Source organism: Sarcophilus harrisii, chromosome 5 (genome assembly GCF_902635505.1).
Source record: "Sarcophilus harrisii chromosome 5, mSarHar1.11, whole genome shotgun sequence".
NCBI classification, from domain to species: Eukaryota; Metazoa; Chordata; class Mammalia; order Dasyuromorphia; family Dasyuridae; genus Sarcophilus; species Sarcophilus harrisii.
Window position 1 is genome coordinate 120,244,910 of NC_045430.1, and position 144,179 is coordinate 120,389,088.

Here is a 144,179-nt window from a genome sequence, read left to right on the forward strand (position 1 = left end):
ATAAGCATAAGATATAAATACATAAGCAAAAAATAAAATAAGCAAAAGCATAAATGAGGCTATTACAGCAATTTAAAAACTTACCCAAATGGCTAAATTAAAGCAACATGAAATAACCTCTTCTATTAATAACAAGGGATGGTCTCCTGGAAAATCTCTAGCTCTAACATCTTTCCTAAAATTTAGATACTTCAAAGTTTATTGCGATTTTGGAACACTTCATCATGGGACCTGTGTTTAGATTCTTTCATTTTTATTTTATATCATGTCTAAATCATGAAATTATGTGCATAAGTCTTTAAGAGATCACCCAACTATGGGAAATAAAACCTATTTTTATAGGTTTATAAATTCAGGTTTTTTATTTTTTGCTGAGGCAGTTGGAGTTAAGTGACTTGCCCAGGGTCACATAGCTAAGAAGTGATAAGTTTCTGAGACAAGATTTGAACTCAGGTCCTCCTGACTTCAGGACTGGTGCTCTATCCACTGCTCCACCTAGCGCCTCAAAATTCAGTCTTAGAAAATTAATTTGTTTTGACATCAAAAGTTACATAAGTACTTTATAAGGATCAATTCCTCTGCAGCAGATAATGTATCACCACGCTACAGATGGGAGAAATAACATGAGTTTTCTAGGGTCCCAGGGCATCATCACAATTATGTAGTTGTTTTAAAAAAAATGTTTAATATTTTTATTTTTCCCCAGTTACATTTAACATTTTTTCTATTTAAAAAACTGAGTTCTAGATTCTCTCCCTTATCCACCTTAGCCCCTATTAACAAAGCACATGTGAAGTTATGCAAAACATTTCCACAAAAATCATGTGAAAGAAAAAATAACTCTCTCCTTCCTTGAAACCTTAAGAAAAATCAAGTTTAAGAGAGTATGTTTCAATTTCTATTCAAATAGTTTTTTTCTGGGTATGGGTAGGATTTTTCATTATAAGTCCTTCATAGTAGTCATGGATTATTGTTGTGCTGAGAATAGCAAAGTCATTCACAGCTGATCATGGCAGAACATTGCTCTTTGTACACAGTATATTTCACTTTGCTTGAGTTGTGTCTTTCCAGATTTTTCTGAGTGTATCCTGGTCATCATTTCACATAAAATATCCCATTATAATCACATAGCACTATCAAATCATTCCTCAGATGGTCATCCCCAGAGTTTCCTTTTTTTTTTTTTTTTTTTTTTTTTGCTCTGAGAGCTGGTTTTTTTTTGGGGGGGGGGGTTTGTCTATAGGTCATTTTCCAATTTTTTTCTAAATCTTTTGGGATTCATAACCAGTAATGGTTATTATTAGGTCAAAGGATATGTATGGTTTTATAGCCTTTTGGGCATAATTCATTTTTTTTTATCATTTATCAATTGGGGTATGGCTTTTATTTATAAATCTGACTTGGTTCAATCTATGAGAAATAAGGCCTGAGAGAAAACTTGCTTCAAAAATTTTTTTTACAATTACTATTACTTACTGTATTTCCCCTTTTATTCTATTGTCTCTCTTCTTTCACACAGTCCCTTCTCAAAAGTGTTTTGTGGGACAGCTATTTGATGCAGTGGATAGAGCACTAGCCCTGAAGTCAGGAGGACCTGAGTTCAAATGTGGACTCAGACACAAAATACTTCCTAGCTGTGTGATTGTGGGCAAATAGAGTTAATCCCAATTGCCTCAGAAAAAAAAAATTTGCTACTGGCCACTCCGCCACCCCCATCCTCTCTTCTATCACCCTCTCTCTTCTATGCTCTCTCTTCTATCACCCTCCTCTCCCAATTTCACTTGTACTTTCCTGAAGGGTATGTATGTTATTTCTTCTGAACCAATTCTGATGAAAGTAAAGTTCACTCACTTCTTTCTTCCCTTCCTCTCCACTGTAAAAGCTTTTTTCTTGTTTTTTATGGTAGATAATTTACACCTTTCCACTTCTCCCTTTCTCTTTCTCCCAGTACATTTCTTTCTCACTCCTTAACTTCCCATTTTTTAAATTACTCGTTTCATATTCAACACACTTGTGCCCTCTGTCTATATATCCTTTCTGCCATAAGTTTTAATGAGTTACAAATATCCTATGAATTTAATGTTACAAATATTATATGAAGTCCCTTATATCATTTTCCTGATTATCTTTTTTTTTTAATTTAATAGCCTTTTATTTACAGGATATATGCATGGGTAACTTTACAGCATTAACAATTGCCAAACCTCTTGTTCCAATTTTTCACCTCTTACCCCCCCAACCCCTCCCCCAGATGGCAGGATGACCAGTAGATGTCAAGTACATTAAAATATAAATTAGATACACAATAAGTATACATGACCAAAACGTTATTTTGCTGTACAAAAAGAATCAGACTCTGAAATATTGTACAATTAGCTTGTGAAGGAAATCAAAAATGCATGTGGACATAAATATAGGGATTGGGAATTCAATGTAATGGTTTTTAGTCATCTCCCAGAGTTTTTTCTCTGGGCATAGCTGGTTCAGTTCATTACTGCTCCATTGGAAATGATTGGTTGATCTCGTTGCTGAGGATGGCCAGGTCCATCAGAACTGGTCATCATATAGTATTGTTGTTGAAGTATATAATGCTCTCCCTGTTGGTCATTTCTTACAGAACAGTAATATTCCATAATATTCATATACCACAATTTATTCATCCTGTTGGTCATTTCTTACAGAACAGTAATATTCCATAATATTCATATACCACAATTTATTCAGCCATTCTCCAACTGATGGACATCCATTCAGTTTCTAGCCACTACAAAGAGGGCTGCCACAAACATTCGTGCACATACATGTCCCTTTCCCTTCTTTATAATCTCTTTGGGATATAATCCCAGTAATACTGCTGGATCAAAGGGTATGCACAGTTTGATAACTTTTTGAGCATAGTTCCAAACTACTCTCCAGAATGGTTGGATTCGTTCACAACTCCACCAACAATGCATCAATGTCCCAGTTTTCCTGCATCCCCTCCAACACATCATTGTTTTTTCCTGTCATCTTAGCCACTGATTATCTTCTTAAGGCTTCTTCTGAGTCCTATATTTGGAAAATCAAATTTTCTTTTCAACCCCAGTCTTATAAATGCTTGAAACTCCTCTTTCAGTGAATGTCCACTCTTTCCCCTGAAGGATTATTCTCAGTTTTGCTGGGTAGGTGATTCTTGATTGTAATCCTAGCTTCACTGTTCTTCAGAATATCACAAATCACACCCTCTGGTCTTTTAATATAGAAGATAGTAAGTCTTGTGCTATTCTGAATGTGGCTCTATTAGAATTGTTTCTTTCTGGATGCTTGCAATATTTTCTCCTTGATCCAAGAGTTCTGGAATTTGGCTATAAAATTCCTGGGAGTTTTCATTTTGAGATCTTTTAGGTGGTGATTGGGGATTCTTTCCATTTATATTCTAGAATATCAGGACATTTTTTCCTTGATAATTTCTTGAAAGATAATGTACAGGCTCTTTTTTTAATGACTTTTAGGTATATCAATAATTTTAAAATTCTCTCTTCTGGATCTATTTTCTAGTCAGTTGTTTCCCCAATAAAATAGTTCATATTTTCTAATTTTTTCAATATTTTCTGGTTTTGCTTTATTGCATCCTGATTTCTTATAAAATCATTAACTTCTATCCAATTTTAAAGGATTATTTTCCTCAGTGAGCTTTTGTACCTATTTTCCCAGTTAGCTAGTTTTGCTTTTTAAAGCATTCTTCTCTTTATAGCTTTTTGAATTTCCTTTTTCACCCCTCTCAATTCTCTTCCTAATTTTTCCTTTCTTTTCATTTTCAAAATCCCTTTTGAGTTCTCCCATAGCCTGAGACCAATTCTTATTTTTCTTGGAGGCTTTGGCTTTAGGAACGTGGACTTTTGTGTTTTGAGCTTGCTTGTCACCATAGTAACTTTCTATGGTTAGACTCTTTTTGTTGTCTCCTCATTTTCTTAGCCTATTTAGCTTTTAACTCTTTGTAGGACCACCAGTACTGCCACTTATTCAGCAGTCCCTAGGTCTGCTTTGGTGGCACATTGGTTTGCTTGCTTGCTCGCTTGGTTTGATAGGCTGTGTTAAATTTCAAAAGTTGTGGCAGGGGGAGGAGATTCACTGGCTTCTTCTGCTTCCATTCTCTTCCCCACCCTCCGTCTCCACCCTCTATCACTTCACATTGTTACCAGATTAATTTTCTCTTTGCACAGTTCTGATCATTTATCCTTCTGCTCAAAATACTTTAGTAGCTCATTATCACCTATGAAACAAAACTCCAAACTTATAAACCTAATATTGAGGCCCTCAAAATTCTCTCTTCTGGATCTATTTTCAGAGTTGGAGCTAGGACTGGGGTTGTATAAATGTAGCCTGCATCAGAAATGCACCCTGAACTCTCAGCCTTGTGCCACACACTTTCTCACTGACCTAAGTTGTTTTCAGCTTTATAATGTTCTACTCCATGTTTCTGTGTGTTCTCTTAAAAAAGCTTAGAGTCATTATTTAAAGGAATTTGAGGCAGCTTGGGGGAAGAGATGAGTTCCTATTTTTACTCTGACATCTTGGGTCCCCCTCACAATTGGGTAGTTTTACAAATAAAAAGTACCAAATTCTTGAAGGCTGCTTAGGACTGCTTAACCTCCATCTTGTAATTTTCCCTATGGAATATTTCAAAAGTTCCTGGATATCTGGCCCATCTATTTCTATCTTACTGTCACTTCAGGACCTTAATTGTCATTATTGTAATCAGAAATCCTTGTAGATAGAGAAATTAAAGACTCTTCAGTCATGGGATCTTAATCTTGGGCCTATGAACTTTATATATTTTGATAGCTATTTCAATGTCTTAGTTTCCTCATGTGCAACATAGATAATATCTACCTTCCAAAGTAATTGATATCCATCCATCCATCCATCCACCCATCCATCCATCCACCCACCCATCCATCCATCCATCCATTTATCCATTCATCCATCCATCTATCCATTCATCCATCCATCCAATCATCTATATCGCTTTGCAAACATTGAAATGTTCTATCAGTGTTAGTTCTTATCATTATTGGTATTTTGGCTTTGTATGTACATGATCTAAAGTGAGATTCTATAAGATAATTTTTACTTTAATGAAAGCTGCTTAGGTGTGGGGCCACTCAGGATCCAACAAGGATATTTGTTACTGGACTATCACTCTATATAAATACAAAGAATTGAACGCTTTCTTCATTCTCTGAATATCTTTATTTCCCTACATTTCTTCTATCCCTTCTTGAAATTTTTCTCTCTTCTTTCTTCTCTATCTCTTCTGTTTCTATTTCTCTCCTCTCTCTCCTTCTCTCCCTCTTTTTCTATGGCTCTGATTCTTTCCTTACCATCCCCCCCACTCACACCACAGACACAGACACATTCTCCACTTACTCTTTTGAGTTTCAAGGTTTTCTCTTTGAACTAGATATAATGCATGCCTTTATATTGCTTGCCCATTTATTTGGTTGCCAGATTTTCCTGTCTCTGCCCTCCTTTACCCCAGATATTGGATACTCCCAGACCAACATTTATTGATTTATAACAATGGAGTATCATCAAGGACAAAACTGTTCTGTGTAGAAACTAGTTTGGTAAAGTGCTATTTGAGGTAGTAAATGGTAAGATGCTCTAAGCAGCATATGCTTCAGCTGCAACTTTCCATAAATGAAATCAAAGCATAAATATATTGGTCAGCACTGAACACCCCAGGGTGCAGGGGATCCTGTAGAAAAGAAATCAAAAGAGACAATATTTTATTAAGTTTAATGAACTGGAGACATTTAGATAAGAAATTCTGAAATGATATAAACTTAAAGTACAAGGAAAAGTGCTCCAGTTTAAATATGTTTTGAAGCAGGTAAACTATGCTCATCATGGGAGAATAGTCTGCAACTCTGAGCCTTAAACACTATTAGCTATATGGTGGGAAGGAAAAGAGGTGAAAGGGGAAATTATCAAGAAGGAGATTTCTTATTTGCAATAGTCTTTGGAGCTAATTTGACTGTATGTTTATATTCTTAATGTGAACAGGATAATCATTACAAAAAAAGACATCTGGAAGCAATGATGAATCAGGGAATTGATTAACTTTTATTGTACACTTTTGGATGCCCCTGTGCTCCCCTCACAACATTGTGATCGCACTGTTTCTATAGCAACTACAAAATTAAAAAGAAAGGCAGTTGCATCTTATGCAACTTGGCAAAACATATGCCCAAGATATCATACTTAAGAATACAAAGTGGCATGAAGTATTGTTGACAGTGTCATGAAAATGTACAAGTGATTCCTGAAGGACTTAATGGGGACCTATTAATGTGATGGTTTGGGCAAATGGATAGTAAATCATAATATGACATCATTACACAAGGATTTATGTGAATCCTTTTTATTATAAATTCCCAAATATATGACAAGTAATTATGTGAAGCAAAGGATATTAAAGGGACAACAAAGGGATATCATCCACATCTTCTTAGGAAAAACAAACGATCAACAGAAAAAAAATATAATGTTTTAGTCTTAAATGGCTAAATCTGGCCTGATATCTAGTATATTGTTCTCATATTCCATGTTCCTCCTCACCTATCATGTCCAGGACAGTATATCCCACATCTTTCTGCATATATAATACTTTCTTAAACACCCTAGAACATAGTTTTATAAAAGCAGTTATTCAAATGGATAGAGTTATAAGGCAGAGAAGCTTTCTCCTTAAACTAAGAAGACTAGTGTCCTGATGCAAGCCACATAGACATTAGAAACAGGCCTACACCCTTTATTTTAATCTCTGAACTTTTGATAGGAACCAAAGATTAACAGGTGAGACAGCACAGTTTCAATCACACTACACAATTTAGAAGATAATTATCCTACTAGAACTTTCCACTCATGAGATTTTCTACCCAATTTTGCAAATCTTAGGGATGAAAATAATTTGGGTGGTGATGAGCTGTCAATGAGGTAAAAAAATCCTAACTACTTACCTTCACATATCACTTCCAGATACTAGAAAGCCAAAGTACCTGAAGCTATGCAGTGTGTCTATTTTCAAGAGAATGTGTCCCGAAGTAGACAGCCTGTTTAGATCACAGACTTATGATTTTCCATCACAATGTGATTTTGGAAAATGCATCTGCATAAACAGCAGGAGTTACAGATGTGTCCCTTTGTATGGTAAAAAAATGATGGAAATAAATGGTTTTCATACAGCCTGTGCCAAAATAAAGGCTAGACTTGCTTTTGCTTTTGATCATCTTAGCTGCTTAGTTAATAAACTTTAGCCTGATCAATACTCTCCTGCTTTGAGAAGCCGACATATCAAAGTTATATAAGAAATTATTCTTTTTCAAAAAAGAACCACCTTCTTGCTAGCTGCTGTCTTTGTCTCTTAAATGATGAAGGCTGAGCACGGCATATTGTGGTATCTTATTGTTCACTAGATTTGAATTTCCTCCTCCTGGATAAAAATAAAATTAATGCATTGTGAAATATATCTTAGAGAACATGGTGAAATTACTAACAGGGAAGTTAAAAATTCTCTTGTAAACTTTAATTACTATTAAAATGTAAGTATGGTATATTATGGGCTGTTCTTGGAATTAGAAGACTTGCACGCCAATCCTACTGTTGACAGGTACTAGCTGGGTGATTCTGGGCAAGTGGCATGCTCTCTGTGGCCAAAGCAACTTTTTTTCCCTCAATAGTATTTTATTTTTCCAATTATATGTAAAGATAACCCTCACCATTCATTTTTATGAGATTTTGAGTTCCAAAATTTTTCTCCCTCCTTCCCTTATCACCCTCTTCCTCAAGACAGTGAGCAATCTGATATAGATTATACATATATAATTATCTTATTAGTCATATTGTTAAAGAAAAATCAAAAACTTTTTAAAGCAAGTGTTAATAGTTTTCTTTAGATATCTGATCTGGGCAAGTAACTAAAAAGAAACTAGGAACTGCATTTACAAACTCTACTAGGGATAGACATAATGTATGAGAATGATTCTGTGGAAATTTTTATTAATGGGAGAACTGATTATCAACAGATACTTGTGCAGACTTTCTGCCATGAAAAACTGAAAGGAGGAGCAAAGAATAATATTGAATTGACTAGTTTAAGAAAAAATGGTGAAAATTTTGCAAGCATGTATTTCCCTAAAGGTATTACATTTGTGATTTGACACATATTAACACATAAACTGACACATTTAAGATACTTTTGGCTCCCATGACATCACTACTCCTCTTTCCATAACCAAGAAAAGATTTTGGTATAGGGTAAAGACTTTGAGGAAACATATGAAGGGACCTGGATTGAAAGCTTTCACCTAATTTACCTCTTCCTACACATCTGTGGCAAAGCAACAATATTAGCAGTATGGAGAACAAGGAATAGGATATTAGCAGAAATTGGGAGGACAGTTGAGGAATACAAAGTATGCATAGAAATCAATAGAATAGTTTTATGAACAACAGATATGAAAGCTGAGAGAAAGAACAGAATATCAATGAAAGGAAAAAGAAGAAATGGAAAGACAGTAAGGAAGCAATGAAAATTTGTACCAAAGTTGAGCCTACAGATCAAACCAAATAAAATCTCCCTTTTTTAGTATTTTGTTTATGCTTCAATTTGCAAAATAATCTTTTAACAAAAATCTAAATGGAAAGATTTTTTAAAGAATACCTATAGATCTGAGAAACTATTTTTTTTTCTTGACTAAGGAGCTCTCAAAAGAAAAAAAGAGAGAGAGAGATAGCCATGAACAGGTTCTTCTCTGCAAAGAACAGAATTCTATAATAAGTGCTTATTGTTATTCAGTTGTTCAGACTTTAAGTGACCCCACGGACATTTGTCTATGAGATTTTCTTGGTAAGGATATTAGAGTGCTTTGCTGTTTCTTTCCCCAACACATTTTACAGATGAGGAACTGATACAAATAAAGATTAAAGGACTTGCCCATGGTCACACAGCTCATGAGTGTCTGATGCTAGATTTGAACTCAGATCTTCCTAACTTCAAGCTTGAGCTCCAACCACTGAACCACCTAGTAGCTGTTCCACAATAAATGCTAGGATCTGTCTCATTTAAAATCTATAAATGATTTGTTAGAATGATTGTACTTTGAAATCCAAGCTTGTACAGGGTAGCCTCAGGGCCCCATAATATCCGATTGCGAGGATTCTGAAACTTTTCCTGCAAGTAAGCTCAAGAAAATATATGTACACAAGATGTTTTTATTTTCAGACATGAGTTTTTCACACTGTGACCCAAAGTCAGCACTATTCAGAACTACTAATAGCATTTTACAATGTGGTCCAAATATATAACACATACCTTGGCTCAGGTCCTTATATTCCTTACATGGATATTTTAATTAGCCTACTTATTGGTCTTTCTCCTTTTAGTCATCCTAAACACTGTTGCTAGAGTAATCTTTCTAAAGTAGACATCTATTCTTATGACCATTTTGATCAAAAGCATTCAATTGCTTCTCAATGCCTACAGCATAAAATTAAAATTCCTTAATCTGGCTTTCAAGATCCTCTAAAATTTTACTCCAACCTCTTTTCATTCTTATCACTTATGATTACCTTACACACACACACTTATAACCAAGTTACTTATAAAAACTAAAACCTGAACTCATCTTGTGTTTTCCTACCTTAATGACCTTCCCTGTGTGTAGTTTGCCTTGCTCATGGCCTCATAGTTTAATATGTAGCTGGGTGCCTTGCTTCCCTGTATTTCTGTGTGTGTGTGTGTGTGTGTGTGTGTGTGTGTGGTGTCCTTAGCTGTATAGTTATATAAAAGGCTATATCTTTAAAAACTGCCATTCTGGGACAGTCTCTTTTCTCCAGCTTCTCTCCTACTGAGCTGAAAGAGTTCACCTTTATCTTGGCATGTGAACTGAATTGAAAGTGGGCAATACCTTCCCTCTTTTTGTCCCACTTCCAAGAAATGGCATGGGGATGCTTTTGTTCTATGTCATTTGTCCTTGAGTTTTAGGTGCTAACAGCAAATGGGAGTTTGAGTCATGGCAACCTTTGGAGGCAGAATTTCAGGTTGGATGTTGCAGTCAGCCAGCTTGCCATGGAAACCCTGAGAGAACCTGGGATTCAAATCCAAGGGGAACTTTGGCCTTGGAGCTTGATACTGTGGTTTATAGGAAGCGAACTAAGCTATAAACCCAATGCCCTTCTCTTCTTCACTGTTGGAGATCATTGGCAGGAGAGCAAGAGGAAGGAAGGTTCATAATAAGGTTGTACGCTTGTGACTATTTTTGTTGTTTAATTGTTTAATTGTGTCTGACTCTTTGGGGTCCCATGGATTACATACTAGGCCAGGCCTTTCTGTCCTCATATCTATCATTCTTAGTCTGTGCAAGTTCATGTTTATTGTTTCATGATGCTATCTATTTCATTCTCTGCCATCCTCTTTTCTTTTTGCCTTCAATCTTTCCCATCATCAGGATCTTTTCCAAAGACTCCAATCTTTTCATCGTGTGGTCAAAATATTTAAGTTTTAGCTTCAGTATTTAATCTTCCTGTGAAAAGCCTGAATTAATTTATTTTAAATATTGACTAATTTGATTTCCTTGTTATCCAAGGGACCCTCAAAAGTGTTCTCCAGCATCACAATTACAAAGTTATGATTTCCCTGGCAGCTTTCCTTTTAGTCCATCTTTAACAATCATACTTAGTTAATGGAAAAAAACATAGCTTTGACTATATAGGTCTTTGTTGGCATGGTGAGGATGTCTGCTTTTTAACATATTGTGCAGATTTGCCATGGCTTTTTTTCCAAGAAGCAAGCATCTTTTAATTTCATGGCTGGAGTCATAGTTAATTGAACTCTAAGTGGATAAATGAGCCTAGGGTATAGGGGATCCACCCCCTATAATTGGGGGAACATCATGAGTGGGAACTGGAGCCATTGGCAGAGAGTCTAGACATGCTCAGTCCCTATAAGGGTATTGGAGAACTCTAAAGAAGGGGTAATATCTAACACACCTCTCCTTCAGGCAGTAGAGGGCATGCTAGTCAGTATTCTATTTAGAGTGCCTTTTCCCTGTATATGTGTGTGTTAAAATCCTATTTATTCTTTAGCTTCATTTGAAATCCCCCTACCACCAACTCATGAAACATTCCCTGATCATCCTAGCCATAAGGAATTTTACCTTTTTCTATGCACCCATAACATTTCACAATTTACCTCTTCTATTTGCAATGATCACATTCTGCTCCTATTATAGCTATTGTGTTCCTCATTACTAATTATATAACTTCCTTATTACTAGCCTGGAACATAATCAATGGCGTATGTGATGGGAAGTATTATAAAAATATCTGGAAAGGTAAATAAGTACCAAGAAATGGATGACCCTGAAAGAGGGGCAAAAGGGTTTGAATTTTATTTACTAGGCAAGAAGGAACCACTCTAGGATTTTAAGCAAAGGAGTGTAAGTCCAGAATAATACAAAAAATAGATTTTTCTAACAGATGTATGAAGGACAAATCAGAAGGTGAGAGGAGTGGTGAGAAAACTTGTTAGGAGGCTACTCCAACAGGCATCTGTACAGAAGAAAGGGAGATCTGATATGTTGGGAAAAGCACTAGGGCTTAGAATTAGGAGAGATTTGGATTTGAAGCCTGTCACTGACAATTAATTTAATTTTGTTGAGCTACAGTTTCTTTATATGCCAAACTGTAGCCACCCCACAGGGTTGTTCTGAAAATCATACAAGATAATGTATATATAAACCTCTGTAAACCTTCTAGAGCTTTATAAATGTCAGAAGGCACATATGCTTAACAAATGCTTGCTGATTTATTTACTGATTTATTGAAGATGGCACTTGAAGTTGTAGCAGGGGATAAGATTGCCGAAGAATAGATAAAAAAAAAAAGAAATAAAGAGGGCCAACAACAGATCCTTGAAGAACATACACATAAAGGATCAGGTAACAGGTATGTGATGATAATACCAGGGTTTCTTTTTTCCCTCAACAGGGATTAATTTTCCTCACCCCCAAAAAGCATCAAAACTGGTCCCCAGATCCTGATTAGCTCCAGCTTTCTAGTCATTTAAGGGCATAAAAAATTCTACTTACATGGAGTTGGGGCCTTTTAAATTGATGAATGTCTGACAACCACTTAAGTTGTCATTCCTTATTGATTAGATGCATTTCTCTGGGGAGAGGAGATAAGGAGGAGGGATGTACTGAAGTGCTGCTTTATCTTTGTTACATATCATTGCCTCCTACTCACATGGAGAGATTACTTCATTGAGTTCTAGAAAAGGTGGTCTGGAGGGTTAAAATGCCACCTCCAGCACCTTTTGGTTGCTTATGACTATTTTGCAGAATTTGGACTGCCAGCATAATAAAACTGGAAGTGAACTAGCTTATATATTCAGAAACTAGAGACTGTGATTTTGGCTTAACGGGACTGTGCAAAGAATTTGAAGGGGCTAGTAACTATGGATGTAAAGGGGCCTTTTTTGATGGGGATGGAGACTGACAGGTTGAAACCATGAATCCACTTCATTGCTTTTATTTAGAAGTTCTAGTTCCAGAGATTTCATTTCCATTGTATCCTTCTGAGGTTGAAATCATCATATAGGAAAATGAGACCAGAAGAGAGGAAGAGAATTGAAAATTCACACAGTGGTTAAAAAAAAGCCCTAGAATTATTTTTGCTCTAGAAAAGAAGATGACTCCCATTTTTGTGGCAGATTTGCAGGAAAAATTCAAATAGAAAAATGATGAATCACTGAATCAATGGCTCTTAAGAACATGGTCTAATGTAGATAATGCTGAGATGCTCTTTGCAGTTGAATTCCATAGATTTGGGAACTCCAGGATTTGTTATCACAGTCAGATGAATTGATTTGAGCATCCAGAAGGAGAGCTTTTGTCTCTTTTTAGGTCACTGAAATGGGCACTTCTTAATACTTGGTTCCATAAAGATGAATTCTTATTGTAGTTGCAGCAGACTGCTCAACTAGGATCAGCAAGGGGATCCAAAGCTCCCAAAGGAAATGAGTTTGAGAGATTGCATCTATTTGGACATTCCATAGCCTACTATACCCTAACCTAGCTTGTCTTAGATGTAATTAGAACTGATCTTAGGGGTGGAACCCAATTAGAGTAGCTTCAGACTTAAATGCCATAACTATGATGGTGTGGGCTCAAGAATTGATGAAATTTGAGGATGAAGCAGGGATAGTTGTGGGTTTGGCAAATACTGTTATCAGTATGAAGAGATGCTCTGGGAAAAGGGAAGGTGATACAAAGCCTGCTGCCTTGACAGATGGGGCAGAAGGCATAGACGCTTTCTGAAGGGTATCTTTGGTGTGCTTCTTAAAGCATGAAATTGATAAGAACTGATGGCTAGCCTATGAGGTTGTTAATTAAACTTTCCAGGGAAATTTAGCAGTAGGGTTCATTGGTTATTGTCCTTCACTCTTGAAGAGGGACAAAATGACATTACTAGATTAGAGTAAAGTTACAGTGTGTTCAACTATAGCCGATCAGAATAATATATAAGCTCAGAATGCTATGCCATAGGTCAGACACAAAAAGTCCCTATAAACATTTGTGTGTGTTCTCTAATTTTGAGCATCTCCAGTTTCTTTTTCATCAATTCAATTCTGCTTTGCTCAGAGAATATAGCCCCTTCTCTGATGAGGACATTCCATGCTGGGCAGTCTTGTGTCAGTGTTTTCCATGCAATCAATTCTAAAGTTTTTAACAAAGACTTTGAGTGTGTCCTTGTATCAATTTTTTTCTGACTACCTGGTAATGTTTGCTTTGCGTAAGTTCTCCTTAAAATAATCTTTTTGGCAAGCACACGTTTGGCATTCAAACAATGTGGCCAGTTGAATGGAGTTGTGCTCTATGCAGTATAATTAGAATACTTGGCAGTTTAGTTTGAGAAAGGACATCTCAGTGTCTGGTACCTTATCCTGCCAGGTGATCTTCAGATAATTCATAAGATAATTCAAATGGAAATGATTCATTTTCCTGGCATGGAGTTACTATGCTATCCAGGTTTCACAGGCATACAATAATGAGGTCGGCACAATGGCTTTGTAGACTTCAATTTGGTAGTCATTCTAAAACCTCTCCTCTCATATTTTCTTTTGGAGCCTCCCAAACACAGAGCTAGCTCTGGCAATGCATGTGCCAATCTCATTATCAAGGTGGACATCCCTGGAAATCATACTGCCAGGGTAAGTAAACTCATCCATAGCATTTAAAATTTCATCATTTGCTATAACTGATGGTTCCCTGTATGGCAACAGAGAACTGATCCATACTTTGTTGTATCTTGTCTTCAGAGACTGCAGTGAGTGCACAGTCATTTGCAAATGAAAAAATCATTCACCAATATTCCACCTTGTTTTGGTTTATAGCTTTTTCAAGTTGAAAAATTTACCATCAGTATGTTAGCCGACTTTGATGCTATGTTTGTTCTCATTGAAGGTATTTGACAACATGGCTGAAAATATCATGCCAAAAAGCACGGGAGTATGCACACATAGTCTTGGTTCACTCCACTGGTGAGCATTGTCCATTGTCCAGAACCAGGGCAAGTATGCCATCTTGAAATATTAAGGAACTTCTCTGAGCAATCAAATTTTGATATAATTTTCAATTAGCCCTCATGACTTAACAGTATCAAAGATTTTGATCAGGTCCATAAATGCTGTATATAGACCTCTGTTCTGATTCTGGCATTTCTCCTAGAGTTATCAGGCAGTAAAGTCTATATTGATTGTTCCTCAGCCTCTTCTGCAGCAACTCTGCTCTGGCTCTAAGATAGATGACCTTTTTTCAGCCTATTAAGGGAGGACTGGCAAGAATCTTGCTAGCAATAACAAAGAGAGAGAGAGAGAGAGAGAGAGAGAGAGAGAGAGAGAGAGAGACCTCCTTGTGATTGTCACAAGACAATCTATTCCCTTTAGCTTTATTGAGATGGACAATGGAGGCATCCTTGAACTTCTGGGGCATAGCCTCCTTTTGCCATATTTAGCCCTTAGCTCTTCCTAAATATAAAGCATCTTCTAAACCACCTGTCCCATTGGATCATTTAGGGGAGGCCACAAAAGGTAGCAGTATTAAGAATTCTTACTAGTCATTACCTGTGAGGGCCCTTGTAAATATCCTGTGTTTATAATACATGTAAAATTTTGAGAAGCAACTGAGATCTTACTAATCACTAAATAGATGACTCAGGATGATACGATCATTCTTTGGTGCTACTTTTATACAGTGGGTGATTCAAGATAGCTCTTTTAACAAGATGGATATAACCTATGAGGCTGCTATTGTTAAATAGAAATGGCAAACTTGGCGGGTTCCTTCTAGTGTTAATGCCCATCACAAGTATATAGCAATTATATTAGGGACTAGGATTTCCAGTTCAATTCCTGGAATCTTATCTCCTCTGCTAACTTTATGATCCTCTCTTTCTAATGATTTAGAACTTAAGAAATGCTATTTTTCCTTCTGATGATGCCATATGCTATTTTTTATTATAGTTTTTTATTGACAGAATATATACATGTGTAGTTTTTCAACATTGCCTGCTGCAATCACTTCTGTTCCAACTTTTCCCTTCCTTTCCTTCATCCCCTCCCCTAGATGGCAGGCAGTCTCATACATGTTAAACATGTTAAAGTATATCTTAAATACAATATATGCAATATGCTATTGAGAGGGGCATATGTAACCATATTTTATCAGCCACTAACCAGATAACATTGATGTTTGTTTTTATAACACTAATAATTTTCTTCTGTCATGTTCCAGGCACTGTCTTTAGTCACCTACAATTCCAGCACAGTTGCAGTGCCTGAGCCTATGGTTGTGAGCAGCCAATTCTATTAATGTGCTCATTTCTTAGGTCTTTCCTACTTCTTCACCCTGATGAAAGCTACTAATAAAGATGACCATACCTTGATCTTACCATCACACATAAGTGTTACACTTCCATTTCTATATTCATGAAATCTGAAATTACTTTCTTATCAAAATCTGTTATTGCCTTACCTCTCCCTTTTCCTTGGAACTCCAAACTTTGTTGTCTTTATTATATCATCTAATCCTTCCCTCAGTTCTTTTCCCTTCCTTTTCTTGACTCCTTGGTAAAATAGTTTCAGATATATTAAAATTCTTCATCTTATAAACTGACAGTTAAGTTGGAATAGTCATCTATGGAATTATGAGGCAGATAAAATGAACAAAGATTTTATTTCCAAATATTAAAATAAGACCAGAATTCCAAACCATCTGGATAAAATTATGAGTGGTAGCTATAAAGCTACTAAGTGATGTTGGAATAATATGTCTCCTGGGACTGCTTTTGGCAACTGACCCCTAGGCTGAATGGCCATTAATGTAATATAGTATGGCACTTTCTATGTTGCTGCCTTGTAAGAGCAAATATAGCCAAAGAGGCAGCAAGAGATGAAGAACTGGGAAATACATCTAAAGTTGGAGGACATTGCCAAGTGTATATCATTTGAGTTTCTCAAAATGGGTTCATAACTATGACTACTTTTAAAGATGATGAAATTTGGGTCTATAAAGTTTTTTTTAAATAAGCTTTAGGATTTATGGCTAGTTTGTGGAAGAGTTGAGATAAGAAGCCACCTTCATTGACTTTTAAAATGATGTCTTTTTCTGGTATGTCCAACTATCTCCTCATTATTAGAAACTTTACCTTAAGAGGAAGTGATCATGGAAAGTTCCAGATTTGATTGTTTTAGGGTCCTAAGGAAGAGGACATTGAAGAGCATGAAAACCTGAGCAATTCTAAATTGTATATGCTGGCCCACTGAGAAACAAGTAAGAATGGATCCAGCACATGTGCTCAAAAGATAAAAATACTTATTCCTGTATGTGACACAGTAGATAGAGTACTTAGCTCAGAAACAGGAATACTCCCTTTCCTGAGTTCAAATCTGGCCTCAAACATTTAGTAGCTGTGTGACCCTGGACAAATCATTGTTTGCCTCAATTTCCTCATGTGTAAAATGAGCTGGAGAAGGAAATGGAAAACCACTTTAGTATCTTTGCCAAGAAAATCCCAAATGGAGTCACGAAGAATTGGACATGACTGAAATAACCCAACAACAAAAGTATATAAAGCTCTATTCCGATGTTTATTATCATTGTATGGAGATATGGGAGTAACTATGAATTTCTGATTGTTATGCCAAGTCCTACCAGGTTAGGAAAACATTTGAATACTAGCTCTATGCATATCTGCTGTAGAAGAACCAAAACTTTTTAACCTTTTCTTTTCTTTTGATAGGCTGATCCTTGGATAGCAGACACATTATTTCTCTTTCTCTCTCTCTCTCTCCATATGTATATTATATATATAGATCACTTGGTAGGCAACATTCCCCCTACATATATTTATATGTATATATACATATGTAAATATTCATTCGTGTGTATATATGTACATATATGTTTAAATTGTGTATATATATATATATATATATATATATATATACACAAACTTTCCGGCAGGAACTTGTACTAGTTGCCTTGTGAAGGGACTTCAGTCACTGAAGATCCTGGAAGTTCTATTTTTTCCCAACCAGATAAGACCTGTCTAATGCAGAGGGTATTTAAAAAAATCTCTTGGATGAAAAGACAAAGGAGATAGTAGTAGCAAATGCTGCTTTTTCCTTTTCCTAGATAGCTTGGTTTATTAAGAGAATCTAACAGAGTGGTAGAATTACGGTTTCTCTGAGAAACTGTTAGGAAATGAATAGTGAATCTATTGGAGTCTCCTGCTGCCTCATACAATGGGAGATAAGCTTCATTACTAAGGGAGTTTTTCCCTTCTATTTAAAAGTTTTGCTTGCTGTTAACTTATACTTTTAATAATGGTTTGCTAGAAAAAATAATTTAAACATTTTTTTTGATAGTAAGAATGAAGGATAATTTGTAGATAACTGATTACGCTAAATTTAACTGGCTGGGAGATTATCTTCATCTGTCAATCAACCAATTGCCTGGGAGTTCAGAACATTTTACTAGTTAGTTGCAATTTTTTATTTAAAGTTCTTTTTCAGTTTTTAAATCATCACAAGCTAATCTTATCTAAGTAGACAGATCTTAGCTCTATACTCACTGAAAGAAATGAGAGGAAAGGGTAATAGAGACCTAAGAGATCTCTAGAGAAGGTCACACTGCTGAGCAGGTCAAGGTGATATGTGTGTGTGTGTGTGTGTGTGTGTGTGTGTGTGTGTGTGTGTGTATTTTAATTTGGTAGCAAATATTTGATAGCAAACCTGGGTTCAAATATTGATATATATGAGGGGTAGCAAGGCATAGCAGATAGATCTATAAATTTGGAGTAAGGAAAATTTGGCTCAAGTCCCATTTCTGACTCAAATCAGCTGTGTGTGATTCAGGAAAAGTCATTTAATCTCTCAGTGCCTGAGGCAATGTTTTCAGACTATAACTTGTAAAGCAGGTACTGATATGCATTAGTAGAGAGGATATAATAAGAGCTAACATTTCCTCATCAGGAGGTTCCTATGTCAATGAAATCACAGGTTTGGTCCAAATATATGTGTATAAGTATGTGTCTATATTTGCTACTGCAAATCATTAAATATCTGCATTGACAAAGAGGGAACCTATATAGAAGAAATCAGATTCTTGCAGTATTTATATGTGTCAAGGCTTACACTATTCTTCTGGGAAGAAGAATATGGTCTTTCATTCAATTAAGAACTTATATCTTGTTATACATTTCTTTTACAATCCAGAACCTCTATAGATCCATCCAAATCCCATTCCTAACTCACTCCATTTGACTCCTAATTCTCATCATCCTCAAACCTCCCATCCCAAAGTCCCAATCAAATGCTATCCACCCTTCTACTATGCCCTCTGAAATGCCTGTTGCATAAGTAACATAAATGTAAACAACTTTATCTGACCATAAGCTAAAAATTTCCCACTTCTTTCTCTGCTTTTCCTTACTAAACCTTGCTCTTCATTTACATCATGATCTTCAATATGTGTCCCTCAGTGCTCTTTCAGGCTACTACCTGTGCACTATCCACCCTTCTTCTCTTTTCCCCTTTTTGACCCTTTGGTGAACTAGTTCAATTCTACACTGTTCTCTCCTCTAGAATCTCTGGCCTCCTTTTCCTACCAATTATTTTAGCATTTCAATGCTCTACCTTGAATCATTCCTTTTGTTCCTACATAGGTGCTACCAAATAAAGATAGAGAAAGTCACGCAACTATATTGATTGGGAACATTACAACTTTATCTTATCCAACTGAGACTTCATTGCTGCTAGATAATCTTTCTCACCTCCCTTATTAACTCACTAACAACAGCTCTTCTAAACCTTTTTATCCTTCCTTCCTACTTCATTTAGATAAGAAAAAATTGAGGTCATTTACTATGACTCCCTCTCTTCCCTCTTCTTAATTCGTATTATTCACATGATTTTTTGTCATTATCTCTCTCCTTTATTCTTGTCTCACACAAAGAAGTAGCCCTACTCTCCACTAAAGCTAATCTCTACTTATATAAGCAGTACCATATTGTGTCCAAACTCTTCCAATAAATTATCCCAATTATCTTCAATCTGTTTATTCCCTCCTTCCCTCTTACCTGCAAAATACCCATGTCTCCTCCACCCTCAAAAACTCAACCAACACCCCCCCCAAAAAAAACCACATAACCTTCACTTCATACTTCTATCCCTGCTAACTATGATATTATATCTCTTCTGCCCTTTGTCATTAAAGTCTTTGAGAAGGCCATTTACAATAAGTATCTTCCACTTCCTCTCCTCATGCTCTCTTTTTAATTTTCTACAATCCATCGTCCAACTTCATTATTCTCTTGAAGCTTCTTTCTGATATCACTAATGGTCTTCTTAATTGTCAAATCCAGTGACCTTTTCTTAATCCTCATTCTTAATGAATTCATTTCAGTCTTTGAAATTGTTGGATCACCCTCTTTTCTCAAAATGTTCAAAACATCACTCTCTCCTCATATCCCCTCTTACCTATTTTCCTTCTCTGGCTTTTTTGCAGAATCCTGATCCTGGTCAATTTCCCTACTATTGGTAACCACAGGGTTCTTAACCTGGACCTTCTACTCCTCTTTTTATATATGACTTCATTTGGTAATTTCATCAATTCTCATAGATTTAATTATCATCTCCATGCTGTTGATTCTCATCTATCTATATTGCTCTAACCTTTTTGTTGATCTTCAAAATCACCTTTCCATTTGCCATTCAGACATCTCAAACTGGATATCCCATAGACATCTGAAACTCAATAGGTTCAAAATTAAATTCCTTATGTTTCCCTCTAATCTCTCTCCTCTACTGAATACTGTTAAAAACAATATAAATGTTCCAGTCCTGGAGGCTCTTGCTCTAGGTGTCCTTCTCAACTTTTCAGTATCTCTCATTTTCCAAATTAATCCAAATTGTTGTCAAGGCCTATTAATTTTACCTTTGCAACATCTCTCTAACATGCCCCTTTCTTTCCTATGATACTGCCATTACCCTGATATAAGCCTTAATCACCTCAGCATAATAGCCTGCTGGTTGGCCTGCTTGCCATAAGTCTCTCCCATTTAAGTGTGATTTTCCTAAAGTGCAGGTCTGAACCTTCTCAATAAATTCCAGTGGCTTCCTATCATCTCCAGGATCGAATACAAAATATTCTTGTCTGGTGTTCAAAGTCCTTCATAATCTAGCCCCTTCATCTAGCTTACCATTCTTTGTATACTTCACTCTCTTTACTATACATCCTTCCTTCTAATGACACTGGCCCATAGTTCTTCTATGAATAAGATTCTTCTATCTCTTGGCTCCAGGTATTTCTCTAGCTGTCCCCCATGCTTGAAACATTGTCCCTCCTCATCTTCATCTCCTGTTTTCCTTTAAGTCCCAAATAAAATCTCACCTTCTAAAGGCAGTTTTTCCAAACCCCTCTTAATTCTAGTGCCTTTCCTCTTTTAATTATTTCCTATTTATCCTTCATGTGTGTGTATATATCTTTATATATTTGTACATATTTATTTGTATTATATATTGAGTCATTTAGATACAAACATGCTGTATATGTTTTCTTGTTGTCTCTTCCAGCACACTGTAAGCTTTTTGGGGGCAGGAATTGTCTCTTGCCTCTTTTTGTATTCCTAGTGCTTGTTAGCACGGTGTCTGACACACAGTAGGCATTAATAAATGCTTATTAACTGACTTATTGCTAAATATATGTTTTGTGGAAGAGGTACTCTAGCTCAGTGTTTTTGCCTACATTGATTACTTATTATTCATAAAGCCAGTTCTGAAGATGTTACATATTCTAGCTTCTTATTTCATTCTTCTTTGTCTATAACCTCCCAGTCTTTTGTAGGACATTTGCGACCACATGTTGCAAGATTGTGCCAAAAGGAAAAATAACCTTTTCCCCTCTAAAATTCCTTGATCATCCTCTGCTACCCTTACTATTATGGGAACTTTTGAAAAGGTTGTATATGCAGCTGTTTTTCATTTCTGTTGCATCACCACACCTATGCTATCCATTAGTCTCACAACAAACTCCCCCATATCCATGGAAAGCAATGGAATCTGGAAGTTATTGTACTGGGAGTGGAACACATTTAACTGCTTTACAGGAATGTGACTCATACTCAAAGGACCTTGAATATTGAACAATCCTTTTGTTTGGTTTGTTCCAAACTATTATGGTTCAATTTGTGATTTTGAAAATAGTCCCTCAGTTTACTTTGCAGCAAATATCAGCATTAAGATTTTTGACTATTCAATCTTCTTCTATTGGTAAAAGCAAAACATTCTTTACTGTTTATTAAAAAGATCAAGTAGAGTTAGTGATTATGAATGTTATCATTAGTACAAAAAGGGGAAAAAAAGAAAATCCAAACACTTTTTTTACCTGTATTCTCTTCAGTCCCTAACTTGTCACTGAGGAATGTTTATGAATTCTAGTTGTACTAATGAGAGCTGAAAGATGTCTTTGTTTCAGAGAAGGATTATAACAATCTTTAGTGAAATGCTAAACTGTTAGGACATGTACACTTCAGACTAACATGTTTTGGAAAGAAACTGTTATTTAGCTAATAGGAACTCCTTCTTCCTTTCTTACCCCATCACCCCTACCTCCCCTCCAAAAATCTCAAACAGCTTTTGTTTCAAGAAAATTATCTTAGGATACAAAAAAATGGCTAGACCTAAAGACACCAACAAGATGGAGATGGAGGCTGTAAAAGATGGAACTAAAATATCTTCAGGGGATTAGAACTTTTCAGAGTAATATAAGTGGGGCCAGTGTGGGGGAAAGCAGATTTAAATTTGACAATATTACTAAAGTGGAGAGAATCAACTAAAAATTTTCCTCGTGAGTTCTAGTAATGGCAATGGAAATCTTAAGAAATAATGGGGTTTGATCTTCATAGTTAAAGGTTCTGATAAAGGCCTCATTTCCAAAATATATAGAGAATTGAGACTAATTTATAAGAAATCAAGCCATTCTCCAATTGATAAATGGTCAAAGTATATGAACAGACAATTTTCAGATGATGAAATTGAAACTAGTTCCACTCATATGAAAGAGTGTTCCAAATCACTATTAATCAGAGAAATGGAAATTAAGACAACTCTGAGATACCACTACACACCTGTCAGATTGGCCAAGATGACAGGAAAAAATAATGATGAATGTTGAAAGGGATGCAGGAAAACTGGGACACTGATGCATTGTTGGTGAAGTTGTGAACGAATCCAACCATTCTGGAGAGCAATCTGGAATTATGCCCAAAAAGTTATCAAACTGTGCATACCCTTTGACCCAGCAGGGTCAAACTACTGGGCTTATACCCCAAAGAGATACTAAAGAAGGGAAAGGGACTTGTATGTGCCAAAATGTTTGTGGCAGCCCTGTTTGTAGTGGCTAGAAATTGGAAAATGAATGGATGCCTATCAACTGGAGAATGGTTAGGTAAATTGTGGTATATGAATGTTATGGAATATTATTGTTCTGTAAGAAATGACCAGCAGGATGAATACAGAGAGGCTTGGAAAGATTTACATGAACTGATGCTAAGTGAAATGAGCAAAAACAGGAGATCATTATAAACTTCAACAACGATACTGTATGAGGATGTATTCTGATGGAAGTGGATTTCTTTGACAAAGAGACCTAATCAGTTTCAATTGATCAATGATGGACAGAAGCAGCTACACCCAAAGAAAGAACACTGGGAAATGAATGTAAACTGTTTGCACTTTTGTTTTTCTTCCCAGGTTATTTTTACCTTCTGAATCCAATTCTCCCTGTGCAACAAGAGAACTATTTGGTTCTGCACACATATATTGTATCTAGGATATACTGCGACATATTCAACATATATAGGACTGCTTGCTATCTAGGGGAGGGGGTGGAGGGAGAGAGGGGAAAAATCGGAACAGAAGTGAGTGCAAGGGATAATGTTGTAAAAAATTACCCTGGCATGGGTTCTGTCAATAAAAACTTATTATAATAAAAAAAAGAAAGAAAGAAATAATGGGGTTTGGTGCTTAATGGCCAAGGAGACAGACAATTTTTTCCTCCTTATCTCATGTCATTTTCTTGCTTTGGTCTTTAGTAAAACACAAAAAACTCATATTCCTAAAATTTATGTAACTTAAGAATATTTCTACTCTGTATTGAACCAGGAAACCAAAGGGCAGTTGAATTGTGGACATAAAAATGTTTTCTTAGATGACACAATGGTCCAGGAGCATAGAGACTGACTGGAAAAGTGGCAAACTCCCTAAGGGTATTTGCGTTTACCTGTCATGGTAAGTTGAAGCTGCTAGATAGTAAATGATGATTAGTGGTACTTGTTAAGTCACTCAAGACGTGTCCAACTCTTTATGACCCAGTTTTGGTTTGCCATCTCTTTCTCCAGCTTTCTTTCTTTCTTTCTTTCTTTTTTTTTTTTTTTTTTTTTACAAAGGGGTAAGTGACTTGTCTAGGGTCACACAGCTAATAAGTGAATATGGTCACATTTGAACTCAGGAGGATGAGTCTTCCTGACTCCAGGTCAGGTGCTCTATCCACTGAGCCACCCAGCTACCCTAGTGGTAAGAAAAGTGTAAAGAAGAAAGCAACTGAAAAACCCAGGAGCAGGCTGTTAATATTGATAATCAAAATAGAATAATTAGTCTTCTGCAAAGGCATCAGAATCAAGAACATGTGAAGATAGATCAAATGACACAGATAAGAAAACTAATAAAAAGTAGTTTGGAGTTGCTAAATAAAGAGCTGGTTTCAGAAATTTCTATAATTATAGTCTTAGACACACTGTGAAATTAGGGTTTAAATGGTTTTTATTTTGATACAAAATGAAGGGATAGATCTGAGTTCCAATCAGAAAAAGATCTTGCTAATTCAGAGATCAAGGGAACTGAGAAAAAAGAATTCAGGCTAAGGATGACTTAGTAAAGAAAGCATAGTGACAAAAATACTTGGGTCAGGGAAAATGCTGAAAAGAGACCACATTATTGCTTTAAATTGTTTCAAAATACTAATATGTGGTCCTTGAACTTGTAATCCATCTGTAGACATTTGTTTCTTCAATTTTCTTAATACTGTAAAGATACTCTCTTAAAAACAGCTGCCTATTTATGGCATAATGGAGTAAGCTCTCTGGGGAAGAGATAATAAAGAATAAGTCATGAATTCCTGGGAGGTAGTTCTTAAAAGAAGAAAAAGCCAACTAGCTTTGGTTTTCTGAACACAGCATAAAAAGTTATTCAAACAAAGAGTAGTGTGAATTGGCCAGAAAACTTGATCTTTGGTAAGCATTCGAATATTAAATGGTAGAGAACCTGATATTTGACAAGCATTAGATCTTGCAGTGTAGTGAAAGAATACTGAACTGAGAGTCAGGAGGTTGGGGTTCTGGACTTGCCCATGTTACTAACTAAGTATGGAATCATGGGCAAATTGTTTAACCTCTTTGGGGATGGACATATTAGATACTAATATTCGTTGAAATGGTAATTTTTAACAATCGAATTTTCATTTTCTAGCTATCAGAACATAGTGCCATGTTCATATTTTAGGTAATAACACAGAGCAATCAAAGATACCTCAGTAGTTTTAATTCAAGTATTTCATAATTAATATAGATATTTCTTCATAGCCTAAAGCATAAAATATCTTTCTCGGTGTCAACTATAATAAATGTATCCTTGTAGAACATTTACTTTAGTATTATTCCTAAATATAGTGTCATTTACAAAGGTCTTTAGATTCCAGAAGACGATAGTCAAGTCTCCTGCCTCCCCCAAATAATAAATACCTAAGAAGAATTCTTAAAAGCCAAATATCCAAAAAATCAAATATCAAATGTTTCTAGCCTCTTTCCTACCACTGTAGTCCTCTAGTTTAATTTTAAGAAACAATAATACATTTGATCCTCAAGGCAATTTTGGTAGTATAAATATTATTGTCCATTTTGCAGAGGAAGAAACAGAAGCTCAGAAAGATTACCTGACTTGTCATGCAACTAGTTGTGACAAAACAAAGACCCATACATAAGTCTTCTAACATCTTATCTAGCAATTTTTTCATTATCCTCAGGTTTGTCTACAATCTCATTAAATCAAAGTTTTAATATTTTCAGAAGAAGTTGTTCCAACCCCATGCCTAATTTAAATTTATATTACTGAATGGTCACCATTAGCGGATAGGCGATTCTGCCTCAACAAAGGGCTTACTTAACATAGACCTTTAGGGATAGATGAAGGCCATTTTTCATTAGCTCTTCTCATTGTAGTTAGGTATTGGGATTTCTATTTAGTAGGTTAAAAAACGAAACGAAACAAAACCACACTGTAGAACTTTGTTACAATCTAAGCTTAAAAATACATTTCATAATGAAAGCAAGTTTCTAATGGAAATAAAAGTACCACAAAAAGATAGATTTTTACATAAAAACCTATAATCTTTTCCACCTAAATAACTTCAGCTAATATTCTGTTAAATCATAAGGGGTTCAAAAAAGACCCCTGATGTTAATGGAACCGAAAGATATCTTCAAACTATTTTTCCAGCTCATTCTGGAAAAATTATTTTTTGTGAAGTACTAGGCACTTGGATCTAGAGTGTAAAGGTGAAGTTTATTTTCTACCTTCACAGATCTTGCTAGCTAATAGGGAAAATAAAATGAATGTAAATAAATCATCAAGTTTTTATGAAAAACTACTGACCTGAGGCTGCTACAGAATGTCCAGTTCCACAATAGGTTTTAAAGAGACTTCTAATGATAAGGTTGTTTTCCTCCTAAGATTAAAAAAAAAAATACACACAAGATTTATAACACTGTTACTTACCCCTAAAGATAAAGCTGATCTTCTGCCACTTTTGTGATTTAGATGACTGTGTTCATGGTTTTGTTTCTTTGGATTCAAGCAGACAAAGAGAAGGAGACTAGGGAGGGAAGATGTGATGTAAGAATCAAGTTAATATTTCAAATGGAATTTAATTTTCTGCCATGGCACTACTAGACTGTTCAGATTTCACAGGACATACTACAACAAGGTCAGCACAATAGCTCTGCAGACATTCAGTTTGATAGTTGGTTTAATAATTTTCTTTTCCCACACTTTCCTTTGGAGCCTCCAAATACTGAGCTAACTCTGGCAATTCATGCATCAGCCTTATTATTAATGTGGATATCCATGAAAAGTATACAGCTAAAGTTAAGTGAATTCATTCACAACATTCAAAATGTCTTTATTTGCTGTTAAGTCATGGTTCCCTATATGGATGCTGTAGTGCTGGCTGATGAAGTGTGTCTTCTTAGTATTAATTGTAGGGCCAAAATAAGCACAAATGCAAAAGAAATAATTTTTCAAAGGAATCAGAGTGATTATATGGATACCAATTTTTTGTGAACATTCAAGAGAATCTCACACAGATAATCATTGTCAATTGAGAAAAGAGAGGAGAGGAAAAGAAGTTAGATTAAGTAGTAATTGATAAGAACTAAAATATAATGTGAAACCTGTAATTATTTTGTGCTCTTTATATTTTTAATTTTGTTCTGTAGTGTTTCACTTGGTTGTTTTTTCTTTTGTTTGCTTTTGTTTTTTTAGGAAAAGGGATCAACTACTAATGCTATCATTTCAGTATTAGAAGGGTCCCATTTTGATCAGTATACTTTCCCACTAACTTAGTAAATGGCCTTGCTCAGGAATTGGTGTAGACAAATTCATCACCTGGTTGCCAACCTTTTGGTGATTATCTCCCTCTGCGCTTAGTCTAGTCCTCATGTGACAGATACTTAATCTATGTCTTGTTTTTTTAACTTGGAAACTTTCAACTGTGGTAGTGTTAGGGCTAATGGTAAAATCACAACTACAATATCACAGAATTTCAATGTTGGAAGGAACTTCATAAGCCATATAATGCAACCCATATTTGAAAAGGATTCCTTATTAATATTTATTGATAATTATCCAGCCTCTACTATAAGAATTATAATGATTGTGAACCCTTTATCTCTGAATATTCTGCTTTTATAAAGGCCTAATTGTTAGGAAGTTTTTGTAGACACTACGTTGTACTTTGCAACATCCCTCCTTTTTCCTGCTTCTGATTTAATTTTTTTTTTGAGGGGGTCTAGTCTTTTTTTTTTAATAATTATAACTTTTTATTGACAGAACCCATGCTGGGTAATTTTTTTACAACATTATCCCTTACACTCACTTCTGTTCTGACTTTTCCCCTCCCTCCCCCCACCCCTCCCATGTTAAATATGTCACAGTATATCCTAGATAGAGACAATCTCTCTCTCTCTCTCTCTCTCTCTCTCTCTCTCTCTCTCTCTCTCACCAAAATTTGAAATAGAAACTGTACCTGGTGACTATTTCCCTTCATATTTCACTTAATACTTTCTAAAATTCTCTTTTTCCTCTCAATTGGACCTTTTTCATAAGTCCAAATTTTTACAAACCACTTACATAATCTTCTTATTCAGTTCAATACCCCCTTCTCCTGATATCTTTTCTCCTAATAATCTTTTTCCACAGAAGTGGTCTAGTATGGATCCCCAAAATTCAGGACTAGATCCATGTGCAATGAGTCAATGGAGTAGGTAAAGGGTATTTTTATTTTTGTAGAAAAGGGGACTTCTTAGGGAGGTAACAGTTAAGATTACAGAGTAGAGGAAGCACTGAACTAACTCCCAACATTCCTCTTCAAACAATTTTAAAATAATATTTCAAATCTAAATCTGGTATGCCAGAACTAACAAAAGGTCACGGTGACACATTTTCCAGCTTAATACAACTTAGAAGATTGGAAGGAGAAGATTCCTGCCACAAGGAATTTATGTTTTAACATAAATTCAAAGTCAAAAAAATAGGCTGAAAAAATAAGTAAACACAACAAAAATGAACCCAATCATAAAAAGCTAAAAGAACATATAGGGATAGAGAAGATCATGACAAACTAGAGAAGACAATGAAATCAAAGCCAAGTCTCAAAGGGAAAAATGTAAATTGGACACAAGCCCCAACAAGAATTCCTGAAGTTCTAAATATAATTTTTTGAAATCAAAAAAGAATGGTAGAGTAAAAAATAAGTAAAGAAATGAGAGTGTAGCAAGAAAATTATGAAAAAGACAATTAACAGTTTGACAAAAGACTCACAAAATACTGAAGAAAATAATACCTTGAATAGAATTGACTAAATACCTTGAATAGAATTGACTAAATAGAAAAGGAAGTACAAAATTTTACTGCTGAAAATAACTCAGTAAAAAGAAGATTTGGGCAAATGGAAAAAGAAAGTGCAAAACCTAAGTTAAGAAAACATTTAAAAATTTGAATTGGATGAGGGGAATCTAATAACTATGTGACATCAAGAAACAATAAAACAAAGTCAAAATGAAAAAATTAAAGAAAATGTGACATATTTCATTAGAAAAAACTGATATGGAAAAGAAACTGAGGAAAGATAATTTAAGATTATTGGATTATCAAAAATCTAAGATCAGAGAGAGAGTCTAGTTTTCCTGTCCTGGGCTGATCTCTTTACATATATAACTGATCAATGTGATATTGCTTGCCTTCCCAAGAAGTGGGAGAAGGACAGGAAAAAGGGAGAAAATTTGGATCTCAAAATTTTAAAAAATGAATGTTAAAGATTTTTTAGATGTATTTGGGAGACATTTAATGAATTTTTTTTAAAAAGAAAAGACTTATTACTGGATTATGCATTACATTCTTTTCTCTCCATATCTGAGGAAAGTTTAGGTAGTTAGGTTTCTATACTGAGAACTGCCAAGGACCTCAAAGGTCATCTAATCTTGCAAACGAAGAAATTGAAACTTAGAAAGGTTATTTGACTTAGCCAACATCACACACCTACTAAGCATCTTCCTAACTCTGAATTCAGAACTCTTTACTATATATTATGTTAAACTGTCTACTTATATCACTATAGATGTAGTAGTCACTATTCATAGATACTCATAGATCAAAGAGAATTCAGATAAATCTGTAACAGTTCCAAGACAAGGTCATTTAACCTCTACTTAAAGTTTTCTAGTGAGGGAACACCTGCTCCGTCTTACAGAAGTTCTCTCTATTTTTGGACAGCTCTAATTTACTTTTGTGATAATCATTCAGTTAACATATGTGAAGTATCCATGATATGCCCTGCATTATGTTGGGTAGGAATACAAATAAATAAATTAAATAATCCTTACAAATTACAAGGAATCTACATCCTAAGAATTATTCAAATAATAATAGCAGGCATTTGACTACTGTTTTGTTTGAAAGTTTTCAAAGCATTTTATATACTTTCATTTGATTCTTACAACATTTCTCTGCACTAAATTCTACAAATATTTTTGTTCTAATTTTATGGATTAGGTAACTGGATTTCAGAAATATTAAATGACTTTCTTATGAAGATATAGCTAATAGATAACAGAAATAGAATTTTAACCCATATCTTTATTGAGCTCAAGTACAGTATATTCCCATCTATTCTATTACATTGCATTCAAGTATAATGAACCCGAGAAATAATCACTGTCTATGTGATTGGTCTTAAAAACCCAAGCCCATAAGGTTACAATGTGTCAGAAAGGATACAATTTCTTGTAAGACTATACTACAGATTTCCTTATAAATGAATGGGATTAATTAGCAAGTCTTCAGACATCTCTCAACAATGTCTGCTTTCCTCTTGACAAATAATAGTTCATATTTATATAATGCTTTAAATTTTACAATATTATCCTTAAAATAACCCACTAAAACATATAGATGAAACTCAGAAAAGTTAAATGTTTGCTAATAAATAGCTTTTTCAAAGATTTACTTCACAGTTCAAAAAATTCTTATTATGAGGAGGTGGTTTCTGATAAGTCATAAAAACCTTAGTGTAAATTTATTTAATATGTTACTCCTCTCAGAAGTGTTTGTATTTTATGAAAGGCCCAAAGGGACTAAAAATCAAAAAGAATAAATCCCTAAGGGTACAATTTTGATTCTATTATATCTAAGAGGAAGAAAAACCTTTTTGAACTGAGAGATCTTATTGTAAGTTTTTAAACAACATCACATAGGTAACTTCTTACTCTGTGGGATCTACAAACAAGATTCTCAATGGTCACTCTACCAAAAAAGAATTAGTTTTCTTAGAAACCAGAGCAAGAAAACAGAATTTTAGTACATTCCAATTTCTCAGAAGGCAACACAGAACATTGTTTTCTAGTGAGCATTATTGAATTGAATTCCACCTATGTCCTCCCACATAGTTAGCTGAGATAATTCTTCTACCATTTCTACTTCTGAATGCAATGAGTCAATCAATGTACTATCCTAAATATCAAAGCATTAACTTTCTGAATAGTAAATTACTGGTCTGAAAGAGGTAAACTGGTTTCCAGAGATGATAAAGAATAGTTTGGTCATTGAGAGAATTTATCTTATTTTTTCTCTCATCTTCAAAATAATCCCCATAGGACAAAAGTTCTATGTTTGTAAAAAACATATGCTATAAACTTCGGAAATGATATATCTTACCGAAGGTCAGCAAACTAGGTACTATAGCTTATTGAACTCTGAACTGATCCCCTTATTCAAAATGAAGTGGATAGAGGACTGGCCTTGGAGTCAAGAGGATCTGAGTTCAAATCTAATCTCAGACATTTTCTGAGATCCTGGGCAAGTCATTTAACTCCTATTGCCATCCCTTCTTCCCTCCCACCCCCCAAATCCAACAAACTGAAACTACTCAAGAAACAAAGTACATTCTGTGACAAACATTTATATAAAATATTCTTTAAAGTACCTTGAAATTTAGTCAAAGGCTCAATCAGTAGTAGTTGTGAAACTTGCCTTAGTTTTTAGAATAAGGGCTTTCTCTCAGGTAATGAAAAGTTTAAAACATTTAGAGGTTAGTTGACTTAATCTGAACCTGATGATTTGCTGAAATTACATTACCTAGTGAAGTAAATATATGATTATTTGTATCTATTTCTAAAAATGAGGTTTAAACAGAAATTTCTCTAGTTTATAATTCATTATGGTGAAGTGGTCATTGTTTCACTTAGCTTATTACTTTATTCTAACAACTAATGCCCTGAGATTAGATGCACATATTTGAAAATGTTCCCTGATTTCAATTGTATGAAAATTCATAAAAACGATCTTTACTTGTCTATTCATTGCTGAAAATAATCCTAGGAATATGAGGTACTTTAAACCTAAAATCCTAATAAACACTTCACAGTTATTATCCAGGAACACAAGATCTTATTCTTCACTCAGCCAAGGAACAGATGAGAAATTTTATGTTTCATTCATGGTAAATTTTTTGTTAATGTTTTAGTGCAGTTAATATGATCATGGTTGACTTATATAATTTTTAAAAGTGTTTCTTAATTGAATCAGATTCCATTAGTCTTTAACATATACCTATTAGATATAGTTCTATCTTCTGAGCAATTAGGAAAATAAAATCCTTCTTACAAATACCTGTCCTTTAAATATTTGAAGATAGCATATTTCTTTCTATTTAGGCTAAATATCTTCAGTTCCTTTCATTATTCCCTATATAGAGGACATGTTTATGGATCCTTTACCACCAGAGAATATCACTCAATGGCAGAAATTCTTTGAGTTGCATTTCCTAGAAGGTTATGTATGAACCTGCAGCATAGTGACATCAATTCATGCAGAAAATGATGGAGTGAGTGAGAAGCCTCCCAAGCTAGATCATAGATTAGCTGTGACTTTGAAGATTAGGGGATGCCCTTAATGCTTTTGTGAAAGACTTAATATCTTTCTGTTAAGCAGCTGAGATTGATAATAGCTTTTCATCACAATAAAACCAAAAAGGATAGTTTCTCTACCCTAGTGATCAAGAAAAATATACTTTTGTCTCAGGCTTAAAATCAATCTTACAAAATAATTATATAATAACCATACCCCTTGTTATAGATATTGTCTTTCTTTTCATTCATTTATTCAAATATTTCTTGCATGCAACAAATGAATAAGCAAATGTTATTCTATGAATAACAAAGTATGTTAGTTGTTGCTCTCAAGGAGCTTAAATTCTGTGAGAATAATACAGTGCTCCTAGAGAAGGAAATACAGGACACATGGAAAATAACTACAAGTCCTGAAGGTGGGTAGAATGGAGTAAGAGTCATAAAAATCAGGAAAAATGGCTTGCTGAGGGAGGTGGTATTTGAGCTCATCTAGAAAAGAGCAAGGAGTTCCAAGGAGGAGAGGTGAGGAAAGAGAGCAACTTAAGCATCAATAGTCTGAGCAAAGGCACAAAGGTGGATGATATTGTATCACTATAGGGAACAGAAAGTGGGTCTGTTTGGCTGAAATGTAGAATACATGATGGGAGTGTAAAGTATTAAAAAAACCTGTAAAAGTAGAGTGGGAACAGATTGTGAAGCACTCTCAATAACAAAGAAAGCTTTGATTCTGTTCTAGAGACAATGGAGATCCACTGGAACTTAAAGAGAGAGTGATATGGTTGGTCAGTTAGTCAATAAACATTATTAAATGCTTATGTGCCAGGAATCGTGCTAAGTGCTGGTGATACAAGGATGAAAAAGAAATACAGCTCCTGTTTATCAAGGAACTTACAATCACAAGACAATTTATCAAAGAAAGCTAAAAATGAGGACAGGGGAGAGATGGCACCTAGCATAGGAGAATGATGGAGAAATCCAAGGAACTAGGATATGGAAAATACTTGACTTGAGCATTTTGCTTAAATGGAGGTCTTGGGAGCTCACCACCCTGCCTTCGAACCAGAGGGTCCCCAGAGAAATGCAGCTAAGTGGGAAATGAAGAGATGGCCAACCTGGGTGCCTTCGTTAATTGAAGGCTTTTGCTTAGATTTGTGCCTTAGAAATACCAGTTGATAGTAGTATGGAGAATCAAATAGCGATAAGAGACTGGATGCACTGATATCAATTAGGAAGGAATTGTTCTAAAGTAAATTAATATCAGTGTGACCTTATTATGGCATATTTGAGGGCCACAAAGTGAGAACAGATAGTTACTGAACTTTCCTCTTGAAGATTACATATTTAAGTAGACACATTCATATTGTTGCTCCTGTTCCCTTTTTATAAAAAAAACTGCTTCTTGGCTTACCTGCTTTTAAGTCAAGTCTAGCTGATTGTGATACTGACTGTCTGCACACAGTGCTCCCATCATTGCCCACGGTAAGCGGTCCAAACAACGTGTAGTTGGGATGTACAATACAGCTCTGACTGAGACCCCATGGGCTACGATTGGGAAAAAGACTTGGTGGGATTTCTTTTTCTCTGTAAAATAAAAATTGTGTTTTTATAATAGACAAATAACTAAAGAGTTGTTGGATTGAAACTATGCAAATTGTTTAAGATTGTGATAACTAAAATTGCATATCAAATCCAAAGAAAATAGTCCTGTCTCTAAGATTCATTTATCAGTAGGAATTAAATAGGTATACCTGATGTGAATGCTATGAATATATCTAAAAACAAGATCCATGTTAAAATATGAATCCTTTAGCAAATTCATTTTAGCAAATTATTACCACAATATACCCAATTATAGAATGAATTGAAGTACTCATTGTTAGGCATGAAATGGGTACTCAAAGGATGCTTGTTAACTCCTTCACCTTTTTACAGCTTCAATACCTTATCTCATTGTTGTTCAGTCATTCAATCATGAATGACTCTCCATGATCCTATGGCCCATTGCACACCAATATTATTCATGGGGTTTTCTTTTTTTTTTTTATTATAGTAACTTTTTATTGACAGAATCCATGCCTGGGTAATTTTTTTTACAACATTATCCCTTGCACTCACTTCTGTTCCGATTTTTCCCTCCCACCTCATGGGGTTTTCTTGGCAAAGATATTAGAGTTGTTTGCTAATTCCATCTCTAGCAGATTAAGGCAAACACAGATTAAGGATTTGCCTAAGGTCAATGTTTAAGATTACATTTAAACTCAAGTCTTTCCTAATTTCTAACACAACTCCATCTACTGAGCTATCTAGGTGCATTACATGATTTATTAAGTGTCTGAGACAAGATTTAAAATCAGTTCTTTCTGACTTGAAGCTCAACTCTACCTCTATAGTGGTGCTAATGAGCAAGGAAATGGCCAAAAAATGTGTGTAGATTGTATGATATAAACCCTTTGAGAGCACTTCTCCTGAGATTTATGCCATTTATGCCCTGTCATATTTTTATACTTGTAGTATGTAACAATGTAAAGAACTGCAATAGTAAAAAAATTTTAAAAAAGCTCTTTCATGGATTAATAATGTGAAATAAAAATTTCACATTTATATAGCACTTTACAACATGGATTCTTTTCAAACTTGTAGCAATAGTTTGTGTTATTTCTTCTCTACCTCTGTTGGCCCATTTCCCCTTCTGATTTTATCTTGCCACTGATCCTTGAATAGTACTTAGTTAACAACCACAGTGAACAAAATAAATAGGGTACCTTTTTAGAAAAACTCGAACTTGTCCCTCTAGCATTGATGCAGTTTCTTGTTCTCGTTTTGCTTTGGTTGCTGCAGATGGTATTTCCTGATTCATTTGTTCTTTAGATGATGATATTAACAGTGGACTTCTGTAAGATTTTTTGTCAGAATCAAATTTCTCCCAAGCTCGCTTCCAATGGATAGGAGAATACCAAGCAATAGCCTAAAGAGAGCAACCCATTACTGAAATGTAATATTCAAGAGCTTTATTGTTTTAATTTCTTAGGCCTTTCATAATAAAATGTGTTGAAGAGATGATCACAATTGTATTATCTATTAAATCTAATTTTAAAGTTTTTAAGAGATTTTATACACACACACACACACACACACACACACACACACACACTGCTTAGCAATGTAAATTTAGGATGGAGATGGGAGGACAGTACCAGTAAAGCACTGTATCATTGACTGTAAGGTCAAAGTAGGAGCAGGTAAGAGAGGGAGTTGCCAGGAGGATAAGAAAGGGAAGTAAAGGAGAACTATTTTTTAATATTGCTTTTCATATATTTTCATACACTTTTAATTTCAGAAAATTCTGCCTAGCATGGCACCTAGACATTTTATGATGCCAAGTTACATGTGTTATAGTGAAGGACAAACCCACCTGAGATATTTGTATATAAAACCCAATCTTAAAATTCAGGGTCGTGAAATGTTCAGATGTTTTGTGGGACCCACAAATGCCTTATTTTTCTGTAATCCTTTGTATAATTTCAGTTTACCTCTTGGTTATGAATGAATAGGAGACAGCAGAAAGACATCCTAAAATGTTAATAAAGCAGCAGTGGTTGTTCAGAGGCTAAGTAAGAGGGAGGAAGATTATAAATTTCACATACTCAACCATAGTCAGTAGTGGTAGGGAGTTTCAGTTTCCTAGATGTTCTACATATTTATTAGAATGATAAATTAAGAGAAAACCTGATTGGCTCTAACAATTATATGTTTCTTCATAGAAAGCATTAGCATCAACTTGTAGGCTTAAAATAAGATGTTGAATAATAATTTCTCATTTTAGCCTTCCAAAGTACTTTTCCTCACAAAACCCTGTGAAGTGGGTATTGTTTGTATTTTTATTTCTATACTGGAGTGTACAAGGTGTTATGGGAATTCTAGTACCTCTGATGTGAGGGCTGCCAAGACCTTTTTAGGGCCTTTCATGTCTACCACTTGCCTCCCAACTTTCACATGGGGCTCCAAGAAGGTGTACCATAGGCAGCAGCCACCTCCTAGTAAAACTGTTCTGGCAGATGGATTAAACTAGGTTAAGGGTAATTAAATCTGTTGATGATTTAAGTTGATGATAACCTAAGCATGTGAAGACTTTGCTGGTGGAATGGGAAGATGAGAAAAATTTGTTCCAATGGGCCATGAAGGTGGAAGCAGCTGGGGTTTAGAGCTTATTAGATACTGATAGTATTCTGAGTCATCACCAGACATCTTGACTTTGTCTTGCCACTAGATTCCAATGACTGGAGAAGAGACTGATGACATTGTGCTATTTGACCTCACTTAAATCCAATTTATGTGCTAGTCAAATGACATAAGTCACCATTTTACCATTTTTACCTATCTTGAAGTGGAGTGGACAAGTGATAAAACAGCAGGTGTAGACCGATTTGGTCCTGCAACACAGGCAACTTACAGTATTGGGTTGTTGTCTCCCTGGATTGAAGTAGCAATAGCATTTTGCAGCCCTCTGGCTATATGAGCAGCCTTTTAAAAAAAGGACTGAACTACGCATCTCCTGATGTAATGAAGGGGTTAGAAAAATGTCCTAAAAATTGTCTGCTTCGGAGCAGCAGGTGATGCAGATAGAGCACCAACCCTGAAGTCGAAAGGACCTGAATTCAAATCTGACCTCAGATACTTAACCCATCCTAGTGGTATGACCTTGGGCAAGTCACAACCCCAATTGCATCAGCAAAAAAAAAAAAAAAAAAAAATTGCCTCCTTCACCTCATCTAATCCTAGTCTGTTCATACAAAAGCTAAAGGAAATCATATGAGTTATATGACAAGGGGAGGTTATTCCCAAGGAGTTCTAGGATGCCTATATTGTCTCTCACTATAAGGAAAAGGAAATGATAAATTGTCCTGTGATAATCATAGTGGAAGGAGTCTCCCTTAGTCATTGCTGGAAAGATTCCTTCCAGAATCCTCCTTAACTGGTTAATCCTGGACCTAGAAGATGATTATCTATGCAGAACTAGCATGGTTTCAGGAAGGGTCAACAAATGGTTCATATGGTGCTTGCTGCAAGAGAAATGCCAGGAGCAGAACAGAGATCCATAGACAATGTTCAGTAATATGACCACGGCCTTTGTTATTATCAATCATGAGGGCTTGGAAGATCATGACAAAATTTGTTTGCTCACAGAAGTTCATTAGTATTATATATCATTTCCATAATGTCAGGTTTGCATGGATTCTGGGGAATGGATGATGCTTTCATTCTTTCCTAATCACCAATGGAATGAAGCAGGGCTGTGTCCTTGTTCCCATATTTCTTTTAGCATGATATTTCCAGTAATGTTGTCCTATATCTTCAATGAAGATGAAAATAACATCAAGCTCAGCTATCACACAGACAGTAAATTTTTCGCCTTGGAACGATTAAAGTTAAGACAACAGTGGTTGGAGAGTCGGTGCTTGACTTTTTGTTCAAAGATGAATTTGCTGAAGGCTGAAATGCAATAGAGTATGGATTGATTCTCTTGCTACTTGTGCTCATTTTGACCTGACAATCCCCACCAAGAGAGATTCTTCACCAGCCAGTATTGCACCATTTATAAATGATATAAGCTATAGCAACATTTTCCTCATTTGTAAAAGGAGCTAGTTAGACTAGATGACTCTTATATTTAAGATTTAAAACACATACAACCTCCACCCTGCAACTAAGGGAACATATTTTATGCTTCTTTTTCTCCCCAAGGAATAGGCCAGTGTGCTGAAAATATATTTAGAAATCAAAGGGATAGGAGGATACCAGGTTCAAATCCTTCAGTTATAGATGGGAAACTGAGATTCAGGAATGTGAAATGTAAAGTCCATATAGTCAGTATAGGAAGTAGGATTTGAAGCCCAGGTGGGATAAGGAAAAGCTGCTGTTGGGTACAGTACAGTATTTTTTGTGTATATGTAAAGAATATGCAATCAGAGATGCTTTCAAATTCTCAAATTCTGTGATTCTGTTGTTGAAATTCTGAACCAATGATCAATCTAAAACATCACATTGTCTTCTAATCTTAGCAATGGCTCGATGAACAATGATAACAAAATAAGGTGATATGCCATCACTAATTTCAATACCATTTCTAAAAGTTGGCTATGTAACTAATGAGATTGATTTTCTGTAGAACACATTTTTTTGTTGTTTTTCATTTTGTTGTTTTCAATATTATCTGATTCAATATTATCTAAGTTTTAAGGAATTATTTTCCTCAGTGAAAATATCCCACTTGGAGTTTTCTTGGCAAAGAAAATGAAGTGGTTTGCCATCTCCTTTTCCAGTTCATTTTACAGATGAGAAAAATAGATGAGGCAAAGAGGGTTAAATGACTTCCCCAGGGCCACATAGTTGATAAGTCACTGAGGCTGGATTTGAATTTAGGAAGATGAGTCTTCCTGAATCCAGGGTTGGCGTTCTATCCAGTGTGTCCAGACCAATCAAACTGCTTTTTAGAGTCCGTGAAGGTATTTAACCCTTACAATGTAGTAATGGGGTCAATGGGAGTAGTGTGGGATGACTAGTGACTATTTTGAAAGGTTCATAGAATTTTAAAATCTTAGCAATCATTTATTACAACTGCTCATTTTAAAGATGAGTTTAAAAAAGCCCTTAGAAATGCATGACCAGGGAGAGAGGAATTAGAAGTGAGCCTTCTTGATTCCCCTTCCAGTGTTCTGTTAAGACTATCAATAAATATTCTCCAATGGCAGTGAAAAGGCAGTTTAAGATTTTAAGTCATATTTTCTATGTTTTAAAAAGTGTGCTTGGTTTCTCTTTGCTCAGGCCAGAGGACACTTTTCAGGCCCTCAAAATGTGACTCATGGTAATTCATGTCAAACTATTTGCAGATTTTGGCTTTTTATACTAGGAAGTTTTCACATTTTCTATTATCTATTTATATTTCCTCAAAAGAGCTTTGTTTTCATTAGTGGGAGCATACATTGCCCACATCAATAAACACCATGATTTCTCTCTATATGGAAGATCTTATAGATCAATGTAACCAAAATATAAGAGTATTTCAGCAATAGTCCTTGATCCAGGTATAGAGTTGCATAACTTAGACAGTGGGAAAAGAGTTTATAACAGGTTATATGGTTCAATAACTTGTCCCTTTAAAAGTTTATGGTGAGAAATGCAGAAGCTTATTACCACTAGAGTAGAGGTAGAAATGTTCTCTTGCTTATCAGGTAGAATGTAAACTCCTTGAGAAGATGGGCTATTATTTCAACTTTGTTCTCCTAGGACCCAGAACAATAGCTGATACATAGTTCCATGAAGTCACTTAATAATTTATGTTATAATAAATATATATACATATACATATATGTGTGTATATGTATATAAATTGTCTTAAATGTTTGCTGAACTGAACTGAATTATTTTTTTATTACTGAATTTCTGGAAAATTAAAACCTGGTTCAATGATTAATTCTTTTATGTTTATTTCTAGGGATCGTATTTCAATGTATTTAATATTTCTAAGAGTTAACTAACACAATTTCTATCACTATAGTACTTAGAGGTTTTACCTTTTTCCTGTATGCTTGTTAATATTATTGTGTTTTCATAAGGGATTTATATTGTTATAAACCATACTTTTAGCATTTACATACTAAATGACATTTATATTTTCTATTCAGCTCTGGTCTTTTTGAGCCCAAATGCTTGAAAATACTCTATTTCATTGAATATCCACCTTTTCCCCTGAAGAATTATACTGAGTTTTGCTTGGTAGATTATGCTTGGTTGTAATCCTAGCTCCACTGTTCTCTGGAATAGCATATTCCTAGTCCTCTGGTCCTTCAATGTAGAAGCTGCTAACTTTTGTGTTATCCTGATTGTGGCTCTACTATACTTGAATTGCTTTATTTCTGGATGCTTGCTATATTTTCTCCTTGACCTAGGAGTACTGGAATTTGGCTATAATATTCCTGGGAGTTTTCATCTTGAGATCTCTTTCAGGAGGTAATCAGTTTTTCAATATCTATTTTATTCTCTGATTGTAGAATATCAGGACAATTTTCCCTGACAATTTCTTGAAAAATGATGTCCTGGCTCCTTTTTAAAATATGATTTTCAAGTCAGTAATGTTTAAATTGTCTTTCCTGGATCTATTTTCCTGATCAACTATTTTTCCAATGAGATATTTCACTTTTTTCTTTTTTTCTTGTTTTTATTTTGCTTTATTGTATCTTCATTTCTCCTAAAGTCAGTAGCATCCATTTGAGCAATTCTAAGTTTTAAGGAATTATTTTCCTCAGTGAGCCTTTATACCTCCTCCTTTCCCATTTGGCCAATTTTGTTTTAAGGCATTCTTCTCATTAGCTTTTTGTATTTCCTTTTGTGCTACTTTCCAGTCTTTTCCTAATTTTTCCTTTATCTTTCTTGATTTTCAAGATCTTTTTTGAGCTCTTCCATAGCCTGAGACCAATTCTTACTTTTCTTGAAGATTTTGGCTGTAAGAGCTTTGATTTTATTATCTTCTTCTGAGTGTGTATTTTGGTCTTCCTTATCATAGTAACTTTCTATTGTCAGAATCTTTTTTCTGTTGTTTACTCATTTTTTCACCCCATTATTTGACTTTTAACTCTTTGTTAAAGTAGAGCTCTGTTTTCAGGGTGGAGGGTACACAGTTCCAAGCTTCAGGGACAGCTATTTACAAAATTCCTTCTAGAGACCTGAATACAAGCAGTCTTTTCTACCCTGGCATTGTTAGAAGTGTTCATACCTTACTGTAGCTGTAAGATCTAGTGTGCTAAATAAAGCAACAGAATTCTTCCTCAGTGCCAAAAAAGAGAATTCCTGTGAGCAGAGGACTCTGAAAGCTCCCACCACCACCACCATCACCACTATCTATATCCACTCTTGGTATGCTGGTTTCCCAAGGTCCTCTCACTCTATTGACAAACCTTTCCTTCTGAACTTCCAAGTCATTAATGGTGTCTCTGGGTCCCAACGTTGCTGCTTATTCAGAGGTCTGTATCCCTGACCCTGCTTTGCTGAGGGCTGAAGCTGTGAGGACACTGCAGGACTGCATGCCAGACTCCCACTCTGGTTCCACAGACCTTTTCTGCTGACCTTCCAAATGGTCTTTGGTGTCGCTGGGCTAAGAGGTCTGGAAGCCATCCATAATGCCATTGATTCACTTAGACCTGTTTCTGCTATGGACCCCAGCCAGCATTGGGGCCAGGTTGGGGTTGCATTCACATGGCCTGCACTGGGACTATATGCTGGACTCCTACCATGGTGCCAAAGACTCCACCTGCTGACCCTCTAATTTTTCTTTGGCTGGAAAATGTTCTCCTCCCTCTTTTGAGGTATTCTGATGCTCGCAAATTTGTTCAGAATCATCATTTAAAGGAATTTGAAGCAATTTGGGGGAGAGGTCAGTAAGTTCTTACCTTTACTCCAACATTTATATTTTTTATTGAATTTTAAACACTGCCATTATAAAGATCCTCTGTTATGAAGTGTTGTCTATATTTCTTTTAAACAGAGTAAGAAAGTGAAGTACCAGAAAGCAAAGCATTTCATAAAAACTCTCATGCCATTTTCATGGATAAAACAAATATGGATTAAATAATAGTAGAGTTGAATGGATTTGCAACTAGGTAAGCAGATCTTAAAAAGTAGTTATTTATGGTTTGGTGCTTGGTCCTATGTTTTCTTAACATTTAGATAAAGGCATAGCTAAGCATAGCTAAGCATGCTAGAGAAGTTTAAAGATTCAAGAATTTTAGAATTAGAAGAGATCATCTAGCCTACCCCATAGCTGAAAAGAAATCTGCTTTAACAACTGATCTATCAAGTGGTCTTTCTGCTTCTTCTTGAAAAACTCTATTAAAGGAAACCCTCTATATCCCATATAGGAATAGTTATATTTTTCATAATGTCAAGCTTAAATCTTCCCCTTTGCAATTTATTCCCATTGCTTCTGTTTCTGATATGAGATATTAAACAGAACAAATGTAATAACTGAATCTGTTTTCTACTTAATAGCCCCATAAATATTTGACTACAGCAATTCGTGCCGCTCCAATGAAAATCTTCAATATCCATGTTAAACATCTCCAGATTCTTCATGTGATCCTCATATGACTTGTAAACTCAAGGCCCTTTATTATCCCAATTATCCTCTAACTTATCAATGTTCTGTTTAAATTGTTGTGTCCAAAAATGAACATCTTAGCACACATGATCTGACTGAGGCAGAGTCCTGTGAGACAAACACTTCCTATTCCCAGAAGATCTACTTCTCTTAGGGCAGCTCATGACCATATTAGTTTTCTTTTGTTCTTTCACTTCACAATTTACTTCCATTGAACTTGTTATCCACTAAAAAAATATGAGATTTTTTTTCAGATAACTGTGATTTAACTAGGTCTTCTCCATTTTGTACTTGTGAAATCAATTTATTAAAAACAAATACAAAACTTTTAGCCCTATTATATTTTACCTGATTTACTAGCTTCAGTCTAACAGACTTCATTATCCAGTTTATGAGCTATCCCTCTCTTACTCTTATAAAAGCAAGCTTTCTATGTCTTTAACAAAGTCACTGATAAAAAATATTAAACAACACAAAGATAAATGTAGATGCTTAGGGAACTGTATTGGAGACCCACTGTCAAGCTGACTCTGACTATATTTCCAGTCTGATCATTCAACCAATTTTGAATTCATATAAATTCATACTCATCATCTTTGTAAATGACACATTAGGAAGGTTAGCTAACTGGATGATAGAATCAGCATTCAACCAAATTTTGAAAGGAAAGAATGTTGGAGCAAGACTAATAAGATGAAGTTAAGTTTTTTGAACCTAAACACTTGAGTTCAAAATATCAATTTCACAATTATGAGTTCAGGGGTATGTAAGGTAGCCAGTAGGCTATCTGAAAAAGGTTTGACATTTTAGTGTCTAACAAACTCGATGAGTCAACAATACAATATGGTGGTCAAAAAACTAATTTGATCTTAGCCTTCCCCCTTCCAAAAGGAATAAGACATAATTTTAAAGAATAAGGAAATGGTAGTCCCATTATACTCGTCTTAGTCAAAGCACAAGTAGAATTCTAGGTCTCCTAGGTGCTACATTTTAGGAATGCTATTGACCAACTATAGTGTAGCCAAGGGAGGACACCCAGGATAGTGAAGGCCCTTAACATGCTATATCATACTGGTTGAAGGAACTGGGGAAGCTTTGCCTAGAGAAGGTATTGTCCTTATAAGCTGTCTGCTAGGGCAGCCCAGTCAGAGAATTTTCTCTTATCGGAAATCTTCAAGCAAAGAATAAATGAACTTTTGTTGGATATGCTGTAAAGAAAGGAGAGTTCTGAGGGTCTGCTAGGAAACAATGTCCACTTGGGTTTTTATACTCTGGGCTCAGCCAAAGATTTCTGGGTTGTTGCCCTTAGGCAAATAATTTAAGGGCTCTTCATGCCTCCTTTTCCCCACCTTGAGAATTCAAATCTTATCTTACAGAAATACTAGGAAATTTAGTGTAATCTTATAAAGACTCCTAAAGAGAAGTGCATGGAAATAGATAAAAGACTAATAAGGGTTAGCAGTTATAGGAACAGGTATGTTCCCTGGTGAATGTCTAGGATCCTGATTTCTCACCCTGATCATTTCTGTAGTCCTCTAGTGACAAGATTAGTGAGAGCCCCAGCTTTATTTTTCAAGAGGTACATAAATTTCAAGAGCTACCCTTGAAAAGTCCAGTGAAGCAACTAGATCTTTTTTAGGGAGTCCCAGAAAAGAATACCAAGATGGAAGGAAAATCTTGACCAGATGTTGAGAGAGAATTGCTTCTTTATCTTTCTGATTTGTTTTTACAAGCCTTTCAAAACTTTATACTGTAATACAGACTGGCTACAGCCTTGTCTGTTCAATAGTAGTTTTCATAGCCAATTCTCTCTTAAATATAAAGAGGCCTATCCTCATTATTTGAACTAATATAAATTTCAAGGCATATTTGCTAACTTATTTTGTTAGTTCTTACATCTGGCATGAAAATGAACATCCTGACTTGCAGGCAAGAGGACTTAGTTCAAATACAATTATGATTGGTAATGTGACAATGGGCAAGCCATTTAGTTACCCTGAACCTCAGATATCTCTCTGTGACTTATTCACTAAGTTATGTAAAGACTGAAGTCTGTGTATGCAGAGAATCCCCATAATTACTAGAACAAAGAGCCTTGATATATTAAAAATTAAAACCCACTATTTTCTATGTTCTGATTATGGCATTATATTCATCAGGTTCCCTGTCAATAAAGACATTTAAGAGAGAACCACTATCAGAGATATTGTAGAAGGGATTCCTACATTTTATAGAGGGTTAGCCTAAATGAACTGTATAAATCTATGCATCCTGAAAGAAATTCTTACCTACTTTATTAGTAGCAATATGATTAAGTACATCAGACAGCAGATGAAACAGTAGCCACAAAACTCTCCAACCATTTACTTACTCCAGATACTCTTTAGGTATTTACTTTCTTTACTAGCCACCAGAGATAGAAATAGCCCAGAAAAAAGTCTGAAATTGCATTGTTTTCCCTCTTGCATTTCTCTAAACATAACAATGTAAAAAGATATGCAGGCATTGTTCACAGTGCTCACTGCCACCCACTGCACACTTCACATTATAAATATAAATATAAATTTATAATTTTATATCATTGAGTGAGTTGTCCAAGATTAAACAGGGATTTGAACTTAGCTCCTCTGATTTCAAGTTCAGACTTTTCCTGCTCTATATGCTCTTAATCCAATTTTGACATATTGCTGCTGGAGAACAGAGGCTGATGATTTTTCTAAATGGATGACTGTATTTAGTTGTGATTCTTGCTAGATTTTTAAATATGCCAAAATAACTGAAAGGATTAGGGGATATATCAGGAGATCTATATATTAAGTTGTAATCAATTGTTAAGAATCCAACACTGACTTCACCATTAGGTTTACACAGGATGGTTGTACAGTTGGAACTTGTTCTAAACTTGTCTTGTTCCTTCCAAAGAAAATCTGATGGTGGATGATGCTTTACCTTAGATGCTGCTGCCCAAACCTATAGAAAAAAGGAAAAAAACAACAACAACAACAACAAAGAAACAGACACCAACTGAGTAATCAATTGCTAGATAAATGAACTCCTTGAGTCTCTTGTTAGCTCAAAATTAACCAAAGTAAGAATCAGAGTACTTTCTGCACTAAAGACTAGAAGGGGAGAGATCTACAAAATATTATTCATAAAATTTCTAATAAATCATTAATGTAACAAAAACTATTAATGAAACATTACATCTGAAGATATTCAGAGCTGAGAGATGGAAATGTTAGCCATTTATCCAGAGAACAGAGCAGTAAAGCAGAAACAACAATATCGGGCTTTTGCCAAGATGAATGGATTTTCATGGCTATTGAGTTCTTAGGAGGTGAGATGTTAACAGATGAGATCAAGAGTGTAAGCAGCTACCACTACTCGAAGAAGATGATGTATGTTGTGGTGACTAAAGGTAGGGAAGTAATAGTTGACTTATATTTAATCAGGAGATAACTCTTTCAAGGTCAGAGACATTTGAAATGTGTCAGAAAACATCTAGCAATGTATCAAGTCTGAGGACTGCTATGCACTCCATGATGCTTCAAGTGGGCATGAAATGTGCCATCAGAAAGAAGTGTGAAATAATCCTTAGAGTTTATGAAGACCTCACCAAGAAACTGGAGAATGTGTGCATGAGAATATTATTTCATTACTGTTACCAAGTGAAGCCAGGGATTTTGGACTAGAAGGAAGGATAAAAGAAATGAATAGCTGGCTTAGAAAACTGCTTCTAAGAATGAACTTCAGCTTCCTGCATCTTGAATTAAGACATAGGGAGGCAGTGTTCTTACCTAAATTTTGCATGTGTGGTTACACACACCCAAAAGATATTCTAAAAATATTTGTTAAATGAATAGGTTTATATTCAGAGATGTTACATATCAAATGATATCTGGAAATTACTTGTCTAGATACTGATTTAACTAAAAGGGAAAAAGAAAAGAGTTCAGACTTAGCTGCTAAGGTAGATATTAGAGAGCTCAACAGGTATGATAGAAGAATAGGAGAAGAGCCGCCAATGGTCAAAGATAGAAAAGGAGAGCACTCCAGTCACAGAATTAAGTGTGCAAAGTCACACACACACTTAAAAAGGAAAAAATTATATAAAGGATAGGACTGTGCTTTAGGAAATTAATTTAGCTTTGTGAAAAGCTATAAATCTCAGTGGAAGAAATCTTGTGGAACACATTTTGATGAAGACCAAAGGAGAGAAGAAGTAGTAATAATATAATGTTAGTTTAATGTTTCATGCTGCCAGAACAACTGGAGGAAATGGATGAGATTAAGCCCTTTCACTCAAAGTAAGAGAGAAAAGTGCTAGAACTGCTGATGAATATTCATGATCATCACACATTTTTGCTATTATTGTGTACAGTGTATTCCTGGTTTGCTTGCTTTGCCCAGCATCAGTTGTAAACCTTTCCAGGTCTTTCTAAAATCAGGCTATTCATCATTTTTTAAAAATAGAACAATAATATTCCATTATCTTCAAATATCATAACTTGTTCAGCATAACTTGTTCAGCCATTCCCCAATTGATGGGCACTGCTGGGTCAAAGGGTATGTATAGTTTTTATAACCCTTTGGATATAGTTCCAAATTGCTCTCCAGAATGGTTAGATTATTTCACAGTTCCACCAACAATGTACTGATGTCCCAGTTTTCCCACATTCCCTCCAACATTTATTATTTTCTTTTTCTGTCTTCTTAGGCAATCTGAGATGTGTGAGGTAGTACCTCAGAGTTGTTTTAATTTGTATTTCTCTAATCAATAATTATTCAGAACATTTTTTCATATAACTATATTTGGCTTTAACTTTAACATCTGAAAATTGTTCATATCCTTTGACCATTTATCAATTGGGAGATGACTTATATAGAATAGATTGTTGAAAAGATGGCTTGTGAGTACTGAGAGGGAAAAGTGTTCATGATAAGACACTACTATGAGTTTGTTAAGAATAAATTCTGCCATACTGGCTTTTCCTCTTTTTGGACAGCTTTAGTAGCATGGTAGATCAGAAAAAATATGATAACATATAACACAGGGATTGAAGGATTTGTTGTTCAGTTGTTTCAGTCCTGACTGTGACCCCATTGGGGATATTTTTGGCAAAGATACTGGAATAGCATGCTACTTCCTTCTCCAGATCATTTTACAGATAAGGAAATTGAGGCAAACAGGATTAGTGACTTGCAAGGATCACTCTGCAAGCAAGTGCTTGAGACCAGATTTTAATTCAGGAAGATGAATTTTCCTGACTCCAGGACCCCCATCCATTGTGTTACCTATCAGTGAATAGACTGGAGGATAATACAATTATATGGATTCAGAACTAATTGAATGACAAAATGCAAAGAATGTTGGTTAATTTCAACCTGAAGAGAGGACTTTACCAGAATAATGAAAAATAACATGTTATTTATCCTTTGTTTTAAAAGAGAATCAATGACATTATGGCATGATATCTTGACTAGTTCATGACCTGGATATAAGTGAGCAGAGTGATGCAAAGTTTACCAGTACCGTTCTCTCTTGCAGAATCATTGAAGTCTACTGGCAAGGCAGAACTGGCAATGGAGAGGGATGCAGTGGATGACCTTGGCTTCTCTGATGCTTGACCAAATTTTAAGTGGTTCACAGTGCCTGCTTTCAGCTTTCTTCATAGCCACTGGAACAATTGTTCTCATCTGCCCATTCTCCTGGGAGAGGTCTTCACATGTTTGGGAGAGACATCCCCCTAACTCACCAAAAGGTTTAGCACCTTTTAATTATTCTCTATCTGGTTTAGCTTGTCTGCTGAGATAATTTACCAGAGTACGGCCACTATGCATGCTACAGCATCGTGGAGCCATGGGTCAAAGTTGAGCGCCAGGCAGATACCAAACAAAGGTGGATTTGAGGAGCTGAAAAGGGCTCAGCAAGCCCTCACACTAGACATGCTAGTCCTATACTCTGTATTCATGTCAACATTTCCATCAATGATTTGAATGAGGCATAAATCATATCCTTATCAAATTTGGGGATGACACAGTATTGGAAACTAACATATTGAATAAAAGAATCAGAATCTTATGTAACCTGAATATTGAGGGCCATATCATAAAATAATTTTAAACAGAACCAAGTCAAGTACTTTCTACAGCTATGCCTAGGAGAGAATTCTTTAAGGAAATAAGAGGTATAAATAATCATAAAAAATTAAAGTATTGCAATGTACAAAATCAAAAAACTTAAATAAGCAAAATCAATGCAGTTGGAATAAGAAGGGAAGTGGTCCACTAGGAGGAAAAATCTTTGCAAGGCATATCTTTGCTAAAGATCTGAAATCCAAGCTATAAACTTAATACAAGAACAAGATCTATTCTCTAATGGAGAATTGGTCAATGTATGTGAACAAATGATTAACAGCCATAAAGGATATTGCACCAAATTACTAATAATTAGAAATGAAAATGTTAAAAAAAACTTTCATCTCACGCCCAGAAAATTAGCAAAAATGACAAACGATGAGACTCACCAATGCTGGGGGCAAGATTGTGGGAAAAATAGACTAATGTGTTGTTGAAGGAGCTATGAAATACTCTAATTATTCTGACAAGCAACTTAGAATTATGCTAAGAAAGTGATCCAGATGAATTGATCAAACTATTCTGGAGCACGATTTGGAACTATGCCTAAAGGGCTATAAAACTGTACATTATCCTTTGATTTAGCAATATCACTACTAGATCTATATCCAATGACATCATAAAAAAGACAAAAGGACCCATATGTACAAAAATATTTAAAACAACTTTTTTAAGGTGGACAAATATTCGAAATTGAGAGGATGCTCATCAATTAGGGAATAAACAAGTTGTGGCATATGAATGTAATGGAATACTACTGTACTGTAAGAAATGATAAGTGGGTGGATTTCAGAAAAAAAAAAAAACCTTTAAAGACTTACATGAACTGATAATGAGTGAAGTGAGCAGAAAGAGAGGAAATATTATACACAGTAAGAATTATATTGAAAAATGATCAACTATGACTGATTTAGCTCTACTCAGCAATATAATCATCCAAGACAATTCCAAAATACTCTTAATGGAAAATGCTATTTGGGGCAGCTAGGTAGTGCTAGCCTGAAGTCAGGAGGACCTGAGTTCAAATGTGGCCTCAGACACTTAAAACTTCCTACCTGTGTGACCCTGGGCAAGTCACTTAAATCTAATTGCCTCAGAAAAAAAAAAGCTGTTTACATCCAAAGAAAAATTTGCTGTAGTCAGCATGCAGAGTGAAGCATACTATTTTAATTTTTTTTTCTTTTGTTCTGTTTATTCTTTTACAACATGCCTAATTTGGAAATATGTTTTAGATGAATACACACATATAACCTATATTACTTTGCTTGTTATCTTGGGGAGGAGGGAAGAGAGAGGAAGGAAGGAGAAAGATTTGGAATTCAAAATCTTTCAAATGATGAATGTTGAAAAATTGTCTTCACATACAATTGGAAAAAATAAAATATAACCTTTTTCTTTTTTTAAAAAAAGAAAGTGATCCAGAGATCTCACTGCTTGTCAGATATCACAAAGGTCAAAGATATGTTTCATACTTCAAAATATTTATAATTTTAACTTTTTAAAGTAGCAAACTACAATTAAAGTAAATGACTTTCAATTAGAGTATAACTACACAAATTTTGATACATGAATATAATGGAATATTATTGTGCCTTAAAAAACAATGAATATGAAAATTTCAGGGACATATGGGAAGACATAAGCCAATAGAAAATGAAATAAGCAATGATGTAAACAAAACTGGGACATTTTGTAATTGTAATTGTTGAGGTTTGCTCAAAATTCATGAGAATGTATCCTCTTGCTTTTTTTTTCCTAACAGAGGAAGGAGACCATTGATGAGGAACATTTACATATATTATTGGACTTAATTGATGTGTTGTAAACAACTGTATCTTAGACTTTATTTTTTATTTTTCATCATAAAGAATATCTTTTGGGGAGTGAGAGATAGGGAAGAACAGAATGTAAAAGATGTTATTAAATATAAAAATATCAGGATCCCAAAGATCTTTGTAACCTAGAACTTTTTGTTAATTCTAACTTGATGAAATTTAATGGGAAGGTACAATTGCAAACTTCTACACTGAAGATAACAAATTCAATTTCACAAGGGTATGATTGAGGAGACATGGCTAAAGAGTAATCCATGTGGGAGGAGGGAAGGATTTCTGTAAATTATCAAGACTGGTCATCAGGATAATGACATACCCTAAACCACATATGCCTGTATACTTATGTATATATGCATACTGAGATATCTTAGGCTGTATTAAGAGATATATAGCATTGATAGCAAAAAAGTGATGGCTTTTAACTTGGGGAGACCACATTTGGAATATTATCACTACTACCACTACATGTTAAAGAGATGTTGAAAACTGGTGTGAATAGAAAGGAGAGTGACCAAGACAGTGAGAGGGCTCAAAAAATCTTACAGGAAATCTAAAAATATTTAGCCTGAGGAAGATAAGACTTAGTGGAAATGTGACATGTCTTTGAACTTGGAATAAATTATATAATATCTTAGATAGATTAGATTAAAAGTTATATAGATTTCATGAAGTTTCAGGTAAAGATATATAAGATAATTTTAATTTATCATCATCACAGGGTTATCATGTAAGAGAAAACAGATAATGGATAACAGAGTTAGAACCAATAAATAGCAAACATAGGAAAACATATTTCACTTTTGCTTAAGAAAATGTTTCAAACAATTAGATCTGTTTTTAAAGAAAGGGATGATTGTGGAAGTCAAGAGTTCTCTGCTCTGTCACTGAAGACCTTACCTTCAAGAAGAGACTAATGGATAACTTGCTGTAGTTCTTGAAAATGGGTTTCATACTTTGAATAAAGAATGGTCTAAGTGACTTTTGAAGAGACTTTCAATTGTAATTCTATGCTTCTATAATAATAATTATAAAATTATTAACATGAAATTACTTGTTCTTTATACATATTATTTAATATATTTATATCTTATACTCACAGTTATTGCAGCATTGGCTGGCAGTCTAATATTTGGATGGAATCTGTAAACAGAGACTACGCGGCCATTGACATTTTGTTGGAGAATATGTTCTCCAATTGTCAGTTCTTTGTCAGGAGAAGAGTTAATTATCTTCACGAACAAACCACTCACTTCAACTATTTTAATGTCTCCAAGAGCACTATAAAATAATATAAAGTAGTTTTAAAATGCTGTACATTTTGTGACCAAAGCAATTTAATAGCAGAATAATAAAAGACCCTAATATGTTATTTAAAAATCTATGAAAAATGTGTTATTATAGGAATGCAGCATGTAGCAGTAGAAAGAGCATTGTACTGAGATCCTGGGTTCAAAGAGCCTGGGTTCAAATACTGGCTCTGAACCATATGACCTCTCTGGACTTCAGTTTCCCCAACTGTAAAATGAAAAGATTGGACTAAGTGGCCTGAGGTCTCTTTCAGATTGGTATCTGTGATCTTGTAACACCTTTTCTAGATCTAAATCTACAATTTTTTCATCTTAGTGGATAAAGCTTAATATTAAGAAAACCTTGAATCTAGTTATAATTCAGAAGCAGTTGTTAAGTGACCATAGACAAATATTTTAATTTCTTTATAACTCCCTTTCCAAAATTGTTATCTCCCTTAAAGAAATTATGTGAAAAATATTGTTTGGGAACATGAAAGTAGAGTTATCTTTTTTCATTTTTTTAATTTATTCTGTTCTTTGTTCATGAAAGCTTCAAAATGGGAGTACTATACTCTATTGGAAAAAAAAGCTTGGGGTAGGAAGTCAGGAAACTTCCTAAGATTTGCTACTAACAAGTTTCATCCATGTCTATTTTCTCATTTAAAATTAGGTATGGGGCCAGCTAAGTGGCACAACAAAAGAATAAGAATCCTGGAATCTTGAGGACCTAAGTTTGAATTCAGCCCTTATTAGCTGTATGACCCTGGGCAAGTCAGTTAACTACAATTACTTCTCTAAACACAATACAAAAAAAAGAAAGAAAGAAAGAAAGAAAAGAAAAATGGGGACTTAAAAATGCCTGTCCTAAGAATTTCAGAAAGATTTTGATGATGAATGAGAAAATATTTATGAAAAAAATTTAAAGTTGAAAGGACATATAAGATATTTTTATGCCATAGGGGGAAAATAATGTCTTTCTTTTTAAATAAAGAAATTAAGAAAGATACTAGAGCCATCTTTAAGCATATAAAATATGCTTTAAATCACTATTGATTAGAGAAATGCAAATTAGAACAACTCTGAGGTATCACCTCATACCTAGCAGATTAGCTAAAATGACAGGAAAAGATAATGATAAATGTTGAAGGGGATGTGGGAAAACTGGGAGACTAATGTATTGTTGGTAGAATTGTGAACTGATCCAACCATTCTGGAGAGCAATTTAGAACTATGCCCAAAGGGCACACTATGCATACCCTTTGACCCAGCAGTGACACTACTGAGTCTGGAGCCCAAAAAGATGATAAAAGAGGGGAAAAGACCTTATATGCAAAAATGTTTGTAGTAGTTCTTTTTGTGGTGACAAAGAACTGGAAAGTGAGTAGATCTCTATCAATTGGAGAATGGTTGAATTAAGTTATGGTATATGAAAGTAATGAAATATTCTTTTTCTACAAAAAATAATGAACATCCTCGTTTTGGAAAGACTTGGAAAGATTGACATGAACTGATGCTACATGAAGCAAGCAGAATAGGAAAACCTTATACATAGCAACAGCATAAGGCGATGATCATCTAAGACTTGGCTCTTTGTGGTTCGGTGACCCAAGGCAATCCCAATAAAGTTTGGATGGAAAATGCCATCTGCATCCAGAGAGAAAACTATGGAGACTGAATGTAGATCAACTCACTAGTTTCACCTTTTTTCATTCCATTAAAATTTTTTTTTAATTGAGGTTTTTAGGGTTTTTTTGTTGTTGCTGCTGTTCAATCATTTCAATCTGATTTTATGCAATCTTATTTGGGGTGTTCTAGGCAAAGACACTAAAATGGTTTGTTTTTTCCTTCTCCAACTCATTTTACAGATGAGGAAACTGAGGCAAACACAAGTTCAGTAGTTGTAACTTGTTCCAAATTCCTCTCTGTTGGTGTTGAGCCAATTCTAGAAACTGAATCTTTGGATTTTTATTTTAGCTTAGTGTTCTTTCCTACATCTCATCATGCATTTCCTTGGCAAAATCTAATGCAGTCTCAACAAGAAAGGCTTAAATTCATTTTTACAAGCACTAGGAAGAAGTGGATCTATATTGTCTATCTGAAGTACATATAAAGTTTTTTGTTTATTTTTTAAGTGCCATATGTGTATTTGTGTACATATAATCTATCTATCCATTCATCCATGTTTCTTTTCTTCTTTCTTCTCTTCCTCCCTCCTTTCCTCTCTCCCTCTCTTCCTTCCTTCCTTCCTCCCCCTCCTTTCCTGTCTCCCTTCCTTCCTCCTTTCCTGTTCATCCATTCATCTATCCATCTATCTGTCGAGGCCATCCATCCATCTATCTATCTAGGAGTGTTTGGGGAATAGTTAATTACTTAACTATTCCTACTTCTTTCCTTGAAAGAGAATACTCAATATCATTTCATGCCTTTCTAGATAGGTTGAAAATAAAACATTCTATTATTTTATAAATGTTATTAACTTCGTTGTTTTTTTTTTTTAATAAGAGATTGCTTTGTCCTTTTTTCAATATAGGTTTTCATCATTCTCCTGCACAGGACACTAATTACTAATTTATAAACTGTGCATTTAAATAAATAAAGAAGACTTAATGTCTTGGCTATTTTTAAATTACTTATATATGCAATTAATTGATATACATGCTTTTTCTTAAACCTATGATTACTCAAAAGTGCTATTAATTTATTAATTTTAAAGATGCATTTTTACATTAAGCTTAATATATTAACTGCATATAATTTGCTTTACCAAATGACTTCTTTTAAAATATCAGAACTAATCATATCAATTGCCTTTCTTTTGAAAAAGACCCAAACCTATGGACAAACACTTCACAAATTGACAAATACTTCAAATTCAAGAACAGTGGACCAATCTTTTTGTAAGGTGGCCTTTTAAGTTACCTTTTTTTTCCTTGCCTATATCTACATGCTAGGTAAGAATATGGATTAAGTAAACTGTTCTTTTTATGTCTTCCTCTTAACCACTCCCCCTCCCCCACAATAGCATGCACCAGCTAGAACTTTATATAATTGGCTGACCACAATGGCACCATCTTACCAATGTCTTTTCCTTTTTCCCTTTTTTAATTATAAGAGAACTATGATAAAGTTAATTTTCTTCTGAATGAATGAAAAAAATAATTAAATACTTAAAATGTTTTAGCTAACATTATCCTTTGTAAAATAGTCACCTTTGTATTATTGTAGGTTCTCCAAAATAGTATAGTAATCTTATTTTAATTTGCTTTTAGATGCTTCCCCAATACTCTGTAGGCTGTCAAATTGTTACCTGGAAGTTGCTTTCATTCCACTGGATTTCACTAATTCATACCTGCCCAAAACTTGTCATAAGTTGATTAGTGGGAGAAATTATCAAGATTTCCTCAATGGTTCAAGTTGAACTCGGTAGAGAATATTCAGTCTGACTACTGGTAGAGTTGGGAACACTACATTTGCCCTAAGAGATCCATATAAAATGTTAGCTTATCTCAAAATGTCTAAAGAATTAGAATAGGCAGGTAAATTTTATATTCTAGTTCCCTAGTATTTTTAATCATAGTCTTGCTGTCTTTCCCAATTTGAACGTACCTAGTACCCCATTGGGGTACTGGTGGGAGTGGGAAGATATTCTCTACTATGGCAATTTAGTATTTGGCATTCAGCAAGAGTCTTGGGGGAACCTTCTCTCAAAATCTTCCTGCCAATTTTATCTTTTCTTTTTTCCCTTAAGACTGACTGCCTTCTTCTATCCTCATCCTGAAAAGGGAAATGCAGAATCTTCCCTTCAGGGAATGTTCTATCCAGTAAACTCAATCTAGCACTAAAACACATCCAATACCCTGAGGCAATTCCCAAAATTGACCTAGGATACTCTTAAATTAGGAGTGATGTAGCCAGGCCTCCTGGAGTCAATTTGGATAAGAACAATTTTTCTCTAAATATTGAGATAGGAAGGTGACTAACATCCATAGAAACACTGTTTTTAAGTTCCACCTGAATTAAACATAACAAATCTGTTACTTCCATTCTTTTCCCATTTTACCTTTAATCAGTTAGTAACCTTTGACAATGTAACCTTTAATTATATTTAGTCCTTGATCCTCTGTTCTTTCTCTATTCCTTCCCTTATAGAATTCATCCACATTCACAGTTTAAACTCTCTACTAATAACTCCCAAATTTTTATCTTTCTGCCCATGTTCTCACTTGAAATCTCTAACTACTTTAAAGTTAACATGTCCTAAAACTGATAGTTTCCTCTTATGAACTCAACTTTTCTATCAATGGTGCCAGCATTTACCCAGTTACTCAGATTTGAAATGGTGAAGCTGTCTTTGACTCACTCTTACTATCATTAAATACTATACATTTTTCCTTTGAAACACCTCTCACATTTTCACTGTCTATTCTCATCACTACCATCCTAGTCCATGTTCTTATCTCTTTGCAACCAGATTAACAGACTAACCTCCCTAACTCTCCTCTCTTCTCTAATTCATTCTATACAAAACAAAGAATGAAACAACTTTCAATCAGTTTAATCATGCCATTTCATGATTTGAAACTGTCAATGGCATTTTTTCTTAACCGTATTAAATCTGAATATAAATCTAAATTTAAAGTGAATACAAACATGACATTACTTGATGTAGCTAATGTTACTTCTTACCATTTCAATATCCTCTCTGATTAAACCTTTTATGAGAGCTTTAATAATCATTATACAAGATTGATCTGAGAAAAGGCTACTTTTGTCTCTTCTTGGTTTAGGTCATTTTTATAAGCAACAAGAAGCTTGAGAAAGGCCAAATAACAAGGAACAGCAAAATACAGAAAGAAATCACCCTGAATAATCCACCAACTAGAAAATTGGTCTTTGAGCAATTGAACTGTTTGTATTTCTGGATTTTTTTTAAAGTTTTGGTTCATCTGGAATATTTTATCTAGCATTAAAACATACCATTTATTTTCTATGAAGTATAGAATGTGACTGAAGGCTATGGAATAAATCAGTGACAATGACAATAAGAATTTCTGGTCCTTGCTTTCCAATGGCAATAAAGTGTACCTGTAACTTAAATAATAACTTAAAAAAAAATCAAGAACACATACTTGGAATTAGATGTGTCGGAGTCATCTGGAGACAATCCAGAATTTGTGAGATGTCTCTTTGAGTTGAAGAACAAAGAGTGAAAGTAGTCCTCCCCTTCTCCTAACATGTGGGACTGGGTTGTACCAACAGCAAAATGTGTCTCCTGGAGTATAAGCTCAGAAATGCTGCCACCATCTTTCCAAAGGAAGTAAAGACCAAGAGTGAGACAAATAAAAGAAGCAGTAATTTACATCTTTTCCCAACTATAATGAAACATTATATAATTCACTTTTCTTTTTTTATAATTCACATTTTTAAATAATCACTATAAAACCATCTCTTCAATGAGAATCCTTAAAATCTTAATCCTAAAGCTACAAAATGACATCTGGTAAGTGAATGTACTTAATGATATGTTCATTTATATCCTGGGGAGAACTGGTTCAGATGAAAAATGTCACCAGCAGAATAATCATCCTGAAATTTTGGTGCTACCAGCAAAAACATTATTGTGTAGGAGCAAATAGAGCAACTGAGTTTTTCTCTTCCAAATTAAAACGTATCAGAATCTGTATAAATATATCTTTGTTTGGTATGGGAAGTAAGGAAGAACAACCAGTCTGCTCCAACTTGTGCTCCTAAACATTTCTTAAAATGAGTTTCCTTTCTTAGCAAGAACTCCCCAGAGACCTCCTGAATTCCCCTACAAACCACCTTGAAAATACCTCAGAACCAGTTTAGAAATGAGGAAGCAGCTTACCAGCACAGGAGGAAAGCTCTGGCTCATTTGGGGTTGAAGGAGGGACTGGTAAAAAGCAGGGCACCAAGCCACACTCCAGAAAGCCTGCAGCCAAGCTTTGAGCCCCAGGTAATCCACCAGGGAGGCCCTACCACTACTATGCAAGCCAGCAGTCATAGACCTGCAGCACAGAGAAGCCCCATCTCCAGTGAGACAAGCAGTGAGGGTACAACTCCTAGTGCTGGCCATTAGTAAGGCCCCACCCACACTACTGACCAGGGCAGGCCAATCATGAGGCCTTAGCCATGGGATAGGCTAACACAGGCCTTACCTCATAGTAAACCAGCAGTGAGAACTCACTCCTGGGATGGGCCAGCAGTGAGAACTCACTCTGAGGTCAGTTGGCAGAAACACCTTGCTAACACAGCAAGATAGCAAGGAGGCTCTACCTTCTAGCACAGGCCAACAGAGAGGCTTTACCTCCATGGGGAAGCCCATCTCCACCCCTATCTCCCCATTCCAGTGCAAGCCAATAGCTAGGCCCTGAGGCCCAGTGAAAGTCAGAAGCAAAGGGTTCAGTTCTGGCAGAAAGCAGCTTAAGACTGTGTAGGACCAGAGCCCAACTCTCATATAAAAGTGCCAAGTCAGAAATATAGGCAGAAAAAGAGCAAAAAAAAAAAAAAAAAGACTTGACGATAGAAAAATAATTTGTGACAGGGAGAATCGAGAGACAAACTTAACAGAGGGCAACAATGTCAAAATAGCTACATGTAAAGTCTCAAAGAAAAATGTCAAATGTTTGCAAGCTTCAGGAACTCCTAGAAGAACTTAAAAAGGATCTTAAAATGCAAATTAGGGAAGAGAAGAAAAAGTGGGAAAAGAAATGGGAGTAATGTCAGAGAATGATGAAAAAAGAATCAACAATTTGATAAAAGAAACAAAAAATGGCAGAAGATATACAAAAGTTCACTGCTCCTTAAATTATATATGTATGTGTATATATGTAATATATATTATATGTGATAATATACATGATATAACATTATATATAATATGTCATTAATATATAATATAATAAATAACAAATAATTATATGTATATAATAACAAAAAATAAATTAGCCAAATAGAAAAAAGGTGGTACAAAATTTGCTCACTGAAGAAAATAATTCTAAAAATTCAGAATTGGGCAAAGCAAAAGTTAGTGAGATTCAGTGAGACATCAAGAAATGATAAAAATTAATAGCATAACAAAATAGAAAATGTGAAATTTCTCACTGAAAACCAACTGACCTGGCATATGGATCCAGGAGAGAGAATTCAAGAATTATTGAACTATCTGAAAGCCATGATCTAAAAAGAGCTGGGACATCATATTTCATGAAATTATCAAGGAAAACTGCCCTGATATCTTAGAACCAGAGGGACAAAACAGAAATTGAAAGAATTCACTGATCATAATCTGAAAGAAATCTCCAAACAAAAACTCTCAGGAATATAATAGCCAAATTTCAGAGTGCCCAGGTCAAGGAGAAAATATTCAAGGAATCAGGAAAAAAAAACAGTTCAAATATTGTGGAACCATGATCAGGATTATACATAATTCAGCAGCTTCTATATTAAAGAAGAAGAGTGCTTAGAATATGATTTTCAGCAGGCAAAGGAATTAGGGTTACAATCAATAATCATCTACCCTGTAAAACTGAATATAATCCTTTAAGGAAAAGACCTGACATTTAAAGAAATAAAAACTATTTGTACAAAAATAATTACAGTAGCTATTTTTGTGATGACTAAGAAATGGAAAATGATGATGCTTATTAATTGAGGAATGACTGAATAAGTTGTGGTATATGAGTGAGATGGAATATTATTGTGCTATGAGAAATGATAAGTAGGATGATTTCCAGAAAAACCTGGAAAGACTTACATGAACTGATGAGTGGAACCGGAAGAATACTGTAACTGCACATTATAATAGCAATGGTATACAATGAAGAATTGTGGATGACTTAGTTATTTTTAGCAATGCAACAATTCAAGATAATTCCAAGACCTCATGAAAAATAATATCTTCTCCTCCAGACAAAGAACTGATTATTTGGTCTGAATACAGACTGAGACATACTATTTTCTACTTTCTTTTTTTTTTGTTTGAATCTTCTTTTACAAAATGACTAATATGGAAATGCTTTAAAAAGTTGCACTTGTATAACCCATTTTAGATTGCTTACAGTCTTAGGGAAAGGCAATTGAAGGAAGTGAGGGTTAGATTTTGAAACTCAAAACTTAAAAAATAATTACTATTTAAAAAAAAAAAAGTTTTCCACAAATGAAATCAGCGCTTTCTCAAAAGACACTTAAAGTTTAATTCTTTCTACAGCAATGTCAGTTCCTACATTGGTTGACATTCCAATAGAAAGGTTTAAGTTTAAGGTTGTTCAGTGCAGAATCTGATTCTAATGTCTACACAATTTTCCTTTTGTGGTAGAATACAGTTATCACTGATCTCTACCAAAAGAAAATCTCAATAGGTTTTTCAATCAATTGGTATGCAAAAATTGGTGCCAAAGAAGTGTAATAATGGAGTTGTAGTGGAAGACTTTTTCTTCAAAAATCCTACTCTCATAGCTCATTGTAAGCTGTAAAGATACCATGAGGTAGTTCTATCCTCTAAGTACTAGGATGCTCATCCTAAATTTGCTAAATTTGAAAGGCTCATCTTCAACAATAGGTTAGCTACAAGGTGCTAAAGTGTTTTAATCAAATAAATTCATGAAGATGGTTTAATAAATGGTACAACTATGGACTATAATGGTGAGTTAAAATAATGTGAAAATGGTGCATATCTTCTATTAGGTACAACCAAGACATGGCATTTTTGGTTGTCATCCATACACAGAATTTCTTTGAAATTTATGTTCTCAATTTAAGAAAAAAAAACATTATACTAAAGTGAGTAGAACCAAGAGAACATTGTAAATAACAACAAGATTATGTGATGATCAACTGTGATGGACTTGGTTCTTTTCAATAATGAGGTGATTCAAGGAAATTCCAATAGAACTGTGATGGAAAGAGCCACCTACATCCAGAAAGAGGACTGTGGAGACTGAATGTGGGTCATAGAATAATATTTGTGCCTTTTTTTGTTATTATTGTTGTTGTTCATTTGCTTTTTTTCTCTCATTGTCCTCCTTTTGATTGGATTTTTCTTGTGCAACATGATAAATGTAGAAATATATTTAGAATAATTGCACATGCTTAATTTAGATCAGATTTTTGCTGCTTAGGGAAGGAGAGATGAAGAGGGAGGGAGAACCAAAGTTTTGCAAAGGTGAATGGTGAAAACTATCTTTGCATGTATTTTGAAAAACAAAAAGTAGTTATTATAACAAAGCATTTGAAATAAAGTTATACTTACCTATGTTGTCAGGTTTGGAAAAATTTGTTGAAGACGATCTAGGAGATTTTTGTATAAATGAAGGTGTAGTCCATTCTGAACTTAGAGAGCTGGATATGTAGCTTTTGAGAGACGTGTTATATTCTGATGAAAATGGAAAAAAGTGGACTGGAGATTGTTGCTGCAGATTTGTGCTGTATAAACCTTTTTTTTCTTCACTTCTGTGTTCAAAAATATTATAAAACTTTAGTCATTAAGGTAGAAAATTAATATTACATAGAATAAAAATATAAGAGACAGAATTCACAGCAATATTTAGCTTTCTTTTAAGCACATACTTCTTAGTTTATGATATCTTTTATCATTAATATTGGAAATCTGAATGAAACTTATTTCAGAAATAATATAAAACTTAAATTTAATAAACAAGGTAGGAAATTAGGATTACATTGAATAGGAATATAAAAGGCAGTATTACATTGAATAGGAATATAAAAGGCAGTATATCAGTAATTTTTAACCTTTTAAGCATATACCACATAGTCTAAAATAACTTGTATTACTAATCTTAGAAATCTGAATGAAATTATTTGTGATTGTTATATTACATGCTCTTCAAATATTTATATTTTAATAAGGATTTCATAGTTTATTTATATTCTGAGAAATTACTTTGCTACATGCAACATACAAATAAGGGTAGAAAAATAATAATTATGTTACAATAACAATTATAATTACTAGAATACTTTAAGATTTGCAAAGCACTTTACATATGTCATCTCAGTTAATATAAATGTAAAAAGAAGAAATGCATTTTAAGTACTATTATTACTTTAATGAATTTTACAAGGACATAGTTGAGAGGGTCTGTGGTTTTTAAAAAAAATATTATTTACTATTATAGTATTGCATGATTATCTATAAAATGAGGGAAATAGAACTAGATGATATTCTAAGTTCGTTTCCAGCACCAAATCTATATACTATTTTTTGAAGATTTTTGCATTCAGACTACATAGTTCTTTCTCTGGATGTGGGCAGCATTTTCTATTTCTTATTTATTTGTCTTTTTTTTTTTGTATTGCTGAGAACTATGTCAATCATACTTGATCATCACAATGCTGCCGTTGATTCTTCTCACTTCACTCAGCATCAATTCATGTAAGTCTTCCCAGGTTTTCCTAAATTCCACCTGCTCATTGTTTCTCACAAAACCAGTATTCCATTACATTCATACACCACAATTTGTTCAGCCATTCCCCAATTGATGTGCATCCCTTCAATTTCCAGTTCTTTGACACCACAAAAAGAGCTATTACAAATATTTTTTGTACCCACAAGTGCTTTCCCTTTTTTAATGATCTCTTTCAGATACAGACCTAGTAATGGTATTGTTGTATCAGAGGGTATGCACAGTTTTATAGTCCTTTGGACATCGTTTCAAATTGCTCTCCAGAATCATTAGATTAGTTTACAACTTCATCTACAATTCAATGGAGGTTTAATTTTCCACATCTTCTCCAACATTTATCATATTCCTTTTCTGTAATATTAGCCAATTAGATAAGTATAAGATTGTATGTCACTTGTTTTAATTTGCATGTGTTTTAAAAATATAGTGACTTAGAACATTTTTTCATATGATTATAGACAGCTTTAATTTCCTCATCTAAAAACTGCCTGTTCATCTTTTAACCATTTATCAATTAAACAATGACTTGCTTTCTTATAAATTTGACTCTGTTCTCTATATATGTGAGAAATGAGTCTTTTATCAGAAATACTGGCTGTAAAAATTGTTCCATTTTTAGAATTTGCTTGTGGTATCATCCTTTATGTCTAAATGATACACCCATTTGTATGATTGATTGATGGCTAATTGAATTTCTTTAAGTAATTTGGCTATAATAATCCTGAAAGTTTTCATTTTGGGATATTTTTCAGGCATTAAATTGGTGGATTCTTTGAATGACTATGTTACCCTCTAGTTCTAGAATATCAGGTCGGCTTCCTTGATAATTTCTTGAAAGATGCTTTCCAAGATCTTGTTTTTAATAATGATTTCAGGTAGTCCAGTAATTCTTAAATTAGCTCTCCTAAATCTATTTTCCACGTCAATTGTTTTTTCAATTAAGTATTTTACATTTTCTTGTATTTTTTCATTCTTTTAATTTTGTTTGACTGATTTTTGATGTCTCATAAAATCATCAGCTTTTACTTGCCCAATTATCCAATTAGCTTTTGTACCTTCTTTTTCCATTTGGTCAATTCTACTTTTAAAGGACTTGTTTTGATCAATGAATATTTTCTCCATTTGGCCAATTCTATTTTTTAAGGAGTTGTCTTCTTCAGTCAGTTTTTATGCTTCCTTTTTCAAGATGTTGACTCTTTTTCACAATTTTGCATGACTTGCATTTCTTTTCCCAATTTTTCTTCTATCTCTTATACTTGATTTTTAAAAAAAAATTTTTTTTGAGTTTTTTCCCAATTCATTTCTTTTGAGGCTTCACATTTTGACATTGCTATCCCCTTCCAAATTTATTTTGATTTTCCCTGTCGCCACAGTGACTTTCTATGGTCCAACCTTTTTTTCTTATTTTTTAAAAGTTGAATTCTACACCTGGGACATAAGGTACTATCCCAAGCTTCTTCCATAGAAGGGCCAGGGTTCTGGTCCTGGCTTTCTGTGCCTGGTCCTCGGGTACTTGTGGCTTATCCACTATCTGGGATGGAATGGCTTGGCCTAGCCATGCCTACTGGGTTGGAGTTCTGGGGCTGGCAATTTGCCTTCTGTGCTGGGGCTGGAGCTGACCTCCTACATTACCAGTTGGCTGAGGGACCTTGGTTGTTATCTCTGCTGTGGTTAAGAGCATCTCTCTCCTGTCCTAGACATATTTGTGCTAGACTTCACCTTCCTTTTATCCAAGTGAGACAGACCTTTCCTGAAGTTATCTTAAACTTAAAAACTGTTTCATTCCCACATTTTGTGGGGCTTGCTGTTCCAGAATCCATTTAGATGCTTGCTTTAACATTGTTTCTAAGGGAAACTAGGGCAGCTCAGGTAACTTCTTGGCTTCTCTTCACCATCTTGGTCTCTTTTGGATTCAAATACAGTACTTTTTCTAACATATCATTTTGGACCCAAGATACTTAGGAGCAAATCACTTATACTATCTGAGCCTTTTTCTTATGAGTAAAATAAAGATAATAATAACACTGTCTGTTCAGAGTTGTAAAGATCCAATAAAATAATGTCTATAAAACCCTCTGAAAAACTTAAAAATACTATGTTATATTCTTATTGCTATTCTTAGTATAAAAATTGTTATACCTTTATTTTCCCTACAGGATTGCTGTGATAAAAGCAAGAAAACACTTTAAGCATTAGGTCTCTATGTGTATGTATGTGTGTATATGTGTCTGTGTATTGTATATATAAACACATTACAGATATACATACACACACTTATACATACACAGACACAAAACACATACAAATATATGTATCTATATGTGTATCTATATGCATGTTAAGGATAGGGATAGGGATTGGACTTGTGATTTTAGTGGAATATGGATCTCCCAATTTAAGAAATTTCCTCTACCAATATAAGCTACCACATTCTCTGCAACTTATAGTCTTAAAGAATTGCCTGAAGCTATGAGAGGTAAACTGAGTGACTGCAAGGTACACAGCCAGTACGCATTAAAGGTAGGGCTTGAACCTAAATGTGACTAGTTGTAAAACCATCTCTCTCTTCACTATGTGTGTGTGTGTGTGTGTGTGTGTGTGTGTATGCATGTGTGTGTGTACACACATATGAATGTGTGTATATATAGATATATAAAATTATTCTTTTCATTCAGTGTAATTGTTGATTTTTAATTTACTTGCCCTCAGCTTTTCTCTCAGATGCTACATCCAGTGAGAATTGTTAAACCCTATGCTCAAACTTCTTTTAAATCCCCAAAGTGAAAAACAGTTACCCTTACTTTAACATTTAATATCTGACAGCTTAAGAAACCAGATTTATAAACAAGACTTTGATTTTCAAAAGAGCATGATGGCAAAAATTTCTGAAAATTAAAGGGGATGGAGAGCAGGAAGTGAGACTAGTTCAATTCCAGTCAAATGAGATGACACAGGATAATGGAAAGATGTTTTTCAAACTGTGAGAAAGCAAGAAACAGTTTTTCCTTAATTCAAACTCATCATATCTGGGTTTCATTTCAGGCAAGCTGGTCATGTCTTTTTCACAGGCTTCATTTTATAAATTTCACTCTTTTTTCCTTACCCCCTCAGGAAAATATTTTCAAAGAAAACTGAATCAATTTATTACAAAACAGAAATTCCTTCTCCACCTGTTCAAGGATGTTGTACTTAGGGAAAGCTGACACAATGCACCTGAAAGATTTAAGAAGTCTTTTTACTTCTTAAATTGTTTAAGACATTTCTAATGGTCACAAATAGCTTAACTTCAATAATGGATTTGTACAATGTTGTCCATCAAAACTTACAATGATTTCAGCACTAAAATCCTAGGGCAGAGATGAAAATATTCCTCATGTTTCAAAAACATTTCCATTAGGATAGAGAAATTTATCTCCTGTTATAATTTTGACTTTGTCAAAGTAATTGCTTAAATGTTAAGGCAGAATATTTTTTTTAAATTACTAACTCAGTATTTCAAGAGTTATAATCGGAGAAGCAGTGAATTAGTAATATCAACAGCTGTGGTCTTTTTGATCTTTTTTTTTTTTTTTTAACACTCACAGCTCCCTTTTGCTCAAGAAATTTTTATGTGACCCTGGGCATACAGGTATATAAGATACATATGCTAATCAAAGATTTACTGATAATTAAGTCTCCACATTCAGTTACAAGACCTCAAATGGGATTGTGAATCACAATTTAAGAAGCTGGGTTTTAGGTGACCTTTAGCTTTCAAATGTCAGAAGATAAAATTGAAATAAACATTAATTAAAAGATATCCAAGTTTGAAAATCATAGTAGTTCAACTATGTTTGTAGTTTAATTGAATACGTATAATGAGGAAGCTATATTTTTTTGTCATAGAAACTTGTTGAAATCAATATCAATGCTTAAGAATCCAGGGTTATCAGTAATTATAATGCTGACTTAGTAGTTATCTTTTACAGACTTGTATTTTTTAATAATTTATACTTGATAAATTTAAAGCAGTTTGTAAAAGATAAAAGAAGTCCTCAGAAGGCCTCTGGAAACTTCTGAACTGCTTCTCAATTTTTATAAACTGTTACAAAGACATATCCAAATTCCCTTCATTGTTAAGTTGCATCTGCTCATTATATTAAGGTATTCTTTCATACATTCACTTATTCAACAACTGAATATAGAATGAAGAGTCTTATATGACCCTTGTATAACTCATGAGATGTCTTCACTTCTGTTTAAACCAGGGGCTTTATAAAAGTACTAGGTTGTTTTGCTTTGAAATAGAATTTGAAGTTTTGTTCTTGTTCTAATCTGTTTTACAAGTTAACACAGTTTTGAACTTTTGGGGGGTTTCAGTGTTATCATGGAATCCAGAAATAATAGTTCAGGATACTCTCTAAGAATAAAAAGAGATGAGAAAAATTTAGGAGTATTATCAGCCAGTTTTAGAATATGAAGTTTTTATATCTGAATCATTTAACATTTATTATCATAGAGGAAAAGGTATTGTCAGCATTGAAATCATCTTAATTTTTATATTAATTTTCCATATTCACATTGTAGGGAACATTAGGGTTCTACAAAACACAATTTGTTATTTTAGAGAATTCATGAGTTTAATTACATTTCAAATTAATTTACTTGGCTCTTTAAAAAAACACATACATACATATGTAGTTCAGTTCAAATGCTTGGTCCTAACTTCTCAAAACTTAGTCAATATTTTTCATTTGACTTTTGTAGTTGTGATGCTCTTACCGATATTTTTCCTTTGGCTGACTTCCAAGATCATGCACTTCACTTTGTAGAATTGTAGGATTTTCCTGAGGCAATTTTTCCTTTTTCATCCTGACTGGAAGATCTTATGTTTCCTAAAAAATGAAATCGTGATGTCAGGTAATGAATCCAGCTAAAGTTCAGATTTTCAAAGTGGCCTTAAATTAAATCAATTGAGCCAATTAACTGAAAGTAAACCAAAGGCACCTGTTAGGTTTGATGTCAGGATTAATGAATAATGAGACATGTCAGAAATGTTTGATGCCAGAACCAAGATTTTATATAAATATCTAAGTTTATATATATATATATATATATATATATATATATATATATATATATATCCTTATACTATACAATGAATGTACTATCTAAATAAGTTCCACGGACATTGTGCACTCTTTGTGCCTCATTTTCTCTATGCTTATCAAACATACATTATGAAAATGCTGTAAAGATAAAAGTCAAATATTAGATATGAAAATCTATAGATAGATCTGTACAGTAACAATCCAGAATATTATTATTGAAGATGATTATTTTTGATTGAGATTTACAAGTTACTCTATATTAAAATGAGTCTTTCTAGTGGCCAAAGAAATTGCTGGGGAAAAAAATTCCCAAAGTGGAACTGAGTTGCATTCTATAGCTGAGGAGCTAAGATTTGGAATTTGACATCTAGGCTAAGAGTCTGCAACTGTGGATCACAAATCCAGACAACTGCCATATAGCCAGTGAACTAAGAATGGTTTTTATCTTTTAAAATAAAATATTATTAAGAATGTCCTCCTTTAATACTACCTAAACTAATCTATTTATTTAGTACTATACCAATCAGACTCCCAAAAAACTTTTAATGACCTAGGAAAAAATAACAAAATTCATCTGGAAGAACAAAAGGTCAAGACTTTAAAGGGAACTAATGAAAAAAAAATCAAATGAAGGTGGCCTACCTGTACCATTTCTAAAACTATATTATAAATCAACAGTCACCAAAAACATTTGGTATTGCCTAAGAAATAGACTAGTTGATCAGTGGAATAGGTTAGGTTAAGAGGACAAAATTGTCAATAACTATAGCAATCTAATGTTTGACAAAGACCCCAGATTTTGGGATAAGAATTCACTGTTTGACAAAAATTGCTGGGAAAATTGGAAATTAGTATGGCAGAAACTAGGCACTGACCCACACTTAACATTGTACACCAAGATAAGGTCAAAATGGGTTCATGATCTAAGCATAAAGAGTGAGATTATAAATAAAGTAGAAGAGCATAGGCTAGTTTACCTCTCAGACATGTGGAGGAGGAAGGAATATGTGACCAAAGAACTAGAGATCACAAAATAGAAACTTTTGATTATATCAAATTAAAAAGTTTTTGTACTAACAAAACTAATGCAGACAAGATTAGAAAGGAAGCAATAAAACATTTTTACAGTCAAAAGTTCTTATAAAGGCCTCATTTCCAAAATATATAGAGAATTGACTCTATAAGAAATCAAGCCATTCTCTAATTAATAAATAATCAAAGGATATGAACAGACAATTTTTGGATGAAGAAACTGAAACTATTTCTAGCCATATGAAAAGATGCTCCAAATCACTAATGATCAGAGAAATACAAATTAAGACAACTCTAAGATACCACTACACACCTCTCAGATTGGCTAGGATGACAGGAAAAGGAATGCTGAACATTGGAGGGGATGTGGGAAAACTGGGACACTGATACATTGTTGGTGGAATTGTGAATGCATTCAACCATTCTGGAGAACAATTTGGAACTCTGCTCAAAAAATTATCAAACTGTACATACCTTTGATCCAGCAGTGTTTCTACTGGGCTTATATCCCAAAGAGATCTTTTTTTTTTAATTTAATAGCCTTTTATTTACAGGATATATGCATGGGTAACTTTACAGCATTAACAATTGCCAAACCTCTTGTTCCAATTTTTTACCTCTTACCCCCCCACCCCCTCCCCTAGATGGCAGGATGACCAGTAGATGTTAAATATATTAAAATATAAATTAGATACACAATAAGTATACATGACCAAAACGTTATTTTGCTGTACAAAAAGAATCAGACTCTGAAATATTGTACAATTAGCTTGTGAAGGAAATAAAAAATGCAGGTGTGCATAAATATAGGGATTGGGAATTCAATGTAATGGTTTTTAGTCATCTTCCAGAGTTCTTTTTCTGAGCATAGCTGGTTCAGTTCATTACTGCTCCATTGGAAATGATTTGGTTGATCTCGCTGCTGAGGATGGCCTGGTCCATCAGAACTGGTCATCATATAGTATTGTTGTTGAAGTATATAATGATCTCCTGGTCCTGCTCATTTCACTCAGCATCAGTTCGTGTAAGTCTCTCCAAGCCTTTCTGAAATCATCCTGTTGGTCATTTCTTACAGAACAGTAATATTCCATAATATTCATATACCACAATTTATTCAGCCATTCTCCAACTGATGGACATCCATTCAGTTTCCAGTTTTTAGCCACTACAAAAAGGGCTGCCACAAACATTCGTGCACATACAGGTCCCTTTCCCTTCTTCATAATCTCTTTGGGATATAATCCCAGTAGTAACACTGGGACCTGTATATCCAAAAATGTTTGTGGCAGCCCTGTTTGTAGTGGCTTGAAACTGGAAATTGAATGGATGTCCATCAGTTGGAGAATGGCTGAATAAATTGTGGTATATGAATATTATGGAATATTATTGTTCTGTAAGAAATGACCAGCAGGATGATTTCAGCAAGGCTTGGAGAGACTTACATGAACTGATGCTGAGTGAGATGAGCAGAACCAGGAGGTCATTATATTCTTCGACAACAATACTATATGAGAGTCAATTCTAATAGACGTGGCTCTCTTCAACAATGAGATGAACCAAATCACTTCCATTTGTTCAATAATGAAGAGAACCAGCTACAGCCAGCAAAAGAACTCTGGGAAATGAGTGTGAACCACAACATAGCATTTCCAATCCCTCTGTTTTTGTCCGCTTGCATTTTTGATTTCCTTCTCAGGTTAATTTTATTTTATTTCTAAGTCTGATTTTTCTTGTGCAGCAAAATAACTGTATGGATATGTATACATACATATTGTAATTAACATATACTTTAAAATATTTAATATGTATTGGTCTATCTGCCATCTAGGGGAGGGAGTGGGGAAAAGTTGGAACAGAAGGTTTTGCAAGGGTCATTGCTGAAAAATTACCCATGCATATATCTTATAAATAAAAAGGCATAATAATTTTTTAATTTAAAAAATAATGTAAAAAAAAGAACTAAGCTCCAAGGGCTATCAAACTGTGCAAACCCTTTGATCCAGCAATGTCACTATTGGTCTGTATCCCTCTAAAAAAATCATAAAAGATGGAAAAGGAAAAAAAATGCACATGGATGTGGTAGAGGTTTAGGAAGAAGAAAACAGAAATGGTTTATTGTCCATGTTTCTCTCTTTTCTTTCTTCTATGTCCATATTTACTGGGTTTTAGAGGAGTTTTTTGATTTTGTTTTTAATTTGTATTTTTTACAAATGGCAAGGATTGTATTTCTGAAAATATTTTTATATATGTAAAAAATCTCATTTTATTCACTGTGCATCATTTGTATCTTTTAATAACCAAACGTAAAATTTAATAATAAAGATGATTAGTTTTTTAAAAAGAAAAAAAAAGAATATCCTCCTTTGAACAAATGGAAAGACTAAGAGTGAGGATAACCTTCTATAAAGGGAAACAATACAGTCTAGTGGATATAAATACTAATCTAGAAGTGAGAAGAGCTAAATAATGATCCTGGCTCTGCCTATAATGAACACTCTGTTTTAAAACAATTTAAATAATCTCTTTATACATAATTTTCTCCATCTGTAGATTATACTCCTTCCTATGTTTTGTGGGAATAATATCAGAGTAAAAGTATGTATAAAGCTGGAGACAGAGCAGCATAAAAGCAGTACAGATTATTTTTGAAAATAATTGCCTTTCCCCATTTTTCTCCAACTCACCCATTTTCCAATTCTACTAGTATCTATTTCTCTGAGATTATTCTCTATATACTCTGTATGTATTGTATTTGCTATTATTTACATTAAAATGTAAAAATAAAAAACCATTTTACTTTTAAAATTTTTTTTATATCTTTAGTGGTTGACAACTGGTTTTGGCTTGCTACTTGGAACACAGTAAGCATCTAATAAATTCTAGCTAACTAACATTTTTATCTTCCTTAAGCAATTTTCTCCGAAGTTTTCAATGATGCCTGAACTGCAAAATCCATTTATATTTTGTCAATACTAATTCTTGATGACATTTCTGAAACTACTGACAATGGTTGACCACCTTCTCTTTTTAATATTCCCTCATTTCTGGACTTTTATGATTTTGTTCTCTACTGATTCTTCATTATCTATTTGACTAATTTTTTATTCTCCTTTGTTGGATAAATCCCTATATCCCACTTTCTAAATCTGAGTTTTCTCAAAGATTCTATTCTGAAACTACTTCTCTTCAGTCTCTGTATCATATCTTTCAGTAATTACATGAGCTCCCATAATTATTTCTATAAAAATGACTTCTAGATCCATATTTCTAGCCCCAGTCTCTCTCTTAAGCTCCAGCCCTACTTCGTCAATTGGCTGTCATATCCTAATGGATTTCATAGTCAGAACTGTTCCCAAACAGAACTCATTATCTCTTCCTCCCAGTTCCCAACTTTTCTACTTTTGTTGAGACAACCAGTAAACTTCTAGTTACTCAGGTTCACAGCTTTAGAGTCATCCTCAATTTTTTTTCCTTCACTCCTTATACACAATCAGGTGCTAAATCTTATCATTTTAATTTCTGTAATATCTTTTCTCTCTATCTACTACAAAACTACACTTCTAGTTCATGCCTTTGATAACCTCATAGAATTCCTAACTTCCTTCAAAGTTCAACTCAAATGAGAGCTTCTATATGAGGACTTTACTGATCCCCCTACTTGCTATTAGGTCTTTGTCCCCAAGTTATGAATACATGTTATTTTCCCTGACAGAATGCAAACTCCTTGAGGATAGGGTATATTTCAGTTTTGAATCCCCCAGCACCTGAATCTGCCACATTTGGAGCTAAGTAGAAAGAATAACAAGGATACCAAAGGAAATTTCTACAGCATCTAAGTTCTTAGTTTGCCTAGGTTCCTGATTAATACTTAATCTAATTCTGGCTCAAGATATTCTGGATAATTCAGTTTACTAGATGAGGATAAATTTTTTTCAGGGCATCCTAGAGTAGTTTTCCCTTTGTCTGTCATATTAGGAGATCTATATTTTTAAATATCCTTAACCCCTTGGATATTCCTCAGGTCTTCTTTCCATCCTATTCCCAGACTAGGCTGAGTGTTTTAGTCACTCATGGCTCTATGGGAACAGACAATTATTACAGGCCATTTAATTTGCTACTTGAAGTTTGTGAAAGAGATCATTATGCCTCAGAATTTATGGAATCATATCCCAGTTTCAAATACAAACTTCAGGTGCTTATCCCCCAAATTTTTATCTTATTTTTGTTATATGTTTATTTCCCATCCTCTGGAGAGATAAGCTAATCAATCACATAATGAATATCTGTCCTTTCCATTTTGAGAGGTAAGAGCCCATGAAAATAAAATATAGGTAATAGCAGATGATTATACAATGTAAAAAATTATACTTAATGAAAACAATAGTACCTCTGGATTCTTTCAAATTACTTAAATGAAACATTCTTAATGCTGATACTTCTTTGCACCATTATCAATAAGTATTTCAATATATATTCCATGTAAAGCACTTCAAAGGATATGAAGAAATGCACTCAAAACTGAATAAAATCTAAAGATAAGGTGTTACCCTATGTAATTGAGCTCCAACCTTACCTTCCTTACCAGAATTGTCTCATCTGGTGAATAACCTCATACATTTGGTATATTTTAATATAGTCAAACAGATTGCCTATCATCTCCTAAACATGTCCTGTACTTTCCTGTTTGCATCAGGATGCCCTTGCTATAATAACCTCCTCCACTCTACTATATCTCTGGCTACTGAAAAATTTAAGGTTAGCTTATAGTGCTATCTTAAAATTATTCTGTCATTTTGTTTGTATTTATATTTTATTCTGTGTTCTGTTTAATTTTGTATGTCTTCTCCCTCCTAGGTATTGTAATGAGGACAGAAGCTATGGCTTTTTTATCTATGCATTCACTTTAACAGAAATGACCTGTGGTAGTAGAAAGTGCTATCTAGATGCAAAAACTGTTTCTGATACTTAGGACCTATATAAACATCACAATGTCTATGAGCCTCAGGAAACTGTAAGATCCGACTGAGTTTTTAAACAGAGTTCCCCCATAAAAAATCTCAAGTGCTTGGCAATTTGAAGTACTCAGAGGATCTAGTACCATATTTTGGACAAAGTAGATACTTAATGAATTTCTATTCAACTGTATATATGTATGTTTATTCACAATGTATAGTATAAGTACAAAGAGCTTTAGAAACTCAGAAGCATTACTTCTATGTACATTAAGCAGAGAGATTTTAGAGGATATTGGCATTTGACATGGGCTTAGATGTATTAATATGATTTTAACAAGAATAGCATAGAGGGAGGATGATCTAGGGTAAATAACATGTATATAGACCAAGAATGTACAAGCCTTGTTCAGAGAATAATGAGGAGACAAAGTTAGGCAGAGAAAAATCTGATTAGGGCAGTTGTGAAGGAAGGTAGAACCAAGGTAGGGGGGAGATTTTAAAAGCCTTAGAACAGATATATCAAATCCATGGCCACAATGTAGACCATATTAAAATGTAATTGGGAAACACTTAACAAAATAAATAACAAAGATAAAGTACAATATAGATATTGTTAATATATGGTTTTCTAAGTTGATATATGGCCCATGAGGTCCTTATATATAGCTTAATGATCCCTATTTTTGATTTTGATACTATTGGCCTAGACCAAAGAACTATCTTCATAAATATAATATTCCTGTATGTTATATACCATTTGATTTGTGGGTATTAATAGATGATTTAATTAGTAAATGATTTGCTCATTATGTATCAGTCAGTAAAAGAAAAATATCTTTTGACATTCAGATAGATAGGAGGTGAACTTGGAAGTGAACTTGTACAAATGAAACAATGAAAGGTATTGATGCAAACTGGTTTTGCAGACTATTTGGGGGGGGGAGGGTTCACTACTTTTTACAATTAAATCTTCCTCTAGAGTCAATGTTTTTTTCTTTTGAAACCAGAGGAAAATGGCACTACAACTTTAATGTAGAGTAATTTATTATATTTAATAAAATGGGATAATTCAAATGTGTTAATGTTAAGTCAGCACAAATTATTTATACTTTTGAATCTATTATTTTCAACCTAGTTTTGACTTGACAGGAGATTTGCTGATTGCTCTGTTTTACAGTGTGTTTCTCTCTAATTTGTAGTTCTTGCACATATACAACAAACTAGATAAGAAAAAACCTGAACAAAATCAAAAAAAGACTTATTTATTAATAAAACAATTATATCAGATGTGTATAGGTTACAAGAAAATCCTGATCTATGAAGAAAAATTAGACTTCATCAATTGTAACTAAGACTTTGAGGGATGAGACTAAAATTTTACTCTAAGGTATATTTACCTTTACCTTATTTTTAAAAAATAGAGTGTATATAAAAGGAAGATTCAAAAGGGATTATAGGTCAAAGAGACATACTCATGTGAAGAAATCCAGAAAGCAAAGAAGGGTTGTATAGTAGGTAGTATTTAGATAGCAACTAAGAGATAAATTGAAGGAAATATTAAAGCAATGTTGTCTTTGGAATACATTACAAATAGAGAAGAAAAAAACATAAAATAAGCTTGTCACAGAGACATAAAATGATATAAGGACTTCAATTACCTACATCTTTTAGAGCTTTCACTCTGACAAAAGAAGAACAATTAATAATTGAGTTGTTTTGATGATAATCTCATCTTTTAAATAATGGATAGGGCAAAAAGAAGGAGTTTTGTGCTAGATTTGATTCTCACCAACAAGGAAGAATTGGCAGCTTAAGTAGAAATGAAAGAAATCTTGGAGGGAAATGATTTTACCATCTTAGAATTTGCAGTGGATTAAGGGAAAGCTGAACATAATCTGACCCACATCTTTGATTTTGGAAAAGCAGATTTAAAAGTCTTTAGGAAAAAAGGATAGGTAGGATTCTGTGATCTAATTTTTACAGGAAAAGTCAGCCTAGAGGAGATAGTGAGCACTCAAGAATGAAACTGTAAAGGCACAAAGAGTGTTAAGTATAATGAGGAAGGAAAAGGAAGAGTTGTCTAAAAAGCATATGGGTATACAGGGAATTAATTCATCAACCAACATATATTTTTAAAAAGAGAAGTAGAAACTGGAAGTGAGGACAGGTAGTGAAGGATACAAAAGTATGGCTTGATTTGTTTAAGAACTGCATCAGTAGTGCTAAAGTTTAGAATAAGCCAAAGCTATTGAGGACAAGTGCATGTGTGTATTTTGTTTTGTTTTGTTTTGTTTTAAGTTACTTTAAGGGAAAAAAGAAAACCTATCAAGTAGAAGACCACAGTTTAGGGATGATAAGATAATAACAGTAGTCAACAAACAAAAAACAGAACTATTCAATTCTAAATAATTTTCTATGTTTTCAAGGAAAACGACCTATGCAGTAGAAAAAATAAAAATGATAAAACAAAATGGCTAATAGGGAATCAAAAGTCTGAAACCCTGGTGTGGAAAGCCAGGATCAGGTCCTTGCTCCCCAATACAAAAAACTTGGGACAGCTCCCCTAAACCCAAGGAGCAGAGTTCAACTTTTAAAAAAATGAGCAAAACCCCAAAAAGAACCCTGATCATAGAAAGTTATCATGATGATAGGGAAGATCAAAACCAATAATGTAGAATATTAGCAAGGTAGAATTGGCCAGCAATGTCAAGATTCCTACATATGAAGCCTCAAAGGAGAATATGAATTGGTCTCAAGTTCTCTTGGGTAAGCTTAAAATGTGTTTAAAGATCAAGTACATGAGGTAGAAGAAAAATTGAGAAAATGAATGAGAATAATGTGGCAGAATTATGGGGAGGGAAAAGTTAGCAGCTTGGAAAAGAAAGCTCAGAAAGGACTCCTTAAAAAATAGAACTGGCCAAATAGGGAAAGAATTTCATTGAAGAAAACAACTCTTTAAAAGAAACTAACAAAATGTAAAAGGAGGTACAAAATCTAAGTAGAGGAAATAATTCCTTAAAATTAGGAAGCTAATGATTCAATGATTCTATGAGACATAAAGAGTCAAATAAAATTAAAAGAATGAAAAAAATAGAAGACAATGTAAAATTCCTCACTGGAAAAAATAACTGACCTGAAAGATAGATCTAGGACAGCTAATTAAAGAATTATTGGACTACTTGAAAGCCATGATCAAAAACAAGAGCTTATGTAGCTTCTTAAAAGAAATGATCAAGGAAAATTGACTGACCTGATAGCCTAGAATCAGAGGGTAACATAGTCATTCAAAGAATCCACCAATCACCTATTGAATTAGATCCCAAAATAAAAATTCCAATCAATATTTTATCCAAATTCCAGAGTTATCAGATCAAGGAGAAAATACTATAAGCACTCAAAAACAAACAATCCAAATATCAAGAAGGCACAGTCAGGATTACACAGGATTTAGCAACTTCTACCTTAAAGGATAAGAGGACTTGTAATATGATTTTCCAGAAGGCAAAGGAGCTTGGATTACAGCTAAGAATCAAGTACCCAGCAAAGTGAAAAAGAGGACTTCCAACTTTCCTGATGAAAAGACCAGAGTTGAACAGAAAATTTGATCTTCAAATACAAATCTCAAGAGAAGCATAAATAAGGAAACAGAAAAAAGGAAAAAAAAACTGTTTCTCAATAATATTATACAGTTTTCATCCCTACATAGGAAGATGATATTTGTAACTCTTAAGAACTCTTTCCCTCTCTTTTTCTTTCTTTCTTGAATGAAAAAGCATTTATTAAGTGATTACTATGTACCAAGCTTTATGGTAATCACTGGAAGTGTAAATAGAAGAATACATAGTTCTTACTCTATAGGAAAATACATTCTTTTTTTTTTTTCCTTCTTGCCGTCATTACTTTTCTTTCTTTTTTCTTTTAAAATTTCAATAGTATTTTATTCTGATATGTATTTTTTAAGATTTTGAGTTTCAATTTTTTTCTTCTTCCTTCTCTTATCTCCCTTTCCCAAGATAGTAAGCAATCATTTTGAATATTAATAGTCATACTGTGAAAGAAAAATCAATGCAAAAGAGAAAACCTATAAGAGTAAAAATACTATATTGTAATCTACACTCAGTCCCCACAGTCTTCTCTCTGAGTGTACAAGATCTTTGGAACTGGCCTGAATCAATTCATTGTTGAAAAGAGCCACGTCCATCAGAAATGATCATCATATAATCTTGCTGTTGCCATATACAATAATCTGGCTCTACTCACTTCATGTAAGCTCTCCAAGCCTCTCTGAAATCATCCTGCTAGTCATTTCTTATAGAACAATGATATTCCATAACATTCATATACCATAACTTATTCAGCCATTCTCCAAGTGATGGGTAACCACTCAGTTTCCAGTTTCTTGCCATTACAAAAAGGGATGCCACAAACATTTTTGCACAAATGGATTCTTTTCTGTTTTTTATGATCTCTTTGGGATATAGGCCCAGTAGAGACACTGCTGGATCCAAAGGGTATGTAGAGTTTGATAGTCTTTTAGGCATAGTTCCAAATTGCTCTCCAGAATGATTGAATTAGTTCACAACTCCATCAACAATGTATTAATTTTCTCAACATTCATCACTATCTTTTCCTGTCATCTTAGACAATCTGAGAGTTGTATAGTGGTACCTCAGAGATGTCTTAATTTGCATTTCTCTGATCAAGAGTGATTTAGAGCTCCATTTCATCTGCTGAGTCGAATTTATAAGAATACAAGTCATTCCCATTTGATAAATTATGAAAGGTATGGACAGGAAGATTTCAGGTGAAGAAATTAAAGCTATCTATTGTCATGTGAAATAATAGTCAAAATCCATATTGATTAGAGAAATACTAATTAAAACAACTGGGAGGTAACATTTCAAACTTATCAAATTGGTTAATATGAAAAAAAGGAAAATGATAAATATAAATATAAAATATATAAATATAAAAATAAATGAAGAAAATTGGAACACTAGTGGTGGAATTGTGAAGTGATCCAACTATCCTAGAAAGCAATTTAGAACTATGCCTAAAGGACTATAAAATTGTACATACCATTTGATACTATAATACCACTACTAAGGTCTGTATCCTAAAAAGATCATGAAAAGGGGAAAAGACCCACACAAAAAAAATATTTATAGCTGTTCTTTTTGTGGTGGCAAAGAATTGGAATTTGAGAAAATTGTCATTTGGGGAATGGCCAAACAAATTGTGGTAAATGAATGTTATGGAATCCTATTGTTCTGTAAGAAATGGTGAACAAGTGGATTTCATAAAAAAAAAACTGGAAAAATTTACATGAATTGATGCTGAGTGAAGTGATCAGAACCAGGAGAACATTTGACACAGTTAATAGAGTTAATTTTGTGTAATGATCAACTATGACAAACATAGCTCTTCTTAGCAATACGATCATCCAAAACAATTCCAAAAGGCTCAATGTGGAAAATGTGATTCACATCCCAAAAAAGAACTATGAATGAAGCATACTATTTTTATTATTTTTGCTTTTTCTTTCTTGTAGTTTTTTCTTTTTGATTCTTTTTTCACAATATAACTAATGTGGAAATATGTTTAACATGATTGTACATGTATAACCTACATTAGATTGCTTGCTCACTTGGAGATGGGGGAAGAAAGAAAGAAAGGGAGAAAAACTTGGAATTCAATCATATAAAAATGAATATTCAAAATTATCTTTACATGAAACTAGAAAGAAATAAAATAAAATCATGTGGCAGGGAAAAGTACTGCAGATATACCTCAAAATTATTGAAGAGTAAATCTACTTATTTTTTAAAAGAAAAGAGAACAGAGTCTACATAAAGGCCAATAAGCTTGACTTTAATAACTAGCAAGTTCTGGGATACATTTTTAAAAGAATGATTGTGAAAACTGAGAAAAGGAAGTAGTGAACAGAAAGTTAAAATGGCTTTGTCAAGAAGAGGCCATGTCAGACAACCCTTTTTATTTTACCGGAATTTAGTAGATTAGATATTATTAATATTTCCATATGGTAGAACTCCAAATATGTAAAGACACTATTTTCCTTTATATTTTCTCTGTTCTAGGATGAATAAACATATACATAAAACCAAGTATGGCATGGCTTTTAAATTTTCTAACTCTTCCTAAAATCTTCCTCTGAACATATCAATTTGGCATTTTCCCCATTAAAAATATGGTCTCAAGAATCGAATGAAAATTGTATAGAATCATAGATTATTTAAGTTTAAAAAGACTTTGAGGTAATTTAGGTCAACCATCTTATTTTACATATAAGAAAACAGAGGTTCAGAGAAATGAAATTTCTTGCACAATATCATCCAGAAAGTTAATAGCAATGTCAAGACTAGAACCAGAAGCTGAGTCTCTTGGCATTCACTTCAAGTATTTTTTCACCATAGCACAGCTGCCACCAAAGATCATCTTATTGTATTAACTCTGCAGGCAGCCAGGTCACATTGTTGATTTGCCTTATTTTTTTAGAGTTAAAATCATGTCAACAGTTATACTTAATCCCCACCATTCAGAACTTAAGTAGGTGATGATTTTAAGTGCATTTACACTGACATTTATCCTTAATTTCATTTTGTATTAAGACAAGCCTGTCCTTCTAGTCTGTCTTTTTGGATTCTTTTTCTGTTAGTAACATCATCCTCCTTAACTTTATGTTGTTGTAAATTCCATAAACACCCTTCTATCTCTTTATGAAAGTTATTAAAATATGCTTGAGCATAAAAATACTTAACATTGCTGCTTGCATTCCGTGTTACACAGGTGCAATCCCAAACACATATTTGAAATCATGTCACTAGAACTAGAGGCAAAACTAGGGAAAATTGAAGGTTAGGAATAACCAAAAATTAATGTTTATTTCCACATGAGATGATACTTAAACATAAAATATAATAGCATTATTATCATTAAATGTAATTAAAATTATCAACCATAAATCAATTTGATGAAATGGCAAATAAGTCTTTTTCTGCCTACAAATGACATAACAAATCATCTATTTGATCATGATCTAGTGCCATTAACTTCTCTGCCTTTTTCCAAACAGGGGTGGAATTTTTTTAAAAAGCAAGCATGTATATAACCTATATTAGACTGCTTGTCTCAGAGAATGAGGGAGAGAATTTGAAACTCAATATTTTAAAAACAATGGTAATAGTGTTAAAATTGTTTTTATATGTAATTGATAAAAACATTATTTTTAAAAAAGTCAGGCAGTTTTGAATGAAAGAAAATCTACAGCAGATTCCAGGATCCCCCAAATTTAGGAGAATTGGAGCAACTAGGTAATTCCCACTTTTTTTTTTGGCAGGGAACAAGTAAAGAAGAAAAATTACTGAATTGGGATTTAGAAGACTTAGGAGAAAGCCTGACTTTTACTATCTATAGCTATTTGACCTATCATTTCATCTCTCTTGGTCTCAGTTTCCACATCTGTAAAATTAGGAGGCTATACAACATGATAAAATGAGGAGATTATATAACATGTCTAAGGTCTCTTTCAGTTCTAGTAATCTGTGACTTTAGGTGTCCATACTATAGAATTATCTACTGTGTCTTCATGGAATGGTAAATAAAAGAAATTAAGAAAAACACTGAAAACAATATATCTATGTACCTAATTTTATTTAGGACCAACTTCACACACGGTCAGACAAGAAAGGATTTGCAATCAGGTCCTTCAGCTCTAAATCAGTATTCTGATCATTGCCCAATGCTTCCTTTTCAGTGATGGGTGATGCTGGTGACCAAAGAGATTAGGTAACTTTACCATGGTCACAAAAATGTAATTTTGGAAGAGTCAGGATTAAAATGCAAATTCTTTGACTCCCAATCCAACTCCTGCACCTGGTGATTCAATTATGTAATAATATGCTATTCTTTGCATTTAAAAAAAAAGTTTCATTGATTCACTCTCATGGAAGATGCTTATACTTTGAATTGCTTTACTGTGATGAAAGGGATGGATATGTGCAATCTGTCAAACTTGAGCCAAGCCCCTCTCATGCTTAGTGCATGCCATTGGCCAGGCAACTGGTCAAAGGAAAGCATTCACTCTGTGATCACAGAATAGTGTTCTGTCTAATTTAATTCTTACAATACACAACAGTTAAACTTTGAAGACATGATTTAGGAGGAGGAGTCTGACAAAAATTAATTGATCCAAAAAGAGAATGAACCACTGGAGTGCAACATAATTTGCACAAACAGCAATCTTTCCTTATTCATAATTAATAAAATCACAAGCAGGTGCATAGAGTTCCCAAGAATTGAGTCTAAATGCCAAAGCACCCCCCCCCAAATAGCCTATTTGACAGAAGCAACCTTGGACACACTGTGTCCTTTCCTTGGCTACTGAACAATCTATCTCATGATTTAGGCATGTACTATTAAGCAACAGGAAATGACACATGATTTATACCAACAACTGCAACAATTCATCTTTTTATAAAATACTTTGCAATTAGTACTTTACATAACTGACCACATTTGATCCTCATATCCACAAATAATATTAATTTACATGAAAATATTTCATAGTAGCTATAAAATGTAAGCTATTTATAACAAAGAAGTGCATATTTCACAAATACCCAAGATTATTTGTAATCATCCTTTGAACTACAGCTCTTGAAACTTCTGGGCAAATTACCAATTTTTTAAGGGGTTAAAATCATATAATTTTGAGCTAGAGAGGATTTTATAGATCATCCAGTCTATTCTTCCAACTTTGGTGATGATTTGTTCAAAGGTTCACAGGTTATAAATACCAAAGCTAGTATTTGAACTCATGTCTTCTGTCAATGAACTCATATATTTCCACTTTATTACATTGTTTCTCTAGTTGGTTTTGAGAAAGTTTTTTTGTTTGTTTGATTTTTAGCAAATCCAATGCTAAAGTAGATGTGCTGGGGAGAAGTGAACGATACAGATTAACACATTTGTTTTTGAAGATAACAACTGTCCAATAATGAGGTAAAAACATCAAAAGAGAATTAACTCAAGGGACAAACTCAAGTTGAACAAACAACAAGGCTAGAGATATTTGACTATTGTTCAAGGTTTCCAGGGTGTGCCTATTCTGTCTCTGATTCGGAGGAGATCCAAAGTGTAATACATTCTTGAGTAGGTTTCTTTTAAGGGTAAAATTCTGTTCAAGCTATCATGATGGTATAAATTATTTGGAAGAAAAAACAACTCAGAAACCTTGGACAGAAGGCAGAAGAATAACATTTTCCTCTTTTAAGTTTGGGACCATATTGATAGTAAGATGCTTCTAGTTTATGGAATGTAGAGACGAGGTTGCTTAAGAAGGTAAGGCAAATTTTAGGAGAGACTAAGATAAGCTGGCCACTGGAAGGAAAAGTTAGTTTCTGGTTTTTCAGTTATTTTCCTGTAAGATCATGATTTCTTATATTTAAAGGAAGGGAAAAGCTTGCATAACAGTGAATGATGCAGTGAAAAGTTGTAGATGGGGATATTAACTTCACCTAGGACAATCAGAAACTTGTTATATCTGTCTAGAATATATGTATTTACTTTGGGCAAATGACCCAGGATAGAGGAAAGCAAGAGAATGATAAAGGCTAAAATTATGAAGTTTCACAGGTAAAGGATCATGTATAAAGTTGCATATAAGCATGTGAACATGATTATTTCTCTCTGATATTTGTAAAATTTTTATTAAGACCAACATTTCCCCCGTTTTCTACTTCCTTATCCAGAAATCAACTGGTGTGGAAAATCTTTCTAAAAGATTTACCCAACTAGGATGGCTGAGATCTAATCAAAGACAGTAAAAGAAATTCTAAGTTTAGGCTAATGAGTGCATTCCTGTTCAATATTTGTTCACACAGATCAAGTGAAATATGGATCTCCCTTTTTTCAGATAGATGATATGGAATTTGATGTCTCTTTGACCAAGATATGGATGATCCAAGTCATGTACTCCAAACACCCTCATTTAAATGCAGCCCTCCTTCCATTATAATATTCATTCTTGATTATTACCTGCTGATCAATCAGAGTTGATTTTCATCCTCAGGTGGACCCTTTTTTCAAAAGGCTTTATAAACATTGAAGGTTGAACAAGTTCACTCTCTTTAGCCACCAAGGACAAAATAAGTCTATTTTTGTTGATTGCTATCTAGACATAGTCAATAAAACTGATTTTAATTTACCCAGAAATTTGATCTTTTAGAACTTTTTTTAATCATTGCAAGCATGAAACTTGGGAGATCACAGAAGAACAGATAAGAAAAAATTAAGAAGCCAGGACTCTGGAATGGGCCTTCTTTTCTTTTTTAGGTCTATAGTCAACAAACCTGGACTGAAAGAGCTAATAGTTCTTTCTATGCCTAATGCCCAAAGGAAGAACAGAGTGACAGGGGTACGTGCTATAGGAACTAACTGTATGGTAAAGGTTTCTACATCCAGAGCCAAGTTAAGAAAGCAGATTCCTATACAAACTAATATATGTAGAATGTTTGCCAAAGATAAATCTAGATTATTTTGCCTACCATCCAATCAGGATTAGGCCATCTGGATTCCATGCTAACATTTGGAAGAGAGGATTCAGTTAGGTAAGAGAGGAAACTAGAAAAGGCTCGATTATACCTAAGATCAGGATAAATTGTTAAGACACCTAAAATCTTAAGTAAAAATGTTATCATTTATTAGTTTAGCCCACTATTGTTCCTGCAATAGTGCTTAATACTAAGTTTCTTAAAATAAGAAAATACTTAAAAGAATGACTCTGTTTGGCTTCAGAAAATAGGACATGGAAGAAGGGAAGAGCTTCATCTAGAGTGGTTCAACATGCTGGCTGGAAAGAGAGCTGTGATAATTGGCCACCAAAAGTGCGGTATTGGCAAATCAACTTGTGTGCTTCTGTTAGAAATAGAGTGAAGTGTTAATAAAGTGTAGTTGGTCCATGGTGGCATACTTGGCCATTATATGCAAAAAGGATAGAAAAAGGGTATTTGTGCCATATTATAACTGCTAAAACAGCAGCATAATATAACAAATGATGAAATAGGTTCTCCTTGCTATTTATATATATATATATATATATATGTGTGTGTATTATATATATATATATATATATATAATATATATATAATACACACACATAAGTCTGATTCTTTCTCCCCTCTTCCTCCTTCTTTTCATTCCTCCTTCTTCCCCTTCCCTTTTCCATTTTCTCTCTTCCCTTTTTTTCTTTTTCTCAAATTAGGAAATAGAATTTATTTTGCTTTTTAAAGACATTTTTCCCCAAGAGAGACAACAATGTTGGAAAGAAAAGAGGGTCAGTCTTGGAATCAAAAAGAACCTGGGTTACAACTCTGCCTCTGATAAATAAAAAGAAAACAAAAACCCTCCTTATTGTCCTTAGCATTTGTTTACCTCAGCTTATTCTAGATTTTAGCATTTCTGAAACTTCTTCATACATGTATGCATGACAATTTTTTTATTCATCCACAATTATCTATCTTTTTATGTGTCTGAAGAAGAACTATAGCTTGGGGGCCTATTCTCTAATACTTTATATTACGATAAGGTGAATTGATGGAAAGAGTTTACCTACAGGAAGTTCTCCAATATTAAAGAAATCACAAGTGTCATATTTTAAAAGAATATATTGATGAGCTAGGGTATGATCAAAGGATAATGTCAGAAAGGGTGGAAAGATCAACTGAAGGAACTGGAAATGATAGCTCAGAGAAAGAGATTTATGGGCAAGATGGTCTTCAATTTTATATAGTTGCATATGGAAGAATTAAGACATTTCTTCTTTGGACTAGAGAAAAGTTGCAAACTTTGACTCAACTTAAAAACACAACCCATGAATCAGAGCTATCCAAATTTGAAATTGACTATCTGAGGAGTGCCATCATGAGCTCGATTACCTTTTAATCTCATTAGTATACAATGTAGTTGACTACAACATAGTCAAAGTGTATCAATAATTATTAATTCCACTATATCTTGAAAGAAATCTCAACAGATAGGTCTATGAGGAGGTTAAAACTAAAGAAAGGTGTTTGAAAAGAATGAACACAATGTATCATATGAGAACTAAAGGAAAATAAGTAGTAGAGAGTTCTTAAATGAAGACATTGAAATCTGATGGTCTGATGGCCCAAAAAAGGAAAAAATAAATTACAGCATAAAAATTATTGTTAAAAATAGAATAAAAATGACAGTTACTGTACAAAGCACTTTATTTTGCAATTTTAGTTTACTCACTTTTTCATTGTTATCATTACATTCATTTTATTTCCCACTATATTTTAAAGTCACAAAACAGGAGCTATCTCTTATCTAAACTTTGTCTCTTTTAACTTCTAACACAGTGTTCTGCTGAGTAAACAAATAATAAATGTTTGTTAAATTGAAATGGCAGGTTCATATGGACAGAGAAATGGACTTTTAGAAGGCAACAGTATTGCGCATTGGAAGGAGCACTGCTGAAGGAGTCTCAATGCCTAGAATACAGTCCTAGCTTTGTCACTAGCTTGTATAATCTTGGATAATTCCCTCTAAAATGGGAATAAGTATATTTGTCCTGGCAATAAATATTCCTTAAAGATGTTCCTTGTCAAATAAACAACAAAATGGTGGACTAGACACTTTCTCTGATCACCATGACCTCTCAAACCTCTTCAAAACAGAAATTATACACCAAAGATAAAGCAATTTCAGCTGTTTCCACAGTATAGGACAGCAAGAATTTAAATGAAGTTATCAGGAAGAAGACTTCTCAAAGGTCTTGAACATGAACAGATAAACGAAACAATAACAAACAAAAAACAGTTGGAAAGATGGCCTCCAGATCTAGTAAATAAGTTCAGGCAGCTATGAACAAATACTGCAAAATGAAGAAAAATGATCCAATATCTGATGATACAGGATATTGTGGAAGTTAAGGAGAGCAATGGAATCCCAAAACTCTGTTCTTAAGTGGTTTAAAAGAGAAATGAATTGTGAGAGCTGAATTTATGTCCTGCACAGCAAAAATAATGAGCAGAAGAGAAAAACTTGAATATGTAATGGCAAACTCCACCAAAGAAACAAAAGAGAGAATAATAGATTGAGAATGCAAATACAGAGAAGTGAAAGACAACCTAGAAGAGAAGCAAAAAAAAAAATTTAAAAGAAAATTTGTTCACTTCGCAAGTAAGTAAAACATAGGGATTCTAAAGACAGACAGAGAGAAAACCTAAGGATCATAGCTCTCCCAGAAGAACATGACAAATCAAAAAATTGTAATATCATAATGAAGGAAATAATAGAATACAACTGTTAACAACCTTTGTATATAAATGAAATTCAAGTTGAAAGAATTCACTGATTGCCTCCAGAAAAAAAATACCAAAAGACCCCAAACATCCAAGACTGCAAACTCCAAGACAGTAGCTAAATTTAACATTCAATTTAGAAGCAACCTAGTATGTAAGCTATCAAGAGAAAGACCTTTAATATTCTGAAGGGCAATGAAGTTCAAGATAAAGTCCAAGGTGATCTAATCTAAAAATCTGAGGCTACCTGCAGAGGAAAAAAAAATGGATGTTCAATAATAAAGAAAAGTTTGAAATGTTTTTAGAAAGAAAACCAGAATTGAAGAGATTTTTTGCTTCTTGAACACCTCAAACAACAGAAATGCAGAAGGAGTAAAGCAATGCATCAGGCAAGGACAGCAATAGCAACAGAGTGACAAAAGAGAGATGAGTAAAAAATTTCTTTCTAAATGTACACAAGGAATGAGGGAATAAAGATGGAATAAAGAAGTGACGATCCCTTCTTGTCTACAAGTGTATGCTTCCTTTTGTAGATTACATTTTATAGTTTTTGTATGGTAGAACATAGGAAGATACATGAAAGAAATGGGAAAGCAGAGCAAGAGAGGAATGGGTGATATGCTGAGGTCAAATAAAGAACTAGTAGTAGTGTGCTCTCAGAAAGAAGAAAGCTTAAAGGGAAGATTTTAAAGGCATGGGAGAGGAAAGAAACATTACTTTGGAGGTGGGAGGATATCCCATTGAGGAATATTCCTATTGGTACAGGGAGATGATTACCTTACAACACTGGAAGAGGCTTAGGGGATTTGATGCTTAAAAATCTACTTGTTCTGGGAGAGTGTTGGAACTTCATGGACACTGGAAGATTTCCAGGCACATGCAGAGAAAAAGATCTTCAAGAAAGGATGAAGATCAGGAATGGTGGAGGGGCCTACATGGAGCAGTGTCTTTTCTGCCACCTAAAATAATCAGCATTTTTCTAAGAGATGCAATGGAAAAGAGGATACATCAGGTAAACCCTAGGACAGTGGTAAAAACTGTCCATAAGAGAGAGATTAGCATGGATACCTTGGAAGGGCTGGTTGTCTGAAGAATACAGAGAAAAGAAAGAAAAACCAGATGATTATAAGGGGTTATAAGTCAGAGAAAGTCTAGAGTAAACAGAAAGAGAAAACGAATAATGGAGAAAGTGAAAGAAATTTTTTAGAAAGTAGAAAAAAATGAAATTAATAACAACTGATGAACAGGACCAACTTATAAAGAAGGAGAAGGAGGAATTTATTTGAGTAATTGAAAGGGGAAAAAAAGGCAAAGAAATGCATAATTAGATAAAAGCAAAGGGAAACTCATAAACAAAATTTTAAGGGGAAAAGAAGGTTAAAAAAAAAGTCAGAGTGAAGAAAAGAGAGTCAGTGGGAATGGGGCCATCTTAAAAAAAAGATTAAAGTAACCGAAGAAACATAAAAAAATTTATTTACAAAGCATATGCATGGGTAATTTTTCCAACATTGACTCTTGCATAATCTTTTGTTGCAAATTTTCCCCTCCTTCTCCCCACGCCCTCCTCTAGCTGGCAGGTAGTCCAATACATGTCAAATATGTTGAAATACTTATTAGATCCAATATATGGATACATATTTGTACAATTATCTTGTTGTGCAAGAAAAATCAGATCAAGAAGGAAGAAAAAGAAAAACTGGGTAAAAAAATGCAAGCAAATAACAATTATATGGCATATTAAAAAAAAACTAAACAAAACAAACAAACAAACAAAAAAACAGGAGCAGCTAGATGGCACAGTGAATAGAGTACCGGCCCTGAAGTCAGGAGGACCTGAGTTCAAATAGGACCTCAGACACTTAACATTTCTAGCTGTGTGACCCTAGGCAAGTCAAATTGCCTAGATCCCAATTGCCTCAGCAAAACAAAACAAAACAGTAAAGTAACATGAAGGATAACTTCTAATGACTGAAAATCTTAGATGAAGACAAGAGTATAGAGAAAAAAGTAGAGACAAATTTGTCCTGTGGTCTTTTTCATGCCTTTTAGGAAATGGGTAGGTTTATCTATTTCATCCAAAGATACTCCTTGTAAGCTGGGTTCCTCTGCACTTATAAGAAAACTGGCATCATTCTTGTATAAATCCTTGTAAAGCACCAAGTTTTTAGATAACAATCTGGAGATATATTTGGATCCAGGAAATTAGCAATTACAAGGTGTTCTCTTTGTCAAAAGCTATACAGCACCACAATTACTTACTTCTGTGAAGAAATTGGTCATTTAAAATCCTTTGTAGTAGGTGGAGCAGTGCATGCTCTACCCACAGAAAAGAAGAATGGACATCATCTGGATGCATTTTCAAATATAACATGTTATTCTTATGTATAATACAATTTTAAAAGATTTGTTTCTATTTGATTTTAATCATCACTAAAATATATTCAAGTGCAATTGGTCAATTGCCCCATTGCACAAAAATTTCCAAACTAGATCGCACAAACAAACTCATCTGTTTACCTCAAACTGAGCTTTAAAAGTCAAGTAAAACACAAGTGAATTATGTTTTAACTGGCTTATTATCCAAACTGATGCTTTCAGTTTTTCATATTAGCATAGTCATTAGTGTTTCCCTGGTGATACTTTACATGTGGCCATTTTATGTACAATAATCACAGAAAAATAAAAGTCATTTTTCAGATAGATGTGTTCTGGTATAAATTTTAGCTATTGGAATTGAAGAGCAGATAACAGAAGCAATTGGTCATTCCTCAGGAGTGTGTAAGGTAAGTGGGAGGGTACAATAAATGAAACTGGATGATGACACCAAAGAAAACATGCAAAGGAAGTAATAGGGCCCAATTTGAAAGGAGGTATCTCTACATTCCATTACAGAAAAAGAAAAATTAAATTGCTTTGATTCTTTTGAGAATACAAAGAAATCCTGGATTGGCTCAAACATAAATATATTTCCACTTTCATTTAATCTCAATCTAGAGAGAGAGAGAGAAATGAGAATTCCTATGAGGGAGTCAAAATAGACCAAACTCTTTTAGCTATATAGATGTTTGTATATTCCCCCAAATATATAAGAATCACCTTATAATTTGATCCTCAAGTAAAATTTATTACAAATCTTGATCCCACAATAAGACAAGGACAAAGACAAGATACTCAGATTAAAAGTAATAAGCTATGACTGAAGGAGATGAACTCCTACACTACATATAAAATTAACTGTCTACAATTCCACATGCATATGATGTACAATTTCAAGAAATTATGATACAATTTGGAGATAACTTACTGATATTAAAAAAGTGATATAAGGATAAAGTAGTTTAAAGAAAGTTGATATGAATCTATCAAACAATGTCTAGAATTATCAAAGGGAGAAGATTCCCCTAGTCAGCATGAAAACATGAAAATTCTTGGTCTAGATAGCAAGTCTATCCCTGTTGTGGTCTATATTTTCATTCCTCTGGGACAAACATAAAGAGATTTAGAGTTTAAGGATAAAAGCTAAAGCACAAATCAATTTATATTCACATTGCTTTGTTTCTGAATTAGAATTTAAATAAATTTGCAAAAAGAGACTAAGAACTCACATAAAGGATAATGCAGGTTAATCCACACTTTGACAAATTATCCTTTAAGAACTTCAAATTCTCCCCTCCCCCCTTTTTTTCTTCTTCTAGAAATCCATGCTCAGTCACTTCCCAGTTATGGATTAAAATTTCCCAGATATGGATTAAGGTTTCCCAGGTATCTTAATCCTGGGAAAGAAGTTTTCCAAATAATGGATAGATATATTTCAGGTCCTCTTAGCAAGTAGAATTATTATGTCATAGAATCATCATCATAAAGTAATAGAACCTTAGAGTTGCAATGGACTTTCTGGTTTATATAGCATTTAACTTCATCATTTGGGAGAAAACTGAAGAGGAATATAGGTGACCTGATTTGTCTGAGGTTTACCTCTCATTTTTGTTTTGTTCATCCTGTTTTACTCTTCATGATCTCATTTGGTTTTTATTTTTGTCAGAGATACTGGAGTGGTGTGCTATTGCCTTCTCTTGCTCCTTTTACAGATGAGGAACTGAGGCAAACAGGGTTAAGTGACTTGCCAAGGTCACACAGGTAGTGTCTCAGGATGGATTTGAACATAGGAAGATGAGTCTTCTTGACTTCAGACCTGGTACTCTGTCCATTTCACCATCTAGCTGTCCTATCCCTCATTGAAAATTAATAAATTAGAATTTTTCTATTCAATTCAGCAAATATTTATTAAGTATCTCTCATGCACAGAACAATGAATGAAGAAATGTGGGAGATAAAAGAGTTAAGATAAGATATAGTAACTAATCTTTAAAAAAAGTCTGTAGTACAAATAAATCTAGAAGATTGAGGAACTATCAATTGTTACCATTTTGGAATTTTTGTCTCTTGCAATGCAATTTTCTTATTATTATATCTTTTTATTTACAAAACATATGCATGGGTAATTTTTCAACATTGATCCTTGCAAAACCTTTGTTTCAAATTTCCCCATCTTCCCCCTACCTCCTCGCCTATATGGCAGGTAGTCTAATACATGTTAAATATGTTAAAGTATATATTAAATCCAATATATGTATACATATTTTTACAGTTATCTTGCTGCACAAGAAAAATCAGATCTAGAAAGGAAAAAAAAACCTGAGAAGGAAAACAAAAATGCAAGTAAACAATAACAGAAAGAGTGAAAATTCTATGTTGTGGTTCACACTCAGTTCCCATAGTCCTCTCTTTGGGTGTAGATGGCCCTCTTCATTACTGGAGAATCGGAACTGGTTTGAATCGTCTTATTGTTAAAGAGAGCTATGTCTGTCAGAATTGGTAGACAGATAACTATAATGGATGATATTATATGATATGTTATAGAACTAGAAATTCGTGTTCTGAAGTCTTTATCAAGGCTTTGGGAAACCAACCAATTCTTGTAGAAGTCTGTGAGCATGAACTATACTTAAGGACTCTTGTAGCCATTCATTTTTATAATTATGTGGTTTATGGCTACATCCAGTTAGAATTACTGTTAGCAATCTGGAAAGAGTGATAGGACAATTGAGAAGTATGAACTGCATTTTAATACCTGAAAGGGATAGTGAAAGCATTTGCAATATGGAGTCTTGGGGAGAGGAAGGGATGTACAGAGTAGTAAGAATATATTTCTCACTTCAGAAATCTGCTATTATTATCATTTCACTGGTCTTTGCAAAATGACTCAGTCTCAGGTGACTCTTCAGATTTAAACAAAATTAAAACTATATTACTGAGATCCCTGGAAGACTTCCTTGATGTTAGAATGTTACTTTTTAATCTCTATTGAGTCACTAACTCCTGGGAAGATAGTCAGGCAAGCCATAATTGTAAAAGTGTCTATTTTAGGCATCTTATATGCTTGATAAATGATCCTATTGGCTGAGGGTCAATCTTCTAGCATTAGGTGAGTTTGTAATAACAAAACTTTCCTTGCATAGCCTACAGCTTTATCCTTTTATGGAAACTATATAATATTTGGCCTATTTTGAGAATGTCTTGAGATGAAATGGAAAAGATGCAAAACCAAGTGTAATATGAGTTACTATTATGATTTGGGATTTGCAAATGAGTCTTAATATCAATAAAGATTTAGATCTATGCATAGGACCTGATCATCTCTTAAGTGAGGGGCATGATTACTCAAAAGAGATAGTTTTAACAATCCACATAGGAAATAAGGAAAATGTCTATTGTTTAAACTATGATATAAAGTTGAAAAGCCACTGAAGCAGTACAATAGATCTTCTATCTGCTCTAGATACTATAGATGGACAGTGAATTGGGTATAGGATTGAATAGAAGTAGGAGAGAGGATTATATCATATGACGCTTTAAAAAAAACAATTTTAAAGGAATCACAAATGTTCTCCAAGTAATATTTTATGGTTATATGTCAACACCACAATCTCTAGAGCATCAAAATCTTAGGTGACTCAAAAGATCATGGAAGGATGAATAGTGATCATGTCTAAGAAGGCTGAAGAAAATTTATAAGGATGATCCACATTTAAGCAGTGGCTAAAATAATATTATTCTGAAATTTTATAAATGAGGAAGTCAGACTAGTTATAAAGCAAGGTTAAGGGATGAATAGTGAGAATGCTACAATGTTCCCCATATAATGTGAAAAAATAATAAAGACAACTATAAAAAATTTAAAACAACTACAATAAAACCTGAAGTAAAGCCTCTGGATTAAATTGGACCTGATCTTCTGTTAAAATGTTTATGGGAGAACCATACAAGATTAGATGAACATAATACCCAAATAATATGGAGAGACATCATTGAGACCAAAGAGCTGCCGGAAGTACACAAGTACAGCATTTCCTTTTTTTTTTAAAGACTAATTCTGCTATCCAAAAGAAATATGAGACAACAGGAACTCTCGCTTTCTTTGAGACTCTTCTTAAATCTTCCAGAAAATAATGAAATTAGCTTAGTGCTTACAATTATTTTCTTTTTAATAGTGCTTTCTTTAGAGCATACAGAATCATAGAACTACAGAGTCAAGAAGGAAATTCAAAAGCCAACTGATCCAATCTATATCTGAACAAAAATCTCTAAAACAAAAAAATAAGTAGTGATCAAGTCTTCAATTTAAAATCTCCTTGGAAAAGGAAGCAATTACTTATAAAAGCAGCCCAATTGCTCTTTGGGATAGATCTACTTGGTAAGAATTTTCTCCTGACAGTAAACCTAAATTGACTTTTCTGTACTCATCACTCTTAGTTTTGCCCTCTGAAACCAATCAAAATAAGTCTAAGCTCTCTTCCAACTGAATCTTGTGAAAACTTGAAGAAAGTCATTATGGCTCCTCACTCCTGAACTTCATTTCTATTGATCCTTATATGGAATAAATGTCAGGTTCTTCACTAACTTGGTTGCCCTCATCTGGACATTTTCCACATTACCAATGTCTGTCTTAAAATGTAGCATCCAGATCTGAACCCAACACTTCAGATGTGGTCTGAAAAGGGCAGAATACAAAAATACTATCACCTCTCACACCATGGACAATATGTCTCTGTAAACAAGGCCTAACATTGCATTTGACTTTTTGATTGCTGTGTTACAACCCAAATGGAACAAAGCTCTATCAAGTTTTGGGGGGTTTTTTGCGCCATGCTTAACAATATTTCAAGTATTATATCAGCAACTTTATGTCTGCTTTACAAGGACTAGCCTACCTGATTATGTAGAGGCTCATCACCAATAGGCTGGCCACTTGGTAATTCTATATCCATGGAAATCCATGAAACAAAGAAAAATTCAAGATGGCCTTTAATCACCTTCTATTGCTACAATGATGCTACAATATTCAACGAGTATACTGGCAGAAAGAGGAATAGAGGGTTCTTTTGGAATCATAGAATTTTATACCATCTATAAATATTACTTTTTTGATACATTAAATGTGAGATCCTGGCTCAGTAACTGAGAAGCAGGCTAATACTACTATAGGAACTGTACTATTATTGATTTAAGGTTTTCAGTATAAGTGAAATAAGAAAACAAAAGGCAAAGCTGCAAAATGAAAAGATGTCCAACAAGCTCTTTTGGGCAAAGCCAGCAAAGGAGTTGTCAGCACTGGCTTTTATCATTTCTCCAAAAGCAATAAGAAATGTTATTTCATGGGATCTTTGGTCATATCTCATTGGAGTGCTCATGACAAATATTTGTAAAATGACCAACATGAAGGTAGTTGATGCTTATATCCCAATATATTCTACAAAGAACAAGGACATTGTGAAATGCTACAAAGAACTTGCTAAGTCCTCCAAATTCAATCAATATTTTTAAACATTCAATGACTTTAATGTGAGATTAATATATGCTATAAAATATCTATATTAAAAAGAATAGTTTGAAAGTAAAACATGAGGGATTAAAGAATATTTGCAAGCTTTATATCTACATATTAGGGCTATTTCCTTTTTAAAATTTTATTAATACTTTTTATTTCTCCATCACAATATTTTCTGAATGTAATCTCTCCTTATCACCACCCCCAAGCATCATGAACTGTCATGACCCATTCTTAATGAAGCTCCAGCATGATAGTTTGTAATTTTCATTTCCTTTTCTGTGTTTATAGTAATCATCCCTTTAATAATATGCTCTGAAATTTTGACAGGAATTGAAGTCAAGTTACCTGACTTATAATTTTAAGATTCCATTATATTCCATTTTTTGAAACTTGGGATATTTGCCCTTCTATAATACTACAGTACCTTTCCCATTCTCTACAATCTTTAAAAGAATATTGATGATAACTCATCAATTACATCTGGTTATTTCTTCATTACCCTTAGATCTAAGCTCATTTGAGTCTCATGCTCGAATTCATCAAGGAAAGTTAGATGTTCTTTTGCTGTCTTATCTAAGGTATCAATTCTCAGTTAGCCAGTTGGATTCCACTGAAAGAGCCTTGAACCCAAAGCTATTCCTCATCTCTATTCTTGGCTCTCATCTAGGTTGGAAGTAAAAGTATCTCTGAACAAATATCATTTGGATTCATAAGTTTTGTGTTAGACTGTCTTATCTTCTCACTTTGCTAGTGTAGACACTGACATAAAATATTCATATTTTTGCCATTATATGTAGTAAATTAAGTGGGTAAAACAGTTTAAGATATATTTTCATTTTAAGAAAAAAAAATCTTACATACCTCAAATAACATTAATTCAAGAAACAATCAGTCTTGTTTCATAGGCTGCTGAAGGTGTTATTCAAAATCATTCTTAAGGATTTTTTTTTTTTACTAGACTATGAGCTACTTAAGGAAGTACTAATGTATTCTTGTATCTCCTTCACTGCCTAAGCATAGAACCTTGTATATACACACATCTTGGTATACTGGTACACCAATATGTGTGTACTGAATTGAAATAAAGGACATTGAAGCAGCAGTGTGTTCAAATCTCATCTTTGCTACTTATCTCCTATGTGACCTTAGCCAAGTTATTTATAATCTTTTTGAGAGCCAGTTTCATTTGTAAAACAAAATTAGTTCTAAGGTGCCTTCTACCTCTCAATCTTACATTTAAAATGATCAAACTCTAGATTTCAACACATTGTAGTTTCACTGAAATCAGCCTTACTTTTCAACCAGAAGTCTGACATCTGATACTGCCTAGTTTCAGATAGTGGTTAAATGATTAAGAATAGGAATGAAGGAGAAAAAAGTTGATCTTAACTAAATGATCAGATATTTTTCCATGGGAGCTATTCTGGATTGATTTAAGTTTTATCTATCTAACACTGTCTACCCATTTTTTTTCTCTGAATTTGGAACAACAAAAGTTTCTATAAATTCAAGCTAAGAAACATCTGAATTCTCGATACTAGCCTGCTAAAGAGAAATCTATATCAATAGAAATATTTTAACACTATTAAAAAAGTAGGAAGAAATAAAAGATAAAAATGTGTTAAAAGCCTCTATATCAAAATCATCTGTTTCCTCTCTTTAAGTCTTGCCAGAGAATTCATAGTTTAATGATTCGGTTTTCTCCATTGTACCTACCTCTAGCTTAGTGGAGTACTGATTTATTGTCAATTGATTTTATAAAATGTAACCAGATGTTCAATCCTGTGTTCAAAGTTATAACATAAATATGTTTTAATATTTTAGTTGAGATCTGAAAAAGCAACTTTATTTTTTTTCTTTTTTTTAAAGCAACTTTAACAATAGAGTACAGATCTTAAAAACATCCTTAGGAAACCATTTGCTAGAACTAGCTCTCTCCTTGTTCTTGTAGACAACAAACTTTAATATGGAGAGTTAAATTTATCTGTCCTCTAAAAACTCACTAAAAGCATCCTTTTTTCATAATAGTAAAAATGGCATAAATTAATTTAATCCTTCAATAAATATTTATTGAGAACTTAGTGTGTACAGAGCACTGTAATGGGTAGTCTGGGTAATACACAAATGACTGACACATTCTCTGACCTTAAAGGATTTAGAATGAATAAAGATAAAACCTATACAAAAAGCTAAAATAACATCCAAATTTTAATAAGTGAAGTATAAATGAAGTACAAGATGTTATGGAGATCCGAGGAGTAAGAGATTATATGCAATTGCAGACATTTAATAAGATTCATGGAAAAGGTGTCAATTGAGCTAAGTCTTGATAAGTCTATCAGTTTTGAAAGTCAGAGGGACGTTCAGGGAATGTCAGGGAAAGAGAGGGCATTCTTGATTCTAAGTAATATAAACAAAATGATGGGTAAAAAGGAGAGTCCATGTTTGTGAATCAGTGAATAGTTAGTACATGCAGATTATAGAGAGTATAAATTTATAGGTATATTTGTTGGTTTGTTGGCCTTCATTCTCAGATGACCAAAATGACACCCCTATATGAGAGTCAAGTTACAGTATGTCTGACTGTGGCTGATCAGACCACTATGAGCTCAGGATGCTCTACCACAGGTCAGACACAAATAGTCTATATGAACATTTGGGGTGAGTTCTCTAATTTTGTGCATCTCATGTTTACTTTGGGATAATTCGATTCTGTTTTGCTTATAGAACACAGTACCTTCTCTGATAGGGTATATGCCATGCTGGGCAGTCCCGTGTCAGTGTCTCTTATGTCATACAATTGATTCTAAAGTTTTTAAAGTAATATCTTGAAAGTGTTTTTGCATTACTTTTTCTGACCATCTTGTGAGCACTTGTTCTGCGTGAGTTCTCCATGAAATATTTTTTTTTGACAAGCATACCTTTGCTATTTAAGCAATATGACCAGACCAATGGCACATTCTCTGTAGTAGAGTATGAATACTTGGTAGTTTAGTTTGAAAAAGGACCTCAGTGTTTGGTATCTTATCCTGCCAGGTGATCTTCAGAATCTTCTTAAGATAATACAAATGGAAGCAATTGAGTTTCTTGGCATAGAACTAGTATACTGTCCAGGTTTCAGAGATATACAACAATGAGGTCAGCACAATGGCTTGATAGACCTTCAGTATAGTAGTCAGTCTAATACCTCTCCTCTCCTATATTTTCCTTCAGAGCCTCCAAAATACTGAACTAGATCTGGCAATGCATATTATAAAGCATAAATATGGGAACAATAGGAGATAAAATTGAAATGCAATTTGGAGGTATTTAATATTTTTGCTATTGTCTTGAGTGGCAGGTTAAGAAGTTTAAACCAAATTTGACTAGCAATTACAAAAGATCAACTGGGTGACTTTGTTTATATGGCACTAAAACTCTTACATAAACAAAATTAAGCACCTGGCAGAATGGGGGAAATATTTGTATAAAATTTTCAGGCAAGGGTTTGGTATCCATTTCATATAAAACCTAACATATATAATATGTATTGTATATATGTGTGTATATGTATGTATGTATCTCTCTATATGTGGATACATATTCCACATAATAAAGATATTTCAAAAGAGATAAATGTCAAAGGGCATGAACAAATAGTTCTCAAATGAAGTCAAATGAAGAATGGTCCAAATCACTAATAATAAGGCAAATGCAAATCAGTATGGTTTCACCTTATACCTTAAAAAATGGCAAAAATAAGAAAAGATAGCAATAGTGTCAGAGGGATTATACACTTGTGAATTGTGGATGAAGCTGTGAATCAATACATACATTATGGAAAGCAAATTAGAATTATGCAAATAAAGGGACCAAAATAGCCATTCCCTTGGACCCAGAGATTCCTTTAGTAAGCTTACAGAATTGGTGGATAGCATGCTTCATTTTTAGCACTCTGGAATCATGGTTAGTCATTGCAATGTCTCTCAAATTTTTTCTTTATAATGTTATTGTTGAATAAAGAGTTCTATTTTTGCTCATGCCACATTATATTAGTTCACATGAGTTTTGCCAGGTTTCTAAGAAACCATCTTTTTCTCATTTCTTACAAAATATTCCATTACCTTAATATACCGTTATTTGTTTAGTCACTCTCCAAATTATGGAAATAGTTTGAAATTTCTCCCTAGAACAAAAAAAAATGGTACTTATAAATACTTTTGCATATATAGGTCTATTGAGCTATTTGGGGATAGGTATAGGAATGTCACTACTAAGTCAAAGATCTACACAATTTAGTGACCTGAAGGATAGGAGAACCCAGTATTCAATGAAACTAGCCATTCCAATGTTAGAGAGGATCCATTGTTAGGTACTTTTCCCCACCTTTACAGCAATCTTAAATCTGGCCTTCTGCAACTTTCATCCATTGTTTTGAGTTCTGTCCTCTGGGACTTTTCCCAGCTGTCCAAAGACAGCTATTATGTTGCCCAGGTTTTTTCTTCTATAGGTTTATCTTTCAAGCAATCCTCCTATAACATTATCTTTCCTTCCTTCTTCCTTGCTTTCTTCTTTCCTTCCTTCCTTCCTTCTTTCTATCTTCTTTCTTCCTGCTTTGGGTTTGGTATCCATTTCATATAAAACCTAACATCTATAATAAATATTGTGTGTGTATATATATATATATATATATATATATATATATATATATATATATATATGTGTGTGTGTGTGTGTGTGTGTGTGTGTATGTATGTATCTCTATATATGGACACATACTACATATATAAAGATATTACCAAAGAGATAAATGTCAAAAAAGATTTACCTCCTTTCTTTCTTCCATTTTTTAAAAAAAGTAATGAAGCATAGTATGATGGGAAAAGCACAAGACTAGGGAGTGAGAAGATCTAGATTCAAGTCCTAACTTTTCCACTTAACAGTAGTGTAACTTTAGAAAAATCATATAATATCTTAGGATCCAAACTCTTCAGGTATAAAATAAGGATGATAATTTCTGCTCTGCCATTCATAATATTGTTATATGGACCAAATATTTGTGAAAATGCTTTGTAAAGTATTATACAATTGTAATCTATGATTACAATTAAACTAAACTTGCAGATAACTTGAAGAGGGAACAGAGCTCTCTCACTCATTTAGCAGGTGAGACCTAAGAGGAAACTTTGCCAAGATTCTGGGAGAAAGGATCATATTTCAAAGTGACTTTGATAAAAGGAAAAGATGGCCAAAAGCAAAATGAAGCTTAATTAAGGGGACTTTTGTCTAGAGATGGAAACTAATCTTTAAGAAACTTGCAATGAAAGATTAGCAATGTGCAAATTTGACAGAAAAAGTCCCAGAAAAGATGACTGTGAATAGAATTCTGGCCAACTGTTAGCAATTTAGTTTAAAAAACAAACACAATTCCTGGATGTATAAATAGAAACATAGGAATAGGAATTGTGTGGTAAGTCTTCAGTTGCATTCAGTAATAAAGTACCATGGCCAATTCTGGGCTCCAAATCAAAATAAGAAATGGAACAGGATTCAAAATGGAGCTGGAAAGATAAATCAAAACTTAGATATTATGCCTGTGGGGAAAGCTAAGGGCACTAAGGCTGTCAAGTACAAATTTAAAAAAAGGCTGAAGATTAATATGATAATAGCCATCAGCCCTAAAATAGGTGCTTAGCCAATGGTGTCCAGCTGATTTCCCCTCGGAGGCCAGGTGGCTATTACAGAGTTGGTTGGGCTCCTGAGGTGGGCTGGTAATTGCCATCTCTAGAGGCACTTTCTAGGTCTGAGGTGGTTTGGGTATGATCCTGCCTGAAGATAAGCAAGATGAACTTTTAAAGCAGTCTCAATGCTTCTTTCCAAAGAATCCCAGAAATAGAATTTCAGAGCTAAAAGGGAGCTTAGCAGCCATGTGGTCAACCTCATGCCTAAAAAAGAAACCCCACTACAAGATTCCCACTGAATAATCATATAATTTTTGCTTGAAGACCTCAAGTTACAGGGAACTCACTACCTGTCAAGGCAGACCATTTTGCATTGGATTTTAATTATAGGTACTTTTCCCCTCTCCCCCCCCTTTCTCCCCTCCCCCGACATCAAACCTAAATTTGCCTCTCTACAACCCCAACAGATTATTTCTAATTCTTCCCTCCTTGGTCAAACAGTAAAAACATGATTTCTCTTTCTCAGGATAGTTTCTTTTAAAGTCAGAAATTATATCCCTTCCCAAGATTTCCCTTCTAGACATTCTGTCAATTGCCAATCCTGTCAAGATATTTTGACTTTGTCATCAAGATATGCTTAGCTTTTATCATCTTCAAATTTTATAGCAATGCTACCCTGCATCATTGATAAAAATAAAATAAAATAAACTTTAAAGGCCAGATCCCTGGCCCCAGGCATCTATGGATCCTTGGGGAACCCCTTTAAAGAGGAGTCTCTTTTCCATGTTGACATAAAACTAAAGATGACTCATTGAATCTTGACATTAAACCAGTTATGAATCCATTTATTTGTACTAGCCCAGATCTCTTATTTTTTTTTAAACCAGAATAGTATGACATGCTTTAACAAACACTTTATAAAATCTTGGCAAACTATAACTGCAGCATTTCCCTGATGTATTAGTTTAATAACATTGTCAAGAAAAGAAATAAAGCTATTAGGCAGAGCCCTTTCCTTAAATCATGGTGATGCTTTGTAATCACTGCTTCCTTATCTAGATGTTTATAAAACCATCTTTTTAATAATAATTCTAGAATGTTATCAGGAATCCAAGTCAAGTTCTCTGACCTTCAGTGTTAAGAGTCTATTCTCTTCCCTTTTTATGAAAACTAGCACATATATTTTTAGTTCTCTGTTACTTCTCTTGTTTTCTACAATAGTTGAAAAATCATTGATAGTCTTTGAGCACTCACACTTTCTGGTTCTTTTGTTGAAAATAGTGCCCCCTTTTAAAAAAAAATAGCAAGTTATGTCCCTGGGTACAGGAAATGTGTGCAGCTTCAGGTCTAAAAAATCAGTCCATTAAGGGATATTTTTGAAAGTCATCATCCATGTTTTTATGTGTCAGGGGTAGCTTTACCACAGAATGAACATACAGCTATTTTCCCAAGGACCACTTTTGGAAGATGATAATAGTTCACATATCACTTTTCTGACAATAAGCTTTTACAGCAAGTAGAACAGTTATTTTTTTTTATTTGATAAAAAACTGAAGCTTATCAGGATAAAGTGACATGGTGATAGAAGTAGTTAGGGGCCAGACTTGAATAGTCTTCTGTCTTCAAATTTAGCATTCTTTTCCTGTCCCCACAAAGTAGTCCACTGAATTCAGTTACTTTTGTTTTTTTTTCTCTTCCGTTTACCTTCTTGTAATCATTATATATATATATATATATATATATATAATTTGCTTATTTTGGCCTTCTTCATTCCTTTTCTCTTCCTAATCCACCTCACTATTTATCAAGGGAAAGGAGTTAAACTTGGATGAAGAGACTGCAGAGGCACAGTAAGAAAAGACTAAATCTCAAGTCAAAAGGTAGAAGAATGAATCCTGGATGTACCACTTATTAGTAGGCAAGTCATGTACCCCACAAATCTTATCTTCTTCATCTACAAAATGGGGGTTGGGTATCATGTTAGAAAACCTCTCAAGTCCCATTCAGTTCTAAATCTACTAATATTATGAAGAAAAGCTGTAATAAAGGCTGTGTTTGGTCCTTAAGATGTTTTTAGAGCCTCACCTCTCTTCTATAACTTTCCACTTGTGAATTAAGTTTGTACTGAACATAAATAGAGGATTTATTTATAAAGAAGAGATGGGGGAAATTTTTCCTTACACAGCCATAGCCTCTCTGCTTTTATTCTATCAAATGGAGAACTGGAATAACACAGTCCTTCTCGCAGTCTGGGTCTTGAATTTCTAAAGATTAGTTTTGTAAATTGTGGGTTTGTTTGTTTTTTGAGAGAAATTCATTTCAATCAAGTGCATTATAAAATCTTATAGGATATTAAGTCTAGAGCTAAAAAGGACCTTTGACATTTTCTAGTCTAATCCACTTACCTACAGTGAACTTAATTGACTTTCCCAAAGTCACACAAGTACTAATTGTCCCTACAGAAATTACCAACCATTATGAAGTTACACATGCCAAAGCACTTCTGGAATAAACCAAAGCCAGGATCTGAAGATAGCATGTCCCATTCTCTTTAACTCTAGTAGCATGAATATACTATATTAGAAGTGTGGTCCATTCAGAAAGGATTTTTAAAAACGATTTTAATATCATTATAGGTGGTATATTTTAATGAAAGCTTTGGTGTAATAATTATGCCCATTCTTTCTATTCCAAGCTGAAGAAATAACAGTATTTAGTAGAGTTTTTTTGAAATTCAACAAAGTTAGGATGAATTTAGTATTCTAATTTCAAATTTCTTAGAAGGAAGTACCTCCTATACTATACCTATTATTAAATTCAATAATCCCAAGGTCAAAAGGCATTCATCCCAAATAACAAGAGTAACTTCTCTGCTCCCTGTCTCTTGTCAAAAACGTATGCCACACTTTCTATTTCTTTATCATCATTACTGTTTTCTATGACTTTTTTTCTTAAACAAGTCTAACATTTTGTTACATTTGCACACTTTTGTATTCCAATCAGTCAATATTAACTTATACTTTAAACTTATTTCCTAGAACTTGCAGACTAATTGAAATTTCTAAGTAGTTTTCTGAAATTGTTTCTTTATATCTCAGTTTTTATCTACAAAAATGAGTCTACAAATGTCATACATTTATATACTTTGACAGCTGGTTCTACAACTTGCCCCTACAATCCATTTCTGCACAGATTAAAGGTTAAAGTCATTAAAGTCAATCATTTTGGATCTTTTAGTAAGTAGAAGGATAAATGCAATCCAATAGTCTCAGTTGCCATTACTTGGTGGACTTTCAGATACATTGACATTATCTGGACAATTTAGGACAAAACTGATTAAGTACTTACAGATTTTTGTTCTGCCACTTTTAACTATAAAATTAACCAAAATGTTTGTTTACTGAGTATACTCTCAGTGGACAGTAAATCATTTCATCCTATAATAATGATATCTATCTCCCCCAAAAAAGTACAGAAGTAACTTGAAAATGTCAAATTTAAATTCAATCAATAAGCACTTATCAAGCACCTATTATTACCAATATACTATGCTAGTTTACTTCTAGAAAGTTTACAAATTCTAGTAGGAGGTGATAAAACATGTATCCAAATAACTTTCAAACAAATCAGACTATAATGAGTAGATGAGAAAATATGACCAATATATGTTAGGTACAGAGGAGGGAAATACCACAACCTGAGAGATTCTAAAAGGCCTCATGAAGGAAGTCATATTTGACCTGAGATTAATGAGAAAAATGTTAATGTTAAGCTGTGTATGTGTGGGGGGAGGAAGTAGCACACTTTGTGCAAAGCCTCAGAAGTAGGAAAGTATGTAGGCATGAAATGACAAACAGTTCTGAATGTTAGACCAAGGCATTTCTCTTTATAGAGCTGGAAGAGACTTTAATGGTCATAGAGTCTGATGTATTTGTTTGATAGATGGGAAAGCTGAGGTTCTGAGAGGTTAAGTTACTTTCCCAAAGTCACTGATGGAATAAAGAGGTTCTCTAACCCCCTAAAAGTGCATACATATTGTTCTTTCTACTAAATCAGTTATTGAAGACTTTTTAGCAGGTACATGACATAATCAAACTTATGCATTAGGAAGATGAACTGAAGGAAGAATAAACTGGAGATCCCATTCTTCTGTTTAGAAAACTAGCACAATAGTTCAAGTGAAGGGTCCTGAGAAAGTCCTAAACTAAGATTGTGATCACGGAAATGATAATGCATGATACTCAACATATTAGACTATAAGAGAATATAATGCAAAGTTAGATGTTTCTACCTTGGAACTTGACACTTTCACTCTGAAATGGAGACATGATCTTTTTTTCAATCTTTTTTTCAAAATGTGTTCATTGGAAGAAGGGGATGTGTTACATTTTGAAGACAGAGTCTTTCTAGTTATATTGTATTTTTAAGAATTATAAATGCAATATTGTATTTATCTACTTTTGTAAGTAAAGAAAACAATTTGAAAACATTTAATTCACAAAATTTGGGCTTTGAGAAGATTGCTGGCCTTTGATGTAATTGTTTCACTTTTAATTTCTATAAAGCAAATGGGATATAAAATTAATTTTGATGGGAAGGAAGTGAGCAAGCTGCAGAGTGGGGGTGGGGATATGCTGACAAAAGCTTTTATTCTATTAGGGATAAAGTAGAGTCTCAAGTATCAGAAGGCTGAAGAAAAATATAACAGAAAGCTTGCTCAGAGAAATAAAGATAAATGCCCACCAATGGAGGAATGGCTAACAAGTATGGCACATAAATGTAACGAAATATTACTGTGCCATAAGAAACAATAACCATGATTGAAACAGAGGAAAAAAGGGAAAACCCGTACAATGGATACAAAGTAGAATAAGTAGAATTAGGAAAACAATATATACGGGGATCACAATAATGTAAATGAAAAGAATGACAAAAATGCAAATGAATGCTACAAATTATAATGACCAAGCTTGACTCCAAGAAAAAAAAGGCAATTCACCCCATTTCTTAACAGAGGTGGTGAGCCATCAATGTGGGACATTTAAAAATATATTTTAGTTTTGCTAAACTTTTTTTCCCTTTTTAATTTTTACCTATAAGAAAGAATTCTCTGGGAGGTGGAGAGGGCAAGAATATATTGGGAAATATAAGTGAGATAAAAACAAGGTATCAATAAAATGGTTTTTAATGAAGAAAATAAAGTTGAAAGAATACAGACTTATGGGAGTGGAAATTCAAGCTGAGAACAAATAAAGAATTGTTGTAAGTCAATAATTAAAAGCTTATATTTAACACCAGAGAAAATAAGCAGTTAATGTCTTTGTAAGGAAAATCACATGTTCAGCACAGTACAATTTGGTTTTAAGTATTAAGAAAAAGATCTAAAAGTTCAAATGTTTCTCTGAATATCTCCAGAGTTCCACACTGGACTGGAAGTCCTTAGATATCTCTAATATAGAAGCTTATAATTTCCTGTCCTAATGCTCCTGGCTCACTCTCACAATGTTCTCTTGACTGAAAACCAGGGGAAATTTTGGCAAACTTTTTATTCTCTATAGCCAATTCCATACTATTGTTTTTGATGCTATTATTTTCCTTTGAAGTTCATATAATCTATTTAAACTAACTTTATCCCATTTCTTTTGGTCATTATCAGCCAACCTCTGGAACCTTCTTCACTAAATTTAGCATCTGATCACAGAATTAATTTTCACCTTGATCTCACCTTTTGTTATTCAGTGCCCATAGTGATACACTTTTAACACCCTGACCTAACTTCCAATCCAATAACTTCTATTTCCACTCTTCTCCAGTCATCTACTGGGAATATCTTAGAGCACATTATCAACCAGAGACCCTACACCTACCTATAAGATCTTAAATGGTAGTTTCCTTTTAAAAAAACTACAGTAATGGAGAAACCTCTTCATCTGCTAAATGGGGACATCTTCAGTGGAACTGAGCATGTATCTTGTCTCTGTAGGACTTAATTGCTTTCATTTGAATTGTCTTAGGAAGATTCTGAAGATCAACCTGGCAGGAGAAAATACTAGACACTGAGGTCCTTTCTCAAACAGACTGCCAAGAATTCCAACTCTGCTTCAGAGAGCACAACTCCATTGGGCTGGCTGCATTGTCAAACTGCCAAAAAAAAAATATTTTATGGAGAAGTCACACAGGACAAATACTCACAAGGTGGTCAGAAAAGTGATACAAAGATATTCTCAAAATCTCTTTTAAGAACTTTAGAATCTATTATATGACATAGGAGACACTGGCACAGGACTACCCAGCATGGTGTGCTCTCATCAGAAAAGGTTCTGTGCTCTATAAGCAAAGCAGATTGAATTAGCCTAAAGGAAATGCAAAATGTGCACAATTAGAGAAGCTACCCCAAATGCTCATATGGACTAATTGTGTCCAATCTGAGCCAGAGTCTTCCAAGCTTGTATTGATCTGATCACCCACATTGGACGCACCATAACTTGTCTCTAACATATTGGTCTTCTTTGAGTATGAAGGACAATAATCAATCAACTGATCAACCAACCAACATGAGCTGTGACTCAGTACTGAAGGACTTATTCTTTAGATTAATAGTAATCCTTGTCACCTCTAGTCTTGATTAAGTGGAGCAATGTTCAAAGGGTCTGGCAACTAAGTCAAAACAAAAAGAGCTGACTAAATGGTCTATAAAGAGTGAGGAGAGATTATTTTCAAGGCAATCCTTTTTGGGGAATACTCCCCTTTGAATTTCAGCAATTATGGTGACTCCATGTACATGGCAGCACTTAAGCTATCTGGGCTAACATTAATGAGTGAATGTTCCCAGCCTTAGTGGCAATCTCACGGAATGAAGAGGTCAGGAGTTCAGAGTTGAACATTAGCTGTCTAGAAGGTGATTTCTATAACATCTTCTTGTAGAAAAAAGCAGTACTGCTAGAACTCTGCTATATGAAAGCTATTCTTGGCCGGCCAGAAAATTGGAATTGTATGGGTTGCTCAGGCAGATAGGTCTGAGGAAAAGTAAAATATTTGTTCCACTGATACACAAAATTGTATTTGCCATAAGAAAAAGTATTACAGAAATAGTAATTGCTTTATGTTTATGTATCAACTATGTATTTTGTGGGATTTAAACATTTCATATGTGAAGGAAATAACTGGAAATAGGCCTAGTATTTACTTTTGGATAATAAGTACCCATTTTGGGGGGAGGGAGGGACTATAGACATGAAACATTTCTAAACTTTATTTAAGAAATAAATCTCCACAACCCAGCATTGGGGGTATAATGAGCCAGAGAGAAATAGTTAGTGCTAGAATGTTGTGTCCTGCTTTCTAGAGCCCCCAAATTGGGCTGACAAAACATACTGTGCTGTGCTTTCTAGAGTCCCCATGTTGAGGTGTTGTATGCTTTCTAGAGCCCTCATGCTGGGGTGCCAAAATATACTGTCTTAGTGGAGAAGTGATGAAGTGACACTCCCGAGGATGGTTAAAATATGGAGTCCATTTATTCCAAGGTCTTCTCCCTTTATATATCCTAATAGGCATGCACTAAATATATATTGTACATGTGGGACCACACAAACAACTTGCTATTGTATGTAGTTTGCCACATCCTGCTTCAATCACAACACAGGTTGCCACCAATCCCTGACTTCTCAGGAAAGCAAATAGAAGGGCTCCTCCAAGGAGGGGAGATAGGGAGCTGAACCAGACATTGTTATCAGGTTCCATCTGGGCTGAAGGGTCTTATACCTTACCCAGAGTTCCCCCACTGACTGTGACCCTCTTCATTAGAACTCCTTCCATTTTAGGGTTAGGCTTCCCCAGACTTGAACCTTGTATCCCCTTTACATAAGAAGGAGAATCCCTTGTGCAACAAGTAAAATCTTAGGGGTTTGTCCAGGATCTAAGGAGTTCATTCTCATGAATTCCAAGAACATCATCCCTTTTGTGGATTTCCATATAAATATCTGATACTTATTTGAATTTGTCTGTTTCAGTCTTCCTCAACTATCATATGGTAAAATTTTAGTAATCCATTAATGGAAAATGGGGCACTCTTGTCTTAAGTGTCCTAAAAATCCCTGGAGAGTTTCTGTCTACAAATTTTATCTTAATTACCCTAAGCGTACACAGGGATGTACTACATAGGGAACACAGGGAAGAAACTATTGGTTACACAGCCCTATGCATTCACAGGGAAGAAGCTATGGTTAATTGTGTTCTGGAGAGTTTCAGGGAGAAATTTTTATCCAGGACAATTTTGTTTCATATCTAGGGGTGAAGGGTAACTTCAATTAGCAGTCTATAATCACTATTGGTGGAAACCTAGATTGATCAAGAGATCATTTGGAACTAGACTTGCCCTCTGAGAGGGAAAGCTCTCCTTTATCCCTTTCCTACTATTTATTTTAGTTTTCTTGCTTCTAGTTTCTTTTATTTTAATTTTGTCCTTTTTAAAATATTTTGGAAGGTACAGGTTCTTATAAGCACCTAATAGAGTATTTTATCAAAGTTATTTTCTTTTTGAATTGTATAACTTTGAATTTAGGAATGATTGAAATCTTTCTTCTAAGAATTGTAGATCTTGGTTCTCAAAAGACTTAATTTTAGCATTGTCTAAGCACTGAGCTGTATGGGCTATTGAGACCTTTTTTCAAAAGCTTTCAAAATTGTACCATATAGATTATTTAGTTGATTTGTTAGGGTCACAGATATTTAAGTTGAGGGCAGTCAAACAAGGATTATGAGGGAAACTGTCTGATATAATGGACTAGAGTATTATCCTTTGTTATATGTATAGGCTCAACTTGTATAAAGCTGACCTAACAAAATAGAAGCCATTTTGCAGCATTTAAGTGCATATGTAAGTTAATATGTATATATATATATATATGTGTGTGTGTGTGTGTGTGTGTGTGTGTGTACATGCATACATAGACATATACATGTGACCTGTCTTATATGAATTTTTAAATTTTTATAAATCTCATAGACCCTTTTCTCTTTCATCCATATCAATATAAGTCAAAAGCAATATACTTCCCTACCAGATTCTGCCACTTGAGACATTTTAAGAGCATAAACCGTTCCACAGCCTAAAAGTGATACAGAAGTCTTTGAGCAGGTCCCAAGAAGAGAACAGAAAGAAAAACAGGACTTAGGCAGACAGGTTTAAAGAGAAAAAGGAGATAATACTGAGGGAATTCCTATTGACAAGTATATGGAAGGCAATTACTTCATCTGTGTTACAGAATGAGTTGGAAACAATGTTACTTAATTACAATGAGAAGAGATTTATATGAAGATTTATAAACTTCCAGGAATAAAATACTGAGAGAGATTGTAGAACAGTTCCAGACATTTTTAATAACAGGATAAGCAACCAGATGTTTGGTATGGTTTAGTCTTGACAGTTATACTGACAATCCCTTCCATTATATGTAATGAATACTGTCTCAAAATGTCCTCTTAATTGAGAGCTTACTGTTTGATGGTATGTTCCTATATATGCCATTCACCTTTCTCTAACCTTTTATAGATTATAGTGGTGAAATTATAATATACATACACTCAAGCTTTCTGATTACAATTCAAATAGCCTTTAACAGGCATATCTAATCCATCTGGGAAACCATAAGTGGGAAAACAAAACTTTTAAACAAATCTGTTTAAATTTGGCTTCCTTCTACAAATATTAAATTACAGAACACACCTGGAAAACACTGCCTTAGGCAGACACATCTAAGTAATGTGACAGGCAGCCTAAGAAGTTTTCAGGAGAAATGTAGAAAAAGTAGGGATAACAGATGTCCTTGTTAGAAAAGGTTATTAACAATTATGAACAGACTAGCAGAATGATAATGAGTTAGGGGTCAATGAAATTCAGGCAACTAGAAGGTAAAAGTAAAAATTAATTTGATTTTTGTATAGTTCATTTTAAATATAAATGAGAAATAGTCTGTAACTCCCTGTTATCTGTGGGGGGGGGAATCCAAATTCCCAAACCTAACACATCTTATAAATTTAAAAATACTATGACTCAAGGCCTTCCTTTCTTGACATTTTTGCTGAATGAACTCAGTCAACATTTAGTTGTCCTAGAATGACTGTGGCTTCTTGGTGAATACAAGAATGGATGTGGTCCCTTCCCTCAGTGGACTTAAAACCTATTAGGAGAGAAAGAAATATACATAGCATGATATGACAAAAAGTCTCCCTGCCCCTAAATACCCACACACTGGCACTTCCATTAACAATTTATTCCTTTGTGTTAACCCAGCTCCAGAGAAGACAAAGAGGCTGGAGACTTTGCACAGCCCTCCCTCATTTTAATCCAATTCACTTGGAAGTTATAACATCACTTTTCTGATGTCATGGAATTCTCAAATGAAGGATAAAGTACAACAACAGTTCTTTTCCTGAGGTAACCTGTTTTAAAAAGCAAGAGGCACCACTTCCAAAATATATAGAGAATTGACTTTAATTTATAAGAAATCAATCCATTCTCCAATTGATAAATGGTCAAAGGATACGAACAGACAATTTTCGGATGAAGAAATAGAAACTATTTCTAGCCATATGAAAAGATACTCCAAGTCTTTATTAATCAGAGGAATACAAATTAAGACAACTCTGAGATACCACTACACACCTCTCAGATTGGCTAGGATGACAGGAAAAGAGAATGCTGAATATTGGAGGGGATGTGGGAAAACTGGGACACTGATACCTTGTTGGTGGAATTGTGAATGCATTCAACCATTCTGGAGAACAATTTGGAACTCTGCTCAAAAAGTTATCAAACTGTGCATACCCTTTGATCCAGCAGTCTTACTACTGGGCTTATATCCCAAAGAGATGTTAAAAAAAGGAAAGAGATCCATATGTGCAAAAATGTTTGTGGCAGCCCTTTTTGTAGCGGCTAGAAACTGGAAATTGAAAGGATGCCCATCAATTGAAGAATGGCTGGGTAAATTGTGATATGTGAATGTTATGGAACATTATTGTTCTGTAAGAAATGACCAACAGGATGATTTCAGAAAGTCCTGGAGAGATTTACATGAATTGATGCTGAGTGAAATGAGCAGGACCAGGAGATAATTATATACTTCAACAATACTATATGATGATCAATTCTGATGGATGTGGTTCTCTTCAACAATGAGATGAACCAAATCAGTTCCATTTGTTCAATAATGAAGAGAACCAGCTACATCCAGTGAAAAAATTCTGGGAAATGAGTGTGAACCACAATACAGCATTTCCAGTCCCTCTGTTTTTGTCTGCTTGCATTTTTTATTTCCTTCTCAGGTTAATTTTACCTTATTTCTAAGTCCGATTTTTCTTGTGCAGCAAAATAACTGTATGGACATGTATACATATATTGTATTTAATTTATACTTTAACATATTTAACATGTATTGGTCTAACTGCCATCTAGGGGAGAGTAAGGGATAAAGTAGGGGAAAAGTTGGAACAAAAGGTTTTGCAAGGGTCAATGCTGAAAAATTACCCATACATATATCTTGTAAATAAAAAGCTATAATAAAAAAATAAAAAAAGCAAGAGGCCCAGTGAAACCCAACCAGGTTAGTGCAACTTGGTCTATTAGATCTTGTCTCTGCTAAAACTCAAGGGAGTAGCTTGAAAGAACTGACTAGCTGAAAGGAAAAAAAAGGCAATTTTTACCAAGGCTCTAATCTTTCCACTACTACTTAACTCAATGAATATTCATTTGTTAAAATTGGAAATTAATTCTAACATTATATTAATTCCTAATAAGGATCATAGGTTCATAGAATCATAAGTTCATAGATTTAAGGATGAAAGAAATCTCAGAAATCATCTAGTTCAATTCCACCATCTTAAAAAAAAGGAAACCAAGGCCTAGGGAAGTGAAACAATTTGTCATACTTCATTAGGTAGTAAGCATCCAAGGCAAGATTTGACTCCATTGTCAATGCTCTTTTCATGGTCCCAAAAAAGATAGAAAATTTGCCATATAGGTTGGAAGCTCAACCAACTCTGAAAGTTATAATTGCATTTTAAAAACACAATAAGTATTTACACCACTATTTATATATAGTTTGTGATTTGGCTGCTTTTGATATATTAATTTAAATTCTTACTGTAGTATGATATCCAAACCTTTCTGAGGAGAAAGTTTTTGACATGATTCATTGTAGATTATTATAATTCTGTTTCTTTGAAGCTGGAATATGAGGAAAGGATGCTGTTCCAAATACAATCTGTGAAGTAGTATCTACAGCTATGATTAGTTTACAGACAAAGAAATTCAACAAAACTGCACAGAATGAATTGCCCAGAATCATACATAAATGGCAATATTTAAAACCCAAGTCTTCCTTACTTGAAGTCTAGCTAGTATTCTTTTCAATACATTATTCTACAGGGATGCCCACCCTGGTCCAATATACAATGTTGTAAAATATTACTTTAGCACATACATAAAAAATCTTACCACAAACTAACTTTGAAATCAGACACCATTTGAAAACACATTTATAGGGATTTTCCCTGTTCTTTTTTTGAAATCATATGAAAAAAAATATTTTTATTCCATCTTTCCCCTCATTTATGTGAAGGACATGATAATAGTGAGGAATAACAGCTGGGTTTAATTTTGAATTGTTTAAATATTTACAAAAGTTGATATTAATAAAGTTATGTCCTTATTTTATTTGGTTGTTACCCTGTTCTTAGTCATAATTACTAGTTAATCTGATTTTCCTTCATTTGTAAAAAGCTAAAATCTTATTCATACATTTGGGTGGTTGTCATATTCTGATTTGGTTCTTTCTATCCAGTAATGTCTTCCTAAGGAAGAATATTAAGTTTCACATATGTTTCTCTTCATTGCTGTCTTTTTTAATGGAGAACAATGGAAAAAAACCTTACAGATTTGGAAACTGGGCTGAATTATTTCCATCTTTTAAGTCCTGTAGCACTCTATATATGGTATATTATACATGAGACTGAGGTAGACCCCATTTCATCTCTAGTTTTTGGTTACAGAGCTTTGCCTGAATCCCAGATATGTGAAGTGGCTTGCCTATGGTCACAAACCCCAGCATTCAAAATGGAATTGGATTGTAAGTTTCCCTATTTACTACAGAATACTTTATCTCAGAGAGTTCTAATATTAAAGTCTAAGTGTAACCCTTGCCTTATAATTCTTGCTTTGCCTTCTACTATATCTCTTGCTATCCTTTCTATTTCACTTTAGCCAATTTACTCCCTTCTTCCTTGGTCAGTTCTTTCCACTTTGTCTCATGTTATTTGGGAAAGAGAATTTCTAAGACATACAACAATTTTTCAAAATTTAAATTTTTTTTAAAAAAATTCCCTAACATAACAGTCTAGATCTGCCCAAGTATTGGGCCGTATTTAAAGGCATTATTTTATTAAAATTTATCAACAAGAGCTAAATTATGTTATACATATACTCATACTTAAGTCAAGAAAGAGGATCATATGCTTTAGAAAAATTTCTTTAAAATTATTTAAAATAACAAAACTTTTGAAGCTTAATAAGTGATGATCTAGATTTCTGAAAATTTCACTTATCTTTCTCCAACAGTGCTGAATAAATGAAATACCATCCATAAGTGGGACTAGATATGACATCCTTTGCTTACAAAGTCATTATCATAAAAGTCTCCCATGTTGTTTTCCCAGTAGGGAAGATGGATTTACACTGATTCTGACACAATTCTTACCTAATGATGTAATTTGTATGACAGGTGGCTGGGGTTAGGAGTTCTATGGAAACTAATAAATCTGAGGCAGGCAGGTAGTGAAATGAATTATGTACCAAAGTTCAAATCCAACCTCTGACACTTGACTTTTACTTGCTATATGACCCTGGGCCAGTAACTTAATCCCACTGCCTCACAAAGCAAAGCAAAACAACAACAATAACAAAACCACCCCCAAATTAATTGGCCCACACCGGGATCAGACCTTTTAAATATGGACTTTATACAAGGTATAGTAACCAACTAAGATCTTGGAAAACCAAGATCAAAGTCGTTAAACCCACAATAGAATTTTTTAGGGTAAATTAAGTTTGTTTGATTGTGCTTAAATTTAATGAGAACTTTCCCCTTCTCACTTTCCTTTATGAAAGGTTTTTTTGGAGGAAACTTACTTTTCAATTGGAAACACTTTACAACTGATTCCTTACTAACAGTATCAAAAGGCATTGTAAATAAAGTAGATAGTTTTTGAAGTATAAAAGAGTTTATAAGATTTTGGAAATGGTTACAAATTCTCTGATGATGTTATTTGTCAGGGTTAAAGGAGGGTTGAAAGATTGTTATCTGGGTCTGTTCTCTCTTGCTCATGATTAATTACATTTGACTATGTGACCTGGGTTTAAAAAAAAAAACTTTACAATATGATATACCTGCAAACAAAAGGGGAAGGAAACAGAAGGAAAATATACTTTCTGGCAATCATCCCAGCATCCACAAATTGTTCTGCAACTATACGGCTTAATTTTATTTTTTCTTTCTAAAATGTGCAGCCCCTGCATTGAAAAATTAAGAATCTCCATTCAAAAGAAAATAATTGCAGAACAATGAACATCTCTTTGAACAGAGTATGTATTTTTATTTTTTAAAAGCAAGAACATTGTTCAATGGACATCATTAAGCATTCTTCTGACACATTTCTATTAGCTAAGTACTTTCTAATCACTTTCATTCATTTCCCTTAACTCATTAGGGTAAAATTATGGTTAGCCTTTTAAATAATTTGACTGAGAGGCAGAAATGAGATTTGGTAATCTGCAAAAGTCTCCCAGTTTTAGGATTGCTAAATCTGGTATTCACAAACTTCCATTAGATTACTTAATTCTTGCCATGTTTTCATTTGTGGCTCCAATTGTATGATAAGAAAAAAATAATCTTGTATAAAAAAAATCCATAGAGAAGAAATATGATATTCAAATGCTACCTCTAATGTGTTTCTGGTATTTATTAGCACCATAACCATGGCCAAGTGACAACTAATCTCAGACTGAGTTTCCTTATTTGCAAAATGAGAAAAATCAACTTAGACCTCTCAAAAGTCCCTTTTAGCTCTAAGTCTACAATCCTACTCTCTAAACCTATGATTTCAAAGCAGGTACTTAAATAGTGGTAGAGGAAATTCCCCCAAAACAGTAGAAAGAAAGGTTGTACTTTTCAATTTCTCTTACCTGCTTTTTTATAGTCTCATTGATATCATGTTTATATCATTATTCATCTTAGCTCCACTGTAATCCTCATATGCTTTACACATTCTCAATTGAATTATATTTACTTGTATCTTCATCTTGCCTTCTCCATAATTTTCATATACTTTTCACAGTCATAAAAGAATATTTACTTGTATGTTCATCTTATCTCCCCTACAATTATAATACATATTTTATACTCTAACTTGTATATTTATATATGTATCTTATCTCCCCCATAATTTCTGTATGTACTTTTCATATTCTCACTCATACCATGTTTACTGAATATTCCTCTTATAGTCCCTATTAATTGTTATACGTTTCATCTTTTTCAATTGCATTATAACTCATGAATTCATCTTATCTTCTCTATAATGCATATATGCTTTTCATAGTTCCAAAAGTCTTAGTACAGTTCTAAGCTTCAAATATCCAGTTTTAAATTTAAAACTACACTAAGATTCTTGAGACAATACTTGTGTATTTATCTTATCTCCCCTGTAATTATCTTATACATTTTTCAAGTTCTTTATGTATTTATTTGTACATCCATATTATTTGAAATTTTTGATCACTCAACACTTTTTAAGTGCTGGAAAATATATTAAATACCAACCTCTCAAAGATAAAGCAAAAACTCCCTCTGGCCAAAAGATGCTTACATTCAAATGAGAGTCAACACAGTTTAAATAAGCATAAGAGACAACATGATGGATGGAAGATAATCTTGGAAGGAAGGTACTAGTAACTGGGGAAGAAGCTAGATGTGAAGAACAGTAGAAGTTGGGAAGGGGAAAGGAGTACGGGATGACACTTCAGATGCCAGTTTGGGGGCCTTATGGCAATGGCTTAGCCCTCAACAATAATAGAGTATTTAGGAAGGAGTGAGATTTGCCTGGGTATTAATGGGAAACATCACTGAATTTTTGGATGTACAAAGTTTCAGTCCATCTACTGGACATGCAGTTTGAGATGCTCAAGAGGCAGTAAGAGACAGGAACCTGGAGGTCAGCCTAAAAGTGAGGGCTGGAGTAGGAGGATGCGAAAAGTTGTCCCACCCTAAGGGTGCCTTTTTACAAATACCTACTTAATGCATGGATGAATGGAGCATCACAATGGGGGAGGGGGTAGTGCCCCACTCTCTCAGCCCAGTTGCAGCTTGCTTCACCCCCTTCAGCTAGAGGTCTGCTACCCCTGGAGGTTGTCTCCTCCCTCCCCCACCCTATCATTCCCTTCCCTATTTCCTCCTCTTTCTTATCACCTGCAAGTCTAAGCCACGAATTTTCTTCGAGCTGCCCCTCCCCTTTCTGGGCCACTGCTTCATGTGGAGCTCTTGGCTCAGACCTTCGAAGATGTTGCATCTTTGGTGGCACTCTCTAGTAGTAAGCTGGGGGGCTGCACTGTAGGGGGTGGGTAGGAGGCAGTCAGCCTGATCATTGTCACCCCATTCGGGGGCACATTAGCCAGGCTGTGACACAGCAAGTCTCCCAGCTCTGGGCTTCTCACTTCTCTGACCCGCACTAATAAAGTATGAGAAAAGGACATTTGTTTTCTGCTTCTGTCTAAAGGAAGCCTTCTAGTCTTTTCGCCTGGCATGAGGTTCAAACAGTTAATCAGTGAATACTTAAGTGCCTACTACTGTTAAGATACTGTGCTAAACCCTGGAGATATAAATACAAGGACTGAAATCATTCCCTACTCATAAGGAGGTTGAAATTCTGAAGGGGAAGACAAGTACATAGAAAAGTACAAGCCTCAAAAATACAAAGTTAATGAATACAAATATACACCCAGTCACCAAATACAAGGCAGTTTGGTGGAGGCATTAGGGGGCGGAGGCCAGGCTTCCTGAAGAATCCTGTATTTATTACCTCGTGGTACATTAACGGGACCTTTGCAAAGATGCTTACTGGATACTACAAAAGGATAATCTCCCCAAGCAACTGAGCTCAATCTATAAACGTTTAGTAAATACCTGCTAGGTGACAGGCAATATGCTAGTTGCTGGGGTTACAAATACAAAAAAATGAAAGAATCCCTACTCTCCAGAAGCCTACATTTCAAGGAAGATAATGTATACATAGATGTATGTTCATAGAGACAGAATAAATATATGCAGAATAAATAAAAATAAATACCAGGGAGTTAGATGCGTGATAGCTAGAGAAAGACACAAAGTACACGGTTTTACATCCAGATTGTACAATGCCTTTTTTCTGTACTTAATACTACAAAGGGGATTTTGCATGCTAACAAGAATGGTGGATCAGATCTATTTGGCAGCATAATCTATCCTTTTCAAGAGCCACATTCTTTTTCTGCTGCTGCTACTACTTAGAACAAACAAAAGGTCATTATCCAAGTTCTCATTCAGTAATGATGGCTGGTCTTTGTAAAGCCACTGGAGTTTGGGAGTTTTTTGTTGTTTTTTTTTTTTTCCTTTTTTGAAGTGAAATGGCTTTTAAAACCTCTAAGTGTGATATTGTTGTTGAAAGGAACATTTCCAAGCCTCATGATGACTTTTCCTTCTCCCAGTTTACTGTGTGAGACCATTAATCGGTACTTTTTATCTTTTGAATTGATAGTTCATTCTTTGCCAATAGAGAAATGTGTTACCATGCTCAAGATTTACTTTAGGAACTGAAATGAAAACAACTCTGGAGAAAAGGCCAGTTCTGAACTGGGAGCAAATCACATATTTGCAAATAAAATTAATAAAATAAAATAAAATAAATAAATTAATTAAATTAAATTAAAGTCTTCTCTATAGGAAGAAACCCACTTCCATTACACACAGTTGTTTCAATTATGTTGTCATAGTTACTTCTTTGCTTTATCTAACTCTTCATGATTGTAATTGTACAGTCGATATCCATTAATTGTAAAGATAAAGAGAGGCAATTCCAATATCAAGATTTTTTGAAATACATGTGTGTTTTATTAAGTACAATACCTTCTATATTCATTGAACAATATCTGTATGTGGAGAGACAGAGACAGGCTGAAGGCAGAGAAAGAGTAGACTATGATGAAGAGAGTGCTAAACTTGGAATATAGAAGACAAAGACTCAAATCTTATTTCCAACACTTTTTAGTTATATGACCACAGAAGACCATATTTAACACTTCTAGAGTTGTTTCCCATTTCCCAAATGGGGATAAAAATACCTGTTATAATAGGATTATGCAACCTATCTTAAAAAAATCTTCTGATGCCATCCCCCTCATTTTACAGGTGAGAAAACTGGGAGATTAAGGAACTTGCCCAAAGCCAGATAGCAGCTGAGTAGCAGCTGACATTTACATAGCATTTTAAAGGTTGTAAAATACTTTTCACCCATAATTTCATTTGGTCCTCATATCCTATGACAGAGGTATTACAAATATCCCCACTTCTGAGAGGCTCAAATAAGATAATGTATGTACTATGTTCTTCAAATCTTAAAGTTACATAAATATTATTAATATATAATTTATTCCGTCTAAGGAAGATACAATTATTATTATGCTGGCTTATATTGCATATTTTGTTGGAGCTAATGGGGTAGTTAGGTAGCAGAGTGGATAGAGCACTGGGTCTGACATCAGAAAGGCAAGAGTTCAGTAAATATTTCTATATCTTTGATAGGGGTGAACTCTGAAAATTGTGTACCTTTTTGACATGGGTGAACTCTGTAAAAATTGTGTAAAATAATCACTGAAACTATGTCTCTTTTGATCTGTAAAAGACGAGAGATTGGGGTCTCCCAAGGATTCAGAGTCAAACCAGAAAACATACCTTTCAAGCTGGGTCTTTTCTAAGGCAAATCATCCACCCCATTGGTAGCTGGATCCTCATTCAGGAAGCCTTCAAAGTGATTTCCATTAAATTGGAAATCTGTGCCTGATATTGATAAGCATCTAGGCCTGGGGACTTTGGCTTTTTTTTTCCATTTGAAACCCGAGCCTCAGATTTCCTATTAAAAAGCAATTTTAAACTCATTTCTTTGCAGAATGTCCAAAGCAGGACTATGTTTTGTTAGGAACTTCTCCTTGGAATAGCTGCCTATCAGGACTCCTGCCCACTATGAAGATATTCTTCTCAGTGCTAAACCCCATTTCCATACTAGGATCTTGCCACTGAGGAAGTTGATCTCTTAGCAAAGCTGACTTCTCATCCAACAATAAACTTCCCTTTTTGCTTTTCAGGTTCATGAATTATTTCACGAAGAACCTGCACCAACCAGAAAGGGATTTCCCACCTCAACTCTTTGCACTGCCACTAACCTCATCATCTATACCCATATAAATAAATAAATAAATATGGGTAGATTTATTTTTTTCTAGAGCAACTAGATGAAGTAGTAAATAGACTGTCAGGCCCAAAATCAGGAAGATGTTCTGAGTGATTTCAGAGTTCAAATCTGTCTCAGACACTTTCTAGGTGGGTAACTCTTAGCAAATCCTTCAACCATGTCTGCCTCAGTTTCCTCATCTGTAAAATGATCTGGAGAAGGAAATAGCAAACCACTTCAGTATCTCTGCCAAGAAAAGCCCAAATGGAATCATGAAGAGTCAGATATAGCTGAAATGAATGAATATTAACAAAGATCAAAATGATAATAGTATGTCTACACAGTCCCAAAACTCTTATAGTGATTAGTTATTCCAAGAATCCTTAGTGTACAAGTTAGAGATCACTGACTTTGAACAACAACAAAATAGTACTTTTATTGTATAATCTATCATTTCAGTCATGTCTAACTCCTTGTGATCCTATTTGGGGGTTTCTTGGCAGAAATAGTAGAGTGATTTGCCATTTCATTTCACAGATGAGGAAACTGGGCAAACAAAGTTATATGAGGAACCCAGGGTCACATCGCTAGTAAGTGTCTGAGGCCAGATTTGAATACAGGAAGATAAGTCCTCCTGACTTCGGGCCTTGTATTCTATCCAAGTCATTACCAAAAAGTACTATGCTTTTTTTTAAATCACTCAAAGTTTGTCTTTTTGTTGATTTGTCAGATACAGTAGATTCAAATTCCCTTCTCCTTCCCCTTTGAAGTTTGTTAATAAGGGGAGGGGATTCCCTTTCCTAAATTAATGTAATCACATAGACAAATCACCAGTCAATCAACCAAGCTCAGAAGTAATTACAAAGTGTAAACTAAGTATTAAGGACTTTTCTCACACCTCTACCACTTAATGTAAGAATACCTCCTTAAGCAATTAGAAAGTGATTGTTAGTCTCAGATTAGCATATGATGAGAAATAATGACCATGTTGAAATAATCAAACTGGATTGATGTATAAAAGCAGTTGTGGGCTCTGCAGTGAACTCATCTGGTGGTAGAGGGATTCTAAATTTAAAAGTTCAAGACTCTTGGGCTAAGAGGAAATCACTGTGGGGTGAGGGCAGGATTAGAGTTTAAAGGGTTGGGATTAAAGGATTTCTCTGTCTACAATTCCCATCCTCTATTGATGGCAAGACTCAAAAGACTAAAACATTATCAAGCAATGCCTCTAGATATTAGTGGAGAAACACATCAAAGAGGAACAGGGTAATACCTCATGGCAAAGAGAGACACCAACTCTGAATTCTAGAAAGGGGTTGACTCTTAAGAGAACAGACAAGAGCTACCCATTAAGGAAGCTTTATAAGAATGACATGGAGGGGGAGAACTTCCTTCCAGTTCAAGAGTAGTGAATTATCCCTTTACCATATGGGATCTCTACATATTCCTCATTACCATTTTATTCTAAAATAGAACCCACTTTCTTCGTGGTCATTATCTGTATTTGTGGGACAACTCATTCCAGGCTTGAGGAGAATGTTTTTTAAGCAGCTATTTGTACTAGTCCACCTAAGTAAATACCTTTAGATAAAACTCATTTTTTTTTTTTGAGTTTTGCTGCAGCTAAAGTGCCACCATGGATAGAGTACTGGGCCTGGGGTCAGAAAGACTCATCTTACTGAATTCAAAACTGGTCTCAGATACTTAGTAGTGGTGTGACCCTAAGTAAGTCACTTAACCTTGTTTACTCCAGTTTCCTTATCTACAAAATGAGCTGGAGAAGAAAATTTTCTTTGCCAAGAAAACCATAAATGGGGTCACAAAGATGGACTTGACTGAAAAACAAAAGCAAATATAGACTATTAGCTTATAAAATATTGATGGAATTATTAGAGATACAAACTCTCAGATTTACCTATCTTCTTTAAAATGTAATAAAACAGGTCATCTATCTTTCTAGATAACATGTGATTAAAATTAGTTATTAATAATACCCATAATACCTAGTTCAAATGGTTATTGTGAGTTTCAAATGATGTCTATGTAAAATCCTTTGAAAAGTGCCTAGTGACAATGCACTATTGGTAGAGCTGTGAACTGATCCAACATATCTGGAAAGCAATTTGGAACTATGCCCAAAGGAATATAAAATGGTATCTACCTTTGACCCACCAATACCACTGCTAAGTCTGGATATCAGAGAGATTTAAAAAAAAAAAGAAAAAGGACATCTACCTATCTACCTATTTATACATACATTTATAGAAGCTTTTTGTGGTGGTAAAGATTTGGAAATTGAAAGTCTGCCCATCAATTGGGGAATGGCTGGACAAATTGTGGTATATGATTGTGATGCAATACTATTGTACTGTAAGAAATGACATACATAAACTAATACAAAAATGAAGGAAGCAGAACACTGTATATAGTAAGAGCAATATTGTATGTTGATCAGTTGTGAATAACTTCCCAGCAATTCAATGATCCAAGACAATTCCAAAGGACTTATGATTTAAAATGCTATTCACCTTTACAGAAAGAGTTAGTAGAGTCTGAATGCAGATTGAAGCATATTATTTTTTACTTTATTTTTCTTGACTTTTTTTGGTGTATATTTACTTTTATAACTAAATTGGAAATTTATTTTTCATGGCTGAACATGTATAACCTATATTACATTGCTTGCCTTCTTAATGAGGGATGAGAGGAGGAAAGAAGGACGAGAATTTAGAATTAAAAATTAAAAATAAAACAAATTTTAAACATTGGCTTTACATGTAATTAGAAATTTAAAAAAACACACACCAAAAATAAATAAAGAAAAAAACAATGAATGAAATTTGAGCAGCCCTGTTTGATCTAGAGCAGTGCTGATTGATGAAATCTTGCCACTTCAGGAGGAGACATATAACTTCTGACAGGATAGAGAGGAAACTTTGTCATGAGCACTGATAAGAGACCAGATCTTTAGGAATCAGGTTGTGTTTTGGTCCAGAAGTATTGATGTTTGTCTTGTTGAATATTTAATAAAATTTAGTTGCATACCCCCCTTGTCCCACCATCACCAAAAAGGAAGGAAAGGAAAGGGGGAAGGAAAGCAAAAGAGAGAAAAAGAAACAAGAGTAGAGGAAAGGAGAGGAGAAGAGAGGAGAGTAATGGAGAAAAGAGGAGAGGAAAAAGGAAAAAGGAAGAGGGAGGAAAGGGAAGGAAAGAGAAAGGAAGGAAGGAAGGAAAAAAGGAAGGAAGGAAGAAGGGAAAGAGGAAAAGGAGGGAAGGAGAAAGGAATGAGGGAGGGGGAAAAAGGAAGGGAGGAAGGAAGAAAGGAAAGAAGGATGGATAGAGAGAAATAGAAGTGCTTAATAGTGTAACATGAAAAATATTTGAATTGTAAGTTTTATTTGGAATAATTTTTGTCAACTGTCCATTTACATGATAATGAGACAATGGGAATATAAAAACCATTTATTTCCCTATTGTTTCTTGTGTTTCATTCTCATAAAAATCAGTTAAACTGAAGTTTACAGGAAGAAAAGATCTTCTAAACTATTCATATGAAAAGTTTCCAGTTTGCATCAGTTCATATCTAGGAAGAATAAGAGTTGCTTAATTGATTCACATAGACATACAATATCTTGCTTTCATGGAACACCTACAAATTTAGGATTCAAATTTTGGGAGGCAATGGGACCCTTCCTTGACCATGGTGCATTTTTATGCCAATAGCCTTTACTTCTCACATCTTAACCCCTAGCATGATGTTAGAGTGATGCAGTGCATTATGTTCAAATACCCTATTCAATAACTATTAGAAATCTGGAGTCCCATGTAAAAACAGTTTTTAAAATAATAAGAGAATGATACTAAATAGTTGTGGGAAAACTTTACCCACTAATTTCCCTCTGCTTTCCTAAATCCTATTCTAGAGAATTTTTTTAAAAATATTTTCCCATGATCATCAATGTCATTGGAGTCATAAGAACACCTTAGAATAATTTCTACTCAAAAAAAGAAAAAAAATCACTCTCTAAGAAATTCCCCAACTCAACCCTAAAGCTCAACTTTCTCTCCGAGATCCTCATTTTAGGAATTCCTTAACATTCACATAACTATCAGTCAACAAATTACCTTGAACTGAAAGAAAATATAATTTTCTTCCCAAGTTAATTGTTCTATTGTGTTTTTTTTTATTTGAAACAAAAGTAAAAAGACTATTTTTCTCATATTGAAAGCACCACTTCTTTTTAGAATTCCAATCTCCTTTTGGCCATCTCTAACTTAGTAGCCCAGGCACCAGAAAATAACTATTAGATTCATTGTCCAAATATAACTCTCTTCTTTTTTTGCAAAGACTTTAGAGACAAGAATGGATTTTTCAATCACTTATTTTACTCTTACACTTAAGGAAGAGAACAACTTCATGAAACTCTATCTTGGAAACAGTTTTATGATTTGGTCAGAGCTACCTCAAATGGAGTTTAGGGCCTTGGGGATTAGGATAAGGTCAGTAGTTCTAATTTTGTCCTGATGCAATCTCACTAATCAAAACACAGGCAAACCAATAGGAGATTTGTATATAAATTGTCCATGAATTAAACCTCAATGGGTCTCAATTTTGTAACATAGGCATTCATTTTCAAAACATACATCCCATGCATGTGTAATAGCCTCTATGAGACTCCTTCCCCAATTTATATTGATATTAGTAGGCTGGTTCCCAGAATGGGGATGCTACCCTACTATCTAATGTTTATATTAGTCGTAGTAGCTGAATTTCTATTACTACTTCTCATTTAAAAAAAAAACAACCAATCACCACAATTGGTTTTAGATATTTAGTGAAAAAGCAGAGTAAGAATAGTAGTTACAAAAAACAAAAATTCCCCTCTCCCATCAAACAAGTACAAAACAAAACAGTCAAACAATTGGGAGGGTATCTTCCTCTTGTAAATGAGATATGACACCTGAGGGAAAAAATGGATTCAAACTTCAAATACAATGGTAATGAGACAAATATGTAGAAAGCATATGTGACAAAGGCATATTTTCTAACGCGCAAATTCATTTTCTTCCTTCCTAGCATCCTTGAAAACCTATTCTGAGCTGTTAGGGTCAGACCTGTTTTACCATGAGGAATCTATGTTCTTGAAGCTATCACTGTTCCTGGATTGATGTCTTTCCCCAAATGTCTTCAAACACTTTGTCTGTTGACAAGTACCACCATGTTAACCACTGCTATTTCTATTTGCCAGCTGGATTCCATTGATCTCAGAGTCACATGATGTAGGGGCAGGAGAACAGAGAGAAGGAATAAACACACACAGCTAGAGACAGACATACAGAGGAATAAGACAAAAGAGACAGAAATTAGACAGACAAATGAAAATAGAGAGGCACAGAGAAACAAAGACAGAGAGACAAAGAGACAGAGAGTAACAAAGACAGAGATAGATAGAAAGACATAAAAAAAGAGACATTAAAAAAGAGACAAACATAGAGAAAAAATCGAAGAGATCTCCTTTAAACATTCTCTCTAATCTTTTTTTCCCGGCTTTCCTCCATATCTAGAATACTCTCTCCCTCCCCCTCTGCCTTTTGGTTTCCTTAGCTTCAGTCAAGTCTCAACTAAAATCTCAATATTTTTCCAGTTTTCCCTCCTGAACCTCACATCACCCCTTTCTAACTAGAACACTGAGATTATCTTCTATGTGTAATATATTTATATATATATATTACAAATAGAAGCCAATCAACACATATAAGATATAGACACATAGAGATGTCTATATGTTATATGTGTAGTTATTTTCACATTTTTCTTCATCATAATGTGAGCTCTTTGAGGACAGAAATCATGTTTCTGTCTTACTATATATCATCAGGACTTAACAGAGTGCCTGGTATATAGTAAAAATTTAATAAATGCTTGTCAATTAATGACTGATTGATAAGGCATCTGCAAATTTGTTGAGTATACCATCTGTGCTTTTGTCTAGGTCATTGAAAAAAAAATAGCACGGGGCCAAGCACAAGCATTGGTACCACTCCACTGGATGCTTCTTGTCATTTTAAATTGAATTATAAATAACTATACTTTGAGCCCAGACATCCAACCAATTCTGAATTCATTTGATTTTATTTTTACCCAATCCATATTTCTCCATCTTCTTCACAATAATAATCTGAGTGATTTTATCAAAAGTTTTAAGCAAACTCTGGCCATAGCATTCCCATCATCAATTAGTTTAATAATATTATCAAAATAAGAAATGAGATTAGTCTGTCAAAATCTATCCTTAATAAACTCATATGGACTTTGTGTAAATCATTGCTTCTTTATGTACTCATCAATCATCTCTTAAAGATTAGTGCTAGAATTTTACCCAAGAATCTATGCGAAGACCATTGGTCTATAGTTTGCAGACTAGTGAAAACATTTTTGCTTTGTTTTTTTTTAAACAAAGTTGTACAAGGCCACATCAAATGAAATCATTTGGATATAAATAGGTAGCATATTCAGATAGGTAGCATTTCAAGAAGCATTTCTTTCTTTCATTTTTAATTTTTTTTTATTTTTTTATTTTTTTTATTTAATAGCCTTTTATTTACAGGATATATACATGGGTAACTTTACAGCATTAACAATTGCCAAACCTCTTGTTCCAATTTTTCCCCTTTCCCCTCCCTAGATGGCAGGATGACCAGTAGATTTAAATATATTAAAATATAAATTAGTACAAATAAGTATACAACCAAAACGTTTTTGCTGTACAAAAATAACTCTGAAATATTGTACAATTACTTTGAAGGAAATCAAAAATCGGGTGTGCATAAATTAAGGGTTAAATTCAATGTAATGGTTTTATCATCTCCCAGTTATTTTTCTGGGCATATAGTTCAGTTCATTACTGCTCCATTAGAAATGATTTGGTTGATCTCGTTGCAGGTGCGGTCCATAGAACTTCATCATATATATTGTTGTTAATAATTATCTCCTGGTCCTCTCATTTCCTCAGCATCAGTTTTTAGCTCTCAGGCCTTTTAAAATATCCTGTTGGTCATTTTCTTACAGAACAGTAATATTCCATAATATTCATATACCCAAATTTATTCAGCCATTTAACTGTGGACATCCATTCGCAGTTTTACCACTACAAAAGGGCCCACAAACATTCGTGCACATACGGTCCTTTCCCTTCTTTATAATCTCTTTGGGATATAATCCAAAGTGTATTGGATCAAAGGGTATACAGTTTGATAACTTTTGGCATAGTTCCAAACTCTCTCAAAATGGTTGGATTCGTTCACAACTCCACCAACAATCTAATTATTTTTCCATCCCCTCCAACAATCATCTTATTTTTTTATCGAATCACGGTATGGTAAAAATCTTAGAGTTGTCTTAATTTGCATTTCTTTGATTAATTGACTTGGGCATCTTTCATATGACTAGAAATGTTTCAATTTCTTCATCTGAGAATTGTCTTTCATATCCTTTGACCATTTTTCAATAGGAGAATGGCTTGATTTTTATAAATTAGGTTAATTCTCTATATATTTTGGAAATGAGGTCTTTTCAGAACCTTTACTTAAAAAATTTTTTTATTGCTTCCCTTCTAATCTTGTCTGCATTAGTTTTGTTTGTAAAAACTTTTCAGTTTGTATAATCAAAATTTTGTATTTTGTGATCAGTAATGATCTCTAGTTCTCTTTGGTCATGGGCTTCCCCTTCCACGGTCTGAGGGTAAACATCCTGTGTTCCTCTAATTTATTAATAATTTCTTTCTTTGCCTGGTCATGACCCATTTTGACCTTATCTTGGTTAGGTGTTAAGTATGGATCAATGCCTAGTTTCTGCCATATTGGTTTCCAATTTTCCCAGCAATTTTATCAAAATAATTCTTATCCCAAAAGCTGGGGTCTTTAGGTTTGTCAAGACTAGGTTCTATATTTGGTGACTATTTTTCCTTAACCTAATCCCTTTCCACTGATCAACTAATCTATTCCTTAGCCAATACCAAATAGTTTGGTAACTTTCCTCTAAATAATTTTTAGATCTGGTCGCTAAAGCCACCTTCATTTGATTTTTTTTTCATTTTCCCTTGAAATTCTTGACCTTTTGTTTTCCATATGAACTTTGTTGTTATTTTTTTAGGTCATTAAAATGTTTTTGGGAGTCTATTGGTATGGGCTAAATAAATAATTAGTTTAGGTAATATTTTAATCTTTTTATATTTTTCCATCCAAAGGCATTTAATATTTTCAATTGGTTTAGATCAGACTTAATTTTTGAAAAGGGTCTGTAATTTTGCTCATAAAGTTTTGATTTTCCCTTGGAATAGATTCCTAAATATTTTATATTATCAGTAGTTACTTTAAATGGAATTTCTCTTTGTAACTCGCTGTTGGATTTTATTGGTGATATATAAAATTTTATGACTTATGGGGTTTATTTTAAAAAAACTTTTAAATTTGTGGATTATTTCTAATAACTTTTTGGGAATCTCTGGGGTTCTCGTATACCATCATGTCATCGGCAAAATGATAATTTGGTTTCCTCATTGCCTTTCTTATTCCTTTAATCTCTTTCTCAGCTTTTCTATAACTATCTCTAACACAATTTAAATAAAGCGGTGATATGGGCAACCTTGTTTCCTCCAGATCTTATTGGAATGTTGCAGTTTGTCTCCATTACATATGAGCAGTGGTTTTTAAATAGATGCTGGATTATTTTAAGGAAAAGTATTTTTCCTATCTCTCAAGTTTTTTAGGAATGGATGTTGGATTTTTATAAATCTTTTCCATCTATTGGATATCATATGGTTTTTTAATTTGGTTATTAACTGGAATTTATTGATGTTTTCTAAATGACCAGCCCCATTCCTGGTATAAATCCTATTGATCATAGTGTATTATCTTGGGGAGTTTTTCTGTAGTCTTTTTGCTAATATCTTATTTGATTTTACATCAATATTCATTAGGGAGATTGGTCTATAATTTTCTTTCTCTGTTTTCACCTACCTGGTTTATATCAGTACCATGTCTGTTAGAAGGAATTTGGTGGATCCCATTCCCTATTTTATCAAATAATTTATATCATTGGGGCCTTGTTCTTTAAATGTTTGGTAAAATTCCTTAAATCCTTCTGGTCCTGGGGTTTTTCTTGGGGAGTTGTTTAATTGCCTGTTTTTTTTTTTCTAAATGGGATATTCCAATTACTTCCTCCTCTTTAGTTAGATCATATTTTTGGGGTAGTCATCCATTTCATTGGTTATCAAATTTATTGGCATAAAATTGAGCAAAATAATCCTTATTATTTCTTAATTTCCTCTCCATTGGTGAAAAGGTTCTCCCTTTTTTTTAAGACTTTTTCATTTTCCTCTCTCCTTTCTTCGATTTCCAAAGGCGTCTATTTTATTGCTTTTTTAGAACCAACTCTTAGTTTTATTAATTAGTTCAATAGTTTTTTTTATTTTTCAATATTTTTTAATTTCTCCTTTTAATTTTAAATTTCAATTTAGTATTTGATTGGGGGTTTTTAATTTGGTCTTTTTAGTTTTTTTAGTTGCAACCCCAATTCATTAATCTTTTCTTTCTCTGTTTTTTCAATGCCTCTAAGGATATAAAATTCCCTCTTATTACCCTTTGGCTGCATCCCCAAATTTTGGTAAGATGTCTCATCATTGTCATTATCTTGGTGAAATTTTAATTGTATCTATAATTTGCTGTTCTCCCAATCATTCTTTAAAGGATTGTTTAGTTTCAATTACTTTTGGTCTATTTCCCCTAACTTTATGTTGAATGTAGTTTTTTATTGCATTGATCTGAAAAAAACATTTACTATTTCTTTTTTGCATTTAATTGGTTCTTTATGTCCTAATATATGGTTTTTTGAATGGGTTCCATGAACTGCTGAGGAAAAAGTATATTTCTTTCTATCTCCATTCAATTTTCTCCAAAGATCCAACATACCTAATTTTCTAATATTCTATTTACTTCTTTAATTTCTTTCTTATTTGTTTTGTGGTTTGATTTGTCAATTCTGATTTCAAAGGTTAGATCTCCTACTTTAAGTTTTGTTGTCTTTTCTTCTTGCCTCTTAACCTCCTTTAGGAAGTTGGATGCCATACCACTTGGTGCATATATTTTAATATTGATTTGCTTCGTTGTTTATGCTACCCTTTGAGGATTAGTTTCCTTCCCTTATCTCTTTTAATTAATCAATTTTACTTTTGTTGATCAAGATGGATGGCTCCCCTCTTTTGACTTACCCTGAACATAATGTTTTGCTCCAGCCTTTCCTTTACTCATATGTTCTCCCTCTTTTTGTTTCTTTAAACAACATATTTGGGTTCGACTTTTGATCCAGTCTCTATCTGCCTCCTCTTTATGGGGAGTTCATCCCATTCACATTTATGGTTAAATTTAAATCTTTTTTCCTTCCTAATAACCCAGTTTCTTTACCCTTCTTTCCCCCAACCCTCTTTCCCCTTTTAAACCTTTTCCCCTCTTGTATCCGATTTCCCTCTTTATAATCCCCCCTCCCCCCTTTGGTCTTTCCCCCTTCCTTCCTTATTACTCTTTTCCTTTTCCCTTTTCCTCTCCCCCGTTTTTTAATGAGGGGAAATTTTCTCTAAAACAAATGTCAATTATTTTTTCTTTGAGCCAACTCTGATGAGGTAAAAGATTACAATTTCCTCCCCCTCTAAGTTCCCTCAGATATGATAAAAGTTTCCTTTGCCTCTTTGGGGATGTGGTTTCCCTCTTTTTTCCCCCTTCCCCTTATTCTGCCATCATCCCTTTTTCCAATTCACTTCCCTTTTTTATTTATATCAGTACAATCTTAAACATTTTCTTTTTGTATATCCACAACAAAATCAATTATCAAAGTTATTTTACCTTTTCTGCATCTCTTGGTTCTATGGTTGGAGATCAAATTTTTTGTTTTATTGGTATTTTCTTCAGAAACAAATGGTTTTTGTTTCATTAAATTCCATCTTCTTCCCTGGAAGAAAATGCTCACTTAGCTGGGTAGTTTATTCTTGGCTGCTCCCAATTCTTGTGCCTTTAATATCATTTCCAGGCCCTTCTTTCCTTTAATGTAGGGGAGCCAGATCGGTGATCTTTTTGGCACCTCATATTTAAAATGGTTGTTTTTGCTGGTTTAAAATTTTTCCTTAATCTGATAGTTCTGAAATTTGACTATTCCTTGGGGTTTTTATTTTAGGGTTTCTTTCAGAAGGTGTTGATAAATTCTTTCAATGCCTATTTTCCTTTGTTCTACCTCTGGGCAGTTCTCTTTGATGATTTCTTGTAAAATAGTATCTAGGCTCTTTTTTTTTCATCATAGTTTTGGAAAGTCCAAAATCCTCAGATTATCTCTCTAAGATCTTTTTTCCAAGTCTTCTTTTGAAGTAGATAATTCATGGTTTTTTCAGTTTGTCATTTTTGTTTTGTTTTTGATTCTTGCTGTCTCAATGAATCATTGTTTCCCTATTTGTTCAGTTCAATTTTTAAAAAATTATTTTCTTCATTAGCTTTTTACTTCTTTCTGTATATGTCAATTGATTTTTAAACGTATTGTTTTGGTCTATGGAATTTTTTCCATTTCACTAATTTTTTTATGAATTATTTTCTTTTAATTCCCAAGATCCTACTTTCTTAGTGTTCTTTTCTTTTCAATTCACAGATCCTACTTTCTTGAGTTCTTTTGTCTTTTCAATTCACAGATCCTACTTTCTTAATTTTTATTTTCAATTCACAATTCTTCTTTCCTGAGATTTTTTTTTTTCCAATTCACAATTTTGTTTCCCCTTTGAATTTTTTAACTTTTAATTCTATTTCAGGAATTTGTTTCTTTAAGGCTTCTCTTTCCTTTCCCCATTTATCTTCTAACTCTCTTTTGAGACTTTTAATGGTCTCTTCTTAGAGCATCATATAAAGGAGACATTTGGATTTTTTGTTTGAGGGTCTCTTGGTTTGCGCCTGCTCTTTTCTGCATAAAGCTGTGATCGTTCTTTTCATCTTTTTTCATGTTTAAAGCCTTTGGGTATGTCTCCCTAGGAGGGGTTCCACTTCCTCTGCAGAGCAGGGAGAGATGTAAACGTTTCCGGCTCAATATGGGAGTGCTCTGGGTAAAGTTTTCCTTCCCTAACAGGAATGGATTCCAGCACTGGCGAGCTATGGTTGCCAGTTGGGCTGTGTGGATTAGCGTTGCCCTCGGCTGAGACTAAGGGTGAAAGTTCACTCCCCCAGGCCGGACCTCTTGGGGGACTGTGGTTTAGCGCTGACCGCGCCGCAGCAAACTCTGCCCCGTCTCTGCCTGATCTCGCCCTGGAAAAGCTCTAGGCCCCGCCAGGCCCCCCACTGGCAGTTGGAGGCTAACCGGGGCCTCCCCTCCTGCTTGCAGGAACCCCCCTTCCCCGGAAACCCCGTCCGGGTTGGGGCTTTCCTTTGCTGGTCTGCCTTCACCTCGTTTGAGACTCTCCTCAGAACCTAATTTCTCTCCCGTCTCCCCAGTTCCCCCCTCCCCGGAACCAACCTTTTTTTTCACGAGACCAAGTTTTCTTCCGGTAGGTTGTTCTTCTTATCTTTTACAATTGGCAGTCAAGACTATTTTTGAGGCTCGATATAATATTGATAAAGAGGGTAAGAGAAGAGCTTAGAAAGTCGCGTGTGCCTTCTCCGCCATCTTGGCTCCGCCCCCTCAAGAAGCATTTCAATTATTTCTAGATGATATTTTTTGGGCACTTGAAAATTTGAAATAAATTTTTTAAAATTTAAAATTTTTGTGACTCCTGGTTTCGAATCTTGCAAAACGAAATGTAATCAATGCTCCATCACACTTTGCTTATGGTGCCATTTTTCTTGTTATTTAGACAGATAAGCCTGTTTATTTACACCTAAAAATGCATTATTAGGTTTTTCTTCTTTAAAATTTGACCATAACAACATCGTACACATGAAATTTTGACAATTGTTTAATAAAATGATGGCTAGCCCTATGCCAATTTCTAAAACTCTTTTTTGGAAACAAAGAAGAAAGACATTTTTCTTTTTTATTACATTTTTAAAAAATTTTCGAAACATATGTATAGATACTTTTCATCATTCACCTTTGCACAACCTTGTGTTCCAATTTTTTCCTCCCTTTTCCTCATCCCCTACTTCAGATGGCAAGTAATCCAATCAATATATGTTAAACATGTGCAATTCTTCCATAAGTATTTCCACAATTATCATGCTGCATAAGAAAAATCAGATCAAAAAGGAAAAAAAGGAAAAAGGAAACAAAATGCAAGCAAACAACAATAAAAAGAGTAAAAATACTATGTTGTGATCCACACTTAGTTCCCACAGTCCTCTTTCTGGATACAGATGGCTCTCTCAATCACAAGATCATTGGAACTGCCTGAATCATGTCATTGTTTAAAAGAACCAGGTCCATCAAAATTGATCACTGTATAATCTTGCTGTTGCTGTGTAGAATGATCTCCTGATTCTACTAGTGGTTCTACAAGTTCACTTAGCATCAGTTCATTTAAGTCTCTCCAGACCTCTCTGAAATCATCCAGCTGATTGTTTCTTATAGAATAATAATATTCCATAAAAACATATTCAGCCATTCTCCAACTAATAGACATCCACTCAGTGAAACTTTAAATAATAAAAACTGAATCAATAGGACCTTTGTTTGCTACATCCTAAGAGTTTTCATTTTTGTCTTTGTGGAATGAATGTGTTTGTGTAGAGGTTTGATTCCTTCAGTAATGACACCCAGTGAGAGACATTGCTGAAAGGAAGAAGAGCCTGGGCGTCCCTTCTCCCTGTTAAAGCCAGGAAGCCCTAAGAAACCGGCTTTGATCTTTGGCAATTTGTTTTTGTATGTTTTTCCCAAGTCTAGGTGAAGATACTGGAGTCCCTGATCTTATGAGTTTCAAAAGGTCAAAAAATCAGGCATCTAGACATCCCAGCATTTGAATTTGTCAATTAGTTCAACATCAGTGCTCAGAAAAGTTAAAAAAAAATACTTTGGGGACCTAGTCCAGTAATAGTTTTTTTAAAAAAGTCTAATCCAGCAGTCATACCACATTTGGCAATGAAGTTGATAGGACCGATGCTATGTAGATATTAAATTACATTTGAGCTGACTTCCCAGAAACTAAGATGGATATGAGAAAGTGTGTCTCTGGAATGTTCTGGGAAGACGGTTGTAGTTTTTTATTACTCAGTCAGTCAGTCAACAAACTATTCAAAATAAAAGGCAAACTGTTTAATAATACAGTAATACAAATCTATGTTCCAATCATTAATTCCAAAGAGGCCAAAGTTGTTCATTTATATGAAGACCCACAACATCTAGAAATAACGTTTAAAAAGATGTTACAATTCATCATAGGGGATTGGAATGACAAAGTGGGAAATCAAAAGATAATTGAAATAACAGGCAAATTTGGCCTTAGAGTACAAAATTAAGAAGGCTAGAGACTAATGGAGTTTTGTCTAGATAACTCGCTGCTTACAGCAAACATTCTTCATCAATAATTCAAAAGATGACTCTGTACATGCACATCACTAGATGATTCAATGTGAAAATCAGATTGATTATATACTTTGCAGCCAAAGGTAGAAAGTAAGAAACTCATGATCTCAGTCACAGTCAGATCCAGATCTTGTCAGTTAAAACAAGGTCTGGATCTAACTGTGGCTTAGATCATAAGTTTCTTTGTTGTGATATGGGAGCCACCTGCCAATGGCTGCTGGAGGTCTAACTCAGACCTTTAGAATGGATCTCTTCATGTGAAAGGATGATGATGATACAAGGAGACTAAGAGGCAGTTGTGTTCTCTGACCTCTCTCCTCTTCCCCCTTGCCTCCAATTTATATCATTCCCAATCCACAAGGAATATCTGCAAAGGCTGCTTTGCAACTCCTTCAAGTTTATGATTCACAGCTATGGAGGCTCTCAGAGAATTGACCTGTCCTTTCATCTATGTATAGTCCTTAACATTTCTTATTTTAAAATTTAGGCTTATATTGAAGAAATCAAGGAAAATTATCAGATCATATAGCTCCAACCTAAATAACAACCCTTATGAATATGGAATAGAAGTGATTAATAGATTTAAGAGATTAGATAGAGTAGATATAGTGGCCTGAAGAACTATGGACAGAGATTTACAATATTGTATGAGAGGCAGCCAAAAAATACCAAAACAAAACATTCAAAAGAAAAAAGAAGAGCAAGAAAGCAACATAGCCAACTGGTGAAACTTTATAATTAGTCAAGGAAAGAAGAAAGTGAAAGAAGAAAGGAAAAGATAAACCCAAATGAATGCAGAATTACACAGATTAGCAAGGAGAGATAAAGTTTTCTTAAAATGAGCAATCATTTCCTGGAAAATAGAGGGAAAAGAAATGAAAGTAGTATTAGATTTTATATTCTTAGGCTCAAAGATCACTACAGATGGTGACTACATGAAATTAAAAGATACTTGCTCTTTAGAAGAAAAGCTTCAGCAAATCTGGACAGCATACTAAAAAGCAGAGATGTCATCTTGCTGACAAAAGTCTGTACAGTCAAAGGTATGGTTTCTCCCACAATAATGTATGGCTGTGGGACTGGATTATAAGGGACTTGGATTAATCATTTCTGAGCACTACAGAATCAATACTTTCAAATTATGATGCTGGAAAAGACTTTTGAGGATGTCTTGGGCAGTGAGGAGATCAAAACAGCCAATATTAAAAGAAATTAATTCAGATTATTTGTTGGAAGGTCGAATATTGAAGCTAAAGCTTCAATGCATTGGCCACATAATGAGCAAACAGAAAAGATTAGTGGCAAAAGGAGAAGGGGATGACAGAGACTGCTATGGATAAAAAGTGTTATAGAAGCAATGAAAATGTATTTGAACAGATTTTGGGAGATAATGGATAGAAGGTGGTGTTATGGTCCACAAGGGTGACGGGAAATCAGACACAGCTGAATGACTGAACAACAACAATATATGTCAATGCATTATGCTAAGTTGGTAGAAATACAAGCAGAAAGAAAAGATAGTCCCTGTCCTGAAGAAACTTACAATTTAATAAGGAAAGACAACATAGAAAAGATGTTTCAAAAAGAGAAAGAAATGGGTAAGGAAGATGAAAATGGCAAGAGGGCATGGCAGAGAAGAATTAGAACTAAGTAAGGAGTATAACCTGGAAAAGAATATAGACATGGAGATTTTGGAGGAGAAAGGAAGAGACAGACACACAGAGAAAGAGAAAAACAGAGAAACAGACAGACACACATACAGAGACACACACACAGAGAGACACAGAAAGAGAGACAGAGACAGAAAGACTGAGACAGAGACAAAGACAGAAACAGAGACACACAGAGAGACAGACACATATAGAAATTAGAGATACACAATAGATGCAGAAAAAGCATTTGACAAAATCCAACATCCATTCCTATTAAAAACACTTGAGAGTATAGGAATAAATGGACTTTTCCTTAAAATAATCAGCAGCATCTATTTAAAACCATCAGTAAGCATCATATGTAATGGAGACAAACTGCAACCATTCCCAATAAGATCTGGAGTGAAACAAGGTTGCCCACTATCACCGTTACTATTTAATATTGTATTAGCTTTGGCAATAAGAGCTGAGAAAGAGATTAAAGGAATAAGAATAGGCAATGAGGAAACCAAATTATCACTCTTTGCTGATGGCATGATGGTATATTTAGAGAACCCCAGAGATTCTACTAAAAAGTTATTAGAAATAACCCACAACTTTAGCAAAGTTGCTGGTTATAAAATAAACCCACATAAGTCATCAGCATTCTTATATATCACTAACAAAATCCAACAGTCAGAGTTCCAAAGAGAAATTCCATTTAAAGTAACTACTGATAATATAAAATATTTAGGAATCTATCTGCCAAGGGAAAATCAGAAACTTTATGAGCAAAATTACAGACCACTTTTCACACAAATTAAGTCTGATCTAACCAATTGGAAAAATATTAAATGCTCTTGGACAGGGCGAGCAAATATAATAAAGATGACAATATTACCTAAACTAATCTATTTATTTAGCGCTATACCAATCAGACTCCCAAAAAACTATTTTAATGACCTAGAAAAAATAACAACGAAATTCATATGGAGGGGCAAAAGGTCAAGAATTTCAAGGGAATTAATGAAAAGAAAATCAAATGAAGGTGGCTTAGCTGTACCAGATCTAAAATTATATTATAGAGCAGCAGTTACCAAAACCATTTGATATTGGCTAAGGAATAGATTAGTTGATCAGTGGAATAGGTTAGGTTCAAGGGATAAAACAGTCAACAAATATAGCAACCTAGTCTTTGACAAACCCAAAGACCCCAGCTTTTGGGATAAGAACTTACTGTTTGATAAAAATTGCTGGGAAAATTGGAAACTAATATGGCAAAAACCAGGCATTGATCCACACTTAACACCGTACACCAAGATGAGGTCAAAATGGGTTCATAACCTAGGCATAAAGAATGAAATTATTAATAAATTAGAGGAACATAGGATAGTTTACCTCTCAGACCTGTGGAAGGGGAAGGTCTTTATGACCAAAGCAGAACTAGAGATCATTACTGATCACAAAATAGAAAATTTCGATTATACCAAACTGAAAAGTTTTTGTACAAACAAAACTAATGCAGACAAGATTAGAAGGGAAGCAATAAACTGGGAAAATATTTTTACAGTCAAAGGTTCTGATAAAGGCCTCATTTCCAAAATATATAGAGAATTAACTCTAATTTATAAAAAATCAAGCCATTCTCCAATTGAAAAATGGTCAAAGGATATGAACAGACAATTCTCAGATGAAGAAATTGAAACTATTTCTAGTCATATGAAAAGATGCTCCAAGTCATTATTAATCAGAGAAATGCAAATTAAGACAACTCTAAGATACCACTACACACCTGTCAGATTGGCTAAGATGACAGGAAAAAATAATGATGATTGTTGGAGGGGATGCGGGAAAACTGGGACATTGATGCATTGTTGGTGGAGTTGTGAACGAATCCAACCATTTTGGAGAGTAGTTTGGAACTATGCTCAAAAAGTTATCAAACTGTGCATACCCTTTGATCCAGCAGTGTTACTACTGGGATTATATCCCAAAAAGATTATAAAGAAGGGAAAGGGACCTGTATGTGCACGAATGTTTGTGGCAGCCCTTTTTGTAGTGGCTAGAAACTGGAAACTGAATGGATGTCCATCAGTTGGAGAATGGCTGAATAAATTGTGGTATATGAATATTATGGAATATTACTGTTCTGTAAGAAATGACCAACAGGATGATTTCAGAAAGGCCTGGAGAGACTTACACAAACTGATGCTGAGTGAAATGAATAGGACCAGGAGATCATCATGTACTTCAACAACAATACTATATGATGACCAGTTCTGATGGACCTGGCCATCCTCAGCAACGAGATCAACCAAATCATTTCTAATGGAGCAGTAATGAACTGAACCAGCTACGCCCAGAGAAAGAACTCTGGGAGATGACTAAAAACCATTACATTGAATTTCCAATCCCTATATTTATGCACACCTGCATTTTTGATTTCCTTCACAAGCTAATTGTACAATATTTCAGAGTCTGATTCTTTTTGTACAGCAAAATAACGTTTTGGTCATGTATACTTATTGTGTATCTAATTTATATTTTAATGTATTTAACATCTACTGGTCATCCTGCCATCTAGGGGAGGGGGTGGGGGGTAAGAGGTGAAAAATTGGAACAAGAGGTTTGGCAATTGTTAACGCTGTAAAGTTACCCATGCATATAACCTGTAAATAAAAGGCTATTAAATAAATAAAAAAAGAAATTAGAGATACACACAGAGAGGCAGAGACAGAGAAAGACAGAAAGGTGGAGAGGTTTCTAAGGACATGGTAGAAAAAGTCCAGGAGAGAATCAGTTTGAAGAAGAATGAAGATATTGTTATATCTTCCTAGGAAAAACCTCTCTCTAAATTAAGCTAATTTATATTAATTTGTTAAATGAAATAGGGTAATATTCCTTCAGTACCTATTAGGGGCAAGAACATAACCAATGAAGCCTGAAGACAATAGCAGACCATACCCACTCATCCCATTTTGCCAGGCAAAAGGACAAACTTGAACTTTGAGAGGACCATGTAAGCTGGTAAGGTCAAAGTGTGCTTAGCAGCTGGTGCTAAATAAATCTTTTTATTCAATAAATAGTTTTTGAGATATAGGTTTGGGAATCATTCAAATAAAGATGATAGTTAAGATAGAATATATAAATACTAAAGTCAAGGATGACAATATAGAGGAGAAGAAAGGATGGAGCAGTATAGAATCCTATATTTAGTGGATCAGCGTAGTCTTCGTTTGCTGCATTATTAGAGGAGTTAAACCACCAACACCTTGACTTCCATTTTCCCTTTGACCTTGAGGGGGACAGTCCAAGACCTTGAACCCCAAAACTCTGGGAATAGCAAAATATACAGCCTATTGCTCTTAATCCCCACCCGTGAAGGAACCTCATGGGGATGCAGCCTGGGAACTTCTCCTGAAGTTGCAACAGTCACATCCACCAAAGACTCATAATAAAATGTTCTTGTTACCAAAATCCTTGGTATTATCAAATGATTTGACATTAGAAACTGATATGGTTTTGTAAGTGGAAATGACATTAAAAAGGAAATATTATCATCTGTTTTATTGCTACATCGTTAGACCATGAGACCTTTCCATCTGACTTGCAGGTAAAATCTGGATGTATCCTCAGCTTCATTAGAATTGAGCTATTTGAAAGCAGAGTGTGTCCTATTTTCTGTTTTGATCTTCAGTACTTAGCATGGTACTTTACACATGGTAAGGGCTTAATAAATGTTCTTTTTTTCATTCATAAAGAAGAGAGAGGGCAATGCTTTTCATATGGAATTATAACTGGAATAATTAAGATGATTTTTCTATAACATCACAGTAGGTGGGCCTTTCTAAAAATTAATCAGTGTTAGCTATCTAAATGTATATTACTCTTAATTCAACCACTTCTTGGCATCTATTAGAGAAAAGAACATAACCCATGGGGACTTCAGACATAGCATACCACTTCTTCTAGAAAACTTTACAGAATATATGGATATACTTGACCCTTGAGAAGCAAAATTATAACTGGGATAATTTACATGTTCTTTCCATGTTTCCCAGACTTCAAAGCCCTGTATGGGAGCAGAGTGTAAGGCAGAGTTGGATGACTACATCCCCAGGTTCCATACTGGCAAACCCTTTATTTTGATTTTCTATACTTTCTCTCTTCCCATACAAAACCTTATTTGATAATTCTGGCACCTGGAACAAACAATGTGAAAGATACTCTCAAATTTTTAATAAAAAGATTTTTATTCATTTTATTTTTACTTACATCATCTAAATTTCTCCCTATATCTCCTCCCCTTTTCCAAAGAGCCATTCCTTATAACAAAAGATTAAAAAAAAAAAAGAATAAGGAAGTGAAAAAATCAGATTATCTTTTAAAGATGAATTCAGTTTGGATGGAGAGGCTTCAAACCTTCTTATGAAGAACTTGTAGAAGGAGAGGCCTGGCATCCCATTCCATAGGGTTTTTGGGATACCATAATTCTACTGCTTGAAAGACCTATGCCAGGCAAGGGAGCCAAATAGACCCACTTTGGGAAAAGAACTCAGGGTACAGAGGAGGCTTTCTTGAAACTTCTTATTTTAACTCATTCTTTTTTTTTTTCAGTTCATTTGAGTCAGAACCCAAAAGGGTACTACTTTTCAAACACAAACTTCCAGAACCATAAATATTTAATGCAGAAAAATAATTTAATCAGATAATGGGAGCTTTCAAGGAACAGAAGGGACAGTAGGGCAGCATAGAAATTGATTTTTATTAGTGCTAGAAAGATATGTATGTTTTAGAGGATGGTAATGTATCAATCTGTGAGGATGATTTGGGAAATGATCCATATAACATTCAAGATCCAGATCCATGGCACTATGAAACAACTACTTGATGGATTATGAAAAGTTTTCTATAAAGAATAAATACAAATGACATTTTGTCAGCCCATATAGAAAAGGAAAGCAGAGTGTTTCAGACCCAGGTTTAAATCCCAACTTTAGCGTGTACCTCAACTTCTTCATCAGTTATGAAGATGTTGAACTGGAGATTCTCTACATTCCCTTCAGTTTCTCAATCTATGACTCTATGATCACATCTCCTTGTAAAGACTGAGCTTCTTTTAAAGGTATCTCTTTATAGTGTTGACTTGTCATTAATTTGTCATGATTTTGATGACAGAGCAGAAGATGTATTGAATTTTAAAATTTTGCCAATTGATTGTTGATATATGATAAATCAGGAACAGTATCCTGGATAATTGAACTGTTGAAAGGTGCTATACGGAAAGAAGTTAAACAAAATCCACTCTAAGAAGTGTCTTCAAATATAGCAACTCATTTGATCTTCCAAGAGTCCACATCCTTATGTTACAGATGGAAACATAAAAAAAAAACTAAAAATTCATTCATCACCTCTGATTAAAGCCAGAATATTTAGATTTCAATCAACCATTTGAAAGCCGTATGAAACCAATAATTAATCTTTCCATTCCCTTCTAAGCTTCCAATACTTCTATAAAAATAACTTTATGATAACAAGATGTCGGTCAATGGATTTTGTTTACCAAGAATTCCTTTCATCTGAACTACTCACTCCTGAAACTGTGAATACTGTTCACTCTGTGTTCAAAATTGTTCCTCCTGAGATTCATAGCTGTTAGGTTATTTCAAGCAATCAAGGTTTGAGCAATTTCCAAATGATTTTGATATAGCTGGAAATTTCTAAACCCAGCTGGAAGGTTGGATGGCATTTGATAATAGAGCAAGTCAATTTAGAACAAATCAAATAATGTATCTTACAAGCTGGATTGCCAGATCCAGAAGATCATTTCAGAAGAGGCTATTGATCTAAATCCTCTAGATGGAGGCATGTTTTGATCAGCATCAGCATCTCTACTCATGTCAGCATAGTATATTTTAAAGCTTTAGGGCAGCAATTGGCCTCAGAAGGTTTCAGAAGTAGACTATTCATAGAATCATAGCTCTAGTGTCAGAAAGGATTTCAGTGTCCATCTACCCTAATCCTTTCATTTTACAAATGAAAGTGAAGGATAAGGAGGACTTGTCCAGGGTCACATAAGTAGTAAAAAGGTGGAATTCGAACACAGATCCTCTGACTCCAAAATCATTATTCTTTTATACCAAGCTGTTTTCTAAAATTTGTTTTATGCATTAATGAATTTGGTATTAATTTCCCCCCAAAGGAACAGGAATCAATCACTGCTGTAGGAAGAAAATATAATGAACCCATTATTGACCTGTGTGACAACCTGTGTGACAAGATTTCATATCAGTTGTATTTTCTGAATATGAGTTTATATTCCTCGTATTTGATACCTCTCAGCTGTCATTGACTAGTCTAATCTAGTAAGAATAAGAAACTTGGCACACAGAGCCCCAATAATGAAGCAAGCAGTCAGGTTTCCTTAATTACCCATTTGTGGAAGATAAGATGGCCCATTATGATGTAAAGGCCACTGACTCTGCTGACATGTGTTTTCTCCAGCTGACCCTGAGTGTTTTAAAGGGAAGCTAGGTTATATTCTTTTATGTCAGATTTTCAACAACCTGGATTGTTCCAAACCCATTTAATTGGTATCCCAGTTTTCTACATCTCATGGTTTAGTTTTTACCTTCCTCTTTTGTTTTCTATGGAACAGTATGAAAGCTGCATTCCTTTGTGCAATATTCTTAAAGGGAATCCTTATTATATATCAGATAATATTAATGAATGTCAGTCTTGTCAGTTGAGGAGGAATTCTTTTTTTTTTAACCCAAGTTACATCTATGGCATTCCATTTAATTGTATTTCTGAACCTGTTCACAGTTTGAAATGTCTCAAGCAATTGGATGACAGATATTTTTTGTTTTGTAACATTTTTCTTCCTGCGAGTGACTTGATCTATAAGACACAAGGTCAAGATATGTTGTTATCCTTTCTACTGAATTTGATTTCAGTACACTTTTATTTACAATGATCTAGGGAAAAGAAAAATAGAAAGAACAAAAGCTATAAGGAATTATAGAAAAACACAAGACTAACAAATAGTCTATCAAAAAAAAATCATCAGGGAAACTGAAAAATAAAAAAAGTGCAAAGAGATTAGAATTGAGCACAAATAAAAACAACAATGACAACACTGAACCAAATGTCTAGAATTTCTATATCCTTTAAGGAAGAGTTCAATCATTTTTTCTTTGGATTTATGATTTAGTTCCCAAATTTAGGAGCCACATGAATTTTTTAGCATATAAGTAAAAAAACAAAAACAACAAGGAAAATTTTCCCAAACTCAAAGCAAGACTGAATTTCAATATCTTTTGAAGGGTACTGAAAGAAATTCTAGGTTTATTCAAAGTAGAAGCTGAACACTTCTCACCATGATACTTCTGGCACCATATATAGGAACAGGTTATCAGTGGCCCTTCCCTTCTCTATTCTAAATTGAAATGCCAGTTGCTGAACTTAGTTGCTATCTTATGATCCTCCTTATAATCCCTTCTAGAATCTAAAGATGGTGTAAAAGTACCCAAGCACAATTAAACCCTGAGTAGTCTCTGTAGAAAAAGAGTGTCCATGGATGTAAATAGATCCGTAATGACTGAAAACAGAATGCTGGTAATGAGTCTGGGCTAACTATGATATATTATTCTTGGAATTCTCCTCTCTTCACTTCAAGGAAGATATGTTATATGGAAATGGCAAGGGGGTGAGAGGAAGGCAGAGAAAAAGAAACAACTAAAATTCAGAAGAATGCAAAGAGGCTGTTATGTAAGGATAGATACATAGCATGGCATTTGCTGGATTCCTGTATGTGGACTTAGAGGATTCTTTATAGGATGGTAAACTATCTCATAATGAATTTATAACAGAATTTCAAATGTAAAATTTTAGTTTACATAAAGCTTTTTAGGAATTTACATTGTTATATTTTTCTTATTAAGAAACACAAAATAACTGGTTGACTTTTAGAAATTAGTAATAAAAATAGGAGTTATTTAAACTGCAATAAATCTTTACTATTTATCAAATATATTTTAAAATATTGTTAATATTTTTTGCCTTTGCAAATATCTTTGCCAATTTTTTGTACGATTTAAAATCATCATCACCAAAAAAATGTGTTTATTTAGTATTCAAACTGTACTGGACAGTTGGTTTACAAAGAAAGATCCTGATCTCCAGTAGCTTACAATCTTTTTTTTGAAGATAGTATATTTCAAGGAATAATACATAGTAGCAGCATACAATAAGTTTATTTATTTAATATTCCTCTTGGATTCATCTGCTCTTTCTCTTTTATTTC

General features: G+C 34.2%; 1 protein-coding gene across 4 annotated transcripts; it reads right to left on the bottom strand.

Moving 5' to 3' along the window:
• Nucleotides 1–5,291: 5,291 nt before the first annotated feature.
• On the bottom strand, nucleotides 5,292–90,395 carry LMNTD1 (lamin tail domain containing 1). 4 transcript variants are annotated; one of them, XM_031938479.1, is made up of 12 exons: nucleotides 90,229–90,395; nucleotides 66,962–67,074; nucleotides 61,027–61,226; nucleotides 56,885–57,059; nucleotides 51,564–51,744; nucleotides 45,344–45,463; nucleotides 35,106–35,308; nucleotides 33,752–33,924; nucleotides 26,315–26,387; nucleotides 16,080–16,170; nucleotides 7,382–7,477; nucleotides 5,292–5,740 (listed from the first exon to the last, which is right to left on the bottom strand). In XM_031938479.1, the coding sequence occupies exons 2-9, from the start codon at nucleotides 67,048–67,050 to the stop codon at nucleotides 26,365–26,367; spliced, it is 1,164 nt and encodes a 387-aa protein (XP_031794339.1). In that variant the 5' UTR covers nucleotides 67,051–67,074; nucleotides 90,229–90,395; the 3' UTR covers nucleotides 5,292–5,740; nucleotides 7,382–7,477; nucleotides 16,080–16,170; nucleotides 26,315–26,364. The 4 variants fall into 4 exon arrangements, with proteins under 4 accessions (XP_031794339.1, XP_031794338.1, XP_031794337.1 ...); XM_031938478.1 differs by having other exon boundaries at nucleotides 16,080–16,241; XM_031938477.1 differs by lacking the exon at nucleotides 16,080–16,170 and having other exon boundaries at nucleotides 5,295–5,740.
• Nucleotides 90,396–144,179: the final 53,784 nt, after the last annotated feature.

What these genes read in the sequence shown, in the direction of transcription:
- LMNTD1 (XM_031938479.1), bottom strand. Translation starts at nt 67,050, where the DNA reads ATGAAAAAGGAAAAATTGCCTCAGGAAAATCCTACAATTCTACAAAGT. An exon ending in TCCGACACATCTAATTCCAA is followed by an intron (nt 51,745 to 56,884) that starts GTATGTGTTCTT and finishes ATTATTTTATAG; the next exon opens with TGCTCTTGGAGACATTAAAA. An exon ending in GTTCGAGTTTTTCTAAAAAG is followed by an intron (nt 33,925 to 35,105) that starts GTACCCTATTTA and finishes TTTATTTTACAG; the next exon opens with AGAAAAAGAAATCCCACCAA.